The 144,179-nt window shown below is 37.5% G+C and overlaps 1 protein-coding gene across 8 annotated transcripts; it reads left to right on the top strand.

The window, feature by feature from the left end:
* Positions 1-45,289: 45,289 nt before the first annotated feature.
* Ddhd1 (DDHD domain containing 1) lies at positions 45,290-119,635 on the top strand. 8 transcript variants are annotated; one of them, XM_074067957.1, is made up of 15 exons: positions 45,290-46,292; positions 66,582-66,755; positions 67,406-67,426; positions 72,230-72,331; positions 74,157-74,285; positions 75,562-75,709; positions 83,069-83,175; positions 88,250-88,356; positions 101,399-101,661; positions 103,279-103,354; positions 106,657-106,806; positions 109,762-110,014; positions 111,014-111,205; positions 113,683-113,766; positions 118,678-119,635. In XM_074067957.1, the coding sequence occupies exons 1-15, from the start codon at positions 45,464-45,466 to the stop codon at positions 118,857-118,859; spliced, it is 2,817 nt and encodes a 938-aa protein (XP_073924058.1). In that variant the 5' UTR covers positions 45,290-45,463; the 3' UTR covers positions 118,860-119,635. The 8 variants fall into 8 exon arrangements, with proteins under 8 accessions (XP_073924058.1, XP_020027766.1, XP_073924059.1 ...); XM_020172177.2 differs by lacking the exon at positions 67,406-67,426; XM_074067958.1 differs by lacking the exon at positions 72,230-72,331 and having other exon boundaries at positions 45,291-46,292.
* Positions 119,636-144,179: the final 24,544 nt, after the last annotated feature.

Genomic DNA, 144,179 nt, shown 5'->3' with positions numbered 1-144,179 from the left:
CAGGAGCACAAAATCAATTATTTTTGACTGTCTTTTGTTTTTTTTTAATCCTGGTGGAGAAAAGTTCAGTATGTAATAATCAGGAAGCAGGATTTATTTTGTTTAGAATGTGGAGAGGTGGAAAGAGTGCCACTCCCATCCTGACATCAAGAAAATGCCAGATAATGTACAAAATAATAGCATTTCTTAAACTCATCCAAGACCTGAAGTCATAATGCATCCAAGAAACCTGAAATTCAAGGAAAGACATTTGTTCTACGGAGATACAGGACTGAAAAGTAGCAGAGAACTTGGGGGAAAGGGCACCAGATACCCTTAGAAGCAAGTAGAACAAGTCCAGCTAATATAACCAATTGCCAAATTTGGAGTGCAGACTACTATGGGAGGGTAAAGACATACCAAAATACAAAGCACTTTGATTGACAAGGAACAGCAAGAAGTGTGCTAGTCAGCTTCCCATTAATGTAAAAATTAGCTGCAATAACTCAACAGGAAAAGCTTATTTTGTCACTTTTGAAGGTTCCAGTCAATGATTGGGTGGACTTACTGCATTTAAGCCTCTCTAATGGGGGTGCAGCACATCATAATGGGAGAATGTGACACAATAAACTGTTCACCTCATGGAAAAAATGTGAAAGAAAGCAAGAGGAAGTGGCTGGAGTCCCAATATACTTCAAGGACTTGCCCCCAGTGACTGGAAGCTCTCCCACTAGACTTCACCTCTCATAGGGTCCACCATCTCCCAATAGTACCCCAAGCTGAGGACCATACTTTTAACACATGGGTTTTAGGGAACACTTATACAAACTGCAGGATCATTGACAAAGGTCTTCCCCCAAAGGACTAGTTTCACAAAGACTGTATAAGATTGAAGATAGACTAGAAAACAGAGACTCTTGTATGCTATCCACCCCAGGCTATCATTTACCAAGTGATAAGCCTCAGCAGTTTACTACTGGGGACAGAGCATGGAGAAAGATTGAAAGCTTAGGGTTCAGTTGTAACATGAAGAAAAGTCTACCAACATCAAACGCTCTCTCTAAGCACAAGGTAACATTAAACCTGCTGAAGCTTGTGGCACATTGAAGGTAACCACAAAACAATAACAAAACCCTAGGGCATGGCTCAAGTGGGAGAGCACAAGGCCCTGAGTTCAAATCCCAATATCACCAAAAAAGAAACCAACTCAAATCCTGACTATTAGATCCCTATGCAATGAGCCTAGAAGTGAGCCTGTTGCCTAATTTAAACACTTTTTACCTTGATCACTACTATTCAACACCAGAAGTACATCTTTCAACAAAAAAGAAAAAAAATTATCTGGGCACCAGTGACTCATGCCCGTAGTCTTAACTACTTAGGAAGCTGAGATCAGGAGGATTATGGTTCAAGGCCAGCCTAGGCATAAAGCTAGCAAGACCCCATCTCAACAAATAGCTGGGCATTGTGGCATATGCCTGTCATCCCAAACTTCATGGGAAGCAGAGATTAGGAAAAGGGGTTCCAGGCCAGTCTGGTCAAGTATGTTCCTGAGACCCCATCTCAACAGAAAAATCTGGGTGTAGTTGTGAGCACCTGTCATCCTAGCTATAGCATGAATCCTAAAATAGGAGAATCATGGATCAGACCAGGCCTGGGTTAAAAAGTGAGACCTGTGTCCAAAATAACCAGCACAAAAGAGGATTGGAGGTATGGCTCAGGCTGCTCAGCAAGTAAAAAACCCTAAGTTCAAACGCCAATATCAACCCCCCACAAAAAAAGAGAGGAGAAAGGAAAAATTTATAAATCACATAAAAGCAACCCACTATCTAGAGACAAAGAAGTCTACAGGACAGAGAGATTACCCAATGTTGGAACAGAGCAGGTAATTTTAAATAACCATGCTTAAAACCTTAAAATCTCTCATGAAACATTTGGGGAATTTCACAGAAAGACAGAAACTATGAGAAATATAAACTACTAGAAATAATATTTTAACCCCTGGTAACAAATGAGGAATGAGTCCAAGGGATACATGAACCAACTGAACACAATTGAGAAAAGAGTCAGTGTACTTGAGAATAGATCAGTAAAAACTGCCTAAACTAAACAATATGATAAAAAATACTAATTTTATAAAATAATTGAAAAGAACAAAACTGAGAATTTTAGATTTCTGAACCATATGAATGGTTTAACCCATAAGTAACTAGAATCCTGAAAGAAAAAGAGAGAAAGATGCAAAAATAATTGGAAGAAATAATGAATGAGACATTTCCAAAAATAAAGACATCAAACTACAGATCAAAATATAAAATAAACCCAAAAGTAAGACAAATACTAAGAAAAAAACTGCTAAAAATCAAAGATAAAGAGAAACTCTTGAGGGCAATCAGAATAAATACTTACAATATACACAGGCACAAGGACAAATATTACAACACACTTCAGGTCAGAAACTATGAACATCAGTGAGCAATGGAAACACTTCTTTAAAGTACAGGAAGAGGCTATCAACCGGAATTCTGCATGCAGCAAAAAACCTTTTCAAAACTAAATGTAAAGCAAAGACTTTTCAGTCAAACAAAAGCATACCAATTCATTGCCAGCAAACACATAAGAAATGTCAAAGAAAATTCTTCAGGTACCAGGAACATAAAATCAACAGACTTGAATCTGTATAGAGGAATGCAGAGTTCCAGAAACATAGGAGTTAAAGTACAGGTAAATTTAGATATTCTTTGCATTCCTTTTTTTTTTTTTTGGCAGAACTGGGGTTTAAACATAGGGCCTCATGTTTGCTAGGCAGGTGCTATAATATTTAAGCCACTCTGTTACCGCTTTGAATTATTTTTAATCATTTAAAATTAATTAGTAGAAAGTTAATGTAGTTTATAACACAAATACAACATATTACAGAAAACAAATGAGAGGAAGAAACTCTTCCCCTTCTAAAGAGCCACCAAGATATAAAGCAGAATTCAACTGCCACAGGAAAAAAATGTGCCTCACCAAAGCCTGCCTCTCAGACTATGTAATACAGAAAGTATGCTGTTTTCAACAAATGATTCTGGAACAAATGGTAGTAATAATCTGAAAAAAAGAAGAACGTCAACCTGTACTTCAAGCTATTTACAAAAATTAACTCCAAACGGGTTATAAACCTAAATGAAAAAACTAAGTAATAAAATGTCTAGTGGAAAAAACATAAGAGAAAATCTTTGTTATCTGTATTCTTAAATATTACCTCAGTCGCACACCATGTAAATGTATTTGCAATGCATTTCTGGTAAAAGACTTGTATCTAGTATAGATAAATAACTTAATATGCTCAGTAATGAGAAAACAACATAATTTTTTAAATGAAGAAAAGATTTTTATAGATTCTCACATGTCAAATAAGCTAATGAAATAATGTTCAATATAATTTGTCATTGGAGATATGCAAATTAAAACACAATGAGATGTCACTACACAACATAGTAGAATACTTGCTTTTTAAAGAAGTTTGAGCTGACAATACCAAGTGTTGATGAGAACAGGAAGGATGCTTCTGGGTCTCTCATGGAGTACTAGTAGCAATGTGGTCAGTCAGTTTTCCATCACTGTGACTAAATACCGGGAAAAGTCAGCTAAGGTAAGAAAAGTTTATTTTGGCTCACATCTCAGAGTTTTCAGTCTAAGCTTGGCTACCTTCATTGCTTTGGCTCTGAGGCAAAACGAAATGTTATGCTGGTAGGAGCTGGTGGTAGAGGAGACTGATCACCTTAGGATAGCCAGGAAGCACAGAAAGGGATAGAAAGAGGCAAGGACAAGATATACCCTTCCAGCACATGACCCTAGTGACCTTCTTCCTCCAAGTAGGCCCCACCTTCTAGTTCCCACCAAATACCATAAAATTATGAATGCATCAATGGATTATTCCACTGATGGGTTAGAGTCCTCATGATCCAATAACTTCCCAAAAGCCCATCAGTTAGTAACCAAGCCTCTCACATATGATCCTGTGGGGTACATTTTAGATTCAAACCATAACATAATACAAAGTGTTACAGATGCTTTGGGAAAAGTTTGAGAGTTTCTTATAAAGTTAAACATACACTTACCATATGATCAAGCAACACCACTCCTAAGTATTTATGCTAAAGAACTAAAAACATGTTTACATAAGTCCTGTATATAAGTTGTTTATAGCAACTTTATTTACAGTTACCCAAAATCAGAAGTAACTCTCCTTCAATTCATGAATGGGTAAGCAAATTGTGACACAAACATCAAAAAGAAAAGAGAACTTCTGATACATACAACATGGATGAGCACCAAAATAATTATGCTAAGTCAAAGAATCCTGATTCAAAAAACTCTATACTGTATGATTCCGTTCATAAGAAACTCTGGAAAAGAACAAAATGAAGGGTAGAAAGGAATCAGTGGTTTCTAGGAGCTGGGGCTGGAGAGAGTGTTGATGATGAAAAGGGGCTAGAAAATCCTTTCAGGTGATAGGAGTGTTTTATATTGAAATTATGCTAGGTTACATAACTGTGTGTTAAAACTCATAGGGTTACTTTTTCTGAATGTGAATTATGTCTCCATAAACTTGACCTTTAAAAAAAACACTTTGGCAAGGACTAGTTTATAAGAAACATTGTTGGAGTTATTCAAAGGACATTTCATCTTTGTTTGAGCTCTTATCCATACCTTACTTTACCTTATTCTGGTGACAAAAGAGACATGAAGCAGAAACACCCTAAGTAGTTTCCACATCATTGTTGAATAAGTGCAATACTCCATTTATACTGACTATGGTGAGTAATGTCAGGTAAAGTCTTTGAAAGGCTGGGACCTTGCGTGTTGAGGATCCCTGGTGCTACCAAAAAGCTGGAGGCTAAATTTTCAACTTTTTGTTTCAGTCATTCTTTAGCTTTTGACTTTTGAGAGTATTATGTGAGTTTAGTTAGAGGTTTGAATGGTTCAATCTGAACTTTGATGGGTTCAACCCCAATAATCCTTCCTTTTGGTGTAACTTATTAGCTGGTAATATTTGAGATCTTCAATTTTGTCTTGATTTAGACTCAAGGACAACTGTAATCAATGCCCAAATCAGTTATGACTCATTATAAATAGTCCGCTAGGAATCTGTAGATATTTCAAGGAAGGGAAAATCATTTAAGCTGGCAATTTCATTTTCATAGTAAATCACTTCGCAATTAATTTAATGGGTCCAGTATCTCAAAGGAGGAATGGATGTTCCTTGGTGAAAGATCCAAGAGTGACAGGTAAGGACTAGGCCACACCAAATATCCAAGGATTATTAGAGGTTATTAATCTGTTGGCCGTGGTAGTATAACTGTAGGGCATCAATCATGATTGATATTGTGATACTTGTATATAGAGAAATTTCTCCTTGTGATCTTAAGGGCAAAGCAGAAAACTGGGCTATTGATTTTTACCTTCATTGATTATTTACATCGTTTCCCCTTTATTTTCTTAGTTTACTCTGACTCTTATTCTCCCAATGTCTTTTCTGTTTACAGAAACTATAAGTATTTTCATCGAGAGATTCTCTCTACCATAGGTAATGTCTAGGATAGGTGCATCTAGTTTTTTCATCTGTAGTACTATCAATCTAGACTGAGACTTAGTCTGTTTTTATTCTCTTTCAATATGTTCAATGGGGTGGTAGGGATCTGGCAATGGGGCTACTTCTTATTCTGGTCCTTTCTTAGACAGTAAATCCCCTATTTCTGGCTTAAGGTTATTCACCAGAAGTTAAGAGAGAAGTAGGAATCCCATTGGCTCAGTATTTTCTTATGAATGTTGTTTAAATGTGTTAAAGAGCTGGTTTCTGATGGCTCCAATGGCCTCCCCTTTCTTCACTTACAAGATTGGGAAGGAGCCCAATCTATTTTTGCAGGAAGATGTTAAAATAATCTCCAAATTAAAAGATATAACATCTATAGCCTTTATAAACTCCTTTCATTTAGGAGAACAATTAGGATCTTTTAAGCCTCTCTAGTGTCTTCCTATCTACCTTTTTACTATAGACTGAATGTTTGTATCCCTTAAAGGGGTTCTTAGAAACCCTCAAATTGTTCAGGAAAAAGTTTCAAATATGTTCGTGAATGTGTGTATACACATGTATATGTACATATAAGCATATATACGTAGAGAAAGAAGAATAAAAAAAGCAAATATAGCAAGGTGCAAACAATTAATGAATATGGATAGGTATGTGATATTAATTGCACTATTCTTTCAATGTTTCTACAAATTTGAAATTATAGCAAAACATAAAGTTATAGAAATAATAATATGTGAATATAACACTTTACACAAAGCATTCTCAAATCTTTCCTGGTTTTAAAGGACAAAAAGAGGACCCAGGCTTGCAAGAACTCCCACACATAAGACCCTGAGACCAGACCACTGACTTCAAATCTGAACTCTTACCTGTTATTTGTGTGACCTTAAGCTTATGTCTTACTTTCTCTGTACCTCAGTTTCCCCATTCAAAAATTTAGGATAATAACAGAATCTACCTATAGGCTTGTGAAAATTAATTAAGTTAATATATAAATCAACTTGTGTATTTGTCACCTCTATTTGGATAGCTAACGGTAAAAAAATTACCATGTCCAAAAGTAAATACCTAATATTACAAACTTCACAAACCTGCCTCTGTCACCGTCTTCCCCATCTCAGCTGATATTCCCTCCCATCCAGGTTGCCCACAAGAAAATCCTTAGAAGCATACTTTATACCTATCTTCTACCTTATCTCCAACCCCAGTAGGAATCAGGTTGACCTAGATTTTCAAACTATCCAGAATCCAACCAGTTCTCATGACCTCCATTGCTACCTCCCTGGGCCAAGCCTCCATCAGCCCTCCTAAGGATCATAGCCATAGCCTCCTTGCTTTTACTTTGTACCATTCCCTAGTCTATCTCAGCCCAGGAGACTGACTCTTTTTAACTTTTCAGACCACATCTTTTCTCTGCCTAAAAGTTATTCCCTTATTTCATTCAGAGCAAAAGCCAAAGTATTGGCTGTTTCTAGAACACACATGGGGCAATCGTAACCCAGAGCTTTGCCCTGGTTATTCTCTCTGATCAAATATTTGTGTTCAAATATATTCACAAGATTAACTTGTTGACTTCCTTCCATCTTGCTCAAATATCACCCTCTCAATGAGGCCACTCTAATTCTAATTCAAAGTCACAGCTCTTCCCCTCCATGAACTCCTGATACCCTTTAGCCTATTAAATTTTTTTCCAGTGTTTTCCAGTTTCTAAAATGTTATTAACTTATTTATTATTGTTATCATTTTTTGTCAATCTGCTCACTCCGGAAGTTTTGCTGTGGGAAACATTTTTTCTTTTTCAATTGATGTGTCCAAAACACCTAGAAGAGTATCTGGTATATCACCGGTGCTTCCAAAAAAAAAAAATTGTTGAACAAGAAAAGTCCTGGCCAATCCTCAGTGCTTAATAAGTGTTCATTCTCAAGGAAGACTTTCTAGAGGAAAAGGAAGAAGAAAAAAAATTGGGGCTCTAAAAATAAAATTCCCTACTGGAAGTGTGGTTCAAGCAGTAGAGTACCTGCTTTGAAAGCATGAAGCTCTGAATTCAAACCCCAGTCCCTCTCCTAAAAAAAAATACATAAATAAAGTGCCCTGAGTTGTTAAATTAGAAAAACTACACTTTAACTCACTTTAATTTAGAAGTCAGTGTGAATTGGTAAAAACTTATATTACAATAAGAGTATTGTAATAGGTATTCTATTAACAGCATCTCAGGCAGCATATCCTCTGGGTCTGCCTTAACAATGTGATTTAATTAGAAGTGTTTGGACAAACAAGCAAGAACAGAGTAGAAGGCCCTAATCATACCTCTTTTCAGATATGTTGGTAAAGTTGATGCCTAAAAACATCATCTCTTTGGCAATACTAATTGTACTAGTTTGCTAGGGCCACTGTCATAAAGTACCATAGACTGGTTGACTTAAACAACTGAATTTTTGTTTATAGCTCTGGAGGCTGGAAGACCACAATCAAAGTGTTGGCAAATTGGTTCTTAGCTTGCCTCTTTCAAACCCTCTCTCCAAATGCAATCACATTTTAAGATACTGGAAGTTAAGGCTCCGATAAATGAATTTTGGAGGAACCTAACTCAGCTCATAACAATAACAAAATTAAAACAGATTATTGTATTGAGAAGAAATAAAATTAAACTAGATCTTTACTTAGCTGAGTCTACTGGGACAAGCAATATAATCTACAACACAGGTCTCTTTTGACACATCTTCAATGTTGATAACTTTAAAGTGTAGGAAAAGAAAAATCTCTTTTCTTCTACCCTTCTATTTCAATGGCTGGGACGCTTTCACATCAAATTGATAAAAGACCATTTCACAAGATAAAAACAAATTTCTAATTATCCATCTACATATAGAAATTCCACTAAGAAAAAAGACTTGAAGAGTCAGGCAGATGATCAATATTGCTATATGATCTTATGCTAACAGGTTTCAAGCTTCTGCATGGGAGAGGCAAGTTCTTCCAATGGAGGGGAAGAAATGTGCAGGAAATAAGGGTTGTCCTGTTATGCGGGAAGAAGTCTCTTGAATGATAAAGCTGTCATTTGGACAATTGGTAAGTTGACATCCTGGAAAGGAGACACCTATACAAATGGAGCATTCCTTTATAAACAGGAATTCCCTTTACTTAAAGAGGAAATTTATGCTTTATATTTTCAGTTGGAGGAGGTGAGAAACGTTTCCTGTATCTCATAGTTTGCTTTTAGCTCAAAACAATCCATACATCAAGGAGGCATATTTTGATGTGGCATATTCTGTACCTTCCAGAAGTGATATGAGGTAAGCAGGTAGCAAGGGAATAATAACCAAAGGAGCCAGAGAACAGGTGCAGCACCAGATCCCCATACATTTTGCCAAACATCTTGCTCCACCATTGTCCTGAAGAAACAGTTGACTACTGTTGAGGTTATTTCTCGATACAACAGTCCTTAGCAAGGTCCTCTAAACATTAGCAATCTATAATCTCAAAAGAGAAACAGAAACAATCTATAAACTCTACAGTAGGTGTGTACTACTCCCTATGTTATCTAGACAAGTCCAGGCTACTCACTGTCCAGGAGATGAGAGTTGATAGGAAGGAATCAGACTTATTTAAGAGCTGGAAATCTTGAAAAGATGGAAGAGCTATTTCCTCTAGGCTCTATCATGCGCTCTGGGGCACAAAGAGTTTTATAGGGAGGGATAGGAGGCACAGGGCAGGAAAGCTGAGTGGGATACAACTTCAGAAAAAAAGATGTATCCTTTTTCTTCTCCAGAACGTGGCAATGGACCTCAACCTCCTGGGGCTAGCTCCTGAAATTCTTTTTAGGCAGGCATATTATCTTCACTGAGGAGGGATAGTGCAGAGTTCATTAGCTGTTTTGGGTTCCATAAATCTAAAGAAAGATTCAGCAGTCAACATCTTAACCATTTATGTGAGGCTTCTCTTTAGAATTTAGAATGCCTGAAAAGGGGAAAGGAAGTAAACCTTACAAAAGGAATAGGGAAGGAAAGAAGGGCAAAATCAGAGAGAAGAGTAGGGACAGTTCCAAAAAGGAGCCCTTGTCTTTGTTCATTCTTCAGTATTGAAGGATTTGGGGCAAAGCTCAATCTGACTACTTCCTGTAGAACTGGGTGTAGATCTGGGCTAGAGAAATGAAACTGTTTATCACTCATTTGAAACATCTGTAGGTTCCCTGGTCAGGTGGTCCTAGTACCAGAAGATTACTCTTGTTGATGAACAAATAGTACATGAGAAGGGGACAAGTTAGGTCTTTAAACAATGGCTGAAGCATAAAAAGGGCCAGACACTTTAACCGAAAAGTGAAAGTACCATTAGAAACTATAAGGAGGTCACAGCAGAGGTCCAACTAAATATGTATAAAAGAGAAGAGGGCTGGCAGAGTGTCTCAAGCAGGAGACCACCTGCCTAGTGAGCGTGAGGCCCTGAGTTCAAACCCCAATACCACCAAAGCTACAAAAAAAAAAGCATAAAAGAAAGGAAATTCTCTCTCTTTCCAGATTGTCTATGAGCGTGGACCACTATGGAGCAAAATATATTTGGGATCAATGCAAATTGTCATTCTCTTGTCTTTACCTAAACAAAGGGTCCTTGTCAAAGCTGTGAGTTCTGCTTTCTGTGCAGAGGTGGAAAGACTTTTGCTTCTAGTGTCGGGCAATCATGCACGAGAACCCTTCCTTTGTAACTTCCACTTTTGTTTACTTTTTTGGTAGAGTTGACATAAGTGACTCCATTTTTATTTCAATTCCTCTATTGTCTTTGAATTATTTTTTTTTCTTTTTGGCGGTGCTAGGGTTTGAACTCAGGGCCTCACACTTGCTAGCCAGGTACGTACCATTTGACTGGTTTTTGGGTTTTTTCTCTGAAAACAGCACTGATCAACTCTCCTGTAGTTGGGTTTTCATTGTCCCTCATTGTTTTGCTAGGATGAACCTGTCCTAGTTGTTAGTCTGATCTGCTCCAGTCAGAGGAAAAGTGATAGATGACTAGAAGTCAATGTCAAAACACTTTTAGCCACATTTCAGCAACACAAAGGTCTAGGAAGAGTTGTTCTCGGGCTAAGCTTACCTGGAGTACATTGTTAAAGTTAATTTTATCTTTCTGTGGGAGAGAGTTAGCATCTCAAAACACTGGGCCAGATTATTTTACTAGGGATAGCACTTCTGCAGAATTTTGACAGGAAAGAGTTTAAAAGTTTTACAAGGAAAATACAAGCAAAACAAACAAGAGCAAAACAGATTTAGCTTGTATATTCATTTTGAACCAAGAAATATAATTTTTCTATAGTAATACCAATTTTTACAAAAAATAATCAAATTGAAACCAATTTGTTTATAAAATGAGTTTTTTTTTTTTTCAGAAAACTGTACTTAAGAGAAGAAAAAGACTGCATGGCAAAAAACTTAGAATACCTGTGGTTAAAGACCTGATGACATTCACAATTGACAAAGAAATTTGATTAGCTTCACTGCGCATAATAATATAACATTAAAATTATGACTGACATTATACACTGAAACAGATCAGATTTCTAGAAATCTGATATAAGTTGGGAACACATATTAATAATGCATTTATATGAATATAGGTCTAATATGTGTCTTTTGGACTTCCAGGAGCCCTCTAGAAATCCAAAAGTTAGTTCTAAACCAAAAATACTTAATTTAGATTTTATTAATTATGTCAAAGATTTAATACATTTAGTTAAATAGGAATACCAGCCAGCATTTCAGCACTACATTTAGGATCCATTTCAAACAATGAAATTAAAGGTAAAAGCACAAAGATATGAAAAAAGCAGGACTCAAGTGAGTGAGCCATGAGCAGGAGACTTGACTATCATATGGAAGCTGAAGTGAGGCAGAGCGTTGTCATGTGTAACTTAGACTGAGAATATATCTTTCCAGTGACACAAATCTTTTGTTACTCTGCAAATGTCCATGAATAACCAGGAAAGTGTCCTGTATATTGATTTGAGGGTTAAATTTTAGCAAGTAGTTGAAGTTACAAATACAGAATCCACAAGTAGTGAGGAACAATTCTACTAACAAGAACTGCATTTTACACGTCAAAGTGAAGTTCGTGTTATGTGGGTTATATCTCAATTCCAATGACAGAATTGTTTTTAACCAGAAAACTATTGAGTGTTTCACTGGACATTTCTACCCTCACCATATAACACTCGTAACTGTCAGTGGCTTTTTTTAACCAGCATGTATCCTGAGAAATAGAAAAATGCCATTCTGTTCCCTGAAAGAAGAAAGAGGCTACCTTGCAGGGAGAAACAGACCAGAAAGAGACCCAGAAGAGGGTTCTTAGGCTGTTTAGAATGTTCTATACCCCAGTTCCTACCCTGGTGAGGCCTGCTTCTTCATCTCTTTATTTGATCTCATGATAATCAATGCCCTCTTTTCACTTAAAAGTAAGCTCAATAGGTTTCTGGTTTTTGCAACTAAAATAATTCTAATTAATAGGATAGATTTTTAGGGACTTTTCTGGGATCTTTTGAGAAAATGATGGATGAACATAACTAGGTTTTCAATTGAAATTTGAATAGAAATTAAAATGGCAGTGAACCATCAGACTGAATTCCTGAGGACAGGATGTCATCTTGGTCTTTGGTCTACCCAGAATTTAGACTTGCTGTCTATTTTATGAAATGTAAATGTTAAGTGATAGAAGGTTTTTCTGGCACCTATAGACAATGTTAAAATTCCTAGGATATTCACCTAGGAATGGCAACAACTGGGTTTGTGGTTCTAATTATATCACTAACTGGCCATGAGACTTCCGTAAAATGAGATCAGGAGAATCATCAGTGATCCAAAGGCCTCTTTCAACTGATATATATTCTCATGTAAATTAAACATACTTCTTTAAATTGCTTATACACTATTAATTACCTTACTAAACTCCTTTGTGGCTGTCAGATATATTTCAGCTCAACTGGCTCAGCCCAGTGCATCCAAGATCAAATTACAGTATTCAACTAAGCACTATTTCAGCTCTCAGTTGAATTGGCAACTCCGTATTGTTAAGGTTTAGATCTGAAATGTCCCCCAAAGGCTCATATGTTGACGGCTTGATCTCTAATGCAATGGGTTAATCTATATGATGGGCTAATGGGAGCTGATGAAAACTTAGGAGGTGGGATCTAATTGAAAGAATTGGTTCTTTGGAGGATCTATTCTCTCTCTCTCTCTCTCTCTCTCTCTCTCTCTCTCTCTCTCTCTCTCTCTCCTTCTCCTCCTCCCTCTCTCTCTCTCTCCCTCTCTTGCCTTACTGGCCCCTATAAGGTGAGCAGTTTACATCTGCCATACTCTTCCACCATGATGTTAAGGTATCAACACAAACCCACAGTGATGGGACCACATAACCATGGACTGAAACTTCTGAAACCATGAGCCAATAAATCTTCATCCTTTAAGTTTGTTCTCAAGTATTTTGTCACAGCAAAGGAAAGCTAACACAACTATTAAGATTATAATTGATAATTAAGGTATTGTTTTAGTGGCAAGACCTTTGGAATGTTTTTATTTTAATTTGACAAAAAGAAGCAAACTTCATTACCTGCCCATAAGCATTCATTTTCCTCCACTGCCCAAGAGCACAAGGCCCACAGGCACATGTGAGATTGATCTGAGCCATGCGACACAGCAAGGTGGGCAGGTCTGGGTGGAACCATGGTTCTCAAATAGCCTATAGCAGAATCACATAAAGGCCTTTTTAAAATTAGATTGCCATCACTCCATTTCAAACTTCCTGGTTCAGTACATTTGGAGGTAGAGTCCAAAGTTTCGAATTTCTAACCAGTTCCCACTGGACACGAACTCTTGGTTGTGGTATTGGAAACTTACTTTGAGAACCAAGGGGGTTGAGACTCAAGAGTTGATACTTGAATCCTGATTATTTTATCCCTGAGAGGTTGTCAGATTGGAACATAATTGCATTTGAAATTGCCAGTGAAGAGAACCTCTGTAAGTGTTTTCATAGTAGCCTTCATCTTTCCTATTTTTAGCTTTCACAGAGAGTTAGTGGGCTTCTCTTAAGAGCTTCCTAAATTATCAGGCATGTTTCCTTTAAAGTTCCATGACATGACATACCAATAGAAAGAATCCTGTTCCTTCTTAAAGTGTCTGTTTGATTGTTGTGTAATAGGAGAAGAATGCTTTAATGAAAGTTTAATAAAACTAAGCTTTACATCAATATTTTATGCCATATCTTTTATCAATAGTGAACCTTTCCTAGGTTAATCTTAGAAATGTGATCTTCTGACACTTCTTTATGAGTGTTTATAACACATAAGGTACCACCTTAGGGGCCATGGTAAATGCAGATGTTAAATATATTGTGGGACAAAGAGTACAAAGCTGAAGATGACATGTGACATTTTGAGGGCATGAGTGAAGCTCTGTAAGAGTCCAGAGGGATCATATTTTCAGGAAGGAATCATGGAGAGATTCAGGATATAATTTTTTTTATTATTTGGCATTTAATACTTTTCATAGTACTATGAATGATTAATCTAGCATCTGTGGTAAAACATTGTCTATGCATTCAAAAGAGATAGTTGCATAGGACAGAAGAAAATAAAGGATTACTTACCTAATAGGAACCTATAAGTGATAGAAATATGACAGAAAACTCGTAGGAGTTTGGTGGAAATCCATTCTAACCTGCTTTTTTTCCTCCTCCTCCTCCTCCTCCTCTTCTTCCTCTTCTTCCTCCTCTCTCTCTCTCATATACACATGCCAACAACTCACAACCCCCCAGACACACACACACACACACACACACACACACACCTGCCCCTTTTCAGCTTATCTATGAGCAAAGCTGTGGATAATGGCAATTTTAGAAAGTGCAGAGAAGAGAAACATAGAAACAGGTTAGTCACCTTATAAATGAGAGCTGTTGGAACACACATATTTCTAGCTTTGCTGGGATATATTCATATTTAACATAAGACTAAATACAGCTGTATATTGATTTCTTGAATATTTCAAAACAAATATAAGTGGGAATGTGTGCGAAATTTAAACTTTGACAGCTTTGCATGCAACATGTATTTAGTTCAGTTAGATACAGGCTTTTGATCATACTCAAAATTGATATGGAAGGAAAAGTATCTTAAATATACATATATAGATAGATTGAACACAGAGCCTTACACATGCCATGCCAATCAAGCAATCTACCACTTGACTTAAGTAAGTCCTTTTGCTTTTATTTTTGATTTTGAGACAGGATCTTGTTAACTTTGCCAGGGCTGGTCTCCAACTCATGAACTTCCTGTCTCTGCCTCCCAAGTAGTTGGGATGACAGCATGTAATATCATCCCTGGCTTCATATTATTATGTTATAGAGAAAGTTCAAAATGTGGTCTCAATACTTACCATTATCTTTTAAATTTTTATTTATTGTAAGTGTTAAATAGAACAAAAAAGACTGTATTCTGACAAACATCGAATTGTTTCAATAAAGTAGATGATCTTTCAGTTTTCTTTTCATTCCAAATCCTGGGAGATCACACCAATGAATTCCTCTCTTTTATTTAAACAGTTGTTTCTGATCATTTCTCCTAACTCCTACTGATGATTAGACATACTTGTCTACTTTATGCTGAGCTTATCCAACATCAAAGACAAAAATATGTTTAATCATTTATAGAGCAAAGACTCAGTTAATGGAACTGAGGCTATGATAACATTAGCAGAATTATGGAAATCTATTTGTTATCATAGGAAGCACAGAATTGAGTTTTGTTGCTAACTAGCTATGAGACTCTGAATAGCTCTCTTCAAATCTCTGGGTCTTCGTTTCCTCCTCTACAAAATGGACAGACCAGACTATGGATTAGATATGAACTCAGTGTGTCAAATTATACACGTTGAAATTTAATCCACATTGTGGGGTTAGGAGGGTGCAAATTTAATCTATCTGCCTTGTTTAGAGGTGGGAGTCTTTAGGAGATGGTTAGGATTATATGAAGTCATCACGGTAGAGCCCCCTCCATCTCCAGTGGCTTTATGAGACCAGAGTAGACACGTGCACTCCCTGTGTCTTGCATGTGATGCTCTGTGCCACCTCAGGACTCTACCAACAAGGTCATAATCAAATGAAGGCCCTGACCTCCAGATTTGTGAGCTAAATAAATATCTTTTCTCCATAAAGCTACCCAATTTCAGTTATTTCATTATAGTAACACAAAATGGGCTAATACAGACTTAACAATTTGACCTTGAACTAGAGTAGGGATCAAGTGAATCAGGAGTGCTTGTGGTAACATTTGTGCCCAGACCTCCCCATCAGAGACCTGGCAGGTGCATTTCTAAGACTCTCTCTATGTTTCACCACATAGCCTTCTGAATTCCTCTTCCCGCCCCATATAAGAGTCTCTAAGCTATGAATTATATCTATTTTCTCTTAAAACAGAGCTGAAATAAGAAAAGTACTTGAAACATTTAAATGGAAACTCGATTATTTATTGAACAAGGATGGTTTCTTGTAATCTGTTTGAAATCTCAGAATTTCAAGCTCCCAGGGGCAACTTCAAATTTAGACCCCTAGCCACAGAACTTTAAAAATGAAACATGATTCTATAGCCTTTTAAATCTTACAAGACTTTACTAGCCTCATCAGTCTTTCTTTCTTTCTTTTATTTTATTGTTTTTACATTTACTCACATGTATATACAGTGTTTGGGCCACCTCCCCCTGCCCCACCTCCTGGCTTCCAGGCAGAACCTGTTCTATACTCTTGTTCTCTGGTTTTGTTGAATAGAAAACATAACAGATAATAAGAAGAACATAGCGTTTTTGCTAGTTTGAGTAAAGACAGCTATACAGAGAGATTCCTAGCATTTCTTCCATGCACATGTGTATTGCAACCCACATTGGTTCTTCTTCATTAGACCTCTTCACTACTTCCAGGTCCTCTTCCCATAGTGGCCTCTGCCAGTTTAAGATTACTATATTCACTCCTCTATAGTGGGCACATCAACCACATTCAAGTTTTAGGTTTCCTTCCCTTTCCCCATTCCTCCATTCATGTTCTCCATTAGTGTGTGACCCATGTCCAATAATATTACTGCATTTATTTTAGGTCTATAATCTGCATATGAGGGAGAACATGTGATTTTTGGCCTTCTGAGCCTGGCTAACTTCGCTTAAAATGATGTTCTCCAGTTCCATCCATTTCTTGGTCTGTGTCTTACTGAACTCTTTTTAATTTTGTTCTGGTGAATGGGTATCATTTCTACCTTGGGCAGCTATTTATTCAGAGTCGATAATACTTGTTAAACGTCCTTTTGTGCCTGCCATCATTCTAGAAGATGCATAAAACAAGGGAAAAGGAATAATTGCTGTTCTCTGAAAATGTTTCAAAATCAATATCCTAAATAGCCAACCTAGAAGGTTTAGGTTTCATGGTTCGAGGTATAGAATTTTCCCTTGATCTACCATGGATTTTTTTTCCCAGAGAACTTAAATATTTATTTTTATCCACAGATCAGCCTTCCCCCTGCCCTGGTACTAGGGATCAGACCCAGGGCTTTATACATGCTAGGCAAGTGCTCTACCACTGAGCTACCCCCAGCCCCAGATGAGTTATTTTCATTCTGATTCAATAAACTGAAAAAACAGATTAGATTCCTTGTCCTCTGTGAGCAAATTGAGTTCAGGAAACATGAATAGTCTTTGTAGCCCCAATACCTAGGACACTGCCTAGTCTAAAACATGAGTCAAGAAATATTTAAATAAATGGATGTGCTAGGGAGACCATAAAGATGTAGCTTAGTGGTACAGTGCTTGCCTAGCATGCTCAATTCCCTACATTCAATCACCAGCATCACAAGTAAATAAACAAATGTACTGTCTCCTTCCTCTGGTTAATTCTCAGAGGAAACTAGGAACAGGCTGCCTCAGCTGTGTGACTCCTCACTCATGAGACTAGGAAATGAAAATTCATCTTTCTTGTCTTGAGGTTTCTGATTTCTGGACTTTCCTTCCAAGTGCTAATACAGTGAATAATCAGGTGAGACACTGACCAGGCAGCCATATGATTTATTATTTTAATTGATTTTGATTCAAAATTTCTTTTCATTGCCTTCTGCTTCCTGGGGAAGCCTGTCTTGTGTCTTTTGTAGCATTTACAACTTCTGAATAGTTAAGAGCTGCCAACAGATGTTCACACCCATTTTTTATGTGCAGCATCTAACACAGTACCCGGATTTAGGATCTGTGGGATTCAACAAATGTTTGTTAAATTGAATTGCAGAGGCTGCTATGTCTAAAAACATGACTGCTTGGCTCCTAGGCCTAGAGATTCTGATTTAGTTGTCTTTGAATGTGGCCCTGCATCAGTATTTAACAGGTTTTCTTTCAGACATTTCTGAGGCATAGCCAACGCTGAGAACTATTGAATAGTCCTCACTATATACCCTTTCCTTTATTAAGAGGGAGATAAAGAGCTCGTAAAACATCACACGGTGTTAAAGAGAGATTAGCATATTACTAGGAAATTTCTCTCTAATGTAGTCAGAAAGCAAAGCTCAGAAAAATGTGGTGGGGGGGTGGAAGGTGCTATTGAGAGAAATGGGCACAATTGCCACTCCCTTTATTAAACCTTTCAATGGCATAGATGCTTCTAAGATAAGGTCCAAAATTGTTAGCAGTGCCTCTACCATGACCCCAGCCTGGCTTTGCATCTGTTGCTACCTTCTTCTTTCCCCTTCCTAACAGCCTAGCTGATGGCCTTCTTTCAGCACATGGACCGCCAGCCCCCTCCTCACTTTCAAACCCTTCCCTTCCGCAGCTCCTGTGTCCCTCTTTCTGGGATACTACACACTCCCCATCCTTACTCTCATCCACCTACCCTACCAAACCCGTTGCCTTGCTAACTCTTATGTACTGTGGAAGTTCATGATTGAATGTCACTTTGTCATGGAAGAATATTTTCCTTGACCTCTCAAACTAGAGATTATGTGTTCTCTTTGTCATAGTGCTCTTTATAGCTGTCATCAATTATTTATTTTGTTGTTTAATGTCTCTTCTCTCTATACAAGATGGATCTGCCATGTTCACCCCTCAATGGGGCTTTGCTGGTGAATCATTCTGTAACTTTGGACATATTTGTCAATCTCCTCAAGTTTCAAGTTTCTAATTAGCAAATGGTGATATCAATAGTACCTATCATGGGATTGCTGTAAGAATTAAATGAGATCAGTTATACAGAAGGCTACAGTCCAGTGCCTATCACAAAGTAAATGCTAAGAAAAATGGTAAGGATAACTTTTCTGAAAAGGTCTTTAGCTTTAATGAGGTTCCACATGATATCTTTAGGTTCCTCCCAAATGCTACCTCACAATTATATGATATTGTGTAGCTTTGGAGTTTAGGAACTAAGTTAGTAATAGCTCCAGTCTTGCTTTCCAAAACTTGCAACCAAATCAGACAAAAAAAAAAGTACGAAACAAGAAAGTAAATATTAAAATGTTAATTTTATAACCAATAAAACTAATGACATAATGTGGCTTTAGATACGAAGCCAAAGGGGCTTATTATCATTCCTTCCCAAATTGAGTTTACTTCTTCTTGCAGGCAGAGCTGCTCCAGTAGGCAAACCACAGCAGAAGGTGGGTAGGCATCCTGGGGACAGACTGACTCTGAAAGATAAGCCCAAAGGCACAGAGCCAAGCCACTCCACCAATCAGAAAAGTTATCCCATCTCCCTGGAGGAGAGAGCCAACGCAGAAGATGAGAACACTCTTGGCATGCCTTTCCATTCTGGGAAGGGGGTGGAGTGTCCATACTCTATGGAAACATGAGCAATGGGATATAAGTACTCTCTCCCTCACAAAATCCTTTCAATGCCAGTAGGATGGTGTATTCAATAAGATAATTTAGGGAGGGGGTGGGGGCAGGGGGGAGAAATGACCCAAGCCTTGTATGCACATATGAATAATAAAATAAAATTTAAAAAAAAAAAGATAATTTAAAATTTTACTTAGAAAAAGTCAGTTCATAGTTCGCTATGGGTGGAAGGTCTGATAATGGTGCACCAAAAGAAGTTTGGTAGGAAGGATCTAAGATGGCATTTAGGGTAAGGAATCAGAAATCCCAAACTCCATGACTCCAGAAGGATTGACCCTTAAATCAGCTTTTAATTGCACGTAACAGCACACAGCACACACAGCAAGGCATGTCCTGCCCTGGAAAAAAAAGCCCCCTGGTTCTTTCTTTTTCTTTTTCTGTTTTTTCCTCCCAACAAGCAAGAGACAGAGCATCAATCAGAAATGAACTCTGTGACTTCCTGAACTCCTAACCCATGGAAAGCCTCCATATGCCCTCCACAGACACCATTTCTTCACACCAGCCAGTTCCAAAACTGCTTGTGTGAATTTGCACAACAAGCAGGTGAGCATCACATATCACATGTGACTCCCCTACCCACTCCCCAGGAACATAAACCAGCACAGTTCCTGGGCAGACTGAACACCTCTTCCCCCCAACAAAACTGAAAAGCATAAACAGTGAGCTGTAGTCGAACACTGACAGCAGAGATGGGAGTAGAATGCTGAACCTGCCCCAGAGAACAGGGGTGAAGCAAGGAACCAAATTCTCAGTGTTCAACTTTCAGTGAATGAAAAAAGCAACAAAGACTGAGAGTGAGGGGTGGGACGACAAGCCAGCCTCCCAGAGGAGCCACTAGCACCAAGCTGAGGTTGGGAGAGGCACAAAGGCTGAGAGCAGGGGTAGGGCAACAAGTCAATCTCCCAAAGGCAGGCAGGTGGTGAATCCCAGAGGTGGTCTCGTGGGACAGAGGGCAGTATTCAAAACTGAATTGCCCCACCTGGCTGGGAGAGGAGCTGACCAGAGTTGCAGCTTTAAAGCAACACAGCTGCCGCCTGGTAAAAACAACATCAGCTCTGACCACCCTGCACAAACTGGCAGAGTTACCTCAGCCCCCAATTGCAACTTTCCCTGTGGACAGAAGGAACCAAATACTACTCACAAGCCAGTCACCTGGTGAGACCACATCAGAGCTCCTGCATGTATGCCAATTCCAGGATTGGACACCTAAGGAATAACTCCAGAACTTTTACCAAACAGACTGAACTTGTTGTTGTTCCTGCACCTGTTTTGTTTTTTGTTTTTTGGGGGGTTTTTCTCTGTATTATTAACTTCACCATCATTATTTTCTATCCCTAGTCTTACCCCTTTTGCTTTCCCTCCTTTTCCTATGCTACAATCCATTGTTCTCCCTCCCAACTACTTTCTGCCCCTTCTCATCCACTCTCTCCCCATCTTCACCTTCCCCTCCTATCCTTCCCCAACCTGTCACCACACTACCCCTCCCTCCTACACACTCACCACCCACTAACTAATGTACTGTATACGACCCAAGCCCCCTACAATCCCTGACACAAGCACTCTCCATTACAACAGTAATACACCCAAACACACATGAGGGCCACAAAACTCAGCAGCTCCCATACCTCTTCCCCCACACCCCCTCTTTCCCACCCACCCTTTTAGTGCCACCTTTATCAGCTACCCAAATTTCTATATCTAGATTAATAACCATTACCCCCACACACAATTCCCACTGTTTACAGATACTATCACCAAGGGCTTTTCAATATAATATGTACACAACTTGTCTGGCATTGAACCTGTAAATTTGTTATTGCAAAATTATATCTCCAGGCAAGGGACAGAGACCACATCAACCTAGCTAACAACCAAGTCAGTCACGACACAAAAATTAAATCAAGGGAAATAAAACAATCAATTAAAACCACCAACTAGCCTATCAAGAACATAGTTACGTGGTACTAAGTGAAGCAATGGGAAGAAGAAAAAGAGATGGAAATCACAAGAAAAATTCAATAGAGGATTTAGTGGGAAATCAAGAAAATGGATATGCAGTTCCTGACCCCAAAAAACAATGATAAATGTCACTAAGAAGCCCAGTGAAACCCACAAAAAACTCTCAAAGAGGAAATCTTGGAAGAAATCTCTGAGAAATTCATGGAGAAGATACTAGACATGGTTAACGAGAATGTACAAGATGCACTCAAGAAATTTCAAAACACCAAAAACAAAGAACGTGCAAAGACACAGAAACAAATAAATGAACTAAGAGATGACTTTAACAAACACCAAAGTGAAACAAAGAGCACTAAAAAAAAGAGATATATGAATTAAAGATATATATAAAAGAGGAGTTGAACAAAGATATGGAACACCTCAGAAAAAAGAATCAAACAGAAATCCTGGAAATAAAAAGTCCCTTTAGTCAAAAAAAAAACCACAGTGGAAGGCCACTCCAGCAGATTAGAACAAGTGGAAAACAGAATCTCAGAGCTCAAAGATAAAATAGAAATTAAAGAAAAAACAACTCAAGAGTTGTAAAAAGAATGTGCAAGAACTCAGTAACTCCATCAAAAGACCAAACCTGAGAATCACAGGCATTGAAGAAGGAGAAGAAGTGCAAGCCAAAGGGATACATAATATATTTAAAAAGAAAAAAAACAGAAAATTTCCCAAATCTCAAGAAAGTTTGCCCATTTGGGTATGGGAAGCCTCCAGGACACCCAACAGACTTGACCAAAATAGAACCTCCCCGTGGCATATTATCATTAAAACAAGCACAGAGAACAGAGAAAGAATATTGAAGGCTGTAAGAGAGAAAAAACAAATAATGTATAAGGGTAATCCCAAAAAAATAATAGCAGACTTCTCAACAGAAGCCTTAAAAGTAAGAAAAGCATGGAGTGAGGTATTTCAGGCACTGAATGAAAATAATTTCAGCCCTAGGATATTCTACCCAGCAAAGCTATCATTCAAAATTTAGTTTCTGTAAACAGAAACTAAAACAATGTATGACCACCAAGCCACCACTACAGAAGGTGAGTGTACACACTACAAGGAATTATGTACACAGAAGATGAAAGCAAACAAAACCATGAAAGGATGGAATCAGAGGGTAGCATTGATTCAGCTGCACACAATCATATCTTTAAAACAAACAAAAAAACCCCTAAATTGCAGGAATCACCACATACATATCAATATTAACACTGAATGTCAATTGGACTCAACAACCCCTTCAAAAGACACCATTTGACAAACTGGATTAAAAAGGAAGATCCAACAATCCATTGTTTACAAGAGACATACCTTATTGACAGAAATAAACACAGGCTTAGGGTACAAGGCTGGAAGAAGACTTACCAAGCCAATGCCTTCCAAACACAGGCAGGATTAGCAATACTTATATCAGACAAATTAGACTTCAAACTTACATTGGTTAAATGAGACAAAGAAGGATACTTCATACCAATAAAAGGGGCAGTACATCAAAAGGAAATAGCAATTATAACCTATATACACTCAATGTCAGTGTACCCAATTTCATCAAACAAAATAAAGGACTTAAAGGCACATATAGACTCCAACACAGTAGTAGTGGGAGACTTTAGTGCCCCTCTATCACCAATAGATAGGCCATCCAAACAAAAAATCAACAAAGAAATCCTAGAACTAAATGACACCATAAATCAGATGGACCTAACAGAACATTTCATCCAATGACAACACTACATACATTCTTCTCAGCAGCCCATGGAACCTTCTCCAAAATAGATCATATCTTAGGGCACAAAGCAACCCTCAGCAAATATAATAAAATAGAAATAATCCCCTGCATTCTATCTGGTCACAACGCATTAAAATTAGAACTCAACAACAAAAACAACAGCAGAAACCAAAATGCAAATAACTGGAGGATGAATAACTCATTGCCCAATGATCAGTGGGTCATAGTAGAAATAAGAGAGGAAATCCCAAGATTTCTGGAAGCTAATGAAAATGAAAACAAAACCTGCAAGAACCCATGGGACACAGCAAAGGCAGTCCTAAGAGGAAAGTTTATAGTTATACCCATGAGTGCATATTAGGTCAAATAAACAACCTAATCCTGCATCTCAGACTCCTAGAAAAACAACAACAAGCAAAACCCAAAACAAGCAGAAGGAGAAAAATAATAAAAATAAGGGCCAAAGTTAATGAAATAGAGACCAGAAAAACCATACAAAGAATCAATGAAACAAAAACCTGGTTCTTTGAAAAAAATAAACAAGATCAACAAGCCCTTGGAAAATCTGACTAAAATGAGGAGGGAAAAGACCCAAATTAGTAAAATCAGAAATAAAAAAAAGGGCAATAACAACAAACACCAAGGAAATCCAAGGAATCATCAGAGACTATTTTGAGAATCTATATTCCAATAAATTTTAAAATCTTGAGGAAATGGACAAATTCATAGATATGTATGACCATCCAAAACTGAACCTAAAGGATATTAACCACTTAAACAGATCTATAATACATAATGAAGTTGAAGCAACCATGAAGAGTCTCCCAAAAAAGAAAAGTCCAGGACCTGACAGATTTTCTGTTGAATTCTACCAGACCTTTAAAGAAGAACTAATACCAATACTCCTTAAACTTTCCCACAAAATAGAAAGGGAAGGAACACTTCCTAACTCATTCTATAAAGCCACTATTACAGTCATCCCAAAACCGTTTAAGGACATATTCAAAAAAGAAGAACTATAGGCCAATCTCCTTAATGAACATTGATGCAAAAATCCTGAAAATAATGGCAAACTGAATCCAGCAACATATCAGAGAGATCATTCACCATGACCAAGTTGGCTTCATCACAGTGATGCAGGGATGGTTCATCATATGCAAATCAAAAAATGTAATACAGCACATTAACAGAAGCACAGACAAAAAGCACTTGATCATCTCAATAGATGCAGAAAAGCCTTTGATAAGATTCAACACCATTTCATAATAAAAGTTCTAAGAAAACTAGGAATAGAAGGAAAGTACCTCAATATTATAAAGGCTATATATGACAAACCTATACCCAACATCCTACTTAATGGGGAAAAACTGAAACCATTTCCCTTAAACTCAGGAACGAGACAGGACGCCCACTCTCCCCAGTCCTATTCAACATAGTCCTGGAATTCCTAGCCAAAGCAATAAGGCAAGAAGAAGAAATAAAAGGAATACAAATAGGTAAAGAAATAGTCAAAGTATCCCTATTTGCAGACAACATGATCCTATACCTCAAAGACCCAAAAACTTCTACCAAAATACTTCTAGATACCATAAACAACTTCGGCAATGTAGCAGGAAATAGCATCAACTTACAAAATCAGTAGCCTTTCTATATACCAACAATGAACAAATTGAGAAAGAATATAGGAAAACAATTCCATTTCAATAGCCTCAAAAAAAAATGCCTAGGTATAAACTTAACAAAGGATGTAAATTACCTCTACAAGGAAAACTACAAACCACTGAAGATAGAAATCCCATGCTCATGGATTGGCAGAATCAACATAGTAAAAATGGCTATATTACCAAAAGCAATCTACATGTTCAATGCAATTCCCATCAAAATCCTAATGACATTAATCACAGAGATTGAAAAATCTACCTTAAAGCTCATTTGGAAATACAAAAGACCACGAATAGCCAAGGCAATACTGAGCAAAAAGAGGAATGCTGGAGGTTTCACAATACCTGCCTTCAAACTATATTACAGAGGCATAGCAATAAAAACAGCATGGTACTAGCACAAAAACAGATATGAAGACCAGTGGAACAGAATAGAGGACCTGGATATGAATCCACATAGCTACACCAACCTTATTTTTAACAAAGGCACCGAAAACATACGATGGAGAAAAGACAGCCTCTTCAACAAATGTTGCTGGGAAAAGTGATTATCTGCCTAAAGAAAACTGAAACTAGATCCATGCCTATCATCCTGTGCTAGTATCAACTCAAATAGATTAAGGACCTTAATATCAGACCCAAAACCTTGCAGTTAGTATAGGAAAAAGCAGGGAATACTCTGGAAGCAATAGATATAGGCAAGGACTTCCCAGGTAGAACTCAAGCATCCCAGCAACTAAGAGAAAGTATGGACAAATGGGACTATGTGAAATTAAAAATCTTCTGAAGAAAAAAAGAAATGCTGTCTAAATTGAAGAGACCACCCACAGAGTGGAATAAAACCCTTGCTAGCTATACATCAGACAAAGGACTGATAACCAGAATATACAGGGAACTCGAAAAACTAAACTCCCCAAAAACCAATGAACCAGTAAAGAAGTGGGCAACTGAACTAAACAGAACTTCTTCAAAGAAAGAAATCCAAATGGCCAAAAAACACATGAAAAAATGCTCACCATTCCTGGCCATGAAGGAAATGCAAATCAAAACCACACTAAGATTCCACCTCACTCCTGTTAGAATAGCTTTCACCAAGAACACCACCAACAACGAATGTTGGAGAGGATATGGGGGAAAAAGGAACCTTCATACACTGCTGGAGGGAATGTAAGCTAATACAACCACTCTACAAAACAATATGGAGGCTTCTTAAAAAACTAAACATAGATGTGCCATGTGATCCAGCAATACCACTTCTAGGGATATACCCAAAGGAATGAGACTCAGGTTATTTACAAAGGCACCTGCACACCCATGTTTATTGCAGCACTATTCACAATAGCCAAGTTATGGAAACAGCCAAGATACCCCACTACAAATGAATGGATTAAGAAAATGTGGTATTTATATACAATGGAATTTTATTCAGCCACAAAGAAAAATTAAATTTTGTCATTCGCAAGTAAATGGATGGAACTGGAGAACATAATTTTAAGCGAGGTCAGCCAGTCTCAGAAGACCAAAAATCATATGTTCTCCCTCATAGGTGGACTTTAGACCTAAAAGAATGCAGTAATATTATTGAACATGGGTCACACACTAAGGGGAGAATGTGCATGGGGGGAATAGGGAAAGGGAAGGAAACAGTGATGTGCTCACTGTAGAGGAGTGAATATAGTAATCTTAAACTGGCAGAGGCCACTATGGGAAGGTGACTAGTAAGGAGTGAAGAGGTCTGGTAGAAATAAACCAACATGGGTTGCAATACACAAGTGCATGGAAGCAACACTAGGAATCTCTCTGTATAGCTATTTTTATCTCAACCTAGCAAAAACGCTATGTCTTTCTTATTATGTCTATGTTTTCTCTTCAACAAAATCAGAGAACAGAGGTGGAACAGGTTCTGCCAGAATTTGGGCGGGGGAAGTGGCACAATGTATACACATGTGAGTAAATGTAAAAATGATAAAAAAGAAAAAAAGTTTGGTGAATAACTTGTTTGTCATTTAACCTAGATAGTGTCTCTCAGTGTCTGGGGTATAATAGTATTTGAAGGTAACATTATAAGGCTAAATTTGTGTCCTTTCATGAAGCTGAGGTCCAAACCTCCTCTGGCTTCCTAAACTAACCTACCTCTTGCCTCTTCTTCAGGATAGAACCTGATTTTCAGACTGGTGTGGGACTATGACCACTTTTTTGTCTGTCAGTGTCAAAATGAAAATAATGAGGCCTGTAACTATTGTGGTCTGAATATATGTGTCTCCAATATGTTGATGCTCAAGGTGTTGGTACTGGGAGGCTGGACTTTGGGGATGTAATAAGGTCATGAGGACAGAGCCCTCCTGAATGGGATTAGTGCCTTATAAAAGAAGTGTAAGGATACAACAAGAAGATGGATGTCTGTGAGCCAGAAAATGGGTTCTTACCAGACACCAAATCTGTCAGTACATTGGTCTTGGACTTCCCAGGTTTCAGATCTATGAGAAATAATTTCTGTTGTTTATAAACCACACAGTCTAATATACTTTGTTTTAACAATCTGAACTAAGTAACAATGTTTTATTGAAATTAAATGTATGTAAGGCATCCTTAAGGCTTATTAGAGAGTCTTTTAAACCACAGTCTGGAGACAATGAAGCAAACTCTTACATTTCTGTGATACTTTGGACATATTGTTGAAGCCAACATGGCTATTTTTCTGGGATTTACTGTGTGTCTGGAATATGCTTTGGATTTCCTACTCTGGGGCCACAAGCACCTTTCTGCAAGTTCAAAAGTGTCACAGACCTCCAGCTAGGCCCTGCAAGATTTCCTTTAAATGTGAGAGGGGAAACTCTGTACCAGCTTGTTTCTCTGTAACTGGCTTGACTTTCTGACCACCTGTGAACCATTTACTGCAAAAAGCCCCTGGTTACATAAACCACCTGGAGGTATATAACCCATCTCCTGACAGTGATCGGGGCTCAAGGCTTTGAGAAATTATCTCCCCTGTGTCTGCTAGCGTAATAAAAATCCCTGCTTCCAGCAAAGTGGTCTCGGTGACTTTGTTTCCCTCGCTGTTTCCCTCAACAATATTACCTCTTTGAACCTTGATGTCCTCATCTGTAAAATGGGAATAATACCAGTATCCATCTCACAATATGTGAGCAATGTAGCATTCTCAAATGACTTTGAACAACTCCTTACATATCATGTGTTCAATAAGAGTTAGCCATTATTACTCAATTTTGAGGCTATTCTTTATCCTGGAACTTTCACCATCCATATTATTAAAATGTCTTTCTTCATGAAATGACATCAATAGCTTTTACTAAACAGGTTTTTAGATTTATTCACTTGATGAAATTAATAGTTGGTGACTTTATTTTAGTCCTTTTGATTTTGGTTTTCAAACTTGAGTGATTCATGAAGAACAAACAGCTAGAAATGACTAAACTATAATACAGTGCCCTCACTGCACTATGAGGGAAGGAGGTAGAAAGATGTAAGTGGCAGTTAAATAACTTTAAAAATATTAATAACTCTCCTGCCTCTTTATCCATATAATTTGCTTTCATTGCAAATGAGCATTCTACCATGGACCCATTAAAGGATTTTCGCAGGGATCTGGAGGGATTTGTGAAATTGTAAGTTAAATAGACTTTGCTCATGGGCAATTAGTCTGTTTATTTTTCCCTGACTTGGGATCAAGCAGTGATGAATTTATGATAAAAATTGCTTGATGATTATAATTTCTTGGTTGTAGTGATTCCAACATTCTTCATTACTTGACTTGAAACGAGGTACTGACTGGACAAATATATTCACATGAGTGACTGAATGGCCATGGAAGATACTGAATGAAATTGAAATTCAAGTCTTATTTCCAATTGGACCTTATGGGATTGCTGTCACTCTGATGGTCACTAATGCAATGCAAACTCATATTCTAAACTAATTTGGGCATTAAATAAGGAATTGAGAAGCTGTGTATTAAGGAAGTGAGAATGCATGTCAGCAAAAACACCCAGAAGTTCTATAAATTCCATGGAGATGAACCTGAAAAACTTACGCATTTTCCCAGGATACCCTTCTCACTAACACTGTAGCATTGCACATTAAAACTGTGATTGATTCTGGCCACAATCACACTTAAGTGCTAATATTTTATTCTACAAAATAGCCTTTTGCTTCAAATGAATGCATGAAGGAAGTCCTTGGCTCTTAAACCACCAGAGCTCCTCTAGTACATTCCCCCAAGCCAGTTCTGAGTGTCACATTTCTTTGAATGAGCAAAGGAGTGAGGCCAAAGCTAAAGTCCTTTGTCTGACTCTTGATCTGCCTTCCCTGACAGTCCTTGGAAAGGAACAGAGAGATTATGGAGATGCCAGGCTGCTGGGAATGTGACAAGTGACAGTTTCCATCAGCATTTATCTCTACTTGGCAAAAACTAAGGAATCTGGAAACAGACTTCTGTGGAACAACCTGACAATCACAAACCATCCTGAACTGTGCTTCCAAATCCAGGAATTCATGTGTATTAGTCATCATAACCAGATAATGAACCTGCCAACTGTGAGTAACTTGAATTTGACCTCACTAATCTAAGGGCAAACTGACCAAGAGATTTGTAGACATTATCTTAAATCATTACAATAACCTCCTAAAATAATCTCTATTTTATGGCTGAAGAAATTAAAACTGAGAAAGATTTGGTCATTTGTACAGAAGCAAACAGCCTGTTAAAGCATAGATGCCAGGATGCCAACTTGAACTTCTCTACTCCAGAGCCCAATCTCTGGCTTCTGTTTTTAGTGTGCCAATTTTCCCCCTGATGTATACAAGACAAGACTGCTTTCTTCAAAGTGGGGCTGTGTTTGTGAAACTATTTTTCCAATTAAATTTTGGCCTGAAGTGTTCCGCATAAAGGACCATCCCAGCAGGGATTCTTAAGTATTCAACTAATTTGTTTGTTTCTGACAATTTTGCCAAAACTCAAAAGCTAAGCATAATATGCATTTTTGCCTCAGAGCATCCTTTTCCCTTAGTCTGAAGTCGGTCATCCTATCCTCCTTTCATCTCCGAAAAGTCTCCTAAGCAAACTTTGTTGACCATCTGCCAATAGTTCCTTTTCCTGATAATGCCTAAGAAGTACCTGATCCTGACAATATATTCTGCTGTTCTACCACCTAGAAAAATAGAAGCATAGAAATTTGCTATTTGTTATATTTCAATTAACTGGACATTCCATGATCATAGGACTACAAACAAGCAGTTGAAAAGAAGTTTTTTGTACAGCTATATTTATTACCCAAAATACAGTATCTTTATTGATGAATGAAGATAAGTGGGGAAAATTAGAATGTGGCTTTAATGTCTTTGGGCTCCTGACTGCCATCACCCTAATTACCCCTATCCAAGGTCCTCATGTCTGAACAATAATAAACCAGGAGGAATCCTAAGTCTTAGTACATGCATCTAATATCTGGCCAAGACCAGGGACCCATCCTCAGGAATACAGGAGATGGGTCAATCCCAAAGTCCAGGAGCATAACCAGCCCAACCAGCTGGAGGATTGGCTGAGCAGATGTAAATGTAATGAGGCTTGCTAAGTCTAATAAGGAGACATTGAACCAGGTGTGCATAGGTCAAGCAGAACAGTGAGAACCTAAAGATGTCCTAGATATCCCACATCTGGCCCACTTTCCTGGGCAGGATTCAACCATATGGGATGATATTTGAGGAAAGACTATTTACAACTTTTGTACTGACAATACAGGTGATAAGAAGTTCCAGATGAGAGGCATTATATCAAGACATCCTCTGTGTGATATTTAAGGAATATACTAAACTACTCTTTAAAATAAGTTCTAACTTTACTTTTAAAATTAAGAACCAGCACTTTTGTATGGAAAGAGCTTTCCAAGAGCAATAAAGAGACCACTTCTGTCCTCATATCACCATGAACCTCAAACAGCTCTGGCTCAGTATTTGTAAACCCGTAGCACATACCATGCACTGTAAAGAAAATGTCCTTTTTGAACCTTATCAGGGAAACCTTCAGTCCTCTACTACTTCTCAACCTGTCTGGACACCCACACGTACCAGTGCTATCTCTGGCTCTTTCTCACTGCCGCTCTACTATTCAACCCTTGATAGCCTTACAGATATCTTGTAACTGGCCATCCTGTCACTTTTGCCTCAGGAGCTACTCCCTTCTTTGAGTTTCCCCTCTTTTAACTGATTTGTCCCAGCATTTCAGAAAAAGGGAAGAGTGCCCTTTCCATTACCCTGAACCACATGGTGGTTGTTCCAATAGAAAAGAAAAGGTAAAAATCTCTCTACATTTATCTTAAATTCCATCCGTAGATATCTGTTCTTTTGTAGTAAATGCTGACCTAGCCATACAGTCCTTTCTTAAAATTTAAACACTCTTATAAGACAGAGAATTTTAGTATAATCAAATTTATCTCAATTTTTCCCCTGGTGCAAAAGAGACCAAGCTAAGGAAGCTCCTTCAGAGGAAGGAGAAAAAAAGAGAAGAAAAGAAAAATAGAAGCACCAGGTAACATTGACATTTTCTAATTTTGCTATTAATATGGACAGCATTGGGCTTTTGAAAACAATATTCTATTAAAGGTATACCTATAGAATGAAAAAGTCAAAATAGTTTGTCAGTTCCTTATTGTTATTTTATGCCCCAAATCAGGAACTAAATATAGATCCATTAATATTGATGTTACTGGATAATATTTTGTGATATTACTCTAGAATTTTGCCCTTTTTCTCATCCCTCTTTCCTTCCCCCTCCCCCCTACCCTCTTCCCTACTTAACGTCCAGTAGTCCCTAGTATCACTTAGCCCTTCCCTGAGCCCTGGCAGTCAAAACACTCACTAGTCTCTGTCTCAGTGTGGGGCCTGGGACCTGCTAGTGCCTCCAGTTCTCTCCCTCGGTCAAGTGTGAGAGAATGGGGGTGGTTGCGTGATGTTTCCCCTTGCTCAGAGGGCCTGAGATAGCATCACAGAGTTTTCTGTATGCCACTGTGGCACTCAAACAATGCTCCAAATACAACTGAGAGGGCTAGCAGGCCTGAAGAGGCATTGAGGTTGGGACAAGGAAGATGTAACAGTGACTCATTGATCAATTGTTGAAGATCAGACTGGAATGCTGATAATCTTGGTGGATGCTGCAGGGTGGAAAAATAATGATCACATAAAACAGATATTCCCAACCCCCACCTCCACTCTGATCCCTTGGCACAGGAAAGCACCCACAACTCAGACCGTGAGATTAATTTCAACCACCTGTCAGAACAGAGGGAAAGAAGAGGATATGTCTCTTACCTAATTGAATGTGTAGCCTTACGTGTGTGCCCACTACATCAGTTAGTAGAACAAGTTACAACTAGGACAAATAGAGGGGAAAAAAACTATTGTTTTTCTTACTGTGTATTCCAGGCTGACCTCAAACTTACAATCCTAATATAAATCACAAAAATCAAGTAACACAGTGAAAAAATGAGAGAAGTATAAAACAAGGGCCTATGTAAGCAGGCCCCATGCCACATCGTCTTCCCCATCCCCAGGACACTCATCCCAGCATTATTTCAATAACCTTAGTTTTCTCTGGGTCAGCACAACTTATCAAAGTTCTCTTCCTTATATCTTGGTTGGTACAATGGTGACATCCTAGATGCCCCACTAAGCATCAGTGCCAAAAAGTTTATGTAGTCATGGATATTGAAGAACAATCGTAAAAGGTCAGAGCTACATGTGACCTTAGCTCAATTTTCTCAGATTAAAGATGAAAAAAGTCAGAGTCGGTGAGGTGAAAGGTTGCCAGAGGTCACATATCTAGTTAGTGGAAGAGTTGAGTCTCAAATCTAGGTTTCCTAATCTAGAAAGTCCATTCCTTAATTCCTCAAGCTATACACCTTGAAACACACACACTTTCTTTAATCTCAATCAAGACTACCAACATTTTCCTTTCATTTCAGTAAAAATGAAGGGTGCTACTAAGGACAGTCAGGATCAGTAAGGTTCAATCTCTTTCTCAATGAGAAAGAGAGAGCTTCTATAACCCAAATATTCTGATTCCCTACCTCGTGTTCTACCTGGAAGGGTTCTGAAAAATACTTTCATGCAATAACAATAAGAATATTTTTAATTATCAATTTTAAAAAAGTATTTAATTCATCACTTGAATACAGTTGATGGTCTGGAGGACCAGAAGCCTCACTGGGGAAAGGGTAAACCTTCATTGCATCACTATGTTCTCTGTGAGCTCTGGGGAACATGGCTAAAACATAGGAAGTAAACAGAAGAAATCTGGCAGGGAAAGTAGAGTTTTACTCAATGTTATTTCCAATTAGGCAAAATTTCTCTTCAGTCATTTCTTTGAAAGAAGGAAACAATATTTATGTTCACTTAGGAAAAGGCATCGTCTAAGAAGATTGCAATATTTTAAAGATAATGTATCAGAAAACTTTTTGTCCTTGGTGTAAAGCCAAACCTTAGGAAGCCTCCTTTGGTAGGCTACAATGAGCAGAACCATTACAAATAGATGACATAGTCATTTTAAATTAAAAAGACTGATAAAATTGTTTCAGACATTTCACATGGTAATGAGAGAAAGGAAAGAGCACTCTTTGACAATGGGAAGTTTCCTAATTCTTGATGCTGATGCCTGTTAACATTTGTGGAAAGGAAAATTTTCTTTAAAGGCACTTATTTTAAATTTGAGTTATTGACTGTTTTCATGTGATATCATTTTATCTAGCATCCCTTATCAGACACCAAGGTCTAGTGACAGGCAGTATAAAGGATAGTGGTCAGCAAGTAACTCAGTCCTTTCTCTCAGGTTTTTCTAAAGCTTGATCTTCAATTGCATGCCTGCCCAGATGGTTTCTGGAAATGTGACCTCACCCTCACAATTATGGCAGGTAATCTCACCTTCTTTAATTCATCCTATACTCTATTGACTAATTAATCTTCCTTTAAAAAAAAAACATAATAGCAGAGTTGATATCACTGTCCTTCTAAAATATATTTCAGTGTTTTCAAATTATGTTTATTCTATTTTTTCTTTGGTAGTACTGGGGCTGAAATTCAGGGCCTTGTGCTTGTGATGCAGAGACTCTAACTCTTGAGACACATCTCCAACCCTCCAGTTCTGTTCAGAGTAAAGTCTAGTCTCCAGAGCATGGCACTCTGAGTTCTCTGTGATTGGCACAATTGAACATGCCACTCTTGTTTTACTTTACTTTTTCTTTTCTTTCATATTTTTGTTGTTATTGGTTTTTTTTTGGCTAATGTACCAGGGGAATTTTTCATCCCACTCTTTTAACAGATTTCAAGTTTTCATTTCCTCTTTTTGCTAATTTTCTGTTTATAACTTCTGCCTAGTTTTCTAGTGGACACTTATTGCTGTTTCCAGTCTATGTATAGTAACTCTATTTGTTAAGGCTTATAATCTTGTGTTGGGCATATTTATGAAATATTTTCAGTTTGTTGGTTCTACTAACTTATGGGTGGCATGAGAGAGTCAAAGGATTTACAGCCTAGTTTATAGGGCCAGAGTTTGTCTTCCACAAGATTCATATCTAGAATCTTTCGGGAAACCCTCCTCTCACCTTCTGTCGTTCCTACTTTCTAGTGGATTCATATGAGACTACCCAGAGTTTTTAGGTTAAACTGTCCTTAAGTATTCATGGGAGCTTGGTTCCTGAGCCTCTTAAGGATACCAAAATCTTTGGATGGTGAAGCTCCTTACACAAAATGGCACAGTATGGCCCTCCATATCTATGTATTCAGCCAACCCCAGATCCAAATATTTGGAAAAACAAAACTGTGTCTGTGCTGAACATGTATAGTCTTTTTTCTTGTCATTATTCTCTAGCAAATAATGCCTATCTGTATAGCATTTATACTGTATTAAGTACTAGAAGCAATCTAGGGATGATTTAAAGTATACAGTAAAGTGTGGTAGGTTATATGCAAATACTATACCATACTACATAAGGATCTTGAGTGTTCGAGGACATTGGTATCCGAAATAGGGGTCCTTGGAACCAATCCCCGATGGATACTGAAAGATGATTGTATTTGCATATAACTTACATGTACTTCAGCATCAGTATACTTTAAAGTATCTCTGGATTGCTTATAATACCTAATACAAAGTGAATACTATGTAAGTACTTGTTATACTATACTGTTTAGGGAACAATGACAGGAGGAAAGTCTTTACTCATTAGAGAGAAATTGTTTTTTTTCTGAGTATTTTCTACCATTTGGTTAAATCCACCAGATGCAGAACTCACAGATACAGTGTGCCAAATGTATTTCGTACATTGACATTGACTGGTCTTAAGAGTTTAGACCCTTCATGCCTTTGCCAATCTGCTAAACTATTTGGAGTTTATTGAATAGGAAAGAGTTTTTTCTTCTGGGTGGAAAAACTTCTTTTGTACCCAAGATACATTCTCTAAGCTGAGCCTTAAGATTTTTGAAACCTGGTTGAGTAGAAGTGAGGAATTGTTTTTAGAGCTGCAAGTTCTTTTGAACCTAGAAGTGGAGAGTTTTTTGGGTTTTTTTTTTTTTTTTCACCTTTGGAGAAGAATGTTTGTTCTTGGGAAAAACTACTAAGGTGGTTGAACTTGCTAAGGGTGGTAACTTGACCAGAGATGTTAGATGTTTTAATCTGATCGTGTAACTGATCTGTGCTGGTTGACGCAAGCTTTATCTCTGAGGTGTTCCATGAGTTTATTTTGGGAAGGGGATAAGACAGGGAGCAGAGGAAAGGGAGATGAGTTGCCTCTGGGACCTGAAGATTGAAGTGAGAGGCTTGAGAGGAAGCTGAGACTGGCCTGAAGACAGAGCAGTGTTGCTCTGGGTTCCAGGTGGAAGGTGTGACTCAGACCTGTCTTCCCTCATCCCCATTCAGCACCTGGATGGTGGAGACAACAGGAATCAGAAGACAGTACGCTGGGCAAGGCCACCACCAACATAAGGCAACAACACCAACAAGGCAACAATGAGGTTTCTTCAACCTGTCTGGAGGCCAGGAAGGGCCTATGAGTAGATACAGTGTAGTAAGACTGGAAGGAAAGGTACATAGTGGGCTCAGAAGATAATTATAGTGGGCAAACCTGATTGTAGGCAGATGTAAGACAGTCTCTTGAGAACAACAGAGATATTTGGGAAATATCTGACCCTAATCAAGTCACTGGAAGCTCAAGTTATAATTGAAACAATAAAGTTAATATGAGTTCATTTCTACTTAGTGGAAAGCCTGACTATGCCAGATACATGCATGTATTACCAAGGATAATGTTCCTACCTACCTTTATTATGGGTGTATGTCAAACGAAAAGAAGGAAGAAATACCCTACTGAGGAAATATTTTAAGACAGATTGAGCTTTGTGATGCCTTTTCCATCAAAATCAATGACTTTCAGATGATGAGCTAAGGGTGGGAAAATATGAGAATGATGATAATGACAGAACAGGTTAGCAGTGAAACAAAAATCTAGATTCAGCAATATGGACTGTATGGCAGTGTGTACAGGGTCCTGTGCTAGATGCTCCAGGAGTTATCAAGTGCTTACAATAGAGTTGACTTAAGGAAGACCATAGCTCTGATCATAGCTAGGGACTAAATAAGCCCACCATGTTTAAATACATGTTGTGATGTGACCCTCTCAAAGAAGCTCACGTAGAATAACTTTCCATTTTATTTAATATACATTAGGCACCTGCAGTTTTATATTGCCCAGCTTTTCTAATCACTTACAGGTGCTCATCTCACTTCCACCATACTATCTCCCAATTCTTCAAACTCTTCCATGACTCTGGGTCAGTAGATATGTCATTCTTTCTGCCTGGGATATTCTTTAGTACCTCACCTCTCTCCCTCTCTTCAGTAACCTTGTATTCATCCTGGCTTAGGCATCTCTTTTTCTGTGGCTTCTGAAGGTTTCTGTAGTAGGATGTCCCCATCCCCATCTCCAATAGCACCTTTCCAGGGCCTCCCCATGGTTCCTTTCACAGGATACAACTGCATATTTAACAGTCCATCTTTCCCATGAGACTCTAAGCTTTGTAAGGGTCAAGCTATTGTTTCTAATCTCAGACACTGCTTATCCATAGTATACATTCAATACATATTTGTTGATATTTTGTCAGTTACTACTAATAATTCCTAAGTCTTGAGAGACAAGTCATTTTGATTGTCCCTCATTTTACAAGTTGGAAAATATTGCCTGACCATTATTTATAGTAGCAGAAAACTAAATACTGAGAATGATATTCTATTTGTGTCTTTTTTCTCCCTAAGAATTATAATAAATTCCCTGTTTTCACCTCTGACTTAGACTATGTCATTGAATCAGAAAACTCCAAGGAAGTCTCACCTACCTTAAAATTCATTTACTTGTAATGGGATTCTCATAACATTCATGATCTTTGAAAGAGATCAAAATTTGTAAGTGCCAAATGCAGGTCCCTAGACTCCTCAAAAGAATATTTCAAAGCACAATGAAGAATGTGCTAAATTTTAGTTCTGAAAACCCCATGGGTGGGGCCACTGGTACTAAGGCCAGAAGTATTAAGTAGGGAAGAGTGCAACATTGCAACAAAGACTCCATGTGACCTAGAATTAAGTTCTATAACCTCTCCACTATGCCTGTAATCTTAACTACTTGGGAGGTGGAGATCAGGTTTGAGGCCAGCCCAGACAAAAAGTTAGTGAGACCCCCATCTCAACAAACAAAGTGTGGTGACTCATTCTGTAATCCCATCTGCTCAGGAGGCATAGGTAAGAGCGTCTCAGTCTGAGACCAGCCCCAAGCAAAAACCATCAGAAATTCTATCTGAAAAATAAGTGAAGCAAAATGGTCTTGGGTTGTGGTTCAAGGGGAAGAGCACTCACCTCGAGGTGAGTTCAAACCCCAGTATGGCCAAAACAAAAACAAAAGAAATTGCATTAAGATGTAGAAGCCAAAAAAGGGTTTGTAAACAGCTCCAGAGAAGAGGATATAGATAATTGCAGGTCCTTTGAAAACTGAGAGATTGAGTTCTTTTCCCTGACTTCTGCGTGGATTGGGTAAGAGTTCTGAGGATGTTACTCAACTAAGGAATCACAAGCCTAGGATAAAATGCAAATAAATACTTTAGATTCTGAATACCATTGATTGTACTTTGTAAGACATATGCATAAAAGAAAGCCCAGGGCAAAACAAAAAAAAAAAAAAGGAAACCTTTTGAAAAATGGGAAAGCCTTTGTTGCATAATGGGTTTGCTGTCTGCTGTGAGAGACAACAGTCATGGAGGCTCTAAAAGAGCTTTTACATACTTTGTCTCCTTTCACCACAACAGAGTAAGGCAAGTATTATTATTCCTATGTACCTGATGATGCATCTGAAGTTCAAAGTTCACATTGCTGCTAGTCTTCAGCAGAGCTGAGAACTGAAACCAGCTCTCTGCAATCTACACTTGATTTCTATGATACCTGTAGATAATGTTAGTCCAATAGGCTAATTAGCTACACTGACATGTCATGTAAGAAGGCTACTTGAAGAGCAAACTCTAAAGCAGGTAGGCATGGTCAATATTAAATAATAGTATTTTCCATTTTATTTTACTTACTTTTAAAGCTATGCTTTAATTATACAAATGTAAGTTCATCACATAAATAATATAGAACTAAAAGTCTACCTTTATTTCTTCACCATCATCCATAATAGCTATGTAAGTACTTGGAGCTTATCCTTTCAGCATTTTAACAATGATGTATGTATTTGTAAATGAACATGCAGATATATATAAACATGTATACATATATATTTGTGCTGTGTGTATGCTTGTGTTTTTAATATTAAAGTCAAACCATAGAGCATTCTTTTGTAACTTGTCATTTTCACTTAATAATATGTCTTGGAGATTTCTGAGACAGTACTTTTTTTTAACTGTTCTTTGCATAGTGTTCACAATCATAGATGTGCAATAGTTTATTTAATTATTCCATTATTTTCATTCTATGCCAAGGTTATACTACAGGTGGTTTTTCATTTTATTTTTGTTGTCAGTTTTCAAACAAATAATGACATGAGGTGATATTGTCTAGTATCTATGTCTATGTCAATAAGGGCTTAGAAAAGATAATCTCTCTCATAGCCTCCCAAAAAAGTTTTGTAGAAAAATATGTGACTAATCTGAGAAATTACACAGAATATACACAGCAAAGTATTATAATAATGCACTTAATTATCTAAAATTCTAAAGAAGAAAATAAGTCATTCCCTGTGCCAATTAATGCTTTATTTCCTTGTTTACATGTAACGAAAAATATCAATAACCAACTATTTCATCTAAGTGAGATTATGAATCACATAACTAATCTGTGGCCCATCTGTAATTTGGAAAAATATGGGACTTCACCCATTATGTTTCACTCCTGACTTCTTGTTTTTCTAACTTCAGTTTTTTTCCTTCTCCAATTTTCTCCAATTTGTTACTTTGAATGTACTTTTAGAAGTTGCCTTAAACTCTATCAGAATAGGTGAGTAAATGAACGGAAAGTGTCGAACCAGTCAAAAGACACCTTTTCCTGAACTACAATATCAATACTATTTTTGTTGTGTAATGAATCACTGCCTTTTCTATAGTAGACCTATTATAAAATCTCCTTTTACTCCATATCCTTCTCTGTATTTGGAATGTTGAACTCCTTCATAAATTCATTTGAATTTATGACCTTTACATTTACTATTTTCACTTAAATGTACAAAAGTTCCCCAAGTAGAAATTCACCTAGTAAATGTTTATATGTTCAACAAAGTAGCTTAAAAGTCTAGTACTTGCAAATTCACATTCATTGTCTATAATTGGTTGAATGGCGTCCCCTCAAATTCATGTCCACTTGGAACCTCAGAATGTTACCTATTTGGAAAGAATCTTTGCAGTTGTAATTACTTAAAATGACATCATACTGTATTAGAGTGGGTCCTCAACCCAGTGACTGGTGTCCTTATAAGAAGAGGACACACAAAGACACAGAGGACTCAGGGAAGGCGGCCATGTGATGTCAGAGGCAGACACTGGAAAAATACATATACAAGCCAGGTGACATAAGGAACACCTGCAGTTGTTGGCAACCACCAGGAGCTAGGAGAGTATCCATGAGGAAACCAACTCTGCTAACACCTTGATTTTGGACTTCTGGCCTTCAGAACTGTAAGAGAATAAAGTTCTGTTGTTTTGGGCCATGAGTTTTGTGACTAAAATTAAAATTAATATACAGTCCCTCTGTGCCTTCTTGAAATTATCTCAAGTGTACTGTGGTTTATCATTTCTAACGTGATGTTGTGATTTGAATGTTTCGTTCCCACTAAAACTCATTCAAAGCTTCATTCCTCAATGCAAGGGTGTTGGCGGGTGATGAGAGGTAGCAGGATCTTTAAAGGGTAATTGGGTCAAGGATACTCCACCCTCATCATAAAGCAATTAATGTGGTTATCAGTGTGGGTTAGCCCTCTCCAGTTACAAAGTGAGCCTGGAACCAATCTCCTGTAGCCATCTCCTAAACAATTGGTCCTTTCAAAAGCATTTGCTTTCTCTATTTACCAACCATGATATGAGGCTGCACCATGATACCACACAGCTTGAGGCCCTCCCCAGAAGCCAGCCAGATGTTGGTGCCATACTCTTGGACTTTCTCTTCTCCAGAACTCTGAGCGAAAAAAAATCTGTTTTCCTTACAAATTACTCAGTCTCAGGTATTCTGTTATAGCAACAGAAAATGGACTGAGACACCTAAGTAATAAAATGAATGATCAAAGGATATAATTCCTTACTTGGGAACAATCAAATGAAGGACTATAAACTCTCATGGATTAAGAATTAGTTTGAATCTGGAGTTTGAAACTTAAGAAGTGAAGAAAGGGAGGCATGGCTCAAGCTGTAGAACATTTGTTTTGAAGAGTTCAAACCCCAGTGGCACCAAAAAAAAAAAAAAGTAAGAAGTGAAGAAAGAATGACTTTCAAATACATGGCCACTACTTCTCATTTCTTATATTTAAAATACAGGTTGTTTAATCTTGAAGATTTGGGTGAAGGGCAGTACTGGGCTTTGAACTCAGAGCTTCATACTTGTTAGGCAGGCGCTCTATCACTTAAGCCACACCTCCAGTCCTTAAAGATTAAATTTTTAAAGAACTTTGCAGTCCTACTATTTCCTTTTGCTAATGATTGTCTCCTACTGGCTATTAGTATGGTTCAAAAACCCAGTGGAACTATAAAAGAGTTTGTGGGCTTCTGAGTCAAGAATTTTTTTTTCAAGTTGAAACCTTAAATTCACAATTATGACACGATGTAAAGTTAAACATACTTTCTTAAGCAGAAATTACAAAAAATTTAATTCTGCCACTATAAAAACTCAGCAAATTAATCAGATTTGAACTGGTGGAAATCCCTGTGGAATGTAGATCCTCTTTTCTTTCCTTATTACATGAAAATGAGAATAAAGTGTGCATATATATATATATATATATATATATATGATGCTACTTCTAAATCTCTCTCAGCACATTATGATTACTATCTTTATTGAAGGCTCATATATAGTATATAACTACATACCTTATGAGCAAATATGTACTTTTCTATTTGCGATAAGGTCTCACGATATAGCCCAAGCTGTCCTCCTGCCTCTTCCTCCCAAGTCTGAGATTACAGATGTGCAGCACCATACCCAGCCAAATATATACTTTCAATTTACCTCTGAGGTGAGATAAGGAAAAAAAATCCTAGAATGCAGAAATCAACAAATACATCTGCAGTAGACCTCATTTTTCTATAATGAAAGGACTGGAATATAGCCTAATTTTCTCTTTCTGGTATAAAAAAAGAAGTTGATGAGGACTTTGTGGCTGCCTCCATAAAATATACATCAATATTTTATTGATTTACATTTTCTTTCACTTGAAAACATACCTTCAACATCATGGACTTTTATTTCTAAAAACAATGTCAAACATTTTGTGGATGTTTTTGGTAAGTGCAGCTTTATAGATAGGCTTTTTACAAATCTGTAAGTAAATATATTTGATAATTCTACATCTTAATTGATATGTTACAAATAAAAAACAAAATGTAAGCATCTTTAAGAGAGCACTAGACAAATATTTGTTGACTGAATAAATGGAAGGATGAATGACTTTACTCATTATGTATTCCTATGTTATATCTGCTCACAAGCTCCCTTTGGATTGTAACTTGGTTTCCTCTATTGATCTCAGGGAGAGAATGACCTCCATGTGGTAATGCAGCTATCCTAGAATTACAATTATATTCCTCATAGGAATTAAACAGTTGGCATTATGGTTTTATTTAAAGATACTGCAAGATTGTGAATACTTGAATGTAGAGCCTAGAAGAATGCCTGAAACTTCATAGACACCTAATATATATCTAGTGAATGTTCCCTGCTTTGGTCTAAGTTGTTGTTCTATTTAGTCAGTGCATCAAAACGCACACTCTCCTTTTAAGAAATGATATAAATACAAATCCTAAAAATAAAAAGTAAAATGTAGTGGATGGCTTATCAAGCAGGAGATACAGCAGATGGGGGGTGGTTGTATGTCTTCCCTCTTTCTTCATTCTAATACACACATTCCACTGTACCCTCTGGATAAAGCTATTTCAAGGGTAAGTGTGGAGGATTGGCTCAGAATAAATTACATGGTGTAAGACTATCCCCAATATTTTCTATAAGCAAAAAAAAAAACAGATTTAAATGAACAATCAGAACAAGGTTTAAGGGAAGATAAAAGGGAAAGACCACAAGAAAGTGAACCTTGTAACTTCTGAGGGGCAGGGAAGGGAAGGTAGCCATTGTTACCAGATAGCTCCAGCCATATGCTTAAGGGGAGGATGTTAGCAAATACAGATGAGCTGCTTGTCTTTGGTGGTAGAAACCAACTAGCTTTACCTATTTTTCTCTCCCACACCAAGAACTCCACATCCACCTGGTTCTTATAACAGCACCAGCCCACAAATGCCAGAAGTTTGAATCAGTCATGCATAATTTCCTGACGTGAAGGAGGCTTGGTCATGGGTAATTATTAAAATACAATAGAATGCTTTATGTAATGCCAAGGAAGTTCAGATGCTGCTGTGTCTACTGAGCACACTAATATGTAGTAGTAAAGAGCCACTCAACACCTGTTCTAGCAGAGGGGAAATGGAATGGAGGCCTGACCCTTTTCCTTCTTGTCTAGTTCATATTAGTTAAAAAGATGCTCTAGAAAACAAAAGACAGTATCAGAAAGCCTCAGTGAAACTGTTATGTGCAATTAGATGTCATACCTCCAAATATCTATTGCTTATTGTCAGTCTGGGGCCCACTACAAGCTGTTCATCTAGCCCCAGCTCACTTCCAAGAGACAGAGCAAGGTCAGATTGCTCTGACTGAAATTTCTCCTCATGAAGGTCTAGACCAACATGGCAAAGTCAGGAGTCTAGAACATCCTCCTGCCACCTGGATGACATTGAGAATCAGCATCACCTTGAAGAAAGATATGCTGCCTAAGACTGTGGCCTTACCCAATGACCCACAAGAGGATAATCATCTCAAAATTAACAAATAATCACAACATTAAATAGTATTAATATTTATTTAATACAAGCCAAGGAGTAATTTTCCTCAGAGAATCATATTCTTTAATAGGGATTGTACCACCCTTAAAGAGTTAAAATTTGGCTAAAATTTTAACTATAGCTAGCTACATAGTTGGAATACATTCTATTAAGAAACAGATATTTTAAATGTTGTGATGCCCCTTTATTTCAATCCTACTGTACTATAATGTATTTGTTTACTTATCTGGATCCCCCACTAAGCTGGAGGTTCCTGAACAAGAAAGTCAGCCTCTGTCATTCTCTTTTGTATCAGAAGGTAGCATAAAGGTATCTGGCACATAGGTAGGCAGCCATCAAAACACTGTGGAGTTAATGCTTTCATAAGTAGAGAATAGTTCAAAGTCCACACCCAATTTTGTACTCCTCATGTTGTCAGCAAAAACATTGGGAGAGAAAAATGCTCACAGAGCATTATGGATGTAAAGGGTTCTGATCTTAGATGCCTTGAATCAGAACCGCAATGCACACAATTGGGCAAGTTGTTCGCTGCACAAGTTTACCCAGCCAAAGGCACAAACTGGGACAAAAAAATCCAGTCCCGTTCCACTAACCAAGCCAAGCACAACATCTGCCCACAGGAAGCAATGCTTTTTTTCAAATTCTTACAAAAGCACTCTTTACTCTAGAGATGGTCTTATTTTAAATAATGACTTCAAGTAATCTCTGACAGGTTAGGTCCCAGGAGCAAGAAAAATTGCCCTACTGACCTGATTCCACTAAGTAAAACTGAAGACTGTCTATTCTTAAATTAAGAACACTGAGATTGGAGAAATTGTTTTCTCTGACTTTTCCACTTAGGGTGATGGTTTTACAAAATAAAACTTTTTAATATGAAAGAACTACAAAAGAGCACCTCAGCATTCACCCCATCCCAGAAAGTGAGTTACAGAATCAGAAACGCATTAAAACCTGGAAGAAACCTTAACGGTCATAGGATCCACTGCTGGAGGGAACTTTAGAGTTCATCTGGTCCAATAATTTCTTAATTTTATAGACGAGGAAACCAAACAGACCAAGGAGATTAAAAGACTTGCCTGGAGTTAGTTAGCAGAGCTGAATCTAGAACCTACTTGTTTCCTTTCAATCTACCTGGCTGAACTTGCCATCATTATAATCACGGAACACTGTGTGGGAAAGGCCGAGATTTATAGACTTCGTTTCCATCAAGGGAAACTAAGAGAAACAGGACTAGGGTAGAAACACAGAAAAGATAAACAATAATATGAGGTGACACAGGAAGGTAGGTTGAGAGTCCAGTTTGAGTGGAAGTGGTGATGCCACGGTGAGCCTAGGTAGGCTTGGGGTGGAGTGCCTTCGTGTGGGCCTACGAGGCAGTAGGGGCCAAAGCAGGTGACTGAGCAGGTCCAAGTGAGACAGCACGCGGGCCCAAAGTCATGAACGTGAGCAAGCACCTTCCAGGAGCCCTGTGGACGTGCACCTGAAACCTCTGGGCTCATGACCCAAATTGCAGGGGTCAGTGGGGAAAAGCTTCACCCCGAATGGGCTGGGAAGCCCAGAAGAGCGGGACGGGGGCGAGGCAGCTGCAGCCGACACTTGAGACATTGCGACAGGGTGCTGAGGAAGTCCGGGTTGGCAGCTGACCTGAGCCGACCCCGCACTCGCTCGCGGACAAGGGACAGGGTCCACCCGCGCTAGGCGCCGGCGGGGACGAAGCTTCCGGGGCGGTGCGCGCGCGCCGGGAGGCGGGGCCAACGCCCAAGCCCCGCCCACGTCGGGTGCGTGACAAAGGGGCGGGGCCCAGAACCCGGCTGCGGCGGCCGAGGGCCTCAGGGGGCGGAGCTGCCGCCGCTGCCGCCGCAGCCCTGTTGAGGATTTGAAAGATTAAAAACTCCCGGCGGAGAGGGCGGCGGCGTTGAATGTGTGGCGGAAGCGCTGCGGACCACGGCTCGGCGCGCAGCCGGCCAGCCGGCGGCGGCGTCTCGGCATCATGAATTACCCTGGCCGCGGCTCCCCGCGGAGCCCGGAGCATAACGGCCGGGGCGGCGGCGCCTGGGAGCTGAGCTCGGACACAGCTCCGGCGTTCGGCGGTGGTAGTGGCGGCGTCTGCTGTTTCGAGCACCTGCCGAGCGGCGACCCGGGCGATGGCAGCGTGTCCCTGGCCCTGCTGCGCGGGGAGCCGGGGCTGCACTTGGCGCAGGGCGCCGAGGAGCTGAACCCCCTGTCCCTGGACCCCTGCTTCAGTGACGAGACCTATGACTTCAGCTCGGCCGAGTCCGGCTCCTCGCTGCGCTACTACAGCGAGGGCGAGAGCGGCGTTGCCGGCAGCTCCTCGTCGCTGCACCCTCCGCCGCAGCCCGCACTCGCCGCGACCAACTCGGGGGGCGGCGGGGCTGCGGGAGTGGGCCCCGGGGAGAGGAAGCGCCCCCGGCCTGGCGGCCCGGCCGCCCGGCATCGCTACGAGGTGGTGACGGAGCTGGGCCCGGAGGAGGTGCGCTGGTTCTATAAGGAGGACAAGAAGACCTGGAAGCCCTTCATCGGCTACGACTCTCTCCGCATCGAGCTTGCCTTCCGGACCTGGCTGCAGGCCACGGGCGCCCGGCCCCAGGCCGAGGCCCGGGATGGCGACCCCGCGTGCGGCCGGGCCTCCAGCTTCGGAGAGGAGGAGGACGAGGACCGCGCCTGCGGCTTCTGCCCGCGCGCCGCGGGGCACGAGCCCGAGATGGAGGAGCTGGTGAACATCGAGCCGGTGTGCGTGCGGGGTGGCCTCTACGAGGTGGATGTGACCCGGGGAGAGTGCTACCCGGTGTACTGGAACCGTAAGTGGCCGGCCGGGGGCGGGGCGGGGCGGGGCGAGCTGTCCCTGCGGGACCCGCCGCGCGTGGGAGGCGCGTGAGGCCTGGCGCTCGGCCGCGTCGGGATGGAGGTGGTGCGGGGGAGCGCCCGGGGGTGAAGGGTGAAGGAGCAGATGGCCGAGCCCCTGGCTGCCTGGGGTCAGGAGGAGAGGGTTCTGCCAGGGAAGGCGCCTCCCGAGGGAGCCGAGTCTGCTGCCATCTCCTTCGGAGGAGGTACAGGAGCCGATGGATCCCCAATCCGAAAGGTTCTGTGATCCTTCCAGAGCTTTGTCTCATTCACCCTGTACCGCCCGTGATGGAAATAGCAGCTTGCCCTGCGGCCCGGGAAGGCTTGACAGTGTCTGCATGAGAATCAACAGTTCAGATTTGGACTCATTCAGGAAAAAATGAATCCCTGGCAGAAAGGCCAGGCTGTAGGTCGTCACCGCTGGGTGCGTTCAGGAGAGTGGAAAACACTTGGGGTGACCGTTCTGGCCAGCGGGTCCGCTCTCATTTGGTGTAATGTTTCTCTTAGGTCCTCATGTACATGTTTTTATTCTTGCCTCGTAGCCTTAAAAGATAACAAGCCCTCTGCCTCAATTAACTCATCTGTCAAATGGCAGTATTGTAAATGAGAAAATATACCTAAAGTTCTTAGAACAGTGCTTGGTACATGCGTGTGATACGACTGCCAACAGTGTTTCTTAGACACCAGCACAGTCAGGTGTATAAATAGAATAAGGAGAAAGGTGGTAGAAATATTCCCAGTTGCATGCAGCAGATACTATGTATGTAATATTTAGTAGCTATCAATACCAACAGACACTGTTGGCCACCAGTAAATTACAACATACCATTATTATTAGCTTTATGGGCCTCCTGCCCTAACTCAAATGTCTTTGATAATGGGCACTACCTTTAGGTCTTCCATACATCCTACGACATTCTGCTTTGTATTAATGATAAGTATTAATGGCTTAGCTTCCTTTCAATATGTTTATGGGCTTTTATGGTCAGAGTCATCTTTATCATTGTACTCTCAATAAGCCTAGTGCAGTAGGTATTCGGTAACTATTAAATTGCTCCACTGATTCTGATAATGTTAAAACATTCATATGTTAAGTGCAGATTTCTAAGACATAAATTACGACATGTGCCAAGTCATCAAATAAAATAAACAGCAGGAAATCTCTTACTGCACTTGAAGATGACACTATAAGCACTTGTTACCTTTTTTTAAGATCACATTCATGTGGAATCTGTTATGTCACTCACTTTTTAATTATGAGCTCACTAAGGGCAGATTATGCTTGCTTGTATTCAGTCATTTACTTCTTTCATATGTACTGAATAATTGTATGTACTCATACAGAACTTCCGTGAAGGCATTAGGAAAGGTGGGGAGAGGAAAAATCCTCATCTTTCAGGGGCTTCCCACTAAGTGCTTTCTTTAAGTGTCCTAAACATCACTGTAGACGTTTTTCCTGAAAATAGAGCACAAGGACTTACTGGATAAGAAATTAATGCTAATTGCAACATATGAAAAAATGGACTCAGTGAAATTAATGAACTTGTCCATAGTCACTCTGCTGGAAAATGATTGAAAAAAAAAAAAGACAGTTCACTTGTTCGGTTGGGGAACACAAGGTGGTACCCAAAAAGCTTTTGACTCATCCAAGGGATGTCAGGAAAGTGTACAAAGGATGTAAGATTGAGTCCTGAAGGAAGAATTTAACCAACAGGAAGCAGGGAGATAGAAGGTTTCAAAAGCATTCCAGCAGCATTTAAGAAGGTTTCAAAAGCATTCCAGCAGCATTTGCAAGGACACAGAGAGATGAAACTGCGTGGCGTTTTGAGGAAATGTCAGGGCTACACCTGGACTGCACCTGCAGGGCCAAAACACACAAGATGGGTTTGAGATTTGACCATGACAGAGAATGGAGGTGGATGAAGGGCTTTTGTCTGGTCAAGGACAGCAGGGAGATTGCCAAGGGAGCATACACACCTGAGTGGCACATTTGGGAGAATACTGCACAGCATGGTTGTGCATTGCTAGAAAGTTGGACTTTTTCCTGTGAATCACAACGAGGCAAAGAGTTGAAGGTTCTTTATTACTTAAGTGTGATTGATGCTATGCAAAGATGGGATTGGGAAGTAGAAAACAGTATCATCAGAATGCTAGTGTCATAAATCAGAGTAATGGTGAGGGCCTTCAAAGTTAACCTGAAGGTAATGTGAACTTAGGCTTCTCTAAGCCTCTCTCTTAAAGCAATACATATTTTGTCTTCATTTTTGCATTTTCTAAATAGTTCTCTACAAGATAAAATCCTGTGAATGTTCAAAGGCATTGTATAAGCTACAATTAAAACATGATTGTGTTTTCTGTGGTGTCCTGTAATTTGCCATTTCTCACAAAATCCTGTATAACTTTGTTCTAATTGATTCTGTAAGTCTTTGTGTATTACATAAGTTTTCACATTTCTTAGAAGAGTTCAATCCCAGTATGGTCTCTTCATCTTTTCTTCAAATGAAGGAACTCACGATACTTTACAACTTTTGACCTTCTTCCCCAATCTTACTTTTCTTTTTTTAAAAACTTTTTAGAAGCTTTTTAAGTAGTGAAAATAAAAGACTTTAAAAAAAAAAAAGTCCATGTAGAATGGTAGTACAAGTTCATTGGCCATTTAGATTTTTTTTTTTTACCTAATTAGCCAAAAATTAGCTTCTGAGTGTCAAGGTGAACAATTATAGCTATGCCCCATCTAAAAGAAAGGTATTAATTTATTCTTCCTTCTGAACTTTACTCACAGATAAAATTTGAACCAGTTAGGCATACATCAGTTAGAAGAGGAACAAAATTTGTCATATTCCTTTTATTTTTCAGGAAAAAATAAGTTGGAGGAAATTTATTTTTTTGTTTTATCTATGTTTAGATATTCTGGCTGCATGTGGACATTTTAGATAAAAAGTGATCATTGCTGAGTAATGGCAGAGTTAACTCCCTATGCGCAGTGTACCTCTTAAACTACTTAAGGTTTTGAGGATTATTATATGTAACATGCTTAGAATAGTGGTTGGCACATAGTACTAGGTAATTGTTGACTATATCTACGTGGATCCCCCAAACTATGCCTCTCATTTGTAGAAACCCACATAAAGCTTCAAAAGATTAACCAGTGAGTGCAAAATTGTTCAGTACTCTTAAGTTGGTTGTTACTGGCTTATTCCTCAATCAGAGGTGAAAGAACATTTTTAAATACTATTGGCAAGTCAGGCATGGTGGCACACACCTGTAATCCCAGCACTCTGGAAGCTGAGGCAGTTGGATTGTGTGTTCTAGGCTAGCATAGACTGCATAGTGAGATAGTGAGTCCCAGGCCAACTTGGGCAACATAGTGAAACCCTGTGTCTGTCTACCCTCCCTTCCTCTTCTCCTCTCCTCTTCTCTTCCTCTCCTCCCTTCCCTTCCTTTCCCTTCCCTTGTCTGACTGTCTGTCTGTCTGTCTGTCTCTCAAAACATTGAGTAATAGCTGATGGAACAACATATGGAGTATTATAGGTATATTTCATGAGCTTAGAATAGTCTTAAAGCAAGCAATTCTGATAACATTGGTGTGTGCAGTGTGCACTAAAGAGTGTGTAATTTCCACTCATTGGCCAAACTAATAAAATTATTTAGTTGATCAACTTCTATATGAATATGTAGTTTCCAGAAGCAGTCAACTATAAACCACAGGTTTCTCCTCTTCCCTTTTCTGGTGTACAGAAAAACAAGGCTTGCTTTGTTATAATTTTAAACTATTTTCAATTTTAGATACTTTGGAAATTAAATCAGTTGTTTTCATGATATATTGAGATGAAGGAAAAATTATATTCTTCACAAAATGGGATAGAAAAATTACAGCTTTTCCCCAAAATATATTATGTTTATTAGCTTGGCATAGATGTAACCATGTCATTCACTCAAGAGTGAATAAGAATCCTTTATGTAGCACAGGGCATCCCAGGAGAGTAATGGAATTCAAGAGGGTAGAAGGTAGTCTTTCTTTATCTTCTTCTGCTTCAAAAAAAGCAGACCTGTAGGGAGTAGAGACCACGTGTTCATGTGCTTGATCCTGAAAAGCTGTTGGAAACTTTTACTCCTTTTCACTGCTTTGTCCCCTACTAGTGCAGACTGGAAAGCATGTAGTTCAATGCAACAAGACTTTAGGAGAAACATTAATGAATGTATAGTGATTCTTGTTGGCAGTCTGGTCAAACTGGAAAGCAGTACATAAAATAGAATTATGTCTTTATGTTCATATCAATTCTTCTGTGTGTCTATAGTTCTCTGGCACTGTCAATTCCTACTTCTTACCACCTTAAATTTCACTATTTCCTAACTGATGGGATATGAAAAAGTATCTTATGCATTTCATCCCACTAATCCACTCATTTATGTATTGTCATAGAAACCAGTTGTCAGAATCTATACCTTTTATCACTATTGTAAATTTTTCTTTATAATGTGTACAGTTTAAATTCCATTGTATGCATGAAAAGATAAAGGTCTTAGGTCAGATTCCCCAATTACCAGAGAGTCTGAAACTACTAACCTCTTGATCTTTATCATAGGTTTCCTCTGAATACATTCCCCATTTCCCTCTCGCCTCCCTGACTTTCCACTTTCCTCCCCTTAGTATCCATTAGCCTCGAAGAATTGGTTCTTCGACTCATCATATCCACCTTTTTCTTGTTCTCTCTACAAAAAGGATCAGTTGTAGGGTTCCAGTCATCAAAGATTTGAACAAAATACAAACCATAGGAATTGATGTGGAAGTAAAAGGCCAAGGAAATAAAGTTTAGAAGAGGGAACAGTACAAAAAGTGTCTCTTCTAGCAAGACAGTACATAAGGAAAAAAGAGGAATTTGACAGAGGAGAGAAAACCCACGCTAAACATTCATATAAAGCACTTGTACAACATGCATTATTACATTCAAACCATATACAAATAAGGTGAATCAATAAATGATATCAGATCAGTTTTTAAACTAATGACACATTACATTGGGAAAGAAAAGGTTCGAATGGGCCTTGGTCAGGTAGTGCCAAGTCCTGCTTTATATATACCTCAGTAGCAATTCATATCTTGGGCAGTTTCAGTAGTCCACTGAAAATTGCACTGTAAAGCAGACTTGACCTGGGATGGGGGAGGGTGGTTCTCAGACAACTTCTGCCATATTCTATAAATGTGAGCAGCCAAAGTTCTTACACATTCAAATAAATTCTGTTAAATGACTGCTATTGGCCAGTGCAGCCTTTGGAAATTACATTGTTATTGGTAGTTCTGTATCCCAAGACCCCAGATATCTGATATATTTCTTCAAGAAATATAAAAACCACTTGAATGGCAGGTGGCATTTCTAAGCTAAGCTTTTACGTGCAAGAATATAAGTTTTGCTCTGTGAATAGAAGTCCGTTACTGATCCTCCCTTTGGCTGCTTCTCAGTGGACCATTATTGTGAAAACTGACACAGCAGCTCTTGAGACACGTGATGTAGGACAAAGAACTGGGTGAACTACGCTACAATCTAAGATTTCTCAAACATATGCCGTGGGGTGTGCTGCTCAGCAACTTCAGATGATGCACAAAGCAGAGTCCAAATTACTTCTGAGCCTTAGTCTAGTTCAGTGCAGCCCCACCCTTGTATTTTACAACTTTCAGTTTGTGTTTTATTGATGGAATCCATTATTCTTCATTCACCCACCCAGTCCTTCAGTAAATCCTGCATTTTAATATCTGGTATGTATTTTAACCTTCCTCCAAGTTTGTTTATGTTTTGGAAGACAAAGTCTTTGCTTGACTCAAAAGATAATCATCAGAGAGAGAGAGTCTACTTCAAAGTAAACCAGTGTTGAGCACCATTCAGACTGAAGACAGGATAGTATGGCTGCTCAAGCACTTTCAGTGACACTTACTTTTCCATTGTGATTGTCCACTGCTAAAGTTAACCTTACTATATACCTTGCACCAAATGAGAAGGTATACGTGTCTGTGAGGCGTATAAAAGACGCTTGGCTTTGCTCAACATTCTCATTAAACAGCCAGTATTTCTTATTTAAGATTACCACAAGTTACCCTTGTTTGCCTCTCACTAGGAAAAACTGAGAGTTTATATTTTATTTGTTGTTGTTGGGTTTTGGTAGTACTAGTGATTGAACCCAGGGCTTCGTGCATGCTGGGCAAGCACCCTACTGCTGAATTACATCCTTTGCCTGAGACCTTATATTTTAGAATATCTTTTTGGATATGGTTGGAGCTTACTCTTTTAGCCTGTATATTAATTTGTGTAAACTACATTATCAGTTGTACTTTTTCTGGTGAGAAGTGTATACCTCTACCTTGTGTATGGTGAATGTCCCAGTCCTGGAATAGCAGGATTGACTTGTTTGGAATTCTGATTGCATGGCAGTATTCTATCTTATGGAAAGACCTACACCCTATCAAAGAATATGATAGGCCACAAATGCAGGGTGGACTTGGTTTACTACATTTGTTTTCAAATTGCCTTTCGCCCTACTACAGCTCACCAGTTTCATTTTGCCACCTCCATTTCAATTCTAACAAGCTTTTTTTAGAGAGACAGCATTGAATGGTAGTTAAGGATATGAAGGGCTACTGGAACAGACTAGGCTCAAGTGCCAGCTCTGCCATATATTATCTGTGTGACCTTTGGCAACTTAAATTCTCTGTATTTTAGTTTCTTCTACTATAAAATGTGGACAGTAATATCAACCTCTTAGAATTATTTTAATAAACGAGTAAAAGTATTTAGAGATCGTGCAGTATCCCTTGATAAATAGTAAGTCTTATACAGCTGTTAGCTATTGTTACTTCTCCATTGTCCTGCTGCTTTTATCCTTCCAAATTTATAGCCTGCTTGACATTCTTGGCTTTCTTGTTTCGATTTGTTGTCTCTTTCCTGATAAGGCATTTTCTTGGCCTAGTATCTTAATAATCACCTCTCAAGTAGGCAGAGCTATAGAGCAACAGTAACTGTTCCCTGGCCTTATGAAAAGCTGTGCTTTTTGCCTGGTCTCAGGCCCTGTGCTGTCTTGAGTCTTTCTGACATGGACATCAGAGAAGTGTACCAGTCATTCTCTAACAGATCTACTGCTTATGGGGCAGAGGAGTTATTTCCCATAAAAGCATTCTAAAATATTGAACTTTTTTGGGGTTTTTTTGTTTTGTTTTGTTTTTTTGGTGTATAGATGTTGTCACCAAATGTGGGCAGTACCAGCTCTACCCCAAAGCTTATTTAGATCATTTCCATACCACCTACCAGAACAATTTGATACAATTAAGAACTTCACAGTTTTCTAAAATACTGCTCAGTTTTCAGTTGAGGCAGAGGAAAAAATGGCTCCAAACAATTCCTCTTACAGTGAAGGGAGACCCCAACCTGCAACTTGGAAGAATTCTTAATTGACCTGCAGCTGAACCAGCAGTGGATATAGCAACTAGGTTCTGGCAACTAGTGGAAGACATACCGTGAAATCTTGAATTTGCCCTTAGTCCAGGAATTTAGGCAGTCATCCCTTCCCCGGTATTGGCAATAAAAGCTGTAGGGCTCAGAGAATAGATCTTTATTGTCAAATTGCTTTAATTAGAATTTTCCATTTTCTGTAGCTACATGACTTTGAGCAAGTTATAAACTCTCTGTGTCCTAGTTTCTCTTTTGTAAATGGGGATTATTCCTGCTTCACAGGGTTATCATCAAGATAATGATTATTACTATAAAGATTCAGTTGAAATGCATATATATAGGTGCCTAGCATAGTGCCTGATTAAGTGTTAGCTATTATATCAAAGCCAAAGTAGTATAAGTTTCTTGATCCAGAAGCCTCTGGATATTAAGAATAATGTGATAGGGCTGTCTTATTTGTGAAAAAGAGGGGTGGAAAGCTGTGACTCTACCAAAATCACTTCGACCTAAACCTGATGACCATACATACACATGTACACAAACATACTATATACATATACTGTGTGTATATATATTTCCACATGCCCATCTTAAGCCTACTTAATCACCAGTGTTCTCGCAATCACAATGCAGTGTCAAGATTTAGGCACCTTAATCCTTTTATAAACCCCAAGGGTGAATAAAATGAAGACCCTTCCAGATGAGAGGATGATGGAAGACTCTCCACCCTCTAAATTGCCCCTGTTGGATTCCTTTGTCTGTGGAATAGCATCTTATATTAGAACAGTAGTTGATTGAGCCTAACAGTTGAGAAGATTGTTAAAAATGCAGATTCTCAGACCTCATTCCTGAAGGTTTGATTCAAGAGATCTGAGCTGTGACCTCAGAATCTTCCTCTTTAATAGCTATCCCAAGAAATTCTAATTGCAGGGGGTGTAGGGGCCTCACTTTGGTAGCTTTGTTCATAACTTGCCCTACTGTGAGTGTGCATGTGGAAGTTGCCTGATCTTCCCAGTTCTCCCAGTCTAAAGTTGCATTTCAAAAGGTTCTAGGAGAACTAGCCTTCAACCCACAACTTGATATCTTCATGTCCTCTGTCATTCCTTACACAAAATCAGGAGAAAGGATGCAGGCAAGGCTTCAGACCTCTCCTGCCATTGTTCCCTCCCCCAAGCCTGAACCAAGAAGGGATAAGTATTCAGGTTTGTCATTCCCCTAGCTTTCCTAGGAGCTTCTGATAAGATCTGTGCAGAAGAACCTACAGGGGTTGCCATTTCCCTTGATGTCTAAAGCCCTAGGAGTTCTATACTCTCACTGTAGCCCATACATGACCTTGAGCAATTTTTCAAAAGATTTTATTTTAGTTAAAATCTCTTTTAACCCCCACCAGTAAGCAAATGCTTACATTTTGTTTCTTTTTTTTTACCTAGATGTTTTATTAGCTAAGTGCCAGGTAACTTCAGCTTTATGCAGGGTTCAAGAAGAAATGTAGTTTTACAAATTAAATGGGTTTTTTTTTGTTTAAAAGTAGGAATAATTTTCTTTCACCTTTCTACATCCTAAGCAAAATCTGAAATTCATTTATACCTTTTTTATTTTGTGGTTGCTCCAGGATTTTCAGTATATATATCTTTAACTTGTCATAATCAACTTTAAAAATTATTCTGTCTTTCATGTAGGGTAAAAGAATTTTATTAGTATACTTCTTACTTACCCCTTTCAGCCTTTTTTGCTCATGTTGTCATACATTTTATTACTATTTATATTATAAACCCAGCATACTTTTTATTTTTGCTTTAAGCAGTCAATTTAAAAAACTTGTTTCTCTTTCAGTTTTGAAAGATAATATTCTCAGTTGACATTTTTGTTTCCTTCAAAACTTTAAATGTGACACTCCATTGGTTTTTATAGTTTCTGATGAGAAGTTTGCAGGTATTTTTATCTTTGTTCTTCTAGAAGTCATCTTTCATTTTCCTGGTAGTTCCCCGATCCCTTACTAACAACTTAGCAATTTGGTTATGCTACACCTTGGTGTGGTTTTCTTAATATTTCATCTACATGTTGAGATTCTAGGAACTGTGAATTTATAGCTTTCATCAAATTTGTAAAATGTTTGACTTCTCTGAATCCTACCACATACAAGTTCATCTGCTTGATGTCATACCACAGCTCTGTGTTTTGATTTGCCACACAGCTCTGTGATTTTCTTCATAGCTAGTTCTACTGTTTGCTTCTACTGTTGTGTTCTTAAATGACTATGTTCTATGCCACACTACAGACTTGAATAATGTCACTGACCTTCTGCACTGTCTGATCTACTGTTGACCTCATTTGGGATATTTTTCACTTCTGGTGTTATATTTTCCATGTTTAGAAGTTCAGTTTAGATTTTTTTTTTTTTTGTATCTTCCATTTTCCTTCCTCATCATGCTCATTTTTTCCTTGACTTTCTTAGATCTAGGAAATGTAATGGTTGTTTTAACCATTCTTGCTAATTTTATCTTTTTTGTTTTGAGGTCTGTTTCTTTTGACTGACTTTTCTCCTGGGTGTGGGTATATTTGGATTTGTTGGATCCTTTACTGTTGTTGAGCTTTGTTCTAATAGATGTGAAGTTACTTCAAATTAGTTTGATCCTATCAAGGCTTTCTTTTAGCCTTTGTTAGGGTTAGAGCAGCTTTTAGTGTGGGGGAAATTTATCCTCACTGCTGGACAATACCTTTCTTAAGATGTTCCTCATTGTGCCTCATTGTGTTCCTCATTGTGCCTCATTCAGTCTTTATATTCTGGCTGATTGGAACATAAACTATTCCCAGCCCTAAGGAGCTCTGGAGATTGTCACACTTACTTCTTTTCCCTGGCTTGTGCCCCACTTATTCCTTCTTAGCAAATTTTGCCCCACAAATTCTAACCGTCTTGACCAAAGTTGATTTACAATTCAGCAAAATTGCTTGGTTTTATTTGTGTTATCTCTCCCTACACCATAACCTGGAAACTCTTTCCATTGATCACTGTCCTTTTCTGCCTATTGTGCAGTTTCTCAAAGTTTTCTATGTATTTTGTCTGGTTTTCTAGTGTTTGAGGTGGTATAGTAAATCTAGTATGTGTCACTCCATCATTGCAGGAAGCTGGAGTCTCTCCTTCCAGTTTAGCAAACTCATTTCTCATTTTTGATCTTTATTTCTCTGTTAGGCAGAGTCCAGTACTCTCACATACTTCCTGCCTTCCTGCCCAGGAAAGTCAGAGTGGACTTAGTAGCACCTTTAGTCAGCTGTTACAGATAAAGCACTGTTTGCCACACACAGTAGAATTGAGATGCCTTCTCCAGCTGTTTTTATGGCCTGCAGGGGAGAAGTGATGGCTAGATTTTTATATCAAAATTATTTGCTGCTGGCTGTTTTTTCACTGGCATGATACCTGTGTTCAAACTGAATCACTTGCTGCATTTGATTTCTTATGCTTCTGTAATAGACTGGATGTTTATATCACACCCAAAGTTCATATGTTGAAATCCTAACCCCCAAGATGATAGTATTAGGGGGACCCCTTTGGGAAGTGATTAGATCACGAGAGCACAGTCCTCCTGAAAGTGCCCTTATAAAGCTTATTTGTCTCTTCTGCGGTGTGAAGATGCAGCAAGAAAGTGCTATCAGTGAACCAGAAAATGGGCCTCACCAGACATTGAACCTGCCAGTATCTTGCTTTCCAACTTACCCAGTCTCCAGAAGAGTGTGAAATAAATTTCTGTTTATAACCCACCCAGTTTATGATATTTTGTTATTTAGTCCTGGGTAGACTAAAACAGCTTCCTAGTCTCCACCTTTCTTTTTTCTGTCTTGTTTCATACAACTCAAGGTAAAACCAGACTCTTAAAGATCTGTTTTCACATCAAAAGGTCTACCTTTTACCAGTATCACCAGGAACTAAATCAGAGTATTGGATTGATCTGCCAGTCAGTGTGTCTACAATGATATCATTTTCAGGTCTTCTCATATGATTAATTTTTGGTTCTCTGAGCTTTCTTCTCCAGTTTTCCTGGCATGAAGAATTTTGGAAGAGGTGGTGGGAAAAAATGGAGTGTGGTTATACCAAATGGTTGAAAATTCCAGAAGGCTAGTCTTGATATAATCAGGCTTGATATAGCCAGGCTTAACTAGTGCTACTACATGTGGTTCTAGAACTTCAAAAGATAAGAATCAGAATAATGCTGTAATTTGGAATGGAATTTTATACTTTGCAAAGCATTTTCACATATGTTATTATATTAATACCCATTGTTACTATGCTGTGAAACAATATTCTTATGTTACAAATGGTAAACTGAGACTCAGAGGTTAAGAGATGGAATTGAAATTATAACCAGGCCATCTGAGTCCTTAGCCATTTCTTTTTATTGCTCTAATACATCTGTGACCTCATAGTTTACATCATCTGAACAGATCTGGGGGTTAGGTTGCCAGCAGTTCCTAACATCCAGGATTATTTTGTAAACCTATATAAAATTTCCTTGCTGGCCTGTATTTGTTCCACCTGTTTGGTGATTTTTCTAAATATAGTCATCAAATTTCTTACAACTTTAGTCTTACAAATATCTTAAATGTTTTCCACTGCTTCTTTTTTGCATGTGTTCAAGTTTTTACACCTGTATTCATTAGCATTCTGAATTTTGACTATGCAATCTTCTCTTTTTACTCCCCTCCTGTTTAAAAAAAGATTTTGGGGGCTGGTTATGGTAACTCACTCTTGTAATCCTAGCTAAATGGGAGGCAGGGATAGGAGGATCATGGTTTGAAGCTGGCTCAGGCAAAAAAGTTAGTGAGAACCCTATCTCAAAAACAAACTAGGCATAGTAGCACACACATGCCTGTAATCCCAGCTGTTTAGGAGATGGAGGTAGGAAGAGTATGGTCTGAGGCCAGCTCAGGCAAAAGCATGAGAAGCACAAGATTATATCTTAAAAAAACAAAACAAAACAAAACAAAAAACCCTAGAGCAAAAATTGTTTGCCTAGCAAGTATGAATCTCCTGAGTTCAAGCCTTAGTATCACCAAAAAACCTTTTTTTTAGTTTTTCTTCTGATTTCTATCAGATTTAGAATTTAAATTGAGATAATCAATCATGTTTCATTTATGGTTAATCCTCAGAAGAGTAACTATTTTGACAATCTGACATTTGTTTGCCATCTTACTAAATACAGGACTTGTCTTTTATACTGTGAACTGTTTTGCTTCAGTACTTTTTATAAAATTAATTCAATAAATATTCATCTAGTGTCTACTAGATAAAAGAGGGGAGTGATCACCTCTCGCTCATCAGAAGCTCTTCAGAGAAATTCAGGCTTGGCTTGAGTTTTAAAGAAAGACATTCCAGGCAGGAGACATGCTTTAGGGCACTGGAGTCGTCAAGGAGGATCATGCATTTGTAGTCCTGCTTGGCAGGAGCATCAGAAATAAGGTAGAGGAGGTTAGAAGGAAAAAACTAGATAGATGGCTACTAGCTTGGTGTGAGCTTTTTCATACTGGATACTTAAATTTTATCCTGTGAGAATGAAACATTGGCAGCTCTAAGATGGCAAAGTAACTTGATCAGATTTGCACTTTAGAGTACCACTTTGGCAGCAGTGAGGAAGATAAGTGGAAAGCTAGCCTTCCAGGTGAGACAGGGAAGGACTCGGGTAGGTGGCACTCTGAGTGCTTATTGAGGGCTGAAGGAAGATGGGATGCTGGCAGAATGCACAGTCTCAGTGCATTGTGAGTAAGAGGATGTGTGGGACAGGTTGTCGATAGTGTTTTTTTACTTGACTGGATTGTAGGAGAAGAATAAATTTCCTACCCAAGTGCAGTTTGGGGTGGCAAAGGAAAACTAAAAGTTAATTTTGACATACTGTGTTTGATGTGCCTGCTGCACAATCAGGTTAGAGGTGTTGTTGGCAATTGTATGCATAAGTCTGGGGCTCAGAAAAAGACAAGTGCTAGAATTCAAGGTACAGAGGCCCTCAGTGACTCGAGACAGTGTTATCTAGAATGGCGTGTGCAAGCACTGTTTTGGGAGTGCTGCAATGGACATACTTGAATTCTTACAATGGATAAAACATTTTAGAGGGCTAGTACACATGCATAATTTATAAATGTGTACATATGAGATTGTGCTCAAACTATTTTTAGCTTTGATTAATGATCAAATTAGGAAATAACTCATTTAAGCTAGTTGGAAAGCAGTGGTCACTTAGGAGCATTTTATTTTATAATAAATAATTTGGAGAAGTTCTTTAAAAATATGTATTTCTGAACCCTGTCCCCAGAGACTGATTTATTAAGTTGTATAGGAAAGAATATGAAAAATCTTAATTCTTCAGGTGATTCTTACACTCAGCCCATTTTGGAAACCACAGGCTAAAACCATGAAAAACATGTTGAGTACAAAGAGAAGATTCATTTCAGTGACATGCTGCTAATTCTAAAAGTTCCAACTATGTTAATATATATTATTTTAGTTTTAATCAACACTGTATTATAAATACCTGTGTTATAAATAGAACTTCTTGTAGTCATTGATCGCCACTAAGCTAAAATTAACATTGAAAGCTCAGGTGTCTGGTTAATGTTATATACTCCCATCTTTTGGCACAAATTCTTCTCCCATATCTATGCCAGTTGTATAAAACTTTTTTTAACTTACCTAAGTACCTAAACAGAAATTTTCCCTAAGTGTGTTAAACTCTGCTTTGCTTAGATCCATCAAAATGCTAAACTTTAGACGGTTTAGTATAAAACAGCTTGATTCAAAGTCTTATTGTCCAAATTAAAGTGGAAAGGATTGCTAACAACATTTACAATCTGCCTGCTATGAGTTATACTCACCTTTACACTCAGCCTCATTCAAAGTCTCATAGATAAAATGTAGACAAGCACCACAAAATTAATCATCATCATCATTGAAATCTCCTCTGCCCCTCTTCTCATTCAATCCACATAGAGTACACCCTCCTAAGTTTGATGCTTATTCTTTCTCAATTTTTACATTACTGGTCCCACTGGCATTTTTTACTTGTTTTAATTTTATATACAGTGACATTGTTTGTACCCTTCTGCAACTGGCTTTTCAATTCAGAGTTAGTTTCTGCAACCCTGCAGGACCCAACAAAGTAAGCATGCTGGGACCAGGAGGAGAAACCCCTTCCTCTCCCAGCATCCTTCCAGGGCCATCTGCTGGAAGGATATTGAGCTGGCTGGCAAGGGAGAAATATTTAGAGTTTAGCTCTGGTGTAGAACATGCAAGAAAGGATGGATTAGGAGCTGTGAAGCAGTAATTGACAAGGATATGAGTATCCTTTGCTCATATTTTTAAATTGACTTGCTCAAGTTCTCTGTTTGTAGAAAATATTTTTACTTAAAGAAAACAGAGAATTGCTGTATGCATTCAAAATAACTTCTAGTCCTAAGTTTTGTTGTTTGTTTGTTTTACAATAGGAGTACATTTAAATTCTTAAATATTTCTCTGTCGGGTGACTCTAGTTTATCTTCTTTATATTCAGGCATACTTCAGGATTTTCAGTACCACGAATAGTATGCAGACAGTTCTGTTGAAAGTCAGGCAGGGCTTAGTGATAGGTGTGAAGAGGACCGGCTCTCATCTTGGAAGATGAATTCTTCCAAGAATTTGTAAAGAATTTGTAGGCTCTGCAAATTCTATAAATTCTATAAATGGTAGATGCTATAGTGTTCCACATATTTCTTATACCAATTAGGTTAGAAATCAAGAGATATAAAGCTACATGTTTGGTAAGCAGATTGATGGTAAATTGTATTTGTAATGTATAATAATAGATCAAATATGTTGGATAGCATGGACATTAAGAACATGCTGAAAGCATATGCACCAGAGAAGATAGTTTTAGTTTTTGGTAAGGAAATCACTTGAGAAAAGAGCCATTTTCAGGCCTGGCAACATGACTCATGACTGTAATCCCAGCTACATGGGAGGCATAGGTAGGAGGATGGCAGTGTGAGGCTAGTCCTGGCCAAAAGCACAAGACCCCATCCCTTTCATAATGAGTTAGTGTTGATTAGAAAGCATAAAATTGTATTTAGCATATTCTGTTTACTAAGAGAAGAGTTAAGTACCTCATGGCTAAGCTAGTGGAAGAGGGTCCTTAAGATATCCTCTTTATACATACATTACAAAGTATAATAGGGATATAAATAGTTCTCAGAAACAGACCTTTAGAAATATTATAGTGGTTCCTTCTGACTCCCAGAGTAAATGTAGCTGTTTATACATAAATGTCTTCATTGTAAAATTTCTCCGCCCACACATGAGATTTATTCTGACTGGGTAAGGCAAATCACATCTATAATCCTAGCTACTTGGGAGTCAAAGATCAGAAGGATCCAAGGTCAAGGCCAGCCCGGGCAAAAATAAAAGTTACCAGGACCCCCATCTCAACAAATAAGCCAGGCATGCTCATTAATACCTGTAATCCAGCTACTCAGGAGGCATAGGTGGGAGGATTGTGGTCCCTGGGTAGTCTGGGCAAAAGCCAAGATTCTGTCTAAAAAATCATCTGAAGCAAAAAAGGCTGGAGGCACAGCTCAAGTGGTAGAGTGCCTGCCTAGCAAGTACAAGGCCCTGAATTCAAACCCCAGTACTACAAAAAATTTTTTAAAAGATCCACTCAAACATTTACATAAATTAAATCTTCATAGTTAAAAATGGACCTTGGAATTATTCTCCAGTCAAGAAGAACCTATGTTATTGTTTGTTTGGTTGATTTGTTGGGGGTTTCTTGTTACTGTTTTTTTACCATAAAAGCCTGTCTTTAATCATGATTTGTGGAAGAATTATAATTATGATAACTGACCTAGTTATTTTTAGTAGGCAGGTAGCAATGGTAAATAATGGTCTTTATGGTAATTTTAAATTGACCTTCAGTGAGTATTGCTATAAACTAAAAAGCAATGCTTTGTTAGTATAGTTCTATCATCTTTACAGCCGTCTTAGTGAGGAGGGAAGTTGTACTTGAGAGGCAAGGTGGTGGGTGGGGAATTCCTGGAGTGCTTTCTTGGTCTGGATGTTAGGCTTACAAAAAACCTTGAGCTGTGTGCTTAAGGTTTGTGTGCTTCTCTATATGCAGGTCATCCTTCATGAATAGTTCAATCTCACATTCCTGCTACTTTATCCTTAGAAAATAGCCAAACTCTTTTCTTCTGAATCAAAGGATAACTATCAGAAAATAAGCTGTTAATGGTTGAGAGAACACTGCAGCATACACCAACTAAACAGTTTGACAAGTCCACTCAAACTGAGGAAGACCCAGTTTAGAGCACTGGTGAAAGCATGCAGGCTACCAAACTTACCAGCCATTGGAGTAATGCATGTTTATTGAAATCATATTTTACTAGAGCTCCTTTTATCTTTTATGTTCTTGGGATACACATGGATATAGTACCTTTATCTCTAAGGATCCCAAAAAATTGAAGAATACTAAACTCTGCACTAATTCTAATGCATAGAACTAGTCCAGTGGAGTCATAGAGAAGGAAAGGTTTCTTGAGGAGGTAAGAACAGAAGGAAGTGGGTAAGAGCAAATCTGATCAAAGAAACAACATATGTGGCATACAGCACTGTCCTGTTGACATGGAAAGCACAGAAGCTATTCACAGTGTCTTATGTATCCCAGAGCCCTAGTGCCTGCTTCATGGGAATGCTCAGATGTTAGATGAACGCATACTAAAGCAACACTAGGTATATGAAGAGGTAGTAAAGTGAGAGATGATGAGGAACTTACAAGCCATTCTAAGCTCGGAGTTTATCTGGAAAACAGTGCACAGCTACAAAAGAATTTGAGTATCTGAATACCATAATTTGTTATTTTAGAAAGGTTCTCTGGCAACTCTGTAAAGATGGATTGGTTTTTCAAAGAGAAGAGAGTAAGTTAGGGGAATCTGTGAATGTGTAAGTGCACACATGTACTAGTGAGAAGCCATTGGTAAGAGGTGGTGAAAGTATTGTAGAATTGAAATTAGTGATACTTAGTTTAGATAAGAGGCTTCTGTAAGTAAGCAATCAAGAAATGTTATGTGAACTTGGATAATGACTATGAGCAAGGAATGAATTTGAGTGATTTAGGAGATACAATAAATAATACTTAGTATCCGATTATAGTTGTAAGGAATGCTAAGGTGGCACCTTGGATGATGATTCTAAGGTTTCCACCTTGGGTAACCAACTACTGTTGGCCTTCCATTCACTATGATGGGGAATGCAGGTGGAGGAACAAGTTTGTGTTCTGTTTTGCTTTTTCCAGGAAGCTAATGTGTTCCATGATTATTTGTGATTAAACACAACTAAAAAAACCTGTTTCATGGGAAAAGGGCTGAAAAGCCAGTTAGGGCAAAGTTAGTGTGAACTCTTATCTAAAAGACAATTTAAAAGCAAATGTGGGGCATGACTCAAATAGTAGAGTGCCTGCCTGGCCACGCCCTGAGTTCAAACTCCAATACCGCCATAAATAAACAAACAAACAAGGGTTGGGAGCATGGCTTAAGTAGTATTGGGCTCGCCTAGCATGCTCGAAGCTCTGGCTTCAATCCCCAGTACTGCAAAAATAAATAAACAAGAACTAATTAAGACATAATTCGAAAACACTTGAAAAATAATAGGAAAACTGGAATCTATATATTCAAAGGTCTACCTTGGAGAGAGAGAGCCAGGATATCTCTGAGTCATAACCTAATAAAACTTTCTATCTGGGTCTTCTAAGGGGAAAAAGAAAAAGAAATGATCACATTACTAATAAAGGAAAATTAGGCTTACGTCAAGTTCTGAAGAAGAAATATTCAAAGGAAGGCTATGGTAGAGTAGAGCAGCTTTGAAACTCAGTACAAGTTAGCCAGCCGGTCCTTCACGTATCAGCTAAGCATTCTAAACATATATGAACTTAGGAAATGTAATGTACTTTACTGTATCCAAGAATAAACAGTGGTGAGAACATGGATGTGATTGTTCTATGTTCTGACAAAGGGAAAATAAAAATTGTCTTGTACAAGTTATAAGAGGGAGTCATAGGATACCATTTAAAGTGGATAGATCAAATAGTAAAAGGTTAAGTAAGCAGAAAAGGAGATTTGGGGTGCTCTTTAAATGACTGTGTCAAGTCATAAAAGTATGTTTTGGGGAGGCTGAGTTCCAAAATGTATAATTTTGTAATTTCTCTTTTCAGAGGCTATCCACCTGAAATACCCGTGATGCATGGACAGTGGTTTATCCAGAATTGTTATACTAGATATAGGACAATTCAAGATGCAGTAGAAACACATAGTAGGAAACCTTTAATACATCGTGGCCCAAGTCTAGTTGGATGAGATGTTTCAAGATCATCTAGTACATTTTCTGTCCCGCAACTAGAATTAACCTTTTCTTCAAGGAACCCTGGTTCTCTATAGGATTACTCAGTGTTCATTTATGCTGAGTTGGTCTTTGATATTAGGCCCTTTTTAGCTTGAACATTTTTTAAAGAAAAAATACATAATTTGTTCATATTGACATGTGTAGCTGAAATTTATGGTTACAGGGGTTTTGTTTCTTTGATGTTTATGGTTGTATCTCTTTGGGGTTTTTTTGAAACAGGGTCTCTATGTAGTCCAGTCTGGTCTCAAACTGACAATCTTCCTGCCTCAGGAAGTGCTGGGATAACAGGGCACCCAGCTTCTTAATATTTCTATTTTTTTTGTGCTAAAATTCTAGATTCCTGATGATATTAACAGAATTAATACATTCATCTTCACCTACTGACAGTGTGGTCAGTGCTGAAAGTTTAACATATGTTTGCTCTTATTTTTGTTCATAGTGTATTTGCTGATATATATGTACAAAACACTGTGTTTTAAATGCATTAGAAATAATTTCTCTTTATGTGGTTAAGTCACCAACTCCCTACGTAGTTGGGTTCTTTTGTTTCATTTTGCTCTTTTAAGGCTTTTGTTTTGATTCATTTTTATTTTTTAAAAAACATAAGGATATCATAGACTTCTAGGAACTGTGTTTAATCAGAGAAATGTTAAGTTATTCAAGAAATTTTTTCTCAACTATTTTCTAAAATAGATGAGGAACTTACTTTTTTTTTTTCATTTATTTCTGTATACTAACTTACAGCCCAAACTCCAAGACAGCCCCAAAAAGTGCAGCACACTACTACCACATACAAGATTTCCACATACTACCTCGGGATATGATTTTAATATTTTCTAAGACTTTGGAACTGTCAACAAAGCCTTGCATGAAACTTGTCTTAACCGCTTAACTTTCTCAGTTTGGGTGTGTTTTTTGTTTTGTTTGTTTGGTGGTGCTTCTTTTTTTTTTTAAACTCAGGAGCTTGTACTTGCATGGCAGGTACTGTACTACTTGAGCTGTACTTCTAGCCTTTTTGCTTTAGTTTCCCTTCAGGTTAGATCTTGCATTCTTTGCCCAGATTGGCCTGGACTGCATTCCTTCTACTTTACACCTCCTGCATAGCTGGAATGACAGGCATGCACCACCACATCCAACTTTTTTATTGAGATGGGGTCTCAACTAACTCTTTGCCCAGTCTGACCTCAGGCATCCTGATCCCCACCTTCTGAGTAACTGGAATTATAGAGGTGAGCCACCATTCCTAGCTCAAATAAGTAAAAATTGTATGCTATAAAGAAAACATATACCCTGGCTTGAAATCTGGATTTTAAAACTCTACATGACTGTATCAAGTCATAAGAGGGTGTTTTGGGGAGGCTGAGTTCCAAAATGTATAATTTTGTGATTTCTCTTTTCAGAGGCAGATAAAATACCAGTGATGCGTGGACAGTGGTTTATCGATGGGACCTGGCAGCCTCTAGAAGAAGAAGAAAGTAATTTAATTGAGCAAGAGCACCTCAGTTGTTTTAGGGGTCAGCAGATGCAGGAAAATTTTGATATTGAAGTGTCAAAATCCATAGATGGAAAAGATGGTAAGGTGCATTTAATATATTCTGTAAGCCAAGTAAATTACTGATAAAGTTTGGAGTGTTCATAAGTCTGATAGTAGTAACCTGGGAGGATTAGAGTTTATAAAGTCTGGTTTATTTTTTGAGGTACTGGGGATCACACCCAGGGCCTCATGCTTGCTAGGCAAGAGACCTACTACTGAACTACACACCTATCTCTAAATTTGATTTTTTTTTAATATATGATTTTATTCTAGAATTTAAAGTTACTATGAATTTCTGAACTTGAAATTTTTATTTTATTTATTAATATGATGCTCCATTGCATGACACTAATGCAATTTACCATTAATGTACAAATTATTATATTGTATTTCATGAATTAGTCTTTTCTGGAAGTTTTTTTGTTATCAAAGAAAATTGAACTTACCAGAAAATTTCTTAACATTATATCAAAAGAGCAGTTTTGTTAATATTTTAATGTTTGTTTCTGAATTTAAAAGACCATAATTGCCTGCTCCTTACATTTCCTTATTCAGCATTTGGATGTGTTTGCAATAGTTAAAGACATGTAATAGCTAAGATTGCCATGATTTTATTATGTGTCTTAAATCTTGTAAACTTCAAAATATATGGTAAAGTTAAAAATACTTCTATTGTTCCATTTACTGCAGGCAGTGGGATCAACTATTCTGGTGAGTATAAATGTATAGATAGATTAGAACGTATAGATATTTCAAGTTTTTTTTAATCTAAAAGCATTTCTTCATCCATGCTGGCCTTTATTTGGGAGGTTTCTTGGCAAACCCTACCTAAGCTTGTGAATTAAAATACAAATTGAGTAGGTTTTTTTCCTTCCCCTCATAAAAATCTCTAAAGCAGAAAAACTCAGTATTCATCATGTAATTCACATAATGCAGCTTGAAAAAACAAATTACATGTTTGGAAGTAATTGTTTATGAAACAGTGACAAAACAATAAGCTTTATGCTGACCAGAGATTTATTAATATTATTTGTACCTCCCATTTTTTCCCTCATCTACTCTTAGTAAATATTCTCTTTTCTCTCTCTCAATGCATGTATTCATTGGTTATAGAAAGGAAACTACAGTTTAGCTTATAACAAATTAAAATATCCTTTGTATCTACTTGGTTAAAAGTCTGTGTAACTGAAGATAATTGTGACTTCTGAATAATTGGCAGTTAAAATTTATATAATAATAGTTGTCTATTATGTGCCAGTACTATACTCTAGGAATTTTAAATATATCATCTCATTTTCCAAATTTGTTGAAGCAAATATGTCCTTATTTCACCATAACATTCAAGCTGATGGTTTTACATATCAATATACACAAAGCAGTTCAATATAAGAGCTATAGCTATATTCCTGCAGATTGTTAGGGAAATAATACTTTGCTCTTGTTACAGCAAAAATAGCAAATTTTATATATCTGTGATTTTTATATTATTGATTAAAATATTTTGTAACCTTCATAACTACTACCTGAATAATTTCAAACCTATTGCATGGTATTTGCATGAAAGATCATAAAATAGTTTCATTGCCATTGGAGAAGCCTGAGTTTTGGACTCTTTTTTTTTCTCCTTACCTTAAGTCTTTTACCTCAAAAATGGCAACTTACCTTATCAAACCCAGTTTAGCTGCCCAAATTCCTTATTACTAATGCATGAAAGAAATCCAAGAATTGGGAAGAGAAAGATGGGTATATAAAATTGAAGTAATTTTTTCCCTTTCTCATATTACATTCAGAACATTTCTTTTTTCCATTTGCTAACTCATCCTGTGCAGGTTAGTCATCAGCTATGTTTCATCTCTAGATCTTACCTATTTGGAATCTTGTTTACAATACAAATTAAACTTTCGTGTAACCTTTTTACCTCTGCTTCTTGCCTAGATTTAAATGTAGCAGGAATACTTCAGTTTTCCTCAAAGTGCCATATTTAAATACATTTGGCCTAAAAACACCGTTCATTTTAATAGATTTTTAAGTGTGTGTGTGTGTGTGTGTGAATTACAGCTATCAATCTAGGATATTATTTGTCTTTAAGAGGATATACATTGAGTGGTAAAATTCTAACTAGGAGTAACAGAATATGGTTAAACTGTTAAAACACTTTTGCATTGTAATCTGTCAAAAATGATTCATTGAAGTCATTAGAAGAAAAAGTTGACTTTTTAAAATGTACTGTAGCACATAAGTAAAGATTTAGCATGCTTCTTTATTATAAATATTACAAATTCAGTAATTATTACAATTTTCAGTCATTTTATTTGTTATTCATTATTAAGCTTACATTCATATGTTAAGATGTTATACCTGACTTTGAAGATTGTGGGAAATTTTGTAATTCATTGGAAAGTCACAGCTGGATTTAAGGAAAAAACATTTACCATCCAAAAAGCCACCATTGATGGAAAAATACCTCAAGCTTACAATATTTACGAAGATAAAAAATATGATCATTACTCTTGTGCTAGCTCTCACCTTTTATATTTCATTAGTTTGTGGGAGGAAAATACCTTTTCCACCTAAATGTACTAGTGTAATAGATAATAAAGTCTTAACTCTTCACATTATCAAGAGATTTTGAGTGCTTCAATATGTGAATAGTATTGTGCTAGGCACTTTGGGAAGGGGGCAGGCAAGGTTTCTACCCTCAAAGATTCTTCATCCCATTAGAGAAGAAAAGGCAACAGATGAGAGTATTTACAAAAGAGTATAAGATAACATAGTAGATAATGAATACTAAATATTCTGCAAAGATACTTGGTATAAAGAAAATCAGTGACCACAGTACAGTAGAGTTATTAAAATAAGGTCTTCTGGAAAATCCTGTATTCAAGGACTCTTATTAAGTGCTCTAGGGAAGTTTAAAGACACCAAGCAGAATTCTTGACTCCAGGGACACTAAATATAATAATCCCCCCTTTTCTCTGATCTTAGTTTGTTTGACTAAGGTAGCTGTTTCCACAAATAGAATGGAATGAATTAAACATTTCTACTTATTTAATTTTATACTAAAAAGGCCAGTAGAGAAATCAAAATGAAATATTAAAAATCTTCAGTTAACCCAAAAAGTAACCAGGAAAGAAGGAGAGAGAGAAACAGCTGAGACAAAGAGAAAAATAAATAGAAAAATAGTAGATCTACATTCACCCATTTCAATAACTACAATAAATATTGGTGAATAATAGTCTGATTAAAAGGCAGAGATTGACAAATTTGGTAAGAATGCAAGGCCTGATTATATGCTGTCTTCAAGAGTCACACTAGTAGGGCTGGTGAAGTGGCTCATGTGGTAGAGCACCTGCCTAGCAAGCATGAGTTCCTGAGTTCAAACCCCAGTTCCATGAAAGAAAAAGAGTTACATGTGCAAGGCCCTGGGTTTAATCCTCAGGAAAGGGGAAGGGGAAAGGAAAGGAATATAAAGGGAGAAGTTGTTGAATTTTTCTATTCTAGGAATTAGCATGCCATCAACCAACCCTCCTTTGACTATTCTTTTTGCTTTCAGAATTATATGATGCAAAAACTTCTTGAAGAGATAAATTAGTGAGGAAATCTTTTTCATTGCTGTTATGTCTTTAGTGTACAAATTATTTTAACTAAGTGACCATTTAATTAGCATTTTCAATTGTATTTTGGATTTATGCATGTTTTTCTGATATTGTGTAAGAATTACTAAATAAACCTTATTTTTAGCAAAAAAAAAAACCCAAAAACCCAACAACAACTAATTAAGTAGTGCTTTCTAGCATTTGGAGTTCCTTTAACAGTTATACCCCTGATTGGATGATAGGAAGCCTTTTTTTCCTCTGGTGTACTTAGGGTAGTACCATAATGCTGTACATTGGGTTGAAAATAAGTAAGCCTTCATTTTTATTTTTATGTCTTGATCACTTTCTGAGAGTGTTTGCATAATTGTAAAATGTTGTCAAATGCTCCATATGTTTCTTATTCTCTTTTAGTAAATATGGAATTTGGTTCATATTAGTTTCATTACTAGGTTTACAAGCTCTATTCTTCTTTGTAGTAAATTACCCAGTTTATATCAATTTGACCCACTTTCCTATGTTAGCAGTTTTATCCTGATAAATTTTTTGACTGTTTCCTGGTCTAAGTGTACATCTACTCCTGAATAATTGACCAGAAGGCACATGAAAGAAGAAACATTTCAATGAAGACATTGCTTCATTTGTTATTTTCTACTTCTGTGACATTGACATCTTTAGAATCCCGCTATAACAACCCCGTTTTTAGTCCTAGTCTGTAGTTCTTATAGCCATCTGATTACATATAGGTGTAGTTATTAAGGATATAGCTATAGTTATTAATGCTTTGTAAGCATTCCAGAATACCTTTATTGCACAAATCTTTGCATATACTTCATCTGTATATACAACAGATTTGTTATGCTTCTAATGCTATACAATAGGAATTAAACGTATTTGTATTTGAGCACTATTTAACCTTTGAATGTCAAATTAATATAGAAGGGAAAGAGGATGAAAAATCAAATAAATGTATATTAACTAAGCCATAAAAGTTCTATAATTAACTGAACTAGTAAACTTGTAAGTTTCAATTTCAGGTGGTCTTAAATAATTGCATAATTAAAATATAAAGAGATTTGTTGACATATAACAAAATTTGACAGGAAACTTATTGACTTTAAGGTTATGTACTGATTTGCCGAATGTCAAGCATGCACCTGGCTTTTCTTTTTGTTGTCTGTTTTATGCTTACAAGATGTCACAGTGTACATTTTTACTAATGTCATTCTTTTCATTATCTTGTCACTAATCTTTCTTACAGGGATAGTTAAAAGTACAGCTTCCCAATTTGATATGTTTACATTTTTTTTTCATTTTTAAGTCTTTTAACAACTCGAAGAGAGTTGTGAAAAGATAACTTTGTTCCCAAGAGAAGCCCATTATTCTTCAGTAACGGAAAGCATCTAGTGGAATGTGTACTGTGGTGTCTTCTTAGGCAAGCTGCATTTGGCGTTTAAAATGTTATTTGTTACATTCTTATTTGTACATCAGCTGTTGACTATGTCCAGGTCACAAGTTTGGTGAGAGTAAATAACCTTAGTATTATAAAGAAGGAGTCAATAAATCTCCTGAGCATTCAGAACTGCTGTTTTATTTTTATTCTAGCCATGCAGGAATATTTAATGATAATCACATAATTGTTTATAACTGATAAATTAGATAACATTTGCCTTTATATATATATATATATATAATATAATATGTATATTATATTATGTATTATATATATGTAGAGAATGTATTTGATAAACATTAAACCAATGTTCTTCACTGATTTTTTAACTAGAAATTATATAAATAAAGCATTTGGAATAATGTTTGTCAAATACACCTCATTTTTAAATGTAATGCTAGAACAAAAAGGCAAAACAGCCAACCTCATTTAAATGTACTTTGAAGCTCAGTGTTTTTGCTTTCTTAGTTGTCCACCACCTCCCTCCCTTCTCCCTCCCTTCTTTGTTCAAATGGAGAGGATATCAGGAGAGTACAGACGCGGCAGGTCTTAAACGAAAGCGTTCCCAAGGTACAGTAATTGTAGTTCTATTTCTCTGTGTAGTTAGAGTCCCAGCTTTAGCGTTCAGTGGTGTTGAAGCTAATGTGTCCATTGTGCTACACGTATATGTAAACATATGTAAATTATGTGTATGGTCTGATAATGAAATGTTTGTCAATATTAAGATGTTTTACTTTAAGATGTAGATGATTTAAGGAAGAACTTAATTTTACTGACTTAACACTTCTCTAAATATCTCAATCTTGTAGTTACACTCTTGTAAGAATATGTTACCCAAAACTATTTTAACAAATGGTTTAGAAACCATTGTTAAACCCTTACAAACTTTTTAAATTTAAAACATTTTTTATTTTAGAAACTGACTTTGTACATTGTTTTCTTTGGGACTGAAGACAGTGTTTATTGTGGTAACTGAATCTTAGTCTTGTGTTCATTGTCAATAATGTGCCCTGGCAGGTGAGGAAAATATGAGTTGGCTTTTCATGAATTTTTGAAATTTCATTTGTAACATAAACAAAAAGTACATTTTCTTGTACTATATTGCATATTCTAGTAGGAAATAGATTTTTCTTTTAAACGTTTTATGATCTTATATGATCTAGGCCTTCTCTCTTTATACAGGGCTGTATCTTGAACTTGAGGTTATTTTTCAACCCATCTTCAAATAGAAGCATTAGACTCTACCAAAAACTAGCTTTGTGGAAAGTCACTTAATCTCTTTATACCTCTCTTTAGTTATAAAATGGGGAACAATATTTTACCTGAAATGGGTTTTTTAAAAGATAAATCAAGCATAGGGATTGGAAAGTACCTATTTTTCTGAAGATGAGAATGTAAAATTTCTTACCTATATACCAGAGATACAGAGCAAAATAAGGCCTTCCACATATCAAATTATGAATTGGTGAATATGTTATAATATGTTATATCAAGTTTCTTGATTCATTGCTCCCACAAATGCTACTGAATTTGTGATATGTGCCCAGCACTTTGTTAGGACACTGTATTTGGTACTAGGGATACAAAAACGATCAAGATACAGTCCCTGCTGGAGCCATGGTTCAAGCAGTAGAGCACCTGCCTCGCAAGTGCAAGCCCTGAGTTTAAACCCCATTACTGAAAAAAAAAAACCCACAGTCCCTACATCACACACATATGACTTCCTGAAGTTTTGAAATTTTTTTAAAGGCCTCATGTTCACCAAGCATAATTCCATATGTAATAATGTAATAACCATACTGACTTTTGAATATCATGGTAGAAAAGCATTAATTTCTTATTAAAACATCTTTCAATTTTGGATTTCTGCTGGCCGATGATAATTGACTTTCATATCAATTCCAAAAATACCTTTTATTTTAATTGATTATTCTCTCTCTCTAGTCATGGTTTTGTCTTGCACTAAGTAAAATATTTACAGGTCTTTTGTTATTTTTTGTAAAAATCAGCAAAATAAATAGGACTTTCCATGTGAAAGCTATTGAGGACTTTCAAGTCCGTATATATTCTTTAGACCTTCTGAAGAGTCGTATCACCTGGGAACACAACTCTTTAATAACCAAAACATATTAACTACATGTTAGAGGTTAAAATTATACAGTTAAACCAGTTACTCTGTGTTTTAACAAATTGTAATTCCTTGTAATATTGTTACTCATATGTAAGTTCTTATCCTTTACTTACTTGACATAAAATTTTTAATTAGTTTTTCTATTGAACGGAAGTACATGTCTGAGTTATTAGAGAATATTCATTTGAAGATCTGAGTATTATAAATTTTCCCACTAAGTTTGTCTTAGAGACCTTCAAGTTAATTTTTTCTTTTTTGCAACAGCTATTCATAGTTTTAAATTAAGTCGAAATCATGTGGACTGGCACAGTATGGATGAAGTATATCTTTATAGTGATGCAACAACATCTAAAATTGCAAGGACAGTTACCCAAAAACTGGGATTTTCTAAAGGTAATTGTTAAATATTGCTCTGGTTTGTCAAAATTTTGAGAATTTGTTTTCTTCTTATGTCTAAAATAGATAATTATTTAAGTATCAAATTTAGTGACAAATACTCCCTGTCAAATGAAACATTTATTAAGGTGATTGAAGTGACATATATTCATTCAGTAATGAATGATTATGTATCTAGAATGATCTGACAGGATTAATAAATATCATTTATACTTATAAAAGCAGTTAAATCCAAGGCAGTGAAAATAAAATGTGACAATGATATATACTGTCAAAGAATATGAAGATTGAAATTTTTCCATTAGATTTAGTGACATGAGGTCATTGGTGACTTGAAGTACTTGGGCAGAAGCCAGATTGTCATGGGTTGAAATTTGAGTAGAAGGTAAGGAAATGAAGGCAGTCAAAAGACAATTTAAAGAAGTTTTACAGCCAGGCACAGTAGCTCATACCTATAATCCCAGCTACTCAGAAGGCAGAGACTGGGAGGATAGCAGTTTAAGGCCAACTGGAGCAAAAAGTTCATGAGATCCCCCCAACTCAGCCAACAAACAGCTAGGTACAGTGGTGTGCACCTGTCATCTCAGCTAAGCAGGAAGTATAAATAGCAGGATCGTGGTCTAGTCCTGCATGGGCATAAAGACAAGACCCTTATCAAAAACTGACTGAAGCAAAAAGGGCTGGGGACATAGCTCAAGTACAAGCTCAAGAATATGTTATGCTAAAAGAAAGAAGAGAAAATGGTACATAGCAAAGATAGAGCATTCCCAAAAATAAATTTAAAAAACAGTTTTAAATCTGATAAAATTTTGATGTTACTTTATTTATTAGTGAATGTGCCTATCTTGTGAATTACCTTGTCAAAGCTGTATTGTTTTGCTATTTGAATGGTTATCTTCCTACTTTTTGATTAATAAGCTCTGTTTGTATACTTAGGTAATTAACTGTACATCATATATTGCATAATTCTTCCACTTTATGATTCATCTTTTATCTCTGCTTACTGGTATTTAATATTGAAGTTTTTAATCTTTATGTATTCAGTTTGGCCTTCCTTTTCCTTTTCTTACTGATTTCTGACTTTGGTATAATATCTACTTAACATTATATCATCTAGGCAATATATACTGTCTTACAAGTTTCATTTCCTCCTGTCTGTATTCAGTGAAATTTTTTTCTTTATAGTCTCATTACTGCTTTTTTTGTGTAAACATATTGTGAAAATACTGTTTTTCAAAATGAATAATAAACTCAGAATCATAATTTTCTACAGCCTCAAGTAGTGGGACCAGACTTCACAGAGGTTATGTGGAAGAAGCCACATTAGAAGACAAGCCATCACAGACCACCCACATTGTGTTTGTTGTTCATGGCATTGGGCAGAAAATGGACCAAGGAAGAATTATCAAAAATACAGCCATGTAAGTTTTTTGACGACCACATTGCACATCTAGTCTACATCCAAACTTTTGTCTAGCGTGTGAGAGAGATTAGCGGAGTTTACTCATTCTCTCCGTGTTTCTCTGGCACCAGCTATTCTAATATCAGTCAAGTTTCTGGACCCAGTTCTAAGTCTGATTATATCCACCATATGGAGAAAAAGAGGGATAAGAAGACGTTTTTCACCCTAACATATTAAGTTAATTTACATGAATATAAGGTTAGCAGCAAGAAAATGATCTCATTTTACATTTGTATTTTACTCTCTGAACTTCATACACTGAGAATACTTCAGAGTTGCACAACTCTGAATAGGTTAAGAATTGTTTTAAACTGCCTTTTAGCAGCTTACCCTCTCCAATTAATTGCTACCAGAGGAAACTGAATTCTAAATTTTATAGAAGTCAGTGGATACTAAGCTAAAACACACCAGGTAGGTTACTTACCCCAGTGATTTACATTCAGCTTTATTCTAAAACCACCTTGTAAGATGCTGTTGAGGTATGTATATGTGGATCTGGGTGTTTCAAAAATGCCAAGTACTGCATTTAAAGGCGATTTTAGGTTTACAGGTTCCACCACAAATTTGGCTCTGAGCTAGTACCCATTATAAAAACAAATCTCATGGGTACCAATTTATGATATGAAGGGAGAAAGTCAGTTGCTATTGAGGAGCACAGTTTTTCTCATTCTGGGCTTCAGTTAAATGTTTCTTGAAATATTTGTAAAGCAAGTAATGTGATACTAGGAAGCATGTCATCAGCAACCCCTTACTAATAAAAGTGTGAAGTTTGTTTCTCTTTGTATTGTAACTTCTTAGTTAACTGATTAAAGTAAAAGTACAATACAACTTTTTAAAGGAAAAAAACTTTTTTTTATTAGATACTGCCAGGCTACCATGATCCTGTTTGACCCTCTTTGTTCTTATTATAGCATTCTCCTCCCTCTGATCCTTATATTATTTTCTGATGAATGTACATGATATAATACCTGATGAATGTGCATGATATAATTATCCCATGATAATTATATTTTTGTGCCAGGATGGGTCTTTTGCTTGGATAACTAGAATCCTGAAAACTAGGTTTACTGGTATATTTTCCCTAGAGTCACTGATAAATGAAAAGGTGTTGTTTTTCTCTCACTTGTACCCAGAGAAATAAAACTAAACACAAGAAAGCTGAAGCCAGAGGGAGGATTTAATAACTCATTTTCCTGAGGAGTCTAGGAGTGATTGCCAAATAAGTCATCAGAATCCTGTCAGCTCTATACATCTTCATTCCAGAGCTACACTCAAATATATCCTATGGTTCAGATGCGGTGTATCATCTTTTGTTCGGATTCACAAAGAATGAATAAGTCCTTCTTTCCAGAATCTCAGCTAGTCTATAACTCAGTGACTGACAGTGTTGCATTCAAATACCTCAGTCCATACATGTGGTCATGCTGAGTCTGACTGGCCAAACTTGTCATAGTCCCACTCTAGAATCAAGTAGAAGTTCCTTGATTTCATCATAAGATAGAACCACAGATAAACATCAAGAGCTATTACTTGAAGTAGAATAAATGAATCCAAAGTAACTCAAAAAACAAGGGTCCAGTTACAGGAGGATTGTTATCGCTTCCTGAAAGGCAGTTTAATTTAATGGAAAATTCCCCCACATAACTTAGTAATTGATGGACAATATTTGCACAGAAAATTCTCCAAATAATTGATAAGAACATCCAGAGGATTTCTTAACCTTTCTCACTTTCCACCATTCCTGTGTATAGGCCTATAAAGAAAGTAAAATTAAATTCATTTTATCAGTGCTACTCTGAAGTTTATGAGTTGATTTTTTTTCTAATTGAGAGAATCTATGAAGATTTACTTTTTTCAGAGCTATTTAATGATCCTTAATTGGACAGTAAGTTCTGGTGTTATTAATCTCTTCCTTCCCTTTTCAGAATATGAAGTAAGTATTTTCATTGCCTAGCAAGAGAATGTGGAAGCTGAGTAAACTTATAGGACTGAAATCATTTTTTTCATCCACAGTACCGTAATTGGTTGTAGTCTGAGCTTTAGTATAGTATTTTTAAATTATTCCTCTCTTACTTTCTCCATTCCTCCTTGGTCTCAGTGTTTCTCATATAGTCATGACCAATATATTAAGAAACAAATGTTACCATTTTTTTTATGTAATATGTATATTATATAAATATTACCCTTATCTATACGAAGAGAACTATCAGTTGTAAAACAAAATGAGGAAGATTTCTGTGTATTACTATGGTTTTCTGAAAATGTCTACAAGATTGAGAAAGCTTTAGCTGAACTGACCAGAAAATAGAAGTATGTAAGTCTCAAATTATTAAAATCAAGAATAAAGAGACATTAGTAGCAACTACCAGCCTTATAGAAGTAAAAAGGATTATAAGATGATACTATGCATTGTTCTATGATAACATACTAGATTACCTGAATAGACAAATTCTTAGAAATTAAAGACTATCAAAACTGATTCAGTATAATGAGTAAGAAGAAATAGAAAATCTGAATAGATCTATAAAAAAGTAAAGCATCTGAATAAATAATCATAAAACTTTGAGCAAAATTTTAAAAGCCCAGAAGCAAATGACTTCACTGAAAAAAAAATCTCTCAGTCATTAATAGAAAAATTAGCACCAATTCTTCATCAACTCCCCAAAATATAGAAGGGAAAGGAAGATTTTCCAATTCATCTTGTGAGGCCAGTATTACCCTGATACCGGAAGCAGTTGAAAGTATTAACAAGGGGGAAAAAAAGAGCAATATCCGTTATGAATGCAAAATACAAAAATAGTCAACAAAACACAAAACTGAGTCCAGCAACACATAAAAATGGCTAAATGCCATGATTGAGTGGGATTTATCCCAGGAATGAAAGGTTAACTGGAGCAACTCAAAAGAGAGCCCAGCATGGGGGTGCACACCTGCAATCCCTGTAACTCAGGATGCTGAGGCAGGAGGATTGGCTAGCTTGGGCTATATGGCAAGCTCAAGGCCAGCCTAGGCTACGTAGCAAGACCCTGTTCCAAGAAAGAAAGATGGAAGAAGATAGGAAAGGAGGATGGGGACAGTGAGAGTGGAAGACAAAGGTACATATGTTGTAGCTATGTCCCCCAAATTTACCTTACTAAAATAGGCTATATTAATTAATAGGTTAAGGGAAAAAAACATGTAATGTGGGTTTTGATGAAGAAAAAGCATTGAACAAAAGTCCAGCACCCTTTCATAATAAAAACATGCAGGAAGCTAGAAACTGAAAAGAACTTTCTCAGTCTGGTAAAGAGCATTTACAAACAGCCCTCAGCTAAAATTATACTGAAATATCAAAAGCTTTTCCCCAAGATCAGGAACAATACAGGGATGTCCTCTCCCACCACTTCTAGTCAACATTATACTGTATGTTTGAACCAAGGCAATTATGCAAGAAAAAGAAGTGAAAGGCATTCAAATTAGAAAGAAAGAAGTAAAACTTTATCTATAAGCAAGGAACATTATCTCATGTATAGAAAATCCTCAGGAATACACACATTCCCATATACGCAAGGAACGTGAAGACTAGTAACCCAGCTGGGCTTTGGGATGCAAGAAATTCAGGAAGGAATTCCATTTACTACATGTAGTATCACAAAGGATAAAATCCTTAGGAATAAGTTTACAAACAGTCATGCAAGATTCGTATGCTGAAAACTACAGTATACCATTGAGAGAAACTAAGGACCTAAATAAATGGAAAAGACATCTGAGTTCATGAATTGGAAAACTTAAGATGGCAGTACTTCCAAACTGATCTACACATTTAGTGCAATCCCTGTTAAAATCCCGTCTGTCTTTTTAGTAACAAATGACAGGCTGATTTACATGGAAATTCACAGGATCCAGAACAGCCAAAAACTGACTTGAAAAAGAACAAAGGTGGGAGGCTCACACATCCCAGTTACGCAGTTTACCACAGTTCTACACTAATCAAGACCTTGAGCTACAGCCCAACATAAAGATCGATACAAATCAATGGAATTGAATTGAGAGGTCAAATTGATTTTTCCCAATGCCAGTACAACTCAATGGATGAAAGAATAGTCTTTAACAAATAGAGCTGGGACAATGGAATAGCCACATGCAGAAGAATGAAGCTGGACACCTATAAAAATTAACTTAAAATGAATTAAAAGGGCCGGTGACGTGGCTCAAGCAGTACCAAAGCCTTGAGTTTAAACCTCTGTAGTGCCATTATTCATTAATTAATTAATTAATTAACAAACTGAATTAAGGACCTAAGTGTAAGAGCTAAATCTGTAAAGTCCTTTAAAAAAAAAAAAAGTAAAATCTGTTTGTCCTTTGATTAGGCAATGATTTCTGAGGTATGACACCAAAAATAGAAGTCACAAAAGAAAAAAGAGATATTCAGTTGTTTGTTTGGTGGTACTGGAGTTTGGATTCAGTGCCTTGAACTTACTAGGCAGGTCCTCTACCGTTTGAAACACACCTCCAGTCCCTTTTACTTTGGTTATTTTGGATATAAGGTCTCACAATTATGTTCAGGCTGACCTGGACCACAGTCTTCCTATTTTTGCTACCCGACTAGGTAGATGACAGATGCATACCACCATACCCAGTTTTTATTGGTCTCTTGAACTTTTTGTCTGGGCTGGCCTCAAACCACAATTCTCCTGATCTCTGTCTCCCTACTGGCTAGGTTTACATGCCTGAACCACCATACCCAGCAATAAGTGTAATTTTTTCAAAACTTTTGTAAATGAAGATAACCGTCAGATTGGAAGAAAATATGTGTAAATCATATATCAACTAAGGGTCTAGTATTCACTACATGTAAAGTGCTCTTATAGTTCATTTGTCTGGATATGTTACACAAATGACCAGTAAGCATATGAAAAGATATTCATCATTAGCAATTCAGAATGACAAAGATACCCACTTCACACTCACTAGGATGATTGTTATCAAAAAATGGAAAATACCAAGTGTTAGCAAGGATGTGGGAAAACTGGAACCCTCATGTGACTGATGGAATTGTAAAGTAGTAATAACTGCTTTAGAAAATAGATTGGTGGTTCCTCAAAGAATAAAACAGAGCTAACGTATGAGCCAGCAGTACCACTCCTGGGGTAAAACTGAAAACATATATTCACACAGAAGCTTGCTAAAGAATATTCACAGCAGCCTTACTCATAATAGCCAAGAAATGCAAACAACTCAAATGTCCATCATCTAATGAAAAGATAAAAGTGGCATATCCTTACAATGAAATATTCAACGATAAAAAAAGCAATGGAGCACTTATTCATGATACAACATTGATGAACCTTGAAAGCATGCTAAATGAAAGGCCAGACACAAAAGGCCACATAATGTATGAAATGTCCAGAATAGGCAAATCTGCAGGGACAGAAATTAGCTTAATGGTTGCCAGAGGCAATAGGGAGAAGGGATGGGGGAGTAACTGCTAATGAGTATGGCATTTCTATTTGAAGTGAAGAAAGTATTCTGAAACTAAATAGTGATGATGGTTGCACACCTCTGTGAATATGCTAAAAAGTCACTGAGTTGCTTAAATTTAAAAAAAGAAAGAAAGAAAAACTGGTGAGGTTGTATCAAAAGCCAGCTTGAAGAAACAGACCAAATTGGGAAAGAATTGAGCATTAAGGGTAATTACAGTGGATTGAAGCACTTCAAATGTTTAATTCTATGAGTTAATAATGATACCTACTATGGTTTAAATATGGCTTGAGTGACACCCATAAAGGCTCCATGTGTCGAAATTTAATCCCCAAGGTATTAATGTGAGTAGAAACTTAGTCCAATATGGTGTTTAGAAGTGGGGCCTTTGGGAAATGATTAGAATAGATAAGGTAAGTAGGGAAAGACCCATGCTTGAATCCTTGTGGCTTTATAAGAAAAGGGAGAGATCAGGCATACAGAGGCACTTGCACTCCCTCTTCTGCAATGTGATTCTCACCACTGCCTCAGTTCTGTGCCAGCAAGAAGACCATCACCAGATAAAGCCCCTCTACCTTGCACAATGAGAAACATGAGCCAAACAACCCTCTTTCCTTTTAAAGCAGGCTGCCTCTGGAATTTCATTACAGTAATGAAAAATGGACTAAAACAACATCAAAATGTATAAAACCTAATTATATTTTGAAAACTGTTATTGAAAGGCAAGAGTTAAACATTTATCCCACCTTTTTTAGATAAACTATACTTCTGTTCATATAGAAACTATTTGGTTGTACTCCAAGGCAGCCAAATATTTGATGTGAGTAAATTTCTAGAAATTGTATAAGCTTTTAAACAAATGGAGTGTATAGAATTTTAAAGGTTCTTTTTGCAGCCATGATAAACTAATGGACCTAAGCAGTAATCATCAGTAACTGATAAAATAAAGAGAAAAAAACAGGTGTCTGAACTTATGATGGGTTCTTACCAAAACAGACCTTGAATCTCACCAGGCCTCTGTATCTCGCTACTAATTTTCAGGAAATACAGGACAAAGAGTATGAAAACAGAAAGAGAGAAACCAATAGGTTGAGACATTCGAGACCATCCCAGTCTCTATGCATTGCAGTGCATAGACTATATTTGGAACTCAACGAGTACAAAGACCTTTTTTAATGGAAAAAACATTTAAATCAACTGGGAAAATCTGGCCTTGTGTTACATATTTGCTAAATTTAAATTTTACTAATTTTTGATGCTATAATTCTGGCTAGATTATATTTTAGAAAAATATACTATTTACAGATAATATCATGTGATGTGTGAGATTTGACTTAAGAGTAGTACAAGGGAGTTTTTTGGAATGAACTTTGGGCTAACCACAAATCTACACATGTGTAAAATTTATGTCACTGATACAAACAGGAAAAAAAAACAAATTTGTTGATAATCTTGATTTTGAAAATGAAATTTAAAAGTCTGTATTATAGGGAGACTGAGTAGAGAAGGAAGGAATAAGATAGACCATGACTTGCAAATATTTGGAACTGGGTGATGTCACATGTGTATTCATTATACTGTCTACTAAAAATCATATAAATCTATAATTATTTAGAATATAATGTAACAACTTGAAACATTGAAGCTATAGATGGCAAATTTAGGAAAATAACTGAAACGAAGGTGTTCTGATTTTGCAAACTTGCTTAGTGTAGCAGTATTTGAAATATAATTGGACAAAGCTATAAGAAAATCAAAATGTTATGATTAAAAATGTTTTATGCCAAATAAATATAAATGTGAAGTTGCTCTCAAAGTTTGGGTTTGATTTTATTTATTTATTTATGTTACTTTTTAGGATGAGAGAGGCTGCAAGAAAAATAGAAGAAAGGCATTTTTCCAATCATGCAACACATGTTGAATTTCTGCCTGTTGAATGGCGGTCAAAACTTACTCTCGATGGAGGTATATATTTTTTTAATTGAATGATTTAAGCCAGTGACACACTTTACCAAGGTAAATGTAGTAAATCTTAGACTTTTTGCTCATTAAGAAAAAGTTTACTTGTCTTAGGGTAGGGTTATACTCACTCATTCTAGATTATTTGAAAAAATAAAATCGCTGGTTTTTAAAATAATTACATTTACTTAATGTCATTTGGACCACCATAAATATGTCACAGATAACACTATTTCCATGCATGTCCTCTGTGGCTTGGAGGTGGAACTGACACGTGGAAGGAACAAAATGTTGTCCAGGACCTAAGTCTGTATGATGCTGACAACAATGCTGACACAGTGCTGAACTGCCATCCAGGTCAACAGTACTGTCTCAAAGTTAAGTCATGTCCAGTTACAGCTTGCCAAGCCAAAATGGTATCACAAGTTATAATGAGCTTTTAAAATAAATAAATGCTGGTAACCAAAGAAAAGCTCTCAGCAAAATAACAGTCTATGTGTAAAGTTCTGTAGAAAAACATTATTATTTGGCTTTTTCTTGTTCACCCAGATATATTTCTTAGGGTGCCCAGGAATATAGCCAACAAAGTTGAATTAACATTTACTAAAATTTCTGCATTCTATTCATATAGCAGTTTTTCTTTATTTGTTGAAGCAGGGTATCACCATGTAGGCCAAGCTGGCATCACAATCCTTCTGAATGCTGGGACTACAGGTGTGCTCCCCCATTCCTGGCCCTCTGTGCTACTTTTAAAAGCATTAAGATGAGAGAAAGAAGCCAATCTTGAAAGATTGTATAATTTGTGCTTCCATTTACATTACATTAGGAAAAGGCAAAACTGCAGGGACAGAGAACAGATCAGGGGCTGCCAGGGCTTTTGGAAGGTAGGAGAACTTGAGTTCAAAAGAGGCAGCACGTGGAAGTTTTTTAGGGAGGTAAAACTGTTCTGTATCCGGATTGTGGTGGTGGTTATGGTACATACATTAAAACTCACAGTCAGTTTTACTTTGTGTAAAGGGGTTGAATGGACCAAAGTAAAGTAGACCCACAGTGGGGACACATTGGGAAACCCCTTGGAACATTGACTTAAATGTTTGGGGAATTAGGGCTAATTTGTGGAAGGGCAGAGGGTGAATGAAGAAGATTAAGATGAGGGTATTTGGTAGATGGACTTCATATACTTATATGAAATAGAACAAACTTTTTGCAGTTGCTTTAAGTGGGGCAGGGAAGGGGGTAAAGAGGGAGAGACGGCGGGGGTAATCTAACCCAGATACAATATAAGCCTATTTGGAATTGTCACAATGAATCCCCTCTGTACATTGACTATATCCTAATAAAAAATTAAGTGTAAAAGTAATAATAAAAGTACACCATAGAAACATTAACCTCCTCATTGGTAGTGAAAGGCTAAAACCATTTCCCACAAATCGGGAGCAAACTGAAGATGTCCACAGTTATAACTTAGACATTCTACTTGCAGTCTTAGCAGTACAGTAATAAAAGAAAATAATAATATTATAAAGGATCAAAAACGTGTTTTGATTTACAGGTAATGTGATTGTCTACTTAGAAAATACAAAAGAATATACAGAAAAAGCATTAGAATTAAAAGATAGTTTACCAAGATTATAAAATAGAAGATTTATATATATATATATATAAAAGTAATTGCATTTTTATATACCAGCAACACACAGAAGTAACACTAAAAATGTTAAGGTTCCAAGAACTAACAAACAAAAGATGTATTTCCATGTTTAAAAGTAAAGGAGCCATTAAAAGATATTAAATACAAAGATAATTTTCTTAGATTGAATGATGAAGTATTCTAGAGATGTTGATTTTCCCAAATTGTTCCACAGAGTCCAGGTTAAGTTAATTAAAATCCCAATAGAGTTTTTCATGAAACTTGACAAGCTGACTCAAAAATGACTATAGAAGAACAGAGGGCCCAAAATAAGCCAAGCATACACAAGGGAGGAGGTGGGAAGTTCTGTCCTACTAGATGACTGGACCTGTTCTTTAACTTTTATAATTAAGACAGTTTAGTCCTGATCCAATGATAAGCAAATAGACCAGTGTACCAAAGTAGACTCCCTGAACAGCCCTGTGCTAATATGGGAACCTGATGCATGTCAGAGCTGGCATCAGGGCTCCTCAATGAAAGCATGTCCCATTTTATAAATGTGCTTAGTAACCAGTTGTCCAGTGGGAGAGAAAAGGAGAAAACAATCCCTGCTTTACAGACCAGATGGATCAAAGCATAATATATGAAAGCTGAAGACTAAGAGAATGAATACCTTTATGATCTCAGAGTAGGGAAAGAATTCCTTTTTTTTTCCTTGCATGCATCAGGTCCTGGGGTCAATCTCAATACCATCAAAAAAAAAAAAGTGAGATATCATTCACACCCAACAGTTAGGCAGAAATTTAAGAAAGTGGCAATGCCAAGTGTTATAGAGGATGTACAGCAATGCAGTGTTGGAAACCAAAACCACAGTCTGACAAGGTCACTGTGGCTTAGCAGCATTCAACAAGGTCAGAATCTGCAGGTGCACCATGCCTCTATCACAGTGGGAAGGAACGCTAAATGGTTTCCCTTGACTAAAAAGAAGTTTATACATAGTCAAGGACACACTGGCAGTAAAATGCAGGGTGGAAAACACAGAAAGGTTGTAACTAGGTCAGAGTGTTTTTGATGTTTAAGTTTCTTCCTCTTTTGTATAAAGCTTGCTGAGAAAAATAAAATTTTGCCAGTTGGTCATCAGCCTTCTGGCCCTCTCAATACGTGTTTTAGTCATTCCCTTCCTGAGTGAGTTGCTTTGTGTGTCCTGTCTTGTTCATTCCTGCCCTCAGCCCTTTCAGGTTGAGGACCTCTGCAATCCAAGCAGTGAAGGTTCTTATTCATTACTGGTGGGAATTTAAATTGATAAAATCACTTTGAAAGATGACTTGACATTATCTTATAAAGTTGAATGGCATAGCCGTTTCACTTCTAAATATATACCCTAAAGAAACTCTTAGGCTCGTGCACCAGGACATATGTGAAATTATATTATTAGGATTGTAGTTTATAATAGAAAAAAAAGCTAGAAATCCAAGTGTCTCTCAAAAGAGTGAATAAATTGTGTATATAGAGAGAGAGTAGAATATATGCAGCAATAAAAATTAGTGGATTACAGCTATGTGCATCAACATGAATGAATCTAAGAAGCATAGCCGAGGGAAAGAAGCAAACTGTAGATGATACATCAATTTATACAATGTTTAGAATCAGTCCAAATAAAATATTTAGCCACTGACATTTACTAAATGCTGTATAAGTAATTGTCTACAATTATTAGCACTTCTGAACATTAGTAAATGCATAAAGAAAAGGAAAAGCACAGTTAACAAACCTCTTCTTGGTGATTGTATCTTAATACAGAGAGAGAAGTTTGGAGCTGAGATGGAGCTGTGTTAGGAGTGCTTGCCTAGCATATGTGAGGCCCTGTGTTCAGTTGCTCAGGTCATTTAGACATATATTGTGGGCTTCAAAAATAATTCAGAAAACTTTGCAGGTGTTTTCCTTTTTTATAAATTATTATTTCAGTTGCCCAAACATATTAAATATTTTCTTTTATATGTGTATGTGTTTCATAATAAAACCTTTTTGGAAATGCATTAAAATGATATTCAAACTATTTTCATATCAGCATCATAGCTACACCTTCTACTTTTGCCATTTAAAAATAGGCATCAAAGCTGGGAATAGTGGTACACACCTACAATTACAGTACTCAGGAGGCTGAAGCAGGAGGATCAAGAGTTTGAAGTTAGGCTGGGCTACATGGCAAGACCCCATCACAAAAATATTTAAAAAGAAAAAAATGTGCATCATCTATAAATATGTTGTATGACCTATGGACAGCCTCAATATCTCCCTTTACATCTTTGAAAAGACTCCTAGACATTGCTTTCCAGTCCTTTTCACATTGTATTAAAGTGAGGAATAATTGAGAGGCAACTAAGGAACAGAGTAACCTCAGGACACATGTTTTGGAGAACCAGTGATCCTAACCACTAGACATATCAATTCTACTTCTTTTGTTCACATAAGTTTTGTAATTTAAGGATTTAAAATTTTATGGTTCACATTATATATTGATGCTTGTAAGGGTTGAGTGGGGTGAATAAAAGATAATTTTTTAATATGCTAAATTTTATTTTGAAAAAACATGGAATTCTGGAGATGTATTTTTTTACTTTCATTATATCATTAATGTATGACTCAAGTTTATACTTAATATGATCAAAATTGTGAGCTTTTTGTGTTTTATATTTTATCCCCAATGAAAATTTAAATATAAAACAGATGGACTATTGAAAAGTAAATAGAAATAAAATCATACAGTCATGCACCTGAAAATAAATAAATAAATAAATAAAGTGAGGAATAAAATAACCTAAGCCAATACAGTGAAACACTGGAGGAAAAATGAAATTGTCCTTGGCTAAAATCATAAGCCTTCTTCCGCTTACCTTGTGCTTTCAAGTAATACTCATCCAAGCACATAAACTTTCTTGGTGTTTATGTAAGAAATGCAGTTTTTTGCATCTTTAATAATTTAATAGGTGATAGGGTTCTTCAACATAGTTACACCAGCCTTATCTTGTATTTGTTGTTCATTTACTTGCCTTTGTGCATATTTGTGATTTGGCAGTTCTTGCTTTATAGAAGCCTTGGTTCATCAAAGATAAATCGTGTAAAGCATGGGGAAACTTTTTACTTGTAATACCAAGTAGATTTTAGCAGCACCAGGCATTCCACATGAGTATTACCAGGTCCACCTTGCAGAGATGAAGAGAATGGCCTCTGTCCTTTAAGTCTGTTTTCTTTTAATATCTCCTTTTGTCTTTTACTGTTTTTTTTTCTAGCAACATTTTGCAAGAAGGGAAGGTCTGTTAAAGCCAAAGCTGGTCTTGAGTATTTGAATGTTAAGTTAGTTCAGGAAGTGTAATTTTTGTTCTCAGTTTATTTTTCCCTAGAACAGAGATCTTCTGAAAGTTTAATTTCATTGTTGTCTGATTTTTGTAGACACTGTTGATTCCATTACTCCGGACAAAGTACGAGGTTTAAGGGACATGCTGAACAGCAGTGCAATGGACATAATGTATTATACTAGCCCACTCTATAGAGATGAAGTAAGTATCATGATTCTGGTGTTCTGTTAGGCATGTTTTAGAGTGCTAGCATATAAATCCCCTAAGCTTTAACATTCTGTGTTCTTTTAAAATCAAATGGAAAATGGATAGTTTCATGGGTGGGGAGTTAGTTAGAAAATAATTCTTGGAAAAATACCAGTTTTTATAAAGCTCATTAATTATATCTGATTATTGTCATAATTACAGAGTTTTAGACACTTAGAAGTTTCCTTCAACTTACTTACTTTTATTGCCTTGTTTGTGTAATAGACTCATACAGTTCCCTGATGGCAATATTGCCAATGTACCACACAGACAGCACTAACAAGGGTGGGATCGGAAGGTTTATTCAGTGGAATGAGAGAAGCTACCAAAAGGAATTCTGTTTCATAGAAGTACTAACATTTGTTAATTGCCAACATGGATATGACCTTGTTTATTGTCATAAAACCCTGGGCAGTAGGTTGATCAGCACCCTCACTAAGGGTGAAGGCACAAATGCAAGGAGAGATTAAGGAACTTCCCTAGGGTTCTCACCTAGCACATGGCAGAACCAGAGTTTGAAACAGATGATGGAGCTCCACAGCCATGCTGTCTGCAGTTCTCCCTTCTGGGCTCACAATGTAGCCACTGGCTGCTTGTCTTGACTTCCCTGGTCTTTAGTTAATCCATATTTAGTCAGCACCTGCTCTACCAAACACCTGCTAACTTTGGGCTGCTTACTGGAAACTGTTACCCCTCATTAGCAGAGAGTCATGGAAAATCACTGCAAGTGTTTGGAAAGTAAAATCAATTCCTTTGATAAAATTCCCTTATCAGGAATCTCAGGGAAGATGTGTGGGTATGGATATGTGTACACACACACACTAAATCAGCTGGTAGAAGATACTTTGAACTAAAGAGATAAAGATTATTCATTCATAAAATGTGCCGTGGAAATTTTTGAAATTGTTTTTTATCCCCTAGAAAAATACTTTTTTAGGCTTGTTAGAATATTTAAGAAAAATCAATACAGATTTAATCATCTATGTCCCCAATTTTTTTCCAAAAACCATGCAGTACGAATTATCTTTTGCAGTTTGTATACAGGCTTTCAAGACAAATTGCTTGATTCCAGTCCCCTGTAATACTTAATTTTTAATTTTTGTATAACTTCTCCATCTTCAAAATAGGCATTCTAACAGTAATACCTCATCTTTGTAGAGTTTGTCTGGGTTTTTGGGGTGGGTTTTGTTTTGGGTTTTTTTTGACAGTACTGGGGTTTGAATTCAGGATATTGTGTCTTGTTAGGTAGGCACTCTCACCACTTGAGTCACACTCAGATCCCTTTTTCATTTTAGTTATTTTTCAAATGGGGTCCTACTATTTTGTCTGGGGCCAGCCTTGGACCACAATCCTTCTATTTATTCCTCCCACACAACTGGGATAACAGACATACACCACCATTATAACTACTGTAATACTGAATCATTTTAGACTCCAAATCCTGAGTTAAATTCTCAAATGATTCCTGCCTGTAGACATCTTTGCTTTCATAAGAGATGGAAGAGTTTGATGTTTCTGTGGGAACTTTCTTTTACCAATTTTTTTTATCTAAAAATACTCCTGCCTTCAGAAATCTTAAAATGGAATAGAGCCTGGCAATAGGATTTAATGCATGTACTTTCAAGATGATATAGAGATCATAGATTTCATAAGGTTTGGTAATCTACATCTGTATTTACATTAAATGATAAATGTAAAACATTTAGTATTTAGCAAGTTCATTGCTTTTATTTCTGAGCACATTTTGATAAATTTTCATTTTTCTAGACTAATAAAGTGGCTTGAAATTGGCAAAGGCAGTAACAGTGTTGCTTGTGTCTTGTTCCCCCCCACCCATTTTTATTTTCCTGAAGGGGGAAGGGGAACACATAAATTCACACAAGGGAAAACACTAGTCTAACCCTACATACTGTTTGTAGGAATAAAGGAAAGCGATGAACTGAAAATACAAGGGTAAGATAAAGTTCAGAGGACTTGGGCTGGTTTGTTAGGAGGGATGGCCAGAAGGAAGAGACAAAGATGGCTTGTGGGTTCTAACCTAGGTACCTATAGATGGTTCTGATAGTAAGTAGAAATGAAGGATGGGGAACCAGATTTTTTTTTTTTTGTAGTGGAAAAGGGTTAGATCATAAAGAAAATAATGAATTATTATTATAAAATTTTAGGTATGGTTAAGATTTCTTTCTAGAGTTAGTTGTATGGCATAGACTTAGACAAATGAAGCTTAAAAATAGTATATTAGAATCACTCATTTCAGATTTTTTTAATGTAATGGCATTTAAATCAGATTAAGGAGAAAGAATGTAGGAGAGGAAGAGAAAAGGGGCCCAGTCAGGTCTCTGAGGAATATCAATTAATGTACAGTCAGATGAAGGACAGAGTAAAGGAGATTCAGGAAAAGATACCAGAGAGGAAAGAACGTAATCACTCAAGGGCTAGAGTTGTAGCTCATGGTAGAGATCTAGCCTATCATGCATGAGGCCTGCGTTCCATTCCTAGCATTGCAATTTAGAAGAAGAAGAACATAATTCTGAGGGTAATTGCCTCAGAGAGAAGAAATTTTCAGCTAAGGCAAAAAGGCCCCCAGAGGCTAGGAATAAGAGTCAGAAATGTTTAAGAGCTTCAGAGTTGAAGGTAGAGAGAGAGCAACTAGAAAAGCATGGGCTGAGTCATACGGAGATGAGAATTTGGAGGAATTTGGGTAGTCACTGTGGAAGATAGATGGAGGAGGGTAAAGTTAAGAAGTTTGAATATAAATGGGTAGAACATACAAATTCAGTTAAAATTTTCGCCAAAGTTGTTTCAATGACATCAGAATTTTACTGCAGTAGTTACAAACTCAGAAGAAAATTCTAAAACATTTGCCACGATGTTCAGTCAGATACCTTTCAGAGACAGGCACCTTTTCTTTAATTTTAGTCAACTTTAAAGCAGAAGAACTCATACATTATTGTGACCCACTAAAAATTATTTATCCAAAATATCAGAGAATCATTAAGCCTATTTCAAGAGGAACATACTTAAATTTATTTGTTCACTAGGGTTAAGATTATTCTAAGTAAAGTTCCTTTTACAAAGCTTTTCATTATTGAAGCATGTAAGTTTCCCCATTTTTGTGGTAAGAATGAAGACTTTGATTCCTTTCGATGTTTGCATATTAAACTGTGGATTAACTTAAAGTACTATATAGTCTGTCAGTAATTTGCTAACATCTCACAATATATTTTTTAAGTTTATTTTCTTTTTTTATAATATTCATATGTGCATACAATGTTTGGGTCATTTCTCCCCCCCTTCCCCCCTGCTCCCTCTGTTACCCCCCCCAACCCCTCGCTACCAGGCAGAAACTATTTTGCCTTTATCTCTAGTTTTCACAACATATTTTTGTCAGCAACAAACTTAATTGTAAATAAACCATTGGTTTTATTCCTTCTAAAATCAGGGTATTACTTATTAAACACATAGATTATAGGCATTCTATAGAATGAATGAAGCTTTCCAGCAGAGCTGCCCTGTGCTGCTCAGAGCCAGCCTGTTTCTGATTTTGTTCATTCAGAGTTACTCCTTGACATCAGTCACATGTCTTTGACATACACATGAAAATACCTTTGTTTGGTCATTTAGCACAAAAACTTCCTTCCCTCCTGGCTGCCATCTGCTTGGATTTTTCTCCATTCCTCTTTCTCTACCAGTATAGGGCAAGGTCTGCACTGATCTGATTGGCAACAGTGAGAAACAAAAGAGGAAGGAAAATATGGCCATTTCAACTATAATTCGTTATTTTGTAATTCTGCTCTGAATATAAGTTTATCTCTAGCACAGACCCTTCTTTTCAACATTCCAGACACTCTCCTTAGTGCCAACTGAGCCTCCAGAGGTAGATGTCCATGAGTACTTCAGATCACTATCTCTTCCATCCCATGTAAAAACTATAAATTCATTCATAGGAAAAGTAAGATAGCAGGTTAACAGAACTTGTTAACCTGTGGGTGAGGACAGCTTGAGACAGGAAGATGAAGGGAAAGTGGAGGCAAGATATGATAGTATAGAAGAGGTGCAGTAGTGCATTTTGCAGCCATGTGGAAGAATGGATGCTATATTCTCCACACCATTCACAAAACTATTCCAGACACCGGCTAGAAGTGGGCAGTGATTTCACTGGATTCTTTACTTGGCTTGCTAATATTTTATTTCCCAGAAGGTAAGAGAAGCTACAAGAAGAAAAACTGCCCTGGACCTAATTCTAACCAACAAGAGTACTAGTAACTTAATATGTTGATAGTCTTTTATAGTGTACAGTGGGTATGTTAGATATGTTGTAAAAGTTAGGAAATTAACCTATGATACTGCAAATGAAAACAGTGAGGGAAAAAAACAAAGAGGATATCTGAGCGCATATTACTTATACACACACACACACACACTCTCTGCACACGTGCACATGTGCACACAGTTGATAATATCCCTAAGAGCATATCCTGAATAATCAAGGCTGAAACATATTCTCAACAGTAATAATAAGGGTCTTTTTTCTTTTTAAAGTTGTCATTGATAGCGAGAAGCACCAGCAAGAGAAGAATTCTGGCCAGTGGCTAATGATGACAAAGAAAGCAGTTCCTTCCTTTTACTTTTCTTACCATATTAGGATTGAACTCAGGGCATCACCCTAGCTAGGTGGGTGCTCTGACTCTTCAACTACATCCCTAACCCTTTTTGCTTCAGCTATTTTCAGATAGAGTCTTGCCTTTTTTTTTGTTCAAACTAGCCTGGAACCACAGTCCTCCTACCTATGGCCTGCTGATAAAGCTGGGATCACAAGCACATGCCACCTTGCCCAGCTTGTTTGTTGAGATATGGGGTATGGCTAAGTGTTTGCCTGTGCTGGCCTCAAATCACAATTCTAATCTCTGCCCCCCAAGTAGCTGGGATTACACAGGTGTGAGCCTCTGCACTCAGCCTCTAGAAAGTGGTTGTTTTCTATTTTGCCCCCATATCTATAAAGATATCTGTCCTCAGAATGGAATTGAAGAAACCATATTCAGTAGGAAGAGGGAACCAATACCTAGGATTGATGAATAGAAAGGGAATACCCAATGCTTTAAATTAGTTTGTCTTTTGGTCCAGATGAATTTCATGGAAAAGTACTGAGAACTTGTGACTTGTATTCATTAACAATCTTAGCAGTGTTTCCCAAACATCTCTGATTAGAATAATCAACTTGGTGCTCATTAAAACTACAGGCAGAAAAAAGCCCTATGGAGGAGACTGGATTTGAAGGTATGATTTCTAAAATGTCAGTACCTATAGGTATGGTGTATATATGTAAGTGAATATATATACACACATATAAACACACACACACACACATATACATTTCCTACCCTTGTTCCCTGAAATAGTCAAGAAGCAAACACACGCCAGTTACAGTGAACACGCTAGCACCCAGCTCTTTCCTGTAATACTATTATTTCCCACTAAGAAAAACTAGAGCTCCTTATGAAAGTGGCTGATACTGGGCTGGGACAATTTGTTATGATAGAAGGTATGGGAATGTCTAAAAGAACAATGGGGCAGGTCACAAGGACACAGGAGCCAAAGAAGCAGTTCAACTGGCCAAGTCTGGAATAATTTGAACACCAAAATGTGAAGTAATTGTTACTACTTATTTGTGTAATTATAATAAGAATTATGCAATAAGGGATTATAAATCATGAAAAAAAATCTTACATCCATTTTGATTATAAATAGTGAGATAAAAGGGAAGAAGGGAGATCCTTTGCTTACCATAATAGAATGCCAAATGCTGAGTAGGAGGATTTTTGGAGTTGGAAAATTGTCTTACAGCTATCATGGTAGGATCAAGCAAGAGAAGATTAGGCACAAACCATCAATAAACACTAAATTGATAAGGAGCAAGACATTTGCATGATCTTAAAATTTAACCCCATAGACTGCTCATTGGTTTAAAGGAAAAACAGTACTTACACACAGGAGAAATCAGGCAGTACCTACACTGGGTATTCCTGAGGGACAGATGGACATTATGTGCCTCTCAATACCCAGAGGACGACACAGCATTACTTATGCAGCACTGTAATTACTAGAATAACACAAAATGAGATTCTAATTTAAAAAGTAGGGATGGGACTGTGTTCTTTAAAAATATTAGTATCATAAAAGCAAAGAATGGCTATGGAAAATGTTCCAGATTAAAGGAGGCTAAAGAAATATAACTAAACACTATATCCCATCCCGTAGTGGCCAAGGGAGGCTGCAATAAAGGACTACAAAATTAAGAGTATAGATGGTGGATTAGATAAAATATCAAAGGAAACTTACGAAGTTGACAACTGTGTCATAATTATTCCTACTTTTACAAACTATTCGATGAAGTATTGGGGGTAAAAAGACCACAGCATAGGTTGCCAGAAACATTATGACGGTGTATTTTGTGTTTGTTATAGGAGCAGAGAGAACAAATGATAGTAAATGGGATAAAATGCAACAAGTGAATGTAGATAAAGGATAAATGTGTGCATTTTGTACTATTTTGCAACAATTTATAAATTTGAGGTTATTTTCAAATAGACATGTAAGAAAATACGAAGTGGAAAAAAAAAATAGTTTTCCAGGGACATGCCCTGGAGATTCTGATTCATTGGTCTGAGATGGAGCTTGAATTGTATCCTTAACAGTTCCCCAGGGAATACCATCAGGAAATTCAGGGAAGCACTGATTGAGGCATTTTAAAGAACAAAAGGGATACCTAGTAGGTGGGCAAAAATTGTTCTTTCTTTTAAAAAGGAAAGTTGATTCTGCAGATTAAAAAGGAAAGTTGACTCTGCAGATTAAAATCCATGTAACATGTTTAATGTGAGGCAGTATTCAACATTTGAAAGTATGCATTTTCTTGGGAGGTAGTGATCAAGAGTAAGTCATATCTGCTTGGTTTATTCAGTAGTCATTTGAAAGAGCCCTTTTCTACCCTTCTCTGAGCCTCTAGAGTCAAAAGCATACAGATTTAAAACTACCCCCTTAACTTGTTGTATGACCTTATATCAAATGTCTCATTTCCTCATTTACAACATGGGGATGAAATACCTAGTGATGAAGATTGCCATGAATGTTAAAGATATAATAATGTGTATAAAGTTCCCAGTACAAATCATGGTCCTTGAACACTCAAATCATGATTATGTATGTATTAGTCTTTATGTATTTCAAAGGCTACCATGTTTGTTTTTAAGTAGGTTTACTCTTTTAACTCTAGAAAGTAAAATAAGGGTCAGCGAGTAGAATGTCCAGAAAGGAACATGTTTGTTTATTGTAATGAAGAGCTTTGTAGTAACAAAGCTGCCTTTTAAAAAAAGAGAGAGAAATGAACACACACTTTAAAATGGAGATGCTCACTGAGGTGGATGCTGAGCCACCACTTAGGAAAGATGACTAAAAGGACTCTTACTTACACAGCAGTTACATTAGGTCACCTCTGAGGCCATTTGACTATTAGATTGAGATGTTCTTGAGAACATCCCTAACTAGTGATTTGCTAATAATCACAGAAAAGCTATACTTAAGGAAAAAGAGTGGTGTCTTAGTAAGTCCTCATATGTTTTGAGGACCAAGGTTTAAAAAAAACACACAAAGTAATAATTCCAGACTAGTTTAGAGCATCAGAGAACCTTTGGTTCTTCCTTCAACCCTACAATAATAAGAAATCCAGAGAAATGTATATCTAAAATTTTCTTTTCAATGACTTTCAAAAACAAAGAATTATAAAGAGAATTGTCATGGCCATATCTTATCATTGTTATTTGAAAATTATTTAACTCATCTATATGATTAAATAACTTTCATTAAAATTTCTTGAAGCAAGGAGAAGGACAAGGACTAAGTTTATTACTCAGCCATATTTGTGTGTTTGGTTTCCCTCTTGAAACTGATGGTTGCAGGGGTTCTCCCTTTAGTTGATTCTCTTCATAAATTTTAGCCCTTGAGCAGTGGTTATAAGAATTAGAAACTGTTTTAAACCTTTGAAAAGCCACCCAGTGCCTACTATATAAAAGGTTCCCTGAATCAATTACATCATACTGTAGAGCTAATAAAGATCACAGGGTGTATCAATAATCTTAGCACAAATGAATATACTTGCTCAAGAAAGGATCCTAGGTGGGAGAATATAATTGGATTGGAAAGGGGAAAAAGGAAGAAAAGTCACAATAAGCTTTATGGATACAATGTAGAAGCGAATTTCTCCCTTTTGCTGTCAAGTGGATGAGTTATGGAAACATTTCGAGGTAGCTTGAAGCCATTTAAAAAGTTGGCTTTCTCAATCATGTTTAGCCATAGATGTTCATGTAAATGTAAGCTATAGGCAAAGGTCGAAAATGCCACCATATCTAGATATGTTCTCATAAGGAAATACAATGACCATTTTTTAGGATGTAATTATTAAAACAGTCAAAATCGTCACCCCTTCAGGAACATGCACTTTATCCCATTCTCTGGTGAAATCTTTTATTATCAAATAGACTTTTTTGGTCTATTTAATAATAGACCAAGACCTTGTTTTCTTATTCAGATGTATATGATTGTCAGATTAATGAAGGCCTGGTATAGTGAAGGATGCTTTAAAATCTTTGAAAATGAAACAGGTCAGTCATTGGTAGGGTGATGTGCTTTATGTACTTTTTAAAAACAAAAGGTTGGATACTTTTCAGCCAGAGTACTGAAGTTTATACCTTTTAGTGCTTCTAGCTTTACACAGTATGAGTCTTAAAATCAAGGCCTTCAAAAATGTAAACTATGGAGCTGGAACTGTTGCTTGGTGGTAGAGCACGTACATAACATGTGCAAGGCCCTGGGTTCAATCCCAAAGCCACCCAAAAAATAAATAAATAAAAACCATTAAGTGTCACTTCTAAAGGAATTTATTTTATCTAAGCATTAGATTTTTCTGAACCTCCAAAATCTTAAGGATTTGTAATGTTTATGAAAGCCAGATCCAAAACATTATATTACAGCTCCCTGTGAACAAACCCCATGCACTTTCATATTACACTGCACACTCCTTAAACTACTTCAGAGTTTTACCTGCAATGCAAGTCTTAGAAGATTTCTCTGTGCATTTACTGAATTAGTACAATAGAGCGTTGGTACCGCCATTGAAGAAAAGCTATGAACGCTCAAGGTACATAGAGTTCAGTACTACACTGTGAATGCTTGATTCATTTTTCCCATAATCCCGCCTAACTTATACTAAAAACATGTCACCTTTTAACAAATCTAAAATTTTCACTTATCACTTAAAGTCAGCATATTGTACGCCTTTTCTGCCTTAAGAAGATTACCATAACTTTTACCTCACTTTTTGGAGCTCCATTTGCTTTGGTGGAGGCATTATTTTCACAAAATTAAGAACAGAGAAACATTCAGATCGCACAACACTTTAAACACAACTCAATAACATGGGACTGCCCGAGAGCTTCTGCATATCAACTGAACTGTGTAATCCACACACAGCAATTAAAAAACTGTTTCTTGAAATTTGTTAATATTTTTTGGCCACGCTTGGTCAAAACCATATGTAATAAAGCCACAAGTAAGGCAGGCATATTATAGTTCCTAAAGTATGGTCCCCAGGCCAGCAGCAGCAGCATTTTCTGGGAACTTGTCACAAATGTAAATTGCCAGGCTCCATCTCAGAACCTCTGAATCAGGAACTCTGGGATAAAGCCTAGCCATCTGTATTAAATAGGCCCTCCAGGTGATTCTGACATATGTTGAAAATTGGAGAACCACTGCATTAAAGTATGCAATTTGTTTTCTTTTCCTAAGGGGGAGGAAACATAAAATATCCAGTTAAAGTAAAACTCCTTAAGAGGAAAGGCACCTTATTATCCTTCCACATGTTACCAGCTCATCTCTTTCTTCATTGGCTGAACATATTTCATCACACAATGATGCATGGTTTCAGTAGCTTTAATTATCCTTAGGTTTTGCATTATGGAGCACTGAGACGTCAACAGAGAGAATGTCATGCCTTCATTCATGTCACTGTGACCTTGCCAATCATAAAGTGCTCAAGTGGTTGTCAGTTTATGTCAGCAGGTGAAGAATGTTCAGTAAAAGATGCTGGTTAGTTGCCTCTTGAGACATAATATCAAGATTAAAAGTAGAAGTAAACAAATATTCTTTGTCAGAGTAGCAGCTGGCTTAATAAAGAGTCCTTAATATGAGAAATTGAAAGTGTATGACCAAATAGAAGTAAGCACTCAGGTCAGGGACTGATAAGAGTTTAAATAACAAGAGAACCTTATTCTTTTGATTTTATGGGATATTACAGTAATATTTTTAAATTTAATTTCAAAGAAAGTAGTTTTACAAGAAAAGTTACTAAGATAACTTGCTGAGGAAGACTATAGAAAGTGAAGAGATCTCCCATGTTCATGGATTGGTAGAATCAACATAATAAAAATGTCTGTACTCCCAAAAGTAATCTACATGTTTAATGCAATTCCCGTCAAAATCCCAATGACATTCATTAAAGAGATTGAAAAATCTACCGTGAAATTTATATGGAAACACAGGAGGCCACGAATAGCCAAGGCAATACTCAGTCAAAAGAACAATGCTAGAGGTATCACGATACCTGACTTCAAACTATATTACAAAGCAATAACAATAAAAACAGCATGGTACTGGCACAAAAACAGACATGAAGACCAGTGGAACAGAATAGAGGACCCAGATATGAAGTCACACAACTATAACCAACTTGTCTTTGACAAAGGTGCTAAAAATATACGATGGAGAAAATACAGCCTCTTCAACAAAAACTGCTGGGAAAACTGGTTAGCAATCTGCAAAAAGCTGAAACTAGATCCATGTATATCACCCTATACCAAGATTAACTCAAAATGGATCAAGGATCTTAATATCAGACCCCAAACTCTAAAGTTGGTACAGGAAAGAGTAGGAACTACTCTGGAATTAATAGGTATAGACAAGAACTTTCTCAATGGAACCCCAGCAGCTCAGCAACTAAGAGATAGCATAGATAAATGGGACTTCATAAAACTAAAAAGCTTCTGCTCAACAAAAGAAATGGTCTCTAAACTGAAGAGAACACCCACAGAGTGGGAGAAATATTTGTCAGCTACACATCAGACAAAGGACTGATAACCAGAATATATAGGGAACTCAAAAAACTAAATTCTCCCAAAACTAATGAACCAATAAAGAAATGGGCACGTGAACTAAACAGAACTTTCTCAAAAGAAGAAATTCAAATGGCCAAAAAAACACATGAAAAAATGCCCACCATCTTTAGCAATAAAGGAAATGCAAATTAAAACCACACTAAGATTCCACCTCACCCCTGTTAAAATAGCCATCATTAACAACACCACCAACAACAGGTGTTGGCGAGGATGCGGGGAAAAAAGGAACCCTCTTACACTGTTGGTGGGAACGTAAACTAGTACAACCACTCTGGAAAAAAATTTGGAGACTACTTAAAAATCTAAACATAGATCTACCATATGATCCAGCAATACCACTCTTGGGGATATACCCAAAAGACTGTGACACAGGCTACTCCAGAGGCACCTGCATACCCATGTTTATTGCAGCACTATTCACAATAGCCAAGTTATGGAAACAGCCAAGATGCCCCACCACTGACGAATGGATTAAGAAAATGTGGTATTTATACACAATGGAATTTTATGCAGCCATGAAGAACGAAATATTACCATTCACAGGTAAATGGATGGAATTGGAGAACATCATTCTAAGTGAGGTTAGCCTGGCCCAAAAGACCAAAAATTGTATGTTCTCCCTCATAAGCGGACATTAGATCAAGGGCAAACAGAACAAGGAGATTGGACTTTGATCACATGATAAAGCGAGAGCACACAAGGGAGGTATGAGGATAGGTAAGACACCCAAAAAACCAGACAGCATTTGTTGCCCTCAACGCAGAGAAACTAAAGCAGATATTTGAAAGCAACTGAGGCCAATAGGAGAAGGGGACCAGGAACTAGAGAAAAGGTTAGATCAAAAAGAATTAACCTAGAAGGTAACACCCACACACAGGAAATCAATGCGAGTCAACTCCCTGTATAGCCGTCCTTATCTCAACTAGCAAAAACCCTTGTTCCTTCCTATTATTGCTTATACTCTCTCTTCAACAAAATTAGAGATAAGGGCAGAATAGTTTCTGCCGGGTAGCAAGAGATAAGGTGGGATAAGGGGGCATAAGGGAGGGAGCAGGGGGAAGGGGGGAGAAATGACCCAAACATTGTATGTACATAAGAATAAAATAAAAATTTTTTAAAAAAAGATAACTTGCTGTATAAGTAACCCTAAAGTTAAAAAGCCCTGCTTTCACACATAGAAATCAACTTTTTACTCATTTATATCACCAACTTTAATGGGGATTTTGAAGTATCAAGTAGATCAACATTAGCTTTTTCATACAGTTTTAGTCATACAGTTGATCTTTTATTTGCATTACTCTAACTACATAACGTATATAATATGTTAATATGCTTGTAAACTCAGATATTCATTTTCTATAACTTGTTATGACTAAAAACTACAAGGTATAAAAATTAGGAATTGCATAGGGGTAAGTTACAGTGGAGACAAAATTTCCAGGGGCATACTTGGAATGTGCATGGAGCTTTTTTTAATCTACAGAACTGCTGATTCATGTGGTTGACTTCTGGCCTACAAAAGGGTCTTTGTGAGTGGTATCTGCCTATATAGTCTATAGTGATGATGTGGATTTTAATATTATTATATGTAACTTCATTTCCTGCAAGATTTTAATGCACTTGAGTTCATTCTAATAACCTACGTGTACATGATTATATACTTATACTAACAACCTAAGTATATAAACCTAAGTTGTGTTTATTTTTCTTGAGTTTAGAAGTAAAGCTTAAAGCACTCAGTGATAACTAATGTAATATTTTCTTATTTCAAACAGCTAGTTAAAGGCCTTCAGCAAGAGCTGAATCGATTATATTCCCTTTTCTGTTCTCGGAATCCAGACTTTGAAGAAAAAGGGGGTAAAGTCTCAATAGTGTCCCATTCCTTGGGATGTGTAATCACTTATGACATAATGACTGGCTGGAATCCAGTTCGACTCTATGAACAATTGCTGCAGAAGGAAGAAGAGTTGCCTGATGAAAGGTGGATGAGTTATGAAGAACGACATCTTCTTGATGAACTCTATATAACAAAACGACGGTAAAGTAGCGTAGTCTTTTGAAAGATTTAAAATGTCTTTATGGAATTACTAGACCTCATAGGAGAAAACTTTTAAGATTTTTATGGTGAAGAACTAATGCATGGTTCAGGGTTCAAAGATTACTAGATAACATGCCTAATCAAGCTGGAGACTATTAATTTCTGTGCTAATCACATGCATTTTTCTATAGCACAAAATAGTTTCATTTTCCTCCTTATACTCCTTCTGTCTTCAGTCACAGTTTGTCAGGATTGACAACTAAAACTTAATCAAAGCTGGGACAATGCATAAAGCCCATATTGAAAATGTTTGCTAGTTTTCATTCATTGATAGTTTTATGTATCCTTATTATTTCAGAAATAGTTTTAAAACCCTTCGTATATTTCTTGGCAAATGTATTTTTGCATGTTGTCTGTAAACATAATTACATGCTATGTAATTATAAACAGATTTTTTATTATTATTTCATCATTGTTGCCCTGCTTGTACTATCTTTTAATTCTTTGCCACATTCCTATCTTCATTTATAGTTACATGGCTCATTTTTTTGGTCCTCTTAGTGACACAACTACATGTGTCAATTCTGACAAATCACTTCTTCTGATAGTTTAGCATTACATAAAACAGCTGAGTTAATTAACTAAAATTTTGACTTACTAAAAGACAAAGCTTAGAAATTGAATTATACCTTTTTGGGAAAAAAAAAAAAACTTAGTTCCTTGTTTATTAAATGTAAGTGGATAAAAGCCATGTGCCAGTGGCTCAGGCCTATAGTCCTAGCTGCTTGGAAAGTTAAGATTGGGAAGATCGTGATTGGAAGCCAATCCAGGCAAAAAGTTCACAAGACCCCCATCTCAACCAAGAACTGAGTGTAGTGATGCGCACCTGTCATCTCAGCTATTTGTAAGACTGAGATCAGGAGGATCAGGATGCAAGGCCAGCCTGGGCCAAAATTTCACAGAACTACTTCTCAGTCAATAAGCCAGGCATGATGATGCATACCTGTCATCTCAGCTACACAGGAAGCATAAATAGGAGGATGACCAGCCAGGCCCACCTGGGCATAAACACAAGACCCTATTCAAAAAATAATTAAAGCAAAAAGAGCTGGGGGCATGACACAAGCGGTAGAGTGCCTGTCTAGCAAACGCAAGGCATGAGTTCAAATCCTAGTTTAAAAAATGAATGAATGAAAAAAGAATGAACAAGACAGTATAAAATATTTGATGTAATTCTTAAAGATATTTATATATGCTTGCATATGTACTAAGAAGCATTTTTACTAAAAAGAAAAAACAAAAACTGGGCTGAGGGTGTAGGTCAGTGGTAGGACATTTGTTTAGCATGTGTAAGGCTCTGAGTTCAGTCCCCACACTGGAAGAAGAAAAGGCTATTAACAGCAGGTATAGTGAGGAGTAGTTATACTTATTGTGTTGTAGATTTTCATAGACTTTGTGTAGTGCATCAGTGCATTTGTTAAATATTATCAACAGAGATTAATTTGAGAATTGGTAATGGATCATCATTTCTTTATAAGGTCTAATAAACTCTAATACAGTGCTTATTTATAATGAATTATAAATATGTGCATTATGCAATCCTATACCACTTCCTAGGCTGAGGGAAATAGAAGAACGGCTGCATGGATTGAAGGCGTCATCCATAACACAGACACCTGCCTTAAAATTTAAGGTAAGGAACAAGTGGTGAGTCTTTCATTATTTTTTAAGCACTTAAAACATGATGTTATGATGTGAATGAAAATTTAATTATGAATGGTTATTGAACACATACTGTGTGTTGGATACTGTTAGTTTCTGGGTTCTACAAAGAAAAGAATGGATGGTTCCCTAGCCCTCAGGATATATAACACAGTATTACTGGTGTCGTTAGCAGTACACAGAATGATACATGCACAAAAGAGGAAGGTTTTAAGGAATGACATTTGTACTTTATCTCAGTAGATTAGATTTGGCCAAGTGAAAGAAGAAGAAATGCTATTCTATGTAAAAGGAATGGTATTAAATAAAGGTATGGTGGAAGGAACTTCATGGTGCCTCAGGAAACACCAAATAATCTAGAGTAGCAGGAAAGAAAAGTTGAGACAGATCCGGAAAATACTTAATATTTAGAATTAACAAATATTTTGGTCAGTGGTAAGACAAAAAAAAGTATGGAAATACCTGGAATCAGCAGTGATTCCAGGGCTGTTATTTCAGTCAATAAAAAGTATATGATGACAAAAGCCCAACATGGGTCAGTTGGGCTGAAGTTTTAGGGCTCAGCAAGGGAGCCATGAGAGAACAAGAAGAACTGGAAGTAAGGACTTAGATTTGAGATGGGCAGTGGGGAAGCTTTTCTGAATTTTGGTCATCAGAATGACCTGTTGAAAGCAGTGATTTAGGAAGAGATAAGGTGGGAAATGTCAACACTGGGTACACTCTTGGAAAAGGACACAGTAAATGGAAGACGTCCTAAGTTTCCTAATTCTCATTTCCTGTTGAGTATATGCTCATGTCTAGCGTACTATATCACCTGTTCTTGAAATACGTTTCTTATATCACAAGAACTTGTAAAGGTTAAAATGTGGAATGATACAAAAATTTTTACCTGTTTGTTTGTTTTTGAGATCGGGTCTTGCTCTGTTGCCCAGGCTGTCCTGGAACTCACTTTGTGGCCCATGGTGACCTTAAACTCATGATCAGATTGCCTCAGGCTCCCAAGTGCTGGGATCAGAGATGTGCTCCACCCTGCCCAGTTTGATACAGTGCTAGGGACTGAACTCAGGGCCTTGCACATGCTAGTCTTATGTGTTCTACCACTGAGCTACATTCACAACCCCAGATTTTTTATGGAATTTTTTATTGACTCAATCTCTGTGGTCTACAAAGTTTTTTTTCCTTTAACTGATACTACATTTTAAAATATATGATAAAGTTATAACATACATTTAAAGAGCTTGGTCTTTGACGTTATCCTGATCTAGAATTTGAGTTATAGCTCTACCATCATTATTATATATAATTAATAATAAATATATAGAACTGATCATGTAGAAAAAGTAAACTCTTTCATGAATTTTTTGCTGAAGAGTTGAGTATGACCCATTAAGTCTACTAGCATCTCAAGATTCAATACACATAACTAGAACTTATGCAGTATAATTAGGTCTCCTTCTGCTGCATGATCAAATTAAATGCTTTTAGGTTTAATTTTTATTTATACAAGTTAATTTTCTTCAGCCATTTTGAAATCACCCAATCCTTTAAATTTTTATCAGACCAAAATCTATATAGTTATTCAAAAATAAATATATGTATTTTCATTTTTTAAAAAATTACTCCAGAGTCTTGTGGACTCTGGATTTAAAGGTATCTAAAATTGAAGGCAAGGATACTGTCACAACATAGTTTGCATGGCAGGTGACGAGGTTACGTGTTGGAGTTAAAATCTGTTAGAGTGACTTATTGGATGTTGGGAGTGAGAGGGAAGGATAAATTTGGGATCTTATTCATCAAAGAGGGGCATAGTAGAAGTAGGGTAGACTTAGGAGGGAGAGGTATTACTTTCTATATGTAATCCAGTGCTGTTACCCACCCTGTTTTTCTTGAAATTCTCTCTTCACTTGGCTTCCATGATACCACTTGATCCTGATTCTCTTTCTTCTTTTACTCTTCCTTTTGTAGCTCCCCTTCCACCTTCTAATTAACTACAGACATTACTCCTCATTTTGTGTCCAGCCCTCCTCTTGCTCTGTGTACTTCATAGGCAAGCTTACTCATTTTCTTGGTTTTACATGCCACTTCTATGATGGTGAGACATAGATTTAGATGTACCCAATTCTGTACACTCTAAATTACTCTAAACTTTCAGCTACATATTATATGTTATAGATATCTCACACTAATGTGCGGGGAAAAAAAAAAGAATCTGCCTAGAGTTTTCTATTAGAATTAATAAAACCACTATCCTCCCAGGCATCCAGACCCAAATCTTGTGAGTTCTTTCTGACCCATTTCTCATCCCCATGTCCATTCAATCATGTTGATTCCACTCTACCCTCTCACTTTCCCATTATGAATGGAAAAACTTGTCCTGCCTTAGTTGAGCCTATCTCTTCCCTCACCTCTTTAAATATTTAGATTTCTAAATATTTCTCAGAGTCAACAGTCTCTCAATTTTCTAATTCATCCACACACTACTACCAGCTATGCGTCAAATTCTGTTCTCCCTCGCTACTTATAAAATACTACCAGCTATGGGTCAAATTCTGTTCTCCCTCGCTACTTATAAAATAAGTCCAGCTTTCCTAGTGAGGCAGTTAAAGATCTGAATATTATCATTCCGAGTGTAGTTTCCACCACACTTAGTTTTTCAGTCTTACCTATTTCTATTTCACAAATAAGGCAGATACTTTCCTGTCTCTATTCTATTTCATGTGGGTCTGTCATTCTTTCCAGCCCCAATATACCAACCTCAACTGTAAAAATCCTTTCCATCTTGTACTGGCCACTACAAACACTGACTCCTCTGTAGAGACCTCAGTTGGAATTGTTCCTTTCTCCCTTTCTTTATGGTGATCCTTCCCTGTGTTAACATTTATTTTATTCTGCCTCTCCACACAATTGTAAACTCAGGAGCTCTACTTTACTGGTCTTTACCCATTATAGCACCTAGCATATTCACACAAAATAGTAGCTCAGTAAATCTTTGATTAGTGTGTAGAAACACAATGAAATGCCCTTCCTTCTTGTCATCTTTCTCATTCTTCAACTTCTGGTAAATTTAAAAATAACGAAATTCTTCCTGGAAACAGACTATTCTAGAATATTAATGGTTGGTGTATAATTAACAAATAGTGCAAATACATTTGGACAAAGCTTATTAAAATCAAATACTTAGAGATAGTTCTATTATTTGTGTTTAGTTATATAATACATTATGCCTGGATTCTGTTGAAAGTACTAACACTTCTGATGGCTTTCACATTTCAGGTTGAGAATTTCTTCTGTATGGGATCCCCACTAGCAGTGTTTTTGGCATTGCGTGGCATTCGACCTGGAAACACTGGAAGTCAAGACCATATTTTGCCTAGAGAGATTTGTAACCGGTTACTAAATATTTTTCATCCTACAGATCCAGTAGTAAGTTGCAATGTAAACATTTTTTCTCAACATTAAATTGTTCCTAAAAGACTCTATAAGAAACTTTGCCAGTTACCATTCAATTAACAAAAAAGAGTTCATTTATCTGATATATTTGCAAAAGCTTGTGTTCTTAAAACATTTGTGTCTGGGTTCATTACAGTTCGTGAAATAAAAATACCTTAGAGATGATCTGTTTATAAAACAGTTGTACTTGTAACATAAGAACGTAATATAAAACTATTATCCCTGGACAATTACTCCTACAGAATAAGGAGTCTGCTGGACTTTCAAACCTTAGCCAGTTGTAACAGCAGTAATTTCAGAACCATAAATCTTGAAATCCTTTTGTTCTCTATAAGATGCTACAATATGAAATGTGTTTGATAGATCCTCTAAATTTTAAAATATTCAAATATGTATTAAATATGAAAAGATGAAGCCATTTATTTTAGCCCAGTAGAAAAGTAAAATATTGGAGTTGGATTTTTTTCCTTTGTTACTATATTTGTGTTGTAAGTGATGGGGTTTTGTTTTTTGGCAGTTCTGGGGTTTGAACCTAAGGGTCTTATGCTTGCTAGGCAGGTGTTCCACCACTTTTTGCTTTAGTTATTTTTCACGATAGGGTCTCATGTTTTTGCCTGAGCTGGCCTGGACTGCAGTCCTCCTATTTATGCTTTCCACATTGCTGGGATGACAGGCATGCACCACCGTTCCCAGCTGTTGGTTGAGATAGAGTCTTGCTAACTTTTTGCCTGGGCTGGCCTCAAGCAACAGTCCTCCCTGTCTTTGCCTCCTGAGTCAACACATCCAGCCAAAGTTAGATTTCTTTTTTAAGACAGGAAAAATGTAGCATGCCTCCTTTGCAAGCATGAATCCCTGAGTTCACATCCCAGTTCCACAAAAAAAAAAAAAAAAAAAAAAAGTCAAGAAAAATGCTTCTAGCTCAGTGGTAGAGTGCATGCTTAGCATGGAGGAGACCCTGGGTTTGATTCTCTAGAACTGCAAAACTAAATATCTGAAGCTACACAGGAAGCTGAGATCAGGTGGATCACAGTTCTAGACCATCTCAAGCAAAAAAGTTCATGAGACCCCCCCCCATCTCAACAGAAAAAGCTGGGCATGGTGGTACATGCCTGTCAACTATGATGGGAAGCATCAAATGGGAGTATTGCAGTCCATGCTGACCTGGGCAAAAAGCAAGAGATCCTGTCTCAAAAATAACCAAAACAAAAAGGGATAGAGGCATGGTTCAAGTGGTAGAGCTCCTGCCTCACAAGCACTAAGCTCTGACTTCAAACCCCAGTATAAATAAATAGTGTCCTTAAATCCTGTTGGGAGCAAAGATAGGAATAACAAATACCTAATATAACAAGTACAAATAATAAATTAAACTATTTTAAATAGCATTCATTTTCAGAAAAATAGTTTTTCTTATAACTGTAAAAAGTATTTTGAAGGGTCTTTACTAGAACCAAATATATACAACATGGAATGACACTCAAAGCTTAGAAAATCTCCCATATGTTAGACTCACAACTGCCATATTTAAGAAACAAACTTCAGGCCAGGCACGGTGGTACACAGCTGTAATCCCAGCTACACAGGAGTAGAGATGGAAAAATCATAGTTCAAGGCCAGCCGGGCAAAAAGTTAGCAACACCCTATCTCAGAAAAGCCAGCTGTGATGATACACATTTGTAATCCCAGTTACATGGGAGGTTGAGGTAAGATAGTGGTCTGAGCCTGGCCCAGGGAAAAAGTGCAAGACCCTACCTGAAAAACAAACTAAAGCAAATAGAACCAGGGGTAGGGGAGTTGGAGGTGTGGCTTAAGCAAGTAAAGCACTTGCCTAGCAAGTGCGAAGTCCTGAGTTCAAACCCCTGTACCAGAAAAGAAAAAAGAAATTTCAACTGGAACTGAAAAACTACAAATAAACTTCAATTAGTATTACAAGGCAAGTCTGTTATTAGATTGTAATACATATTGCACAATCTTGGCCAAGTCACTTCCTAATGCAGAGCATATTTTACTTCATAGAATTGTTAGGATTAAGTAAAAAGTATGTGAAAACACCCAGCTAGACAGTAAGCATTTTATTAATATATATTCATTTTACCTGTTCTTTGAACTTGAGTTCAAAGTTGAACTCTGAGCTTTCTTCTTTGTATATCTTAAATTTGGGGGTTTTATTTGTTTGGTGCTGGAGATGGAACCATGGCCACTCTACCACTGAGCTGCACCCCCAACCTCTGTGACTTTTTCTAACACTTTTATTAATAGTGTGTCAGAACTGTACAAAGCAGCTTTTATAGACATTATCTGTTCTTTCTCTCATGCCTATAAGGGAGGAAGTGTTACCTCCTTTCTACAGTTCAGGAAACAGAGGCTCTGAGACCTAATGACCTAACAAGCATCAAACAGTTCATAAGGAACAGAGATCAGAATATGAGCTTGGAGATTCCGCTGCTACATCTTTTCTACTGTATCATTCTTTCTTCACATTAAACAAGTGGTCTTTTGTTGGCATCTACTTTGTGCTGTTACTATATTAATCTATTTAAAAATTGAGCTTCATAAGAAATCTAAAAATTTAAAAGTTGACCTTATTTTCTATTTCCACATCATTTACTACTTGAGCTTTATGAGATTGACATAAATCTAATTGATAGATGATATCAGAACATAATGAAAATCTGTTTCTCTGAAAAACAAGTTAATGGACACTGTTAGTCAAGACTAACTCCAATTTTTATTTATGATCTCATCATTATGTAATATTAATTAGACCAACTACATACTATAACAGCAAATATAAATATATGTTTGAGATACCCACTTACAATTTCATCATTAAGATCTATTTAAGCATGCAATATATTAGAATAAGCATTTTATCAAAATCCAAGCACTGTGCATTAATGTTGTGTTTCTTTGAATTTTTTTTAAATCAAGGCTTATAGATTAGAACCATTAATACTGAAACACTACAGCAACATTTCACCTGTCCAGATCCACTGGTACAATACTTCAAATCCTCTACCTTATGAGCATATGAAGCCAAGCTTTCTCAACCCAGCAAAAGAACCTACCTCAGTTTCAGAGAATGAAGGCATTGCAGCCATACCGAGCCCTGTAACCTCACCAGTCTTATCACGCCGACATTATGGAGAATCTATAACTAACATAGGCAAAGCAAGCATATTAGGTAATTCTTCTTGTACATTCCTCACCTATGAACATAAGTACTTGTGTATTGATGCTAAATTGAGGGAGGGGGGTTGAATACTCTGTATTACAAAACTTCCATTAGTTATTCTCCTAGAACTAATACCCCTTGACTGCATAGTTGAGGACCAAAAACTCAAGTTCTCTGATTAGATGAGGAGGTCCTCCGGTTTTAGAATGTGAGCTAGCTGAAGGACCAGAAAAACCATTATTCAGAGAATGAAGTCCCTCATTTTAATCTTCACACTACCACATACTGGGAGTTCTTGATCAAATTTTGTAGTTTTTAATGCTCTTCTTCTCATCTGTGAAATGAGAGCATACTTGTGTTCTAAGGGTACTCCCCCACCAGAATGTTCTAAAAGTCTCTCAAACTATATGCTTCCTGAGGGAAACAAGCACATTTAATTTCTCTTTTATAATACCAAGTTTGGGAGTATCACTGGAACTCAATTATGTACCACTTGAATTTGTCCATTGCTTTAGTTACAAGTTGCCTATTTATATAAAATGCCACAAGATGGCACTATAAGTAGGCCTTATCTACTAGACTCATTTGCTACTTCAGTTCATTATACTCACAGATTGTTTACTAATGGCTTTTTATAACAAATCCACTTAAAACTCCCATACTTACTAAATACCAATGTAACGGCATGGTTCTTTTATTAGAGGTTTTAATCTAGCTAAATATTTCATTAACAACTGTTGCTTGAATAAAATAATATCTATCTTTTTTCCTTTGGTTGTATATTCCTATAAGCTGCATTCCTAGAGTTTATCCGACTTTTTCTTCTTTTCAACACCATTTTTATTTAAAAACCTACAGTACAAATTATAATTTTCTTATGTCTCCACCCTGAAAAGGCATGAGTAGGACCTGGTTCCTCTGCCAATTGGCTGTAATTGTGGGTGGTGCTCTTCAGCTTAGAGTGTGGTGCGATTCAATAGCATGACTATCCTGTTTTGTGAAATGCAGGAGCTGCGAGCATTGGAAAGGGCCTTGGAGGAATGTTGTTCTCAAGATTTGGTCGCTCATCTGCATCACAGCCATCTGACACATCAAAAGACACAATAGAAGATGAGAAGAAGCCGGTTACCTCGCCTTCTACTACCACTGTGGCAACACAGACCCTTCCACATAGCAGTTCTGGCTTTCTTGATTCTGCATGTTAGTTATACAGTTCTTTCCTTGAGTTTATACTGTTATCTTTTTTAAACTTTTTAAAACTTAAGAGGATAAGAAAGATCAACTCTCGAAAAAACCTTAGTTTTTATAGAAAAAGTATTTTCCTTCCACGTATATTTTTTGCAGTTGCAGTTCCTGCATGGGCGAATTAATAGCCAAATCAGGGCCTCTGGCGTAAGGGTCTAAAATGTCAAGCATAAGTAAATCTCTTTCGGGAAAGTACCCCTAATTTTTATAAAGTGTATTTTTATTAATATGGTTTTCTCAGGGTTAAGATTTCATGTAATTGCTTCAAATCTATGCTTTATGTGGTTTTGAGACTTTAAAATTGCTTGTGAAAGCCATTCAGCTACTAATCCCACAACTCCTCTGATCTAGCCTACAAGACCTTCAAAGCTTAGAAATTTTATTAGTTCCACTATATGGCTCAAAAAATGAGTGAGTGACTGGATCGTCATGTTGAACTTAGCTTTAGAATGGGACTTTTTGATTTTCTTCCAGTGGGCGTACAAACTTTAAAACCTTGACTAGCTGTAAAACACTAATACATTTAGTATGTATTTACTTCTGGAAGTCTAAAGCTTGAACATTATTTTTAAGTGTCTAGTAAAATACAGCTAGTACATCAAGTCTTATTTTCCCATTGACAATGAAAGAGGAAATATGAATTCTGAAACCAGGTACTCCCTTTTTTTGTAACTTTAACAAGAGGAAAACTTTCTATCTTTAAAAAATTTTTTTAAATATATTTCAGTTACTTGTAGCATTGTGTTCTTACTTTGTCAACTACCCTAAATTTTGAAATGACCAGCATAAGCTTTATGCCATCCATAAGCTTACTTAAAAAGGAAGTAAGTTCAGGTGTGATGGTCCTACAGGAAGAACAGTTCCTCCAGAAGTCACCACCACACCAGGTCGGATTATCACTAGGGCTTAGCCACTCCTACTTGGGCCAACAGCATTTTTAAATTTAAGCTTCCTGAGTACTGAAAATTTTATGATTGTAAGCCTTTTGAATAATGTATAGAAAATTCTTTTTAGACTTTGATATTTGTGTAAAACTCACATTTTAGTTTTCCTATGAGTTCTATGCTATTGCTGACTTAAGTTCTAGTTTTTACTTAATATCAAAAATGTGATTATGAATATATAAAATTCTGTAGTAACATGCAGATGTTAAAACTCTTAACTTCTAAGGGAATTAACTTGAAAGAAATTTGAAAGGTAGCAGTTAACAACTCATGGTTCGTTATGATATTGGTAATGTACAGCAGTAATGCTAACACAGTAGGGTGAATGAGGGAACAAGGAGACCACAGCAAGAGCAGAGCTCCAGAAAAGTAGTAATGAAAACGTGTGTACGATTTACAGGATCTAAGGGAAGAAAGCTTCGTTTGTTTAGTATTTGATGTATTAATTTCAAAATGATAATGAGAAGCCTCTTATTTCTTCTTTCAGAACTATAGTTGGTAGAGATGGTTAGCTTGACAAAACACATACTCTCTTTTTCTTTTCAAACCCTGGGCCTTGTGCAGTACAGTCCCAGCCATATTCTCTATTCTTGCATACAAATTATTTGCTAGTCCTAATGGTAAATTCTTGTCAACTGTAGTCTCAGCTAAATCTGAACTAATCATGAGTCTTGATTTTACATATATATATATATTCATCTCAAAATACAGATGTGAAGATTACAGTCACACTACTGTAGCAGAATTCCGAATTTTAAGTCACATCCCCATTATTTACTGTACTAATTCTTTGGCTTGCTTCGATAATACACCCTTCTAGATAATCTGGACTTAGACAAATTCCTTATGTCATAACTGCTATCTCAGCTATATCTTTCGAATTAGAAAGCTTTCCTGCCTTAAATCTTCTTTCTGGAACTTGGTCGTTGTGATTAGGTGACTGGCTTCCTACCTTCCTTTCTTCTTTTTACTCCCATTGGTTACCTTAGTTCTTCTGAATGACCCTTATTCTGAAGCCACTGTCTTTGATTCTCTCGCTGTCTGATGGTAAGAACACAGGCTTTGAATCTGTGGTCAGTTGGAATCTCTTTATTTTCATCAAGTCAATTTGTCTTATGTAACTATTCATTTCTTTTGAAAAGTCTAGGCTTCTTTTCATGGTTTCATTTCTTGTGCCCCCTGTGTTTGTAACATATGAGATGAAAAGATCTGTGATTCTTTTAGCATTGTTTAGATTGGAACCTAAATTAGCCACAAATTTGAGGACTATCTCCTTGTTACCAGGTTACAACATTATACTTCAAAATTTAAATATGCTTACATTTTCCATGAAAGAGCTCTTCACAAAAACCAAGGGGTATACCTCTTTATGCTAGGCTTAATCACCTTATTTAGAAGTATTGTTCTAACTTTTGGCCACTGCAACATTGAAGGCCATTTTAACCACCAGCCTCGACTTTACAGCATCTTGTTTGTTTTTTTTCACAGATTTCAGACTTCAAGAATCGTTCTTTTATCTCCCACAACTTCTTTTTCCGGAAAATGTAATGCAGAATAAAGATAATGCCCTCGGTATGGTATTTGTTAGGAATAGCACTCAGAACACTATGAAAATTATCTACTTAGAGTTCATGTTTTCTAATCTTAAATGGTAGTATTCCTAAAACCAAGTATTGATTAGCCATTTAATGTACTAAAATATATTATATTCCGGTATAACTCCTTCAAAGAAGGAACCTTTTAGAGGAGGGAAAAAGGCATTAGTCCAGTTTCTTCTTTATTATCCTAAAGTCTTTAAAGACATATGCTATTCTTCGTGTAATATACTTAGATATAAAAAGGTTTCAGATATCAGTAACATTAACACTTAGAGTTGTAGGTATGCCATTATTGATATCTGGTTCCAACACAAATATACATCTATACTTTCATGGGAGTAGATTGACTTTTACAAAAATAGTATTATTGGATTCAAGAGATATTTTCAGTCTCTTAACTTTTAACATGTATCACTAAGGATATTTTTTGGCGGTAGAGACCAAACCAAAGCCTTGCACTCTGCCACTAATCTAAATCCCCAACCCCAAGGACTAATCTTAACAGTTTAAAATTATTTCTGTGACTAATTTCTCATTCCTTTTTCTACAGCTTCTTTTTCCTATTTTTCTTTTTAATATTGGATTTTGTCTTTGATTTTAAAAACACACAGTTAGGGTTTTCTTTGGATATTTTAACTACACTTAATTTTACAGTTTATTTGATAATTTTATTTTTTCATTTGGTTTTAGGTTTTTTTGGGGGGGTTTTGTTTTTGTTTTTGTTTTTGTTTTGAGATAGGGACTCTATATATATCCCAGGCTAGCCTTGAATTCATATCCTCCTGCCTCAGCATCCTGAGTGCTAGGATTATAAGCATGAGCACCATGTCCAGCTCTGTTTGATAATTTTCATAATTTTCTTCAGTTATCAAAAAAAACATTACTTAATACAAGTTCAAAAACAATGTTTTAGTGTAACAAGCTGAGTTTTTTGCTCCATAGCAATAGTTTGACCTAACTCAGTGAATTCTCCTCAAGAAATGATCATATATAAGTAATCTCTCTGCTTCTTGCTTATATAATAGCCAAACACTTCCATAAAGAAAAAAAGTGTGTGTTGTGTGTGTGTGTGTGTGTGTGTGTGTGTGTGTATTGCTAGGGATCGAAACCAGGATCCTGTGCATACTAGGCAAGTGCTCTATCACCAAGCTCCATCTCCAGCCAAAGACTTAATTTTACTTATGTTTTTTGCATTTTAGATAGAAGGGAAATGGATCTGCCCATGTATTTGCTATACGATCACATAGCCCTTGTATTTCCAGACTGTCCTCACTTACCCAAGTAGTTAAGCCCCTGAGCATATCTACACCAAAAAGATTCAGTTGGCAACATTGATAGGACGATAGGACTTCTGTTTTCCTTGTTTTCACTCATTCAGTTACTTTATTAAATGTTTACCATGAGCCAACATGGTAGTCACTTAAAACAATATCAAATGAAATAGATTTCAGCACTACCTACAGTTATTAAGCACTGGTATGAAGTGAAATATTTTCTAGAGAGCATATGTTCTAGTAGGGAAGGAAGATAAGTATGCAATTGCATGGTAGTGTGTGATGAGCCATGTAGCAGAGCTACAGGTGAAAGGGATCTGTCAATGCTGAAGAATGAGAGATTGCTTTCACCTGGAGAAATCATACATGGCTTTGTGGAAGAAGTAGGAAGTGGACATGCAGAAATGAATAGAGAGTGCATGAGAAGATCCACAGGGTATGTTGAGAACTGTCAGTTTGCTTGAGAAGAGCCTCCAATGAGTGGGAGTGGGAGTGCTTATGAATACATTTGGAAAAGTCTATTAAGCCACATTGTGGAGAGGCCAACAAATCTGGCTATTTCCTGGAATTTTTATATTCAGAGTTTAGTTGTGTACTGTTAGGAATTTGAATGTCTTCCAGGATAAATGTGTTTAAAGAAAAAAATTTTTTTTGAAGATGGAAAGTTGTCTTTAGTCACAGATAACTTAACTATCAACAAAGAACATCCAAAAGAATCCTGAGGAATCTTCACTCAGGAACACAACACAGTAACTTTAACAAAATGCCATGATACAAGGCCAATATACAGATAGCAATTGTGTGTGTGTGGTGTGTGTATGCTAGCAACAAACAATCGGAAATAAATAATATTAAGAAAAATTTTTGAAATGACAATTATAAAATTCATTTTGGAATTTTTCTTTTTTTTTAAATGAAGGGTAGTTGGAGAATATTCTTAAATATATTTTGGAACTGTAATTCACAAGTTGTAAATATTCCTTGAGTGTCAAACACTTAACCACATAAAATGTGTAGCTGCTCTGAGACAGCACAGAATTAAGTTAAAGTGAACATAATCCTTCCTTTTCTGAGTGAATCTTTCACTAGTCACTTGAAAGCATAAGTTATCCTTGACTATTACTTTTAAGTATTTTTCTTGGTGCTTATCTGAAGCCAGATATCATACAATTATGACCATAATTATTACTTACACGTGAGATAGCCTGTTATTAGTCACTACATTTTTGAAATTTCCTCTTCAGAAAAGTTGAGGTGCTTCCATTAAATAGTAGAAACTTTTCAGTTAGTACATATTATAATACAAAGATGCTTACTTTCTATTCATATATGCTGTTTTTCAGTACCGTAATCATATTAACAAACCTTGTACACTGAAGAATTCTCTAATGAAACTACAGTACTAATGACTGACCTTCATACTATGGAGATTGCAAGACACACTGCTTTGGAAAATGGGGAAGGAAATAGGCCATATGTGTGACTCCCCAGAAATAAAATATGTGTCTTAAAACAGCAAAGAATTCATGTATATATAAAACCAGAGCTGCTTTCTCATTTTTACTTTTCTTCAACAGTCCAAAAACTATATTCTGTCTATGTAGATTAAAAAAAAAATCTAACACATATGCTTTTGAAGGAGGGTAAAAGAAGAAAAGTGGTAATTTTATTATCTCCTTTCCCTCTGACCCAAGTCAGCAGAGAAACTAAGAGAATCAGCAGCCTGTGTGGTGCCACCCATTCTTGGGATGGTAGTAATGAGAAAGCAGATCCAAGGCAACTCCATTTTCATCTAAGCTCTGGGCAGGAGCGTACTGCACAGCACATGTAGAACCTCGCTCCCTTGAAATTCTGTGATCCATGCAAAAGAGAAAGAGAAGAGGAGGCACAGGCCCACCTAGTTCCATCTATCCTTCCACACAACTCAGAACTAACTGATGGGAAGTTCTGTACTGACAGCCAGTCTGTTAAGAAGATGAGAGACTTAGAACAATTTCATCGGGAAGAAACTGTCTGCCTAATGCCCATGTTGTTGAGTGCAACCCAGACAAATAGAATAGAGGGAACCAATTTAGTTAATGACATAATTAAAGTCCCTTTGAATGAAAGAATGACAAGGACACATAATAGGACAGTAATTTAACATTTGAATGTCTATGAATGTTACTACTGTTGTAAGACAGTAGTAACATTAAGAATAAATTTGAGGAACATAAGATCAAAATGGTGCCAAACAACACTGGTTGTAACATGAAAAATCTCCCTTTGATGATGCACTGGCATTTGCAAGTAAATTCTTAAGACGGTCTAACGTGGTGGTCCTCACCACATAGGTTTCCTGTCTCTTCGGCTTTTCCCCTTTTTTTTTTTTTTTTATAAGCAACTTCTTCTTGACTCCTCTTACTTGCCTGAGAATTCCAGTTTCCTCTTCTTTGTTTCATCTTCCAGACTGTTGTGCCTTCAGAGGCCCATGGAATGCAAAAGATAAAGGATTAGGGCATTCCTACCTCACAGGTCCATGTGGATTTCAGCTATTTCTGACTTATTGTGGGTTAGCTTATTTTATAAGTAAAGTTATTTCCTAGAGTGACAGGATTTTCTGTGTGTAACAACAAATTTCCAGTGTAAAGCAAAACTCAATTTTTTCATCCAGTTTTCTTCATTTTTGCCCATTTTTACATTTGACGTCCTTTGGCACTCTGAACAAACAGGAGACTTTAAGTGTCTGGTAGTAACCTAGGTGTTTTTGTTTTGTTTGTAAAATAGACCCTTCAAAATACTGTATGGCTCACTGATAGTTTTAAAGGAATTTCTGAAGATTACAGTGTCTTTTTTAGATGGGCTCTTGCTGTATAGCACAGGCTGGTCTTGAATTCACAATTCTTCTGCACGTACCTCCTGAGTGTTGGGATTACAGGCATGTGTCACCTGACCTTGCAGAATGTCATTTTTGTAAGTGTTATCTCTAAGGATCTGTGAAGTGAGCCCATTAAGATTTTCTTAGAGCTTTCATTTGTTAAGATGATTTTTCTTTAAAAAGTATTAGAAGGACCTTATGTGGGATTTAGAAAAGTCTTAATTGAATGCACACTCAGTTGAGAACAGCGTTGTTACAAGTAAAGTCCTTCCTCCCAAGAATCATCACTATTTCCTAGCCATCCAGTGGGTTCTTTGGAATAAACATTTAATGGGTACTTGAACATCCCAGACTTTGCATCCCAGAATGCAAACTAGTGTGTGGTTGGCTCCCACAAGCATTATGCTTGGAACCCTGATCATAATTCTTAAGGGTGGTGTTTCCCTATTTAGCAGACTAGCAACAAAGATTAAGTGGTAATACTTAATCTATAATTTGAGCCCAATTTTTTTTCCAAAAATATGCCATGATGCCAAATTTTTTTTTCTTTCAACTTGAGCAAACAAAGAAATAAACTCCAAATAGAATCCTGAACTACTAAAGCTCATTTGAACGTCCCATAAGGTTAAAACAAAAAGTCTCTTTGAGGGGAGGAGTATTAGAAAACCATTTCCATTAGTTACTCTCAATTGTAACAACTTTGTCTTGAACATATGTTGTCATAAGTAATCTTTACTTGTTTGATTTTTTGTAGTGGAATTGGATCACAGGATTGATTTTGAACTCCGAGAAGGCCTTGTGGAGAGCCGCTATTGGTCAGCCGTCACATCACATACTGCCTATTGGTCATCCTTGGATGTCGCCCTCTTTCTTTTAACCTTCATGTATAAACATGAGCACAATAATGATGCGAAACCCAGTTTAGACCCAATCTGAACTCTTGAAGGACATTAATGACCCAAAACTGATTTTTTTTTTTCTGTTAAATGTGTGTGTCAAGATATGGAGCTGTCAGGGTTAAGTTTTGTTCCAGTTTTGTTTAGGGCAAGAAATATTTGAATTTAAAAGCACTTTATTTTACTTTTAAAAAAGAAAAAACATGTTTTCAGTCCTAAAGAAGCTACTTACAGTTTCCATCATTCTGACTGTGAGTCTGACAGAACCCCCACAGAGAATCAAGCAAGACCTGGAATTGAGGAAAGTCTGGGAGAACGGCAAATAAAGGTTATCAGTCACAATCTAATTTCCCCAAGGTGTAAAGACGTATCAATGATTTGAATCTGCTGCACTAACCAAAATATAAATGTAAAATGGTCAAGTTCCAGTGCATTCTAGGTTAAAGGTGACATGACACTATCATTGGTTTAGATTCCTGTACAAGTTTCCATTTCCACTTCCTTTGAAAGAAGACCATAACATTAAAATGTTTCAAATTTAACTTATTTAGAAAAACTAATGCTAAAAAACAGTATTTGAACCACTGTATTTATAATTTATTACCTGACTAAATGCTGTATTTCAGTGTATGAAACATTACATTTTTAATGTTCCCTTTGAACATAATTTAAGAACCACATTTATTTTCTATAGTGGTAAGACCTTCTTTTCTCAGAACTCCATCTTTGTACTCTTCAGATGAACATACAACACTGTGGCATATTCAGTATTTTTTTTTCATTAAAAACTCGTGGTTTCACACAATACTAGTTCAATTATTTTTTAAAAATGAACTTTTTATTATATCACATGTACCTCAGAGAAAGCTAAAATTTTTGTAAGCTTCACACAAAGTACTCTATTTTGGGTACATTTCATTAACTACTAGAAAATTAGTAAAAAAAAAAATCTTTGGAATAGGATATATGACAACTATTTGAAATGTATAAACATTTATGTGCCAAATAGTTAATGTATATGAAGGGATGAAGTACCACTAACAAATTTTATTTTTTAAGTGTTGAAGGAAACATGGAAGCTTAGGCAAAATAAATCAGGATGCTGAGGCACTGGAAGGGTTTTCCTCAACCTAATTATTTCCACAGTGCTTTTCATCTGAGGAGCTCAAAGTGCTTTAAGAGGTGTACATTCAGTAATCCATTTAATAAGGAGCTCCTTGAGGTAAGTAAATGAGCATTATTCTCATGTTACATGTTGGAACACCAGGGCACCAAAATATTTAAAGTGCCTTGAGTTAGAGTATATAGCAAATCAAAAAAGCTTGGATTGAAGCTACACTATAAACTTTTGTATGCTATTTAGTGACTAATGATTCACATGTCACCTCTTAGTAGACTGCAAACAGTAACAGAAGTTAAGAAGTAACCATGAAACCAATGTGTCCCCTATATATACATTCTTGGTTTCTCACATACAAAGGAAGAGTTACTGAGGGGATCGTAGCTGTCTCTGCCACAACTAGCCCTTGCTTCTGAGTGGCTTCCACTAGGTGCCACTCAAGGTGCTGTCTTTACTTAGCTTGTACGGAATTTCTTTGCCTCCCAGTAATCATTGTCCAATGGGAGCAGAGATAGTCAGTAGCACATTCCCCCGCTCCCCTCTTTATAGGACAGTAGAGTCTGCGGCTTACTCATAGGTTTCACTCTGCACCATCAGTACTGTTGGCTGTATTGGCCTTCCGTTGAATTTGCACAACATAAAGCACTTCTTCCTAGTGTTTTTAAAAATTCCAGGCTCTGTGACCAAGTATGTGACTCACTTAGAAACTCTTGCTATAAAAAGCTTTTGATGAGATCTTAGCAAAGCTGAAGCAATCTCTTTTGAATTTAGAGATTCCTATGAACTCAGGTCATTTTCATAGCCTGTTTATTTTGTAGGTCTAATTTAGTTCTCAGGAAAATTAAACCCATGTTGTATGACCGTCATTAAAGGTACGTGAGCATGTGTTGCTGTAGATGGTATGACACTCAGATGCCTAAGAGCTTGAAGGGATTCCTCCTTAACCACTGGAATGTAAAGAACCCTTTTTACCTTAAAAGAGTGAAATTCTGTCAAGGATTTTAATTTAAATTTGATATCACTGAGTAAAAGAAAAAGTATGTTCCCATACCCGAAGGATATACCTGCTTCCTTTTTTTTCCTACTGAGGAAACAGTCAAATTTATTTGAGTTCTTAGAAAGAGCAACATTCAGCACCTCCTTTTCAAAATAGATGTTCTGAATTATTGGACCAGTGTTTGTTTCCAATTCATTATTTCATCAATATTGATGGCGATTTTGGTCTTAACAGTCCTCTTTTTTCCATGTCTCTGCATGTTATCGTGGGATGTACTTGTATATACTCCAGAAATACACAGTGTGCATAATTCTGGCTTGACTTAGAAGCTAAGTCAGGTACTGAGTAACATTTTCCAACTTTATTCCAGCAAGTACTAAATTGGACAAAAAAGTTGTTTTTGATACTATTAAAAATTTTATTCTCTATTTTGTGTACATGCTATGATTCTCTTGAGTACTGATAAGATCATTCAACTTTAATCCAATTAGATGCCAAAGTGTTATTGAAAGAAAGGAGAGAGTCTTGTGTTAAACCTTGTTTTAATTTCCCTTTAAAATTAGCATAAGGCTCTTTTATTCCTAACTTTATGTCAGCAGTAATTCTGTATATAAGCCAATATAAACTGTCTCTTGGGGCATAATTACAAAATACTCCTAGGTTTTCCTTTATATTTGAAGCAAGCCATAGAAATCTTAGGCTTTATTTCTTTTTGTCAAACAGTGCCTGTTCTTTACTTGCACCAAAGGCCTCAGGCCCAAGTTTCATCAGTCTCTTTCCATCTCTGCTGCACCCTCATTGGCTGAAGTATTCTGGTCTATGAGGCATTCAACACCCTATATATCCCCGATTGTATACAGAAGGAAAAGAAACCCATTTGGTGGCCCAGCTAGTGTCATTGTTCTATACAGCAATGGTGCCCAAACCCCTGAACGCAGATCAAACCAAAACAAGATATTACTGTAAGATCTGTAGTGGAAGAGGAGCAGGAGTTCAGTTGCTTTGTGAGATAAAGTAGACAGCTCTGTCTTCTGGGGTGCTAATGAATCACGCACTTGGGAAATTGAGAAAACTAATGAGTGTCTTTGATTTTTTCTTTTTCTGTACTAGGAATTAAACCCAGTGCCTGTGCTTGCTAGGCAAGCATTCTCTCACTTGAGCTATACCCCTAGCCCTCCATTCCTAAAATTGATTTTGAATAACCTTCTATTGTTAGGGAAATGAGGCTAAAGAAGAAATGAGTTGCTAAAGGTTAAGGCAGAGCTAAAAATCAAATAAAGCAATCATACATGGAAAAAAGAAACTAGAATTTTACCCAACTGGGTGTTGGCTAGTAGCCTTGTGTGGTTATTCTCAAGTTTCTTGTCTCTTGACTGTATTCTGGTGTCATTCCTAACCCTCAAGCCTCTGCCAGGAATCTGATGATACTCTGGCTGAATCTGAAACACATGAATCTCACTGCACTTTTTCTTTTGCAGTTCTGGGATTGAACCGAGGACCTTGCACATGGTAGGCAAGCATGCTACCACTGAGCTATACCCCAACCCATGAATCTGATCTCAAAGGTCTTATTTAGTAAACATTGCTACTGTAATGGTGACAACCTGGGTTATATCATTCTGTTTTAATCTTCAGTAATGCTTGTGAATGTTTTCAAAGAACCCTAAACTTTTAGAGTTTGCATGGATTTTATAAGTCACCTAAAACGCTGTTTTAACTTCACATAAGTTTTAACAGTAGTAAAGGTCATGGAAAATAATGAGAGGCTGCAGACTCGATGAAATACCAAATACATGGTGAAAAAGGATGGAAGTGGCGGGATCTAAAGAAGCATACTAACAGAGTTTTAAAGCTAAAAGGGCCATAAAGACCATTTTCCAAAGCATAGTCTGCAAACGCTAATGGTGTCATGTCAAATAAGTTTGAGTAATGCCAACTTTAGAAGCTTTCTTCAGGGCAGGACTTTGGAAACCTCCGCTACCCTAAATGCATTGAAAATCTAGTGCTGCCCGGAGTGCAAACTTCTCTAGGCAGACTTCATTTTATTTGGAATATACTTAAAGAAATACTACTAACAGGGTCGGGCATGGTGGTAAATGCCTGTAATCCTAGCTACTTGGAAGACAGAGATCAGGGAGATTGAGCTTTGAGGCCAGCCCTGGAAAAAAATTTAGTGAGTCCTTGTCTTAACAAGCTGAGCATCTGTAATCCCAGCTACAAGGGAGGCATAGGTAGGAGGATCATGGTCCAAGGGAGAAATAAAAAGTGATACCCTATCTGTAAACTGAAGCAAAAAAGAGCTGGAGGTATGGTTCAAGTGGTAGAGCACCTGCCCAACAAGTGCAACACCCTGAATTCAAACCCTAATTCCACCAGAAAAGAAGAATCGTGCTGATTATATTTAACTCCTTCATGTTATAATGCCTTCATCTTATAAGACAATACTCCCACCCTATACAATCATGGCTAATCAATGACAGAATTAGAACCCAGTGCCCTATTTTATGCCAGACCGGCCGATTTCCCCTAATAGACAAGAAACTCCTAAGGGCAGAAACTGCCTGTCTTACCTTTGTCCCCCACACACTCTCACACACACTCTATTGTGTAACTGATGCTTTGCTTGCAACCAGCTCTTGACAAACGTCCATAGACAAGTTCTCCAGGTGGTCTCCCTGGTTCCTCCCCAGCCTCATGAAAGAGTCCTACCAATCTGACCAGACTTCCTGGCATGTCTCAGAGTCAGAATACTGTCGGGGGGGGGGGGGGGAAACACAAAACAAAATGAAGGAAAAAATACCCAGGAAAATTTTCAACAGTTTTCTAATGACAAATGCAAACTTGGTAAGGAAACAAGTTGCAGTGATAACATCTACTCCTTTCAGTGCTGGCTTAGTGCATATTTGTTGCCTTTTAACAGCTCAGAGCAAGTAGGTTCCCACAAGCATGTTCCAGCATGGGCTAACCCCTGGAAATTTAAATGTCTAAGTCCTACGCTTTCTGCTCACATGTGCGTGTTCCCCAAAACAGTGCCTTGGCAGATTGTTAGCGTGACCTTTTCCTCTGCCTTTGTGTTTGAATGGGGCAGCGCAGGCTGAGCATTGTCTGTTACCCTGTAGTTTTTCAGTTACGTGTAGCAGGGTGCAACTTGCTTCCTTCCCACCCTGTGTGGTCAGGATGTGTTGGGAGGTGCTCCTTAGGAAGGGGCAGAAAATGAGCACAGTCGTCCTCTGTCCACGGAGCAATTGCTTGAACCCTGCAGATGCTCAAACCATTTATATGAAACAACTTTCAGGCTTTGCAGATAACCAGTGCACACCGCTGTATGCTCAAGCTCATCTCCCCTCTGCGGTTCCTAATGGAGCATGAATGCTAGCTAAGCAGCACTGCACTGTATTGCTCAGGGAATAACACAAAAGAAGTCCATACAGGTGTATTGCTTTTCTCAGTATTTTCGACCCTCAGTTGTTTAAGTCCAGAATGCAGAAGAACAGACATAGGTCACTTTTAATGCTGCCTCCTGGAAGACAGTGTCCAGAAGCATCACTCATACGTTCTCCAGTACACCCACACTCTGTGTTGTCTGCTTGATCGCTAAAATATTTAACTATCACTGTGAGCTTTCTCAAAAGTACAACCATTTTCTGGTCCTAACACTGTCATAATAAATCCCAACTGCCCTTAAGTGTGCAAAGATTCTTGCTTTTGGCCGTGGGTACAATTGTCAGAAGCAGCCAGCACTGCGTCCTGAGTCTCTTGTCTCCCTTCACCTCCTATGGCCTCTGTGCTATCAGCCCAGACGTCCAGTGATTGCAGGAACAGTTCTTAAGAGGGCAGCCTTTCTCTTTTGTTACCTCTCGTTTTCTTTTTTCTCCCCCCCACCCCTTTTTCTGTTTTTGTTTTGGTAGTACTGGGCTTTGAACTCAGGGCCTCACACTTGCTAGGCCAGTGCTCTACCGCTTGAGCCACACTGCCAACCCTGTGTCTCATTTTCAACAGCCACACAGACGAATGTTCTCTCTTCAATTTTACTGAAGCATCCACGATTCCTGTTTTATCTCTGTATAGATGAGCTTGGATAGCAGAAAACTGAAAGCTTTCATGCTAGCATCGCCAGCTCTGGTTTTTCTCAACTGGAACTGCTGCATGCACAGTTAATAATAAATTATGAAGCTTGAAAGATATTAAAATCTACCTGTTCGTGAGCTATGGGCCACAAGACCCAGCTCTTTTGTTGTTGGTATGAACCCAGGCTGGTCTCAAACTTTCAATCCTCCTACATCTGCTGCCCAAATGTTGGGATTGCAGTGCACACCACCAGGCCCCACTGTTAAATTTGAAAGGCTGGTAGTCCTGGTGGCATATGACTCCCCCAGCTTCAGAGGACAGAGTCCATGCATGAGGAAAGATTGGCATATTCTGATCTTACAGAGCACAGTGCACCCACAACTTCTCGGTCAAGATTCATAGCTACAGTGCTCGTTTCCAGGCACCCCAAGGACCTGTGCAGGCTGGAACCGTGCTCTGCTTGTGTTCCCGCTCCCCTTCCCCTTCCCCACCCTTTGTGACTAAAAGGTAGCGGTTGGAGTGTGTCTTCTAAGAAGAGTCCATGAATTTTATTACTGGATGAACATAATTCCCTGTATTGACTTTACATTTGGAGAGAAGTGTGGGAAGAAAAGAGATGGCCGTGTGGTCATGACAGCTTGAGGAATGGGGACAGGGTCACCTAGGTCTGACCAGACTGTTTCTTCAACCGGCGCCTCTGATGACCATTGATCATTGAAGGCTCCTCACAGAAAACGGTTCTACCGGCCCGGCCTGGCTCTGCCTTGCCTTCCAAGGCCTTCAACAGTCTTTGACAGCAAACTGCGCGCCATGTTCCTGCAAATGCGTCTTATAATGCAGTTATTGCGGGGCTCCTGTGTCTGTCCAGCGTCCCACCTCCCTCCGTTGGGTGCTCTCACCCCACTGTGAGGTGCGCACCAGCCCTGCCCACGCCATGGGGTTCTAACAGGAACTGTAAAAGTTTTCGTGAAGCCTTCCACATCCCCCAAATAAAATTGCTTCTTGCTTTTTATGAGTGCCTGGGAGCCGGGGTCGCGGATCGCCACCGTACCGCAGCCAGGCGGCGAGCGCAGTGCCTAGCTTACGTCACACCCCCATAGGCCACGTGCCAGAAGTAGGCACGTGACCCCAGTGGGCGGGGCAGAGGCCCTCCGCTGGACTGGCATTGCCCGCGCCTGCAGAGGGCCCCCTTGCAGGGGCCGGTGAAACCAGTCCTTCCTGGCACGTGGATCAGAAGGAAGCCTGCACACCCGCAGCGCCAAGAGCCCTCGAGAACTGAGGCCAGCGCCAGCCCCAGATTTCCCAGCTGTCTTCTTGGATCTAGAAGATCCAAGAGTTCAAATGAAGAATCATTTGATCACAAACAACCTCTGCCTCCCTAATGGAAATCCACTGAGGACGACGTCTGGTGGAACCTTTCTTAATCCTCTGGTTGAAATGAGTGGCTGCTCGTGAACCTGCACTGACCATGGCACTGGTTTCACTGTCTTGATTTGGGGTTTGATTACACATCTCTCTCCTACTTGCAGTCCTTCCAATACGTGCTCCAGCTAAGTACACACACACACACACACACACACACACACACACACACGGGCGTAATGGAGTCGAACTCAGGGCCTCACACTACAGGCATTGTACCACTGGAGCCACGCCCCTGCCCCCCCCCTTTTTTTTTTTTCCGGCTTTAGTTATTTTTTTGATAGGATCTGAAGCTTTTTTGCTTAGGGCCTGCCTGAACCACAATCCTCAATCCTGTTAACTACACCTCCTGAATAGATAGGATTACAGCAGTGAGCCACCATACCCAGCTTGTTTTATTGAGATAGGGTCTCACTTTCCAGGGTTGACATGGCAATCCTCCTGAATTCCACCTCCCAAGTAGCTGGATTGCAGGCATGGGCCACCACTCCCACCCCTAAATATTCTTACTTAGTAGTAAAGTGGCCCTAGGGTCAATCACACTCCTTCAGTTTAAGAAATCCGAAAGTATTCTGTGTTGCAATTTGTCATAATCACCCTGAAACCACGTTTACTAGTGTGAAATCTTTCCCAGAATTTAGATCCTGAAATCTTTCAGCCCTCTATAAGCATACATAGATATTTATGATGTTTGTACATACATTATATGTGCATATATAATATGTTCTGTATCATAATGTATATGTATATATTACTCAGGTATCGTTTTCTCAGATATACATAAGTCTCTAAGGACTCCATAAATCATACATGAAAAATTGTTATCAAGGCCAAGCACTGTGGCTCACGCCTGTAATCCCAGATTCTAGGGAGGCCAAGATCAGAAGGATTGTAGTTCCAAGCCAGCCCAGGCAAAATAAGTGATGCCCCATCTCAATCAGTAAGCCACATCTGTGATCCTACACGGAAGACTGTGGGTAAGATGATTACTGTTTGAGATCCTACCTGACAAGTAAGCAAGAAAGGACTGGGGACATGGTTCAAGTGTTAGGAACACCTGCCTAGCCAGCACAGGGCCCTGAGTTCAAACCACAGAACTGCCAGAAAAAAAAAAGTCATCAAAAAGAAAGCGTAATTCCCTTTATTTTAAATCACTTTAAACATGTCTCTGCAAGACTCAGATTTTCATTTATCTGAGATTTGCTGAGTCTTGAAACCACCAACATTCAATAATAAGACAAATTTCAAGATGCAGGGGCAAAGTCGTTCCTCATATAACTTAGTTGAGACAAATCCTATGAGGAAAATCATGAAATTTGTTATGTCATTTTCCTCGACTTGAATATATTCTAATTTTATATGCCATATGCCTAATTTATTGTAATGATTTCTTCCGTGTTCAGCTCATTTTGCCTTACCTGTCAATTTCTTGTGTACAGATAGTTAATATTTAGAGTGTAAGGAGCTGGCATCATGGTGGGATACAAGGCAAGTGATACACAGTGCATCACGCCATCGCTATTCTCTGTTCAGGGAGGTCTGAGTTCATGATCTTGGCAACATTTTTAATGTTCAACAAACCAGGAGACCACTGAGTTGAACAGCTCTCTAATTCACAGCTCATCATCCTTTTACCAGCCAGATTGTGCAGCCTGCTCTTTGCCTTCATAATTAAATATTTCATCGTCCATATGCCTTGAATTTCATTGCTTAGAATTTGCCCCCAAGTTTTTCCTTTTAGCCTTTGTCTTACTTTTTGATCATCACTAAAAAGGCTAGGCACTCATTAAACAGTACATGTCCAGATTTTTGCACAACATTCTAGTTTAGAACACAGGAGTCTTTTGTTGCAGGAAAATGAGCTAAAGAATGTTCTCATGTGGTGGAAGACACCCAGGAATGTGTATTGGTATACATTTTTTAAATATTTTAAATAAGTTCACTCTTAATTACCCTTGACACTAAAAACTGTTGACTGAAACACAATCATGAATACAATATTTATTTTTAAATTGCAATCCAAAAATACACTCAAAGCATACTTGAGCACTAAACAACTCAGTAACTAATGCAGGTTCTTTCTCACCATCCCCAGGTGCCTGGTTTATCAAGATTTGGCTGACCTGTAGTCAGTGGCCTTTTGTCAAGGAAGGAATAGGTCTTTATTTAAAAACGTAACAGTCCTCTGGCTGGCACTCTAGTATGCCCAGGTATGCAGCTCAATAGTCACAAGAGAACATTCTCTGAAGATCTTTGTCTTCTGTAATCAATTCACAAACCCCTCTTCCTGTTTGCAGCCTCATACCAGCCCAGAAGTGAACTTGTTTGCAACTGCAACATGTCTAAAGAACATAGTCCAAAAACCTTTGGGGAGACAAATACCATTGAAGCCAATGTCACATTCAGGAAGTCACTGATCCAAGTACCACATTCAGCAGATTCCCAGTCATGACCCAACTTGCTACAAAACCAAAAAGAGAACATCTGGGAAGAGTGCCAAAATCCTTGGTGTCATTGTATGGCATTCATGCCAACTCTGATTTCAAAATTCTTTGGGGATATTTACTCCATGACTGGAATGCATTCCACAGTGCTTGGCCACGGAGCATCATAGAAGAAATACACTGCAGAATTGTGCTCACATATTGCTAGCTTCTTACAGTAGGAAAATTTAATCATTCGGAGGAATTCTTTCTTTCTTTTTTTTTTTTTTTTGGTTTTTAAAAATTTTTTTAGACAATCTCTTTTTGTGTATGGCACTGTGGATTGAACCCAGGGTCTCACACTTGCTAGTCAAGCAACTGTTCTGTCACTGAAGCCATGTACCCAGACCTTGTTTTTTAATTTGCATAAAATCTTACTGTATCTGTGTAGACATAAAACTGGATTAAACTGGATTAGAACGTTCTACCATATTGTATCTTAGGCATTAGCACTCTGCCTTGCCCAGTTTCCAAAGTTACTGTGAGGAATTAATTCATAGAGTAACATTTTATATAAGACATCAATATTGTTACAAGCACAAGGAAGATGTGACTCAAAAGATATGGACAAGAACTGTAAGCCTTCAATGATAAGCTTTAGCCAATCTCCCCAAATAATCTATTAATCTCAAAGTTGCAAAAATGCAATGGGATTGTTTTTAAACCAAACTGATTCTCAAATTGTTATTAAAAAAAAAAAGTAAACAAGTCAGGCACTGGTGGCTCATGCCTGTAATCCTAGCTACTCAGGAAGATCGCAGTTCAAAGCCAGCCAGTCCCAGGCAATTGGTTCATGAGACCCTATCTCGAAAATACTCTTCACAAAAAAGGGCTGGTAGAGTGGCTCAAGGTGTAGGCCCTGAGTTCAAGCCCCAATACTGCAAAAATAAAATAAAATAAAATAAAAAAGAATATTCAGGAAAGTTCTAGGTGGTGATGATGTAATGAGGCTGACAGCCCTACTATAGACTAAAACATAGTATTATGGTATTGTGATTAAAACACTGTAGCAGCCAGGCACCAGTTACTCATGCCTGTAATCTTAGCTACTTGGGAAGGTGAGATCAGGAGGCTCAAGGTTCAAGGCCAGCAAATAGTTCATGAGACTCCATCTCCAAAATGAGCAGAGAAAAATGTAGCTGGAGGTATGGCTCAAGCAGTAGAGAACCTGCTTTGCAAGCAAGAAGTCCTGAGTTCAAACCCCAGTCCCACCAATATATAAAGAGATAAGAAAAACCAATGGAATAAACCAGAAAACCCAGAAATATATCAAATGCATAGCCAATTTTAGGTTATGATCAATATGACATGTCAAATAATTCAATAAGGAGAAACTGAAAAGTAAAGTGAGGTACCACTCTTTACCTATAACAGTGATAAAGTTCAAAAACTTGGTAACTCTATTGGTTGAAGATACAAAGAAAGAGGTACAAACATTTGCTGTTGAAAGTGGAATAGTGACACCCCTTTGGAAGTGATTTAGCAATACCTGTTAGAATTGAAAGTTCCGGGTTGGCATGGAGGCACATGCCTACAATTCTAGTTACAGGTAGGCGACAGGGGTTCAAGACCACCCCAGGCAAAATTACAAGACCTTATCCAAAAAATAACCTAAGGCAAAAAGGGATGGAGGTGGGGTTCAAGTGGTAGAGCACCTGCTTAGAAGCACAAATTCCTGAGTTCAAGTCCCAGTATCACTAGAAAAAAAAAAAAAAGATTCCCTGTGTTTTTGTCTAGCACTTTTATGAATTAGTTTGTTCACATTTAAATCTCTTTTGATCTATGTTTGTTTTGGTACATAAAGTGACATCAGGGAATAGAACTTCTTTTTGTAAGACAGTCACTCCATTAACTATCCAATCACTTGCTTATTGAATAACCGGGCTTTTTTACCTAAAAGCAGGGCATAAATTTCTCCCTATAGAAGTGACCTAGAGTCCCCCTTTGAAGCTGCCCCTGTCCTGTACCATGAAGTGGAAAGTAACTCTTATCCCTGGAAGCGCAAAGTCAGCAGCAAGGAGATCCTGCATAAGGAGACCTCACTGAAATAAGCCTCTTCTTCCTTAGCTCCCCCAGATGTACCCAAGTCACCTTTCTGCAGACTGCTCCAGAAGCCATCCCCCTTCTTTGGTCTAGACCACCAACAGTGTATCGCCCTTTGTTAAGATGGTATAGATTTCCCATCCCGCTGTTTCTTTGCATTTTTCTCCTTTTCTATGACACCTCCGTGCACATTAAACCATTAGCATCAATAACATTTGGATACTGTTAATCTATCCATTGACAATTTAATTCACAGCTTAACTCAGCTACTAAGCTAAGAGACTGGACAATGTTTTCCTTCCTGATATTTACAAAATTAATATACCTTCATCAAGTTTTGGTATCAATTGTAGTCTGATTTCATATAAGAGTCTGGGGGCTTTTCTTCTTTTCTGAACACTCTAGAACATTTGGTTTCATCTGCTGCTTAAATGTTGGCAAAATCTGCTAATGATCTATGACTAGGCATTATTTATTATTTTTAGTAAAAAAATTAACAACTTTCCACATTTCTCTCATAACAATTGCTGTTTTAATTGCATGTCTCTTCTGAAGACATTGGCAATTGAAATTTACTAGAAAATCATCCATTTATGAATGTTAAAAGGATTTTTGCATACAGCTAAGCAAAATCTGATTTTGGAATTCTTCCCACCAGGCACTGTGGCTCACGTCTGTAATCTCAGCTACTCAGGAGACAGAGGCAGGAAATTTGAAAAAAAAAATTGACTCAGTTGTAAAGCACTTGCCCAGCATACTGAGGCCCTGGGTTTGCTCCCCAGAACCCAGGACTTAATAGTTTTTTACTTTTTTTTTTTTTTTTTTTTTTTGCAGTATTTGGTGTGGAACCCAGGCATGCTAGGCAAGAGCTCTGTCATTGAACTACAACCCCCAGCCTGTTTTCTAATGTTTTCTTTGTAGATGGTACTGGAGTTCGAACTCAGGGCTTTGTGCTTGCCAGGCACTGTTTTCTAATTTTATCTTTATATAGTCCTTCCTCTTGCTAGATTAGTTGCAATGATGCCAGTTCAAGCCTAATGTAGCATTTGGGAAGCTTCAAATAAATAAATATAAGTGTGCCATTTTTCTTGTCCTCCACATTAAGAATTTTTAAAAAGAAAGAACCTAGTGAGGTGATGTGGAATGAAGTCTTTGAACTCTTTAACTATTTTTCTTTCCTTAGGTAAGTATAATAATAAACTTACCTGTTCTATGTTCTTGAATTTCAGAATTGTGGAAAATTCACTTTTTTGTAAGCAACAAACCTATTCTGACAATAGAAGGAGTTTTTTTGTTTGTTTTGTTTTTTTAATGACCTTTTTGTTGGCTTTCTTTAATCTGACTTTCCCCTGCTCCCTTAAGTCTTAATAAATTATTGTATAATTATTATACAGTGGTTCAAGCTATAATATCAAGGAAAAAATATATCCCTAGCTTCTCTTTCTGCTAAAAATGTGTTTAATCTATTAATTTAATTGTTTAGATATCTAGCTTGTTTGTAGGTGGTTTGGATATCATGGGTCAGTTAGTTCCATTCCTTTTGGTTCAACTCAATTCCAACTCTCTTAGGTGCCAGAAAGAGAAACTCAATAAACCAAGCCTCCACCTTTTGCCTCCCTCCACCCCCCAATCACCAGGAGTCCACAATCCATTCTTCTGGTACAGATTGCTCTTCTAGTTTCAATCAGATTGCAGAAATATGTGTCACATGGAGAGGGGAGAACAGCTTAACCCAGGTCACTTGGCACAACTGCAAAAACAGGCAACAAAAGTTAGGTTGGTTGATATGCACACTCAGTACTCAGAAGGCTCCTCTCAGCACAGTTACTTGCACCAGCTCTGAGAAGCCTGAATTAGGTTCTTGTTTGGCTCTCATCACTACAGGATGACTCCTCAGATTGCATTTCCCAGGGAGAAGACTTGGTCCTTTGTGCTCTGCCAAAGAGAGTTAGAGCAGGGAGGTGCCATTTCCCCAACTTCCCTCAATTCTTGATGCCAGTGGACCCTGGAAGTTGTAGCAAAAGGTTTTAATTCCCTTCAGAGATTTTCATTTCTCACAAATGCAAAATATCCTCAATTATTTCAAGTCTTAGATTCTATATTGAAAGTAGAAAAATTTGCAAGTAATATTTGCACATATAAGGTAAATTTACTATAGCTGATTGGAAATAATTAATTCAAAATAATCACCTTCAGAAACACTCATGAAAGAAGTGCCTCAAATTTACTATGATATTGCAAGGAAAGAATAGAGTTTGGTCTTATTACTCATTTGAACACATTAGAAGCCAGAAGGCAAAGCAAGTGTCTTTTAACAGCCTTTAGTTTAGACTAAAATGTCAAAGCAGGTAAGAATAGGATGGCATAGAGAAGCCCGCCTTTGGAAAATCTCAGTAAATTTAGATGTAGAGTCTTTGGAACAGCTAGGTATCCTATGAACACTTTGGAGAAAGGTATACGCAACCCAGACAGAAAATGTTTCATGTCTGATTTCCCAGGAAATAGTCCATTCAGACTCTTCCTGCTACTGGTAGGAGTTATTATCCAAACAATATTCATTTCTCTTCCTAATCCCAACCTGAAAATCTCATCTCATCTTCCCTCACTTTTTGTGATACCACACAGGACCGGGTACATGCATGCTAGATGTTTTCTTTTCATTTTTAAGGCTATTTTTCACCTGCCCTTATACCGTTCCATCTTTATAAACTTATGTCAGCAGTAGTGTAATTTAAAAGATTCATAGAATGTCTTTCCTTATGACTTTTCTAAGTTAAATTTCTCCCACCTCTCATATAAAGTCTTACCTTCCTGGTCATTCTCCCACTGAACACACTTCAATTTGCCCCTGTTTGCCTAAAACAAAACACTTTGAACAGGGATCTACACCTTCATTGTAGTTAGACAAGACTGCTACCTAAGGGTAGCAGTCTGGAAGCCATGCTACCTTATGGACACCCATTGCATCTCAGTGCACTGGAAGTTATAAGTTTTGTTTGGTTTGGTTTGGTCTGTGTTTTGAGACACAGCCTCACTTTGTAGCCCAGGCTCATGATCCTCCTGTGTTAGCCTCCAAAGTGCTAGGATTATATGTGTGTGCTGCCATACTTGGCTAAGTGTTTTGCAGATGAATTGCCAAGTCAAGTATATAAGTCTTCTCATCCTGACCTCAGAAAATGCACTGTACTTGTGAAGGTCCTTAAGTGTGAATGACAGAAACCAGCCACAGTCAACTTAAGCAGAAATAGGATGTACAGAAAAGGAAGCTACTGGCCCTGAGAATCAAAGAAAGGTAGTAATGGGTCAGAAAGGACTCAAGAGAGGCAAGACCCAGAATGTTGTTGCCACAGTACCAGGTTGCTCAGGTCCTGCCAGCTGCCAACAGGGCACTTACCACCCCAAGACAGGCATCAGCACTGAAGGACACTGTCCCAGGGCCGGACTCTGCTGCCACTGGGCATATATGTCTGCCTTCCAGACTTCTCTCTGAAGAGCCACCTGAGCAAGCCCGAATGTACTGAACATTGTCATCATAGCCTGGGGATATAAAGTTACAAGTGGCAGCATTTGATTGACTGTACCTCCATCCTGTCTACCCTCACACTCTCAAAAGGGTTCTGCCCTTTTGTCTTCCTATATTATCTTAGGTTTCCACAAGTATGAAAGGTGTTTGGATGCTGAACAACCTAAATTACAAATATTATTACATCTAAATTCTCATTTTGTTAATTTGGGTTCATTACTTGAGAGTCATATCTTACTTTTTCAAAACATTTTTTCTTGGTTGTAGGGGGGTTTGAACTCAGGGCTTTGTACTTGATAGCCAAGCATTCTACCACTTGAGTCATGCCCCCAGTTCTTTTTGATTTGGTTACTTTTCTGGTAGAGCCTCATATGTTTCCCCTGGGGTCAGTGTGGATCACAATCCTCTTATCTATGCCTCCCACAGAGCTTGGTGTATATGGTGGTATTATCTGTAATGCTGGCCATAGATAATTTGTCATAAGTAGTCTTCATTATGTTGAGATGCATTCTTTGTAATCCTAGTTTGTTCAGGGCTCTTATCATGAAAGGGTGTTAGATTTTCTCAAAGGCTTTTTCTGAATCTATTGAGATGATCGTGTTACTTTCGTCCTTTGTTCTATTTATGTGCTGTATTGTGGTTTTTTTATTTTTTATTTTTTTATTTTCCATGCTATCTTTATTTGATGGGATTAGGTTCTGTCTATGCTGTGTTGATCATCCTGTATATGATAGCTACATACATAATGGTCCAGTAGCATTCTTACTTTATGATGACCAGTACTTTCAGTGTGATTTGTTAACAACCCAATTCTTTTTTTTTTCATTTTTCTTTTATTATTCATATGTGCATACAAGGCTTGGTTCATTTCTCCCCCCTGCCCCCACCCCCTCCCTTACCACCCACTCCCCCCTTCCTTCTCCCCCCCCAATACCCAGCAGAAACTATTTTGCCCTTATTTCTAATTTTGTTGTAGACAGAGTATAAGCAATAATAGGAAGGAACAAGGGTTTTTGCTGGTTGAGATAAGGATAGCTATACAGGACATTGACTCACATTGATTTCCTGTGCATGGGTGTTACCTTCTAGATTAATTCTTTTTGATCTAACCTTTTCTCTAGTTCCTGGTCCCCTTCTCCTATTGGCCTCAGTTGCTTTAAGGTATCTGCTTTAGTTTCTCTGTGTTAAGGGCAACAAATGCTAGCTAGTTTTTTAGGTGTCTTACCTATCCTTACCCCTTCCTTGTGTGCTCTCGCTTTTATCATGTGCTCATAGTTCAATCCCCTTGTTGTGGTTGCCCTTGATCTAATGTCCACATATGAGGGAGAACATACGATTTTTGGTCTTTTGGGCCAGGCTAACCTCACTCAGAATGATGTTCTCCAATTCCATCCATTTACCAGTGAATGATAACATTTCGTTCTTCTTCATGGCTGCATAGAATTCCATTGTGTATAGATACCACATTTTCTTAATCCATTCGTCAGTGGTGGGGCATCTTGGCTGTTTCCATAACTTGGCTATTGTGAACAGTGCCGCAATAAACATGGGTGTGCAGGTGCCTCTGGAGTAACCTGTGTCACAGTCTTTTGGGTATATCCCCAAGAGTGGTATTGCTGGATCAAATGGTAGATCGATGTCTAGCTTTTTAAGTAGCCTCCAAATTTTTTTCCAGAGTGGTTGTACTAGTCTACATTCCCACCAACAGTGTAAGAGGGTTCCTTTTTCCCCGCATCCTCGCCAACACCTGTTGTTGGTGGTGTTGCTGATGGGCTATTCTACAGGGGTGAGGTGGAATCTTAGCGTGGTTTTAATTTGCATTTCCTTTTTTTTTTTTTTTTTTTTGCCTTTTCAAGTTTTTATTTTTATACATTTTTTTGTATTAAAAAGAAAAGCATAATTACCACAAATTACAAAGGACTAAAGCAGGACTAGAATAATGAATGAATCACTTCAGCCTGGAAAGCAGATACTTTCAATAATATTAATGTTATAATACAAGCTCATTCAAGTATTTTACATTTTTTTTTGTCCTTTTAAATGTGATATCCTAGAACATGGTATAGATAATGTACTACGAGCATATGGTGGAACCTTCTCTGCAAAGCCAGATGACATGTTTTCCTTCAGCAAGAAAACAGGTTATAAATTCTTATCTTCTCTGCCTCTGCCATCAACATGGCTGGAGGCAAGGGTGGGGTTGGGGGAAATCCAAGGACCCTTCTACACAAGATGTACTTTGGGGTTCCCATTCAGCAGAGTGCCAGATGATCCAGCCACCCTGCCCAGGCCTTTGGCAACCCTCTCCCACCTTCCCTAAATGTCTTCTTGTTCCTCCTTCCCCACTTCCAGGGCCTTCTGAGTAGCTAGCTTTCTTTTGTAAATCAATCATCAGAAAGGAGGGGAAAAGAGCTACAGTGGAACAAAACAAAAACACTGAACTTGACATGTGGGCTCAGCACCTCCATCTGAGCCCCAGGGATCCAGGCTGGCACAGGGCCAGGCAGCCTTCTCTACAGGTAGTGCATTTGCTCCCTGGTTTAGGAGAGTTAAGAGAAATCTGCCCCTTACAAGAGCTGAGGCATGTGGACCTTCTGTTTGCTGCCCAAAGGTCATTTTGCAAGGACCAACCCATGGCTAGCCTGATGGCCTCTGCCACTCCTGCCATGCTTATCACAGATACATCAGTCCTAAATTCAAGTGTCTTCAGAAAGTGAAGATGTAAACTACTCTTTGCAACATTAACTCCTAACATGTTACAAAAAAAAGCTCCCCACTTCCTCCTCAGCCTATGTTGAGATGAAATCCCCCACCTTCCCACCCCAAAGGGTCTTCCTCCTTAAGGGTGCCTATGAGAGGGGTAAGGAGAGCATGGTAGCCCTGGCCTGGGTGAAGTCTGGATAAGGACAGCCTGTGGTTTTGTAGTGCTGGGTATAGTGGGGCTGAGTGACCAAAGGAAAAAAGAAAAACAAAATGGGAAATGAAGGGAAGGAGAATGGGGTCCAGGAGCCCAGTGTCTGGTACAATGTGGGACAGGCACCAGTCTGGTCAGGGAAAGGCCTCAGAACTCACTGACATAGCAGACACTGATATTCATGCTTGGTCAAGATGACTGGGTCCTAGAAACTGGAGATGGACTCACCACACACTAAGCACGGGGAGAGCACAGGCTAACAGCAACAAGGTACCCAAAGACAGAGGGCAAGCCCTTGTCAGCTTGGAACACTGTCTCTCCTATCTACTTCCAACCTTTGGGCCAACTCAAGAACCTGGTGACAAGGAGGGCCACAGAAGTTTTAGTAACTGAGCAACAAGACCACAAACTTCTCATGTTGCCCAGGTCCCGCTGGAGGTGAGCACACAGCCAGGCCTGTACTGACACACATTCCAGTCTGTGCGGGCCAGTCCTTCGTCACCTCCTTAGCTTCCAGTGACAGTAAGACTCCAGCCATTCCACTGTCATTTGCAGCCCAACTTAGACAAGTCAGTAGCTAGAGAAGAGAAGTCAGGTATACTCTATGTCCACATATACCTTCCTGCCACAGGGCTTCACCAACTGGCAGGATTCCCCCCAGCCCCTCAATTCCTCCTCATCCCTTGTTCCCAGGTGGGGCCAATTAAGAGGGAGATGGTTTGCATTTCCTTTATTGCTAGAGATGGTGAGCATTTTTTCATGTGTTTTCTGGCCATTTGAATTTCTTCTTTTGAGAAAGTTCTGTTTAGTTCACTTGCCCATTTCTTTATTGGTTCATTAGTTTTGGGAGAATTTAGTTTTTTAAGTTCCCTATATATTCTGGTTATCAGTCCTTTGTCTGATGTGTAGCTGGCAAATATTTTCTCCCACTCTGTGGGTGTTCTCTTCAGTTTAGAGACCATTTCTTTTGATGAACAGAAGCTTTTTAGTTTTATGAGGTCCCATTTATCTATGCTGTCTCTTAGTTGCTGAGCTGCTGGGGTTTCGTTGAGAAAGTTCTTGCCTATACCTACTAACTCCAGAGTAGTTCCTACTCTTTCCTGTATCAACTTAAGAGTTTGGGGTCTGATATTAAGATCCTTGATCCATTTTGAGTTAATCTTGGTATAGGGTGATATACATGGATCTAGTTTCAGTTTTTTGCAGACTGCTAACCAGTTTTCCCAGCAGTTTTTGTTGAAGAGGCTGCTATTTCTCCATCGTATATTTTTAGCTCCTTTATCAAAGACAAGTTGGTTATAGTTGTGTGGCTTCGTATCTGGGTCCTCTATTCTGTTCCACTGGTCTTCATGTCTGTTTTTGTGCCAGTACCATGCTGTTTTTATTGTTATTGCTTTGTAATATAGTTTGAAGTCAGGTATTGTGATACCTCCTGCATAGTTCTTTTGACTGAGTATTGCCTTGGCTATTCGTGGCCTCTTGTGTTTCCATGTAAATTTAACAGTAGATTTTTCAATCTCTTTAATGAATGTCATTGGAATTTTGATGGGAATTGCATTAAACATGTAGATTACTTTGGGGAGTATAGACATTTTTACTATGTTGATTCTACCAATCCATGAGCATGGGAGATCTCTCCACTTTCTATAGTCTTCCTCAATCTCTTTCTTCAGAAGTGTATAGTTTTCCTTGTAGAGGTCTTTCACATCTTTTGTTAGGTTTACACCTAGGTATTTGATTTTGTTTGAGGCTATTGTAAATGGAATTATTTTCATACATTCTTTTTCCGTTTGCTCATTGTTAGTGTATAGAAATGCTAATGATTTTTCTATGTTGATTTTATATCCTGCTACCTTGCTATAGCTATTGATGATGTCTAGAAGCTTCTGAGTAGAGTTTTTTGGGTCTTTAAGGTATAGGATCATGTCGTCTGCAAATAGGGATATTTTGACAGTTTCTTTACCTATTTGTATTCCTTTTATTCCTTCTTTTCTTGCCTAATTGCTCTGGCTAGGAATTCCAGTACGATGTTGAATAGGAGTGGAGATAGTGGGCATCCTTGTGTGGTTCCTGATTTTAGAGGGAATGGTTTCAGTTTTTCTCCATTAAGTATAATGCTGGCTGTAGGTTTGTCATATATAGCTTTTATAATGTTGAGGAACTTTCCTTCTATTCCTAGTTTTCTTAGAGCTTTTATCATGAAATGATGTTGGATCTTATCAAAGGCTTTTTCTGCATCTATTGAGATGATCAAGTGGTTTTTGTCTTTGCTTCTGTTAATGTGGTTTATTACGTTTATTGATTTTTGTATGTTGAACCACCCCTGCATCCCTGGGATGAAGCCTACTTGGTCGTGGTGAATAATCTTTTTGATGTGTTGCTGAATTCGATTTGCCATTATTTTGTTGAGGATTTTTGCATCAATGTTCATTAAGGAGATTGGCCTATAGTTCTCCTTTTTGGAGGTGTCTTTGCCTGGTTTTGGGATAAGTGTAATAGTGGCTTCATAAAATGTGTTTGGCAGTTTTCCTTCCCTTTCTATTTCATGGAACAGTTTAAGGAGGGTTGGTATCAGTTCTTCTTTAAAGGTCTGATAGAATTCAGCAGAGAATCCATCAGGTCCTGGACTTTTTTTGGGGGGGAGACTCTTGATTGCTGCTTCAATTTCATTTTGTGTTATAGATCTATTCAGGTGATTAATTTCCTCTTGGTTCAGTTTTGGATGATCATATGTATCTAGAAATCTGTCCATTTCTTTTAGATTTTCAAATTTATTTGAATATAGGTTCTCAAAGTAGTCTCTGATGATTTCCTGGACTTCCATGGTGTATGTTGTTATCTCCCCTTTTGCATTCCTAATTCTACTAATTTGGGTTTTTTCTCTCCTCATTTTAGTCAGGTTTGCCAGGGGTCTATCGATCTTGTTTATTTTTTCAAAGAACCAACTTTTTGTTTCATTAATTCTTTGTATGGTTTTTTTGTTTTCTATTTCGTTGATTTCAGCTCTTATTTTTATTATTTCTCTCTTTCTATTTGTTTTGGGATTTGCTTGTTCTTGTTTTTCTAGGAGTTTGAGATGTATCATTAGGTCATTGATTTGGGATCTTTCAATCTTTTTAATATATGCACTCATGGCTATAAACTTTCCTCTCAAGACTGCCTTAGCTGTGTCCCATAGGTTCCGGTAGGTTGTGTTTTCATTTTCATTGACTTCCAGGAACTTTTTAATTTCCTCTTTTATTATCGATGATCCACTCTTCATTAAGTAATGAGTTATTTAGTTTCCAGTTGTTTGCATGTTTTTTGTCTTTACTTTTGTTGTTGAGTTCTACTTTTACTGTATTGTGGTCAGATAGTATGCACGGTATTATTTCTATTTTCTTATATTTGCTGAGGCTTGCTTTGTGCCCTAGGATATGATCTATTTTGGAGAAGGTTCCATGGGCTGCTGAGAAGAATGTATATTGTGTAGAGGTTGGATGAAATGTTCTGTAGACATCTACTAGGTCCACTTGATCTATTGCATATTTTAGATCTTGGATTTCTTTTTTTTTTTTTTTTTTTCATTTTTCTTTTATTATTCATATGTGCATACAAGGCTTGGTTTATTTCTCCCCCCTGCCCCCACCCCCTCCCTTACCACCCACTCCACCCCCTCCCGCTCCCCCCCTCAATACCCAGCAGAAACTATTTTGCCCTTATCTCTAATTTTGTTGTAGAGAGAGTATAAGCAATAATAGGAAGGAACAAGGGGTTTTGCTGGTTGAGATAAGGATAGCTATACAGGGCATTGACTCACATTGATTTCCTGTGCATGGGTGTTACCTTCTAGGTTAATTCTTTTTAATCTAACCTTTTCTCTAGTTCCTGGTCCCCTTCTCCTATTGGCCTCAGTTGCTTTAAGGTATCTGCTTTAGTTTCTCTGCATTAAGGGCAACAAATGCTAGCTAGTTTTTTAGGTGTCTTACCTATCCTCACCCCTCCCTTGTGTGCTCTCGCTTTTATCACCCCTTGTTGTGTTTGCCCTTGATCTAATGTCCACATGTGAGGGAGAACATACGATTTTTGGTCTTTTGAGCCAGGCTAACCTCACTCAGAATGATGTTCTCCAATTCCATCCATTTACCAGCGAATGATAACATTTCGTTCTTCTTCATGGCTGCATAAAATTCCATTGTGTATAGATACCACATTTTCTTAATCCATTCGTCAGTGCTGGGGCATCTTGGCTGTTTCCATAACTTGGCTATTGTGAATAGTGCTGCAATAAACATGGATGTGCAGGTGCCTCTGGAGTAACAGTCTTTTGGGTATATCCCCAAGAGTGGTATTGCTGGATCAAATGGTAGATCGATGTCCAGCTTTTTAAGTAGCCTCCAAATTTTTTTCCAGAGTGGTTGTACTAGTCCACATTCCCACCAACAGTGTAAGAGGGTTCCTTTTTCCCCGCATCCTCGCCAACACCTGTTGTTGGTGGTGTTGCTGATGATGGCTATTCTAACAGGGGTGAGGTGGAATCTTAGTGTGGATTTAATTTGCATTTCCTTTATTGCTAGAGATGGTGAGCATTTTTTCATGTGTTTTCTGGCCATTTGAATTTCTTCTTTTGAGAAAGTTCTGTTTAGTTCACATGCCCATCTCTTTATTGGTTCATTAGTTTTGGGAGAATTTAGTTTTTTAAGTTCCCTGTATATTCTGGTTATCAGTCCTTTGTCTGATGTATAATTGGCAAATATTTTCTCCCACTCTGTGGGTGTTCTCTTCAGTTTAGAGACCATTTCTTTTGATGAACAGAAGCTTTTTAGTTTTATGAGGTCCCATTTATCTATGCTATCTCTTAGTTGCTGTGCTGCTGGGGTTTCATTGAGAAAGTTCTTACCTATACCTACTAACTCCAGAGTAGTTCCTACTCTTTCTTGTATCAACTTAAGAGTTTGGGGTCTGATATTAAGATCCTTGATCCATTTTGAGTTAATCTTGGTATAGGGTGATATACATGGATCTAGTTTCAGTTTTTTGCAGACTGCTAACCAGTTTTCCCAGCAGTTTTTGTTGAAGAGGCTGCTATTTCTCCATCGTATATTTTTAGCTCCTTTATCAAAGACAAGTTGGTTATAGTTGTGTGGCTTCGTATCTGGGTCCTCTATTCTGTTCCACTGGTCTTCATGTCTGTTTTTGTGCCAGTACCATGCTGTTTTTATTGTTATTGCTTTGTAATATAGTTTGAAGTCAGGTATTGTGATACCTCCTGCATTGTTCTTTTGACTGAGTATTGCCTTGGCTATTCGTGGCCTCTTGTGTTTCCATATAAATTTAACAGTAGATTTTTCAATCTCTTTGATGAATGTCATTGGAATTTTGATGGGAATTGCATTAAACATGTAGATTACTTTGGGGAGTATAGACATTTTTACTATGTTGATTCTACCAATCCATGAGCATGGGAGATCTCTCCACTTTCTATAGTCTTCCTCAATCTCTTTCTTCAGAAGTGTATAGTTTTCCTTGTAGAGGTCTTTCACATCTTTTGTTAGGTTTACACCTAGGTATTTGATTTTGTTTGAGGCTATTGTAAATGGAATTGTTTTCATACATTCTTTTTCCGTTTGCTCATTGTTAGTGTATAGAAATGCTAATGATTTTTCTATGTTGATTTTATATCCTGCTACCTTGCTATAGCTATTGACGATGTCTAGGAGCTTCTGAGTAGAGTTTTTTGGGTCTTTAAGGTATAGGATCATGTCGTCTGCAAATAGGGATATTTTGACAGTTTCTTTACCTATTTGTATTCCTTTTATTCCTTCTTCTTGCCTAATTGCTCTGGGTAGGAATTCCAGTACTATGTTGAATAGGAGTGGAGATAGTGGGCATCCTTGTCTGGTTCCTGATTTTAGAGGGAATGGTTTTAATTTTTCTCCGTTAAGTATAATGCTGGCTGTAGGTTTGTCATATATAGCTTTTATAATGTTGAGGAACTTTCCTTCTATTCCTAGTTTTCTTAGAGCTTTTATCATGAAATGATGTTGGATCTTATCAAAGGCTTTTTCTGCATCTATTGAGATGATCAAGTGGTTTTTGTCTTTGCTTCTGTTAATGTGGTTTATTACGTTTATTGATTTTCGTATGTTGAACCACCCCTGCATCCCTGGGATGAAGCCTACCTGGTTGTGGTGAATAATCTTTTTGATGTGTTGCTGAATTCGATTTGCCATTATTTTGTTGAGGATTTTTGCATCAATGTTCATTAAGGAGATTGGCCTATAGTTCTCCTTTTTGGAGGTGTCTTTGCCTGGTTTTGGGATAAGTGTAATAGTGGCTTCATAAAATGTGTTTGGCAGTTTTCCTTCCCTTTCTATTTCATGGAACAGTTTAAGGAGGGTTGGTATCAGTTCTTCTTTAAAGGTCTGATAGAATTCAGCAGAGAATCCATCAGGTCCTGGACTTTTCTTTTTGGGGAGACTCTTGATTGCTGCTTCAATTTCATTTTGTGTTATAGGTCTATTCAGGTGATTAATTTCCTCTTGGTTCAGTTTTGGATGATCATATGTATCTAGAAATCTGTCCATTTCTTTTAGATTTTCAAATTTATTTGAATATAGGTTCTCAAAGTAGTCTCTGATGATTTCCTGGACTTCCATGGTGTTTGTTGTTATCTCCCCTTTTGCATTCCTGATTCTACTAATTTGGGTTTTTTCTCTCCGCATTTTAGTCAGGTTTGCCAGGAGTCTATCGATCTTGTTTATTTTTTCAAAGAACCAACTTTTTGTTTCATTAATTCTTTGTATGGTTT

Source organism: Castor canadensis, chromosome 3 (assembly GCF_047511655.1).
Source record: "Castor canadensis chromosome 3, mCasCan1.hap1v2, whole genome shotgun sequence".
NCBI lineage: Eukaryota > Metazoa > Chordata > Mammalia > Rodentia > Castoridae > Castor > Castor canadensis.
Note: the sequence above shows the minus strand (reverse complement) of the source record. Positions and strands in the feature narration are given on the sequence as shown.

What these genes read in the sequence shown, in the direction of transcription:
- Ddhd1 (XM_074067957.1), top strand. Translation starts at nt 45,464, where the DNA reads ATGAATTACCCTGGCCGCGGCTCCCCGCGGAGCCCGGAGCATAACGGC. An exon ending in CTCTATATAACAAAACGACG is followed by an intron (nt 101,662 to 103,278) that starts GTAAAGTAGCGT and finishes ACCACTTCCTAG; the next exon opens with GCTGAGGGAAATAGAAGAAC. An exon ending in CACCTGCCTTAAAATTTAAG is followed by an intron (nt 103,355 to 106,656) that starts GTAAGGAACAAG and finishes TTCACATTTCAG; the next exon opens with GTTGAGAATTTCTTCTGTAT.